This window comes from Barbus barbus (assembly GCF_936440315.1).
Source record: "Barbus barbus genome assembly, chromosome: 13".
In the NCBI taxonomy this organism is placed as follows: Eukaryota; Metazoa; Chordata; class Actinopteri; order Cypriniformes; family Cyprinidae; genus Barbus; species Barbus barbus.
Window position 1 is genome coordinate 15,654,977 of NC_136741.1, and position 144,179 is coordinate 15,799,155.

General features: G+C 39.4%; 3 protein-coding genes across 9 annotated transcripts; 2 read left to right on the forward strand and 1 right to left on the reverse strand.

Annotated features, from left to right (window-relative positions):
* Nucleotides 1-17,486: 17,486 nt before the first annotated feature.
* On the forward strand, nt 17,487-72,874 carry LOC306879118 (ras-related protein Rab-6B-like). The gene is made up of 7 exons (XM_079431838.1): nt 17,487-17,539; nt 47,921-47,974; nt 48,340-48,445; nt 49,652-49,763; nt 61,559-61,652; nt 64,558-64,624; nt 70,790-72,874. Exons 1-7 carry the CDS (start codon nt 17,510-17,512, stop codon nt 70,852-70,854), a joined length of 528 nt encoding a protein of 175 aa, XP_079287964.1. The 5' UTR covers nt 17,487-17,509; the 3' UTR covers nt 70,855-72,874.
* A 39,712-nt stretch (nt 72,875-112,586) lies between these two features.
* LOC306879105 (uncharacterized protein) lies at nt 112,587-118,228 on the reverse strand. 2 transcript variants are annotated; one of them, XM_079431815.1, is made up of 4 exons: nt 118,108-118,228; nt 114,880-115,295; nt 114,105-114,212; nt 112,587-113,782 (listed from the first exon to the last, which is right to left on the reverse strand). In XM_079431815.1, the coding sequence occupies exons 2-4, from the start codon at nt 115,221-115,223 to the stop codon at nt 113,737-113,739; spliced, it is 498 nt and encodes a 165-aa protein (XP_079287941.1). In that variant the 5' UTR covers nt 115,224-115,295; nt 118,108-118,228; the 3' UTR covers nt 112,587-113,736. The 2 variants fall into 2 exon arrangements, with proteins under 2 accessions (XP_079287941.1, XP_079287940.1); XM_079431814.1 differs by having other exon boundaries at nt 116,209-118,226.
* Nucleotides 118,229-118,608: 380 nt separating this feature from the next.
* cep63 (centrosomal protein 63) lies at nt 118,609-128,159 on the forward strand. 6 transcript variants are annotated; one of them, XM_079431321.1, is made up of 15 exons: nt 118,609-118,749; nt 119,288-119,384; nt 119,532-119,709; nt 121,524-121,619; nt 121,790-121,912; nt 122,028-122,141; nt 122,417-122,608; nt 123,672-123,817; nt 123,974-124,120; nt 124,225-124,327; nt 124,518-124,715; nt 124,861-124,947; nt 125,647-125,837; nt 126,573-126,873; nt 127,504-128,159. In XM_079431321.1, the coding sequence occupies exons 2-15, from the start codon at nt 119,344-119,346 to the stop codon at nt 127,678-127,680; spliced, it is 2,094 nt and encodes a 697-aa protein (XP_079287447.1). In that variant the 5' UTR covers nt 118,609-118,749; nt 119,288-119,343; the 3' UTR covers nt 127,681-128,159. The 6 variants fall into 6 exon arrangements, with proteins under 6 accessions (XP_079287447.1, XP_079287449.1, XP_079287445.1 ...); XM_079431323.1 differs by having other exon boundaries at nt 118,616-118,749; nt 122,417-122,572; XM_079431319.1 differs by having other exon boundaries at nt 118,616-118,749; nt 126,573-126,894; nt 127,504-128,143.
* Nucleotides 128,160-144,179: the final 16,020 nt, after the last annotated feature.

Sequence of the window (144,179 nt, forward strand, 5' to 3'; positions counted from 1 at the left end):
CCACAATTGTGCTATTTCTATTGTAAATCTGTGATTTCTATCTTGCATTCAGTGTTATTCAGTCATATTTGTAGTGTTAAAACTGTTTTTGTTGTCAAAAATAGACAAACATTGTGTCTAAAATGAAAGATACACAATATTAAATTGTTGTTTATAGAACTTTTGCCCAGATTTATTTCTATTTTTTTCATATGCAAAAACTGTATTCATCAAAATACACTGCTATTTTTGAGAAGCCGTCAATGGAGAGTGCCCACCAAATTATGTAGTTACCACATTTACCTTCCACACATTCTATGAGTTAACTACTAAAACTATTTTGCCAGAATAGCACAACATGGGACATTGTGATTTGAGGGGCTAGTTTCTGTGTATTCTTGCAGAATTGTGGTATGTATTGTCCTTATTTTAGTTGTTGAGTTTTACCATCAGAACATTGGTTACATTATTTACATTTGTAAAGTAACTGGACTGACTTGTGCTGGTTGTTGTTCTTTATGTAAGCTTTGCATGTTGTGGCAACTTTGCTTTATCAGAGCGCCGCTGGTTTCAGCAGGAAAGTTTCATGCTCACCTGATCTCATTGGACACGCTTCAAGGGTTAGACTTTACCGAGTCTTTCAGTTTTCAGTCAGGAAGTCACCGTGGTTGAAGTGAATCTAATTTAAACATTGAAACATTAAGCAAGCCTCTCCTGGATGACTGGTCTCAAATGGCAGACATATGACTCCCATCTTCACTCTCAAGGCAATCACAACCCCCTCTGGGGTCAAATATTTCAAATCCGTTGTCACTGGTGTGGTGCGTGTTTGTTGGGGTGCGCGTTGCCCTTATACCATGGAGGTAAAACGCTTCATTAGGCCGTGCTTGTGGAGAGTGAATGGTTCAGCTGAGAGTCGTTTGCAGTAGAGTAAAGGGTCCTCATCTTTATTTTTAGTGGTAAATATGGAGTGTTTGCCCTTTACAAAGATCAGTGTCTGGTGTCTGTTGCATTTACAATATTGACCTGTAACTTGAATGGCAGTATACTGTTGGAGATGCACAAATAAGCAGTGGAGAAGTAAAGATTAAGAAAAATATACTTGGGCAACAGTCACAAATTTTGAAAGTCATGTCCTATGCTATAGTTGGGCAAAAGTTTTAAAATAACGAATAAATTCCTTTTAATTAATATGTTAAAATTTGAATTGATTTGGCCACTTCTCAAAGAAAGCTGAATTGAAAGGGCAGGAAATTTACTGAATTGAAATTCCAATAAATTTAACAGCATATGGCTTTTTGGGAAGTTTCTTCCACCCTGAAAGTCACAAATTTATTTGTAATAAATATAAATCCTTCAAACCTTCAAACAAAGAATTTATAAACAAGGTTATCAAGCCTTGTTTGCCCTGACTTTCCTTTTATCTTATTAAAAATTACATTTATTAGGGTTATATGAATATATTTTCATTATAATTCTGCTTCCATACATTCTGTAAATTTGCTAAAACCAGCTAGTCGTCTTAGGCTTTCTTTCTTCTGCAGAACAGAAAATAATATATTTTGATGATCATTGGAAACCAAAAAACATTGGAGCACACTGACTTCTACTGTATTTAAAAGAAATTCTCAAAATATTTTGAGACATTTCTCAAAATAGCTTCTTTTATGTTCCTCAGAAGAAAGAAAGTGACATGAGAGTGAGTAACCAGCAGCACTTCCTTGGTCAACCAGCACCACCAGAAAAACCATGGTGGTCGACCAGCTTAGCAAGTTACATTTTACTGGTGAGCAACATGGCTTTGCTGATCCACCAGCATCAAACCAGCCTGGAGTCTTATTGTAAGATACCAAAAAAACTCACAATGTCTTGCTCTGGCTTTTGGATTTTAGCTCTACATAATATACTATACAAGATATTGAGCTAAGGCTTTGAGAATCCTACAATAATTACAGTCCCAATACTGTCAAAGTACTAGATCAGATCGCTATTGGTGACTGTTGACAATTGTTATATAGTGACCCCCCCCCCCCCATATAAAATAAGCATTTTAGGAATTTTAGAAGAGGTGAATCTTCTAAAGAGGAGTGTCTTCAGGCTTCATTTGATTTCCGAGAGAACCATTAAGGGGCATAGATGGGGAAATTTCTTACTCATTCCATTCATTCCTTTTGCAGAAAGAGGATTACATACAGTAGTCCTCCAAATCCTGCTCAACGATACCCTCACAGTACATCAAAAGAGCCTGAAAATCTGAGATTATTTCTGGGACAAAGGGAATGAGGTGATGGGACTAAAGTCCAGAAAGCAGGGTTGGACTTCTATTATAAGTTGGGAAGGAAACATAGCAGTGATACATAATCTACTTATGTAAAAGTGAAGTGTTGGATTTCTGTGCCACAAGCATCACCAAATGTAATTCAATTTCTCAAATACTGACCCATCCAATAAATAGACAAAAATCAGACCTTTATTCAATAGACAATGCTGACCTGTTTTGGAATCCACCTGTGGATGTCGTCACTGTTTTTCTCATATTGTTTGAAGCATGTTACAAAAATAGCACTCTTTACTTTTAATTTCTTTAAAAGAAGCTGAAACTTGATGCTGATAGACAAAATTATTATAGAAAACTGCATATATTTTTCTCTCTGAAAAGAATAGGGAACAGCTCATTGTCTGTTGCTCATTGATCATGCCTGACTGGATGGTAAAGATCATTTCAGAAGAACATACTGTGAGCTTCCTGATTGCTGAGTTAATTATGCAAACATGACTTGCTAGAGCTTTTAAGAGCAAACCCGCTGCACTGCCGGATCCTAATCTAATGTCTTTTCTCTTCTTCGTCTCTCCCTAATGAATGTGTGCTGTCTTTACGGACAGTACATTTTTCTTTGGAGGATATTGAGTCATCTCACTGGAAAGCCAGTGAAGGTGAATGGGTGCACAATAGTTTTGGGGTGGCTTAAAATAAACCCTCTGAAACTAGACTTTTGAAACAAAATACTGGTAGAAATCTACTATCATGGATTCTGTTCGAGCTAAACTACTGAAATCTTTACTCATTTTCATTGACATTCAAGGTTTACATTCATTCTACCAATTTGTTAAAGAACGCTGATTCATTCGGGAACAAAACAAGTGTGATTATTAATGAGCGAGTCACTGAATTAGTCATTCAACCTATTGGTTCAAAAATAATGATTCTTTCAGTATACATTTATATATACATTTATTGCAGCATATACAATGCCGTGCGAAAGTATTTTTTCACATTTTGTTATGTTGCAGCCTTATGTTAAACTGCTTTAAATTCCTTTTTTTTTCCACATCAATCTACACTTCATACACCATAATGACAAAGCAAATAACAGGTTTTTAACATCTTTGCAAATTTATTAAAGATAAAAAAAGCTTAAATGATTCCATTGCATAAGTATTCATACCCTTATCTGGGACAGTTGAAATTTAGCTCAGGAGCATTCTTTTTGCTTGTAAACGTTACCACATTTTGAGTGAAGTATCTATCTATCTATCTATCTATCTATCTATCTATCTATCTATCTATCTATCTATCTATCTATCTATCTATCTATCTATCTATCTATCATCTACCTGTCTTTTTAAGTTAAGTAGATCTGTTTGGTGGTCTCTGCGCATTCACAGCTCTCAAGTCAACACCAGACACAACAAACATCCATATCCACCATCTCGACTGACATCCCACTTTCACTCCCTCTGCCCCATCACTCTTCTCCTCCTCTCCTCTCCTGTTCTCTCTAATGAATTTTTGATGCTGTATGTTTCTTTCCGGTGTGTTGGGCTCATGTCCCAGTGTCGTGTGGAGGAGGCTGGGCCAAGACGGCCGCCCGGCTGTCGTTTATTTTTATCCATCTCTTGGCAAGCGGGAAGCAGTCCCAGGGCGTGGCGCCGGGCTCTGATTGGCTCTCTGTCTCAGTGGGATTGCATGATGGCAATGCACCAGAGGGTAAAGCAGGAGCCATTTCTCTTTGGCACGCTGTAGTGAGGGATCACTGCTGAGAGATATAATTGTTTTGGAGATGGTAAGCGCCACCTTCAGAGAGAACGTGCATCTGTTCATGCTGGACTATAGATCGGCTATAGATGCTTTTTCATCAGAGACTAGCTTGCAGACTGATTATGGCTCTGTTCTTTTATGAGTCAATGATGTAATTAAAAATGTAATGATATTCATGAATTTCAAATTCATGATATTTGAAAAAAATACTTTTTACCCTGTAAAAATATATTTAAAAACTTATTGGAAAATAATACTTACAATACACAGATTTATTCAAGGTATAAGGAGTTATATGTAATTAATATATTAATAAAATGTTATTGCATTTTACTAGATGTTACACCATATTGTATGTTTAGAAGCATTTTTAAAAATAGTATATAAGTTTTTAAAAACCATATGAATCCATCGTGAATACAGAAAAGACGTTTTGAAGGGTATTTTTTATTTTTTATTTTTTCATAGACACTCTTATTTGTCAGTGACCCTTACCAAGTCCATGTTTCCATTGGGCCCGTTGACCTAGAATTAATTATCTTATGTTATTGGCCATTGCTTTGTGTATTGCTGTCTTTTAAGTTTTGAAATTTGGGTAACACTTTATTTTAAGGCGTCCTTGTTACACGTTACATGTACTTACTATTATAACAACAATAAATTGTGCATAATTACATGCAAGTAACCATAAGCCAAACCCCAATCCTAACCATAACCCTATAGTAAGTACATGTAATTAATTAACATTACTCTAAATCTTTTATTTACTCTATTATTATACTTATGTGTAATTACACTGTAACAAGGTGTAACCGAAATTTGCATTAAAAATTTGAACGCATCTTGAGACACCTGCATTATGTTCCATTCCTCCATTTCTAGCTGATTTTGCATGCAAGAACATTTCCTGTGTGAACGACCTCTTAAATGCTCAGCAACAGCCTTGCTGTACTAAAAGCTTATCTTTCGACTAAATTGCTAGCATGTAAAGCTGGAGCTTTGACCTCTTCATAGGTCAGCATGCTTCAAAATAGAAGTTGATAAGAACAATGGTCCAGTTCAGTTTGATGAAATTTACTATTATAGCATTGAAGTTACATATGAAAAAAGGTAATATTTAGTTAATTTTAAGATCACTTGAAGTTAATGAAGTAGAGGAAGATGTTTTGACAGAAGTGTTCACGGATAAAAGAAATTAAAGCCATCCTTTCAGGTGCCATATGTGCAGAATATTTTAATTAGCTTCTCCAATGACCTTCTCCATTAATCTGTCTGCTGGTAAAGGAAAAGATGCAGAACCTTATCTAATAGCCTAAAAGAAAACTTATTGGGTTTTTCTCCAGCAGGCCACAGTAGAAATGTGTGGGCTGCTGCTGTTCAGCTTGTCATCTTCACCGCACAGCCTGAAACTCTGAAGAAATAACCCAGACAGACTTTTTATTAGTCAACATCCATGTTTTAATTAGGCACAAATTCTTAGTCCTGTTTTCTTTCTAGATAATATTAGAATTTGAATCATAAAAGCAAAGGGGTCAAATACATGACACTCTTTTTTGTTTACTTTATTAAAAAATTAAAATACAATTGATTGTTCATTCTAAGGCCTCATAACTAGAAAAAGTGTGACCATGTGTGTGACCAGCATGCAGGGAATAAACAACAGCAAACTGTATTATATGACGACACCTACAGTTCATGATTATGTCAAGTTTCTTAAAATATCAGATTTATTATAATATGCCAAGATTAGTTAAGATTGTAAAATGTCACGTGGTGTGACTCCAAAAGCGTAATTATATTTACATTTACATTTAATCATTTAGCAGACGCTTTTATCCAAAGAGAACAATAGAAGCAATCAGACCATCGAGAGAGCAACAGTATGACAAGACTATTATTGTGCCATGATAAGTCATTTAGTCTAGCACAGTACACGTAGCTAGTTTTTTTTTTTTTATATATATATATATATAGATACTTATATAAAAATTTAATTATAAAAAAAAATAAAAATCTGAAGTAATTTATAAAATAAAAAAGTTGTACTTTTTTAAAATAATAATTACAGTACAGTACAGTCACATATGAATCTTGTAGGGAAACATGTTAATACTTTTTACTTGGTTGAGGCTTAAAAATTAAACTGTTCCTGAAAATGATATAATGGTTTTTCAAAGCCATATGAAATATAATGAATATAAGAAAGTGGCACATATTTAGCTTTTTTAATTATTATGTATTTAGTTTTCTTGTGTACACTCTTATTTTTAATTGACGCAAAAACATCATTATGGTAATTAAAAATCCCATAAAGGGGTTTTTCTTTTTTCTCTGAAGCGTATCAGTGTTCTCTCTGTGTGGCTGCTTGTCCAGGGGGTATAAATTTGACCTTTATCATGAGGTTTCTGTTCCTTTCCATCTCCTCATTTGAGCCGCACTGTGCAAGACTTTAATCTGGCAGTCTAGAGGTGTGTGGGCCCTGCAGGTTAAGATGCCTAGTAACAGCTTTTTAGGGGCAGCAGTTGTTCATATACTGGTTTTAATTGGGCCTCATGATGGCAACCCCCACCGTAGTGCCTTTGAACAGACAGATAGGGGGCACTCCTGATTAAAGAAGAAACCTGTTAATTGCTCGATTGTGTGACTTCAAGCACTGCACTTGTGCATATTAAGCTGTCTTTGACAACACTGTATAATTGATAGCTAGTGACCTCCCAGGGGTGTTTGGATCAGATGCAGTGCATCCAGCAAAATCTTCTCGTAGTGCACATTAAAGTGTGTTTTTGTTTTTGTAGCATACAAAGGACATTCAGCTAACCCGAATTTTAATGTGTACACCTTGAGATAAGAACCCCTTGCATTAATAGAGAAGCTTTTGCATCCAAACTCTCAAAAAAGAGTTACCTCTAGAGAGGCTTTAGATCAAGGTAATTGCTGCACCCCGTATTGTTACTAAAGCTGGCTTGTAACATAAGCAAATTAGAAGTCGATCCAGCGGTCTTTATGGTCGACGTTTAACAGCGGGATATTAGAATCGTGCACCATTATGCTGTACTGTGAAAACCAGCAAATCACAATAAACAATGCCTAGCCTCATCATGGCAACACCCAAGCCTAATTAATGGAGTTCCACAGGAGATACATTTGCATAAGTAAATTTCATGACCATGTTAGCAAGCATTAGATGCGAGCGGCTTTGATGCTGATATATCGACGGCTCTTTACAACTAAGGTTTTGTACATAGCAGGGTTAGATCAGCCAGCGACTGGGGCTTCTTCTGAGTCTCATGTAGGGGCTGGTATCCAGGGAGAAGTGTTCAAAGGGCCGCTCTTTATTCTCAGTGTCTGAGGGAGACCAGTGTACCTCTCCACATTAATTAGAGTTTAATGGCAATCGATAGGTCTCAGGCCCTGAAGGAAAAAAATATTGATTTTTCCAAATGTCAAGATGAAACAGTTTTGCGCTAAAGGTGGGTGGAAGCTGGGCTGAATAGGGATCATGGCGAGCGAAGGTTAGATGATTTTTTGGGGACGTTGATCTCCACAATCGGGAGGCCTTCATTTGCTATGTATAAAAACACATGTGACACTGTGCTAGCAGAGAACTGGAAACTGGCACCAACACACTCATACAACACAAATGAAAGAGTACAGGGATTGTAGTATCACATGGTGAGCGAAAACACAGCATCTAGAACATACCATTTAGAAATTAGCTGAAGGGATAAAATCACAATCATACTTCATAAATCATAAATCACAATCATGGCCACCCTTCTGAGTTGAGTGTAAGTCTGTGTGTACAAATATCATAGACATATGATATATGAATATTTGAATATTTCGAAAAATACATTATTTTTATAATTTGCATTTAGGAACGTTAAATGACAACTTATGCCACCTAAGTCATCAGATTTGTTTAATATATATGATGTATAACATTAATTCGATAAGTGATAGTTCACCCAATATGAAAAGTCATAGACTGGATGTGAGGATGGGGCTAATATAAAAATAATTTAAATAATATAAAAAATGTGTAAATTAGATTAACAAAACATATCAAATGTAAACTAATTTTCTTTATCTGTGCTATATTGCTAGTAATTTGTTACTTTGTTCTTTTTCTTCTTATTTTTTTTTACTATTTACTTGTCTTTAAGCTTGAGAACATTTTATTTACTTTAGTCAGGCTAGTATTAGTTTTTGCTGTGATACTGAAATTGGTTTTGTGAACTGTTAAAATTCAGTGGTATATAAATGCTGGTATCGTATTTTCAGCAAAAGTATCTATGCTGTGATATATATCATCATATATTATAACTTTTATATACTGTATATCATGAAAATTACTCATATTGTATTATAAGATTTTGCTTATACCCACCCTGAGTGATTTGTAGCAGAAAATTGTATCAACATGTGACAAATCATGAATAAAATCACTGAGCTGGAGAAGTTACTGCAAGAAGTGTTACAACCATCCCTGGTCTCCCCTATATATAACCTATGAATTATGTATCTTCCTATCTGAACATGAACATACATAGTATATTTTTTTCATTTGATTCATGAGCCTGCAGCACAAAACTGCTGAAATCCCTGTTTCTCCAGACATTCATTAAAGCAAACATGCAGAATTTGAGAAATTAAATGAGAGCTGTGCCACAGATTCCATTCCGGCAAGACTCACAGCACTGACGGTACTCTCACTTTTTAGGACTGTTACGAGCAACCAAGGGACCAGAGTTTGACAGGTTAACATGACCCTTTTGGCCCCTACTGTTAGCAATATACTGTAGCTCCATTATATTGTATCCTCATGGACAAAAACTCTGTTCTATTTGTTTTCCTCATTGAATATCCTGTTTTACTTTAACATGTTACATTACAGAAGTAAAATGGATTGGGAAGAGGGATTTAGACAGATTTAGGGGAAAGTTCACCCAAAAATTAAAATTCTGCCATTTTACTTAACCGCAGAAGAAAGTTATACAGGTTTGGAACAACAAGGGTGAGTAAATGATGACAAAATTTGAACACACTATTTTTTAGAATGGCTCAGAGCAGGCATAAATGTTAGCAGGCCACCAATGTCTGACATGCCAATTGGAAAATTCAAGTTTGTGGACCAGCAGTAGAGAGATGAACACACAGAAAGAGACATGTTGACATTGTCAGTAGATCATTTTGTATCCTCCAAAGTCTCGTACCCTGTGCTGTTAACTACAGACTGAACAGCCTCTCTGGCTAATGGTTCTCTAATTGTCCTCCATGTGTTTTTATGCCCCTTCAGCCTGATGATTCAGAGAATTTGCAGCAAAATATGAGCTTTCCTGGGATGAAAGAACAGCATGCACCTGGCAGACAGAGATGCAATAGGAGAGATGAGCAGGTGTCATTATAGATACATCAGCAACTTTTTTGCTGTTTGTTTGCTTTCTGCTGCACTTCTGCACAATGTCCTTTGTCACTATGTAGTTTGATTTCAGTACATTACTGTAGTGTGATGGTGTAAACAGATAGAACATGGACGGAATCATGGAATGCAGTCATAAAAATAGAATTCACTGTGTAATGCAGAATGTCACGGAATTTTGCAATTATATCAAAAGTAGGGCTATACAATTAATCAAATTCATATCCCAATACAGTGTAGTGACTGTGATTATTTAACTGCGAAAGAAATATGAGTGGAACAGTTTTGTCTGCTACACGCACTTGTATATGCATAATATTCATGGGTTGGGCTCATGAAATTTTACCATTAAATCTGATAAACTATTGTTAAATACATACAGAGAAGTTCAAACATCTTCACTACCACACATGAATTACCACATAACATGAATATATTACCATTGTATAGTAAAATGTGTGCTTATATTATGTGTTGTAAAGGGATTGTTACATTACATTGTTGTTTGATTTAGAATTTAGGGGAAATTTAGATTATTTATTTGTATTTTATTAATTCAATTGATTAAATGTGATTTTAAGATTAAAATAGAATCTTGAAAAATAAATAAAAAAGAATTTGGAAAAAATAAGAGATTTCATAGGGACACTATATTTTCAGGCATGCTAAGATGCTGCTAAATGATGCATGCTAATTATCTGAAGCACTAATTACAGTTAAATCATTCCTGCATGATAAGATACAAAAAAGTGCCTAAAATAAAGTTCATTAGCCAAACTGATAAGCATAAGCTTTCATAATTGATATTGCTGATAGATTGTCTGTGGCATTTTACATTTTCTCTCCAGAAACGCGGTTTCACAACATTAGTACTGAGGATTTTTATCAGCATACTTGAGTGGATTTGTCATGAATATATAATAGTGATGAAATAAAGCTGTTTTAAATTCAATTCTTGGAGTTCTTGGTGTGTCTGCTAACATTTATCAGGCAGTGCCTCGGGTGTGCTTTAAAGAGAAATCAAAGACCAGAATCTCTTACGGTCATGTTTTATCAGTATACTTCTTTAATAAGATTTAGATTTAGAAGAAGCAGAGATGATGAATATTTCTCAGGATGGGCTTATTTTTGAAAGACAATTTTGATAAAAGCATATTCAATGTTGTGTTAGCTAAAAAAATAAAATAAAAAAATAAGCTGTTGAAGTGTTATTTCTGCAAATAAGATACAGTTCTGCAAACCTTTGTGGCACATTGTCAGTGTATTTAGAGTAGGTTGTCCTGCCATTAAATAGTCCATTATAGTCTTCTCAACAAAATTTAAAATTTCATTCAGAAATAAATACAAATTATTTTATGAAGTTCTACTATTTTGTCCATGTTTTGCAACCCCGCACGTTGTTCTAGAGGTAAAAATAGGAATTATAGATATAGATAAAAGTTGTTAGAAGTTTTCTATTGTAGGTATTTTTATTTGATGCATCTTATTGTCACTTAAGTTACACACATCACATACATCAAGAGGGTCTTTTTGTATTGTGTAAAATGTTGTATTGTGATGAAAACTTACCAATGCCCGTTTTTACTTATATTTTTGGACACTGCATGTGCATGCAACATAAAATACAGATTCAATTCATTTATTCATTCATTTATCATTGTAATCATGGTACCGTATTCTTCATTTCTTATTAAAAACACATGAAATTCTTATTTCCGAGATTCTACACATTTGTTATTTTGCATTATTAACTGTATTTGATCCAAAATACAGTAAAATAGTAATATTGTGAAATATTATTACAATTATATTTTAAAATGTAATTATTCCTCGGATGCAGAGCTGAAGCTGTTTGAATCATTTCTATGTAAATGCATGTATGATTTCTCTGTGCAGCATTGAACACTTTGTGTAATGTACCGTTAGCAGTATATATGTGGTTTAAAGATACAAGGCAATTCTATTTCTAATCTATTCTATCTGCAGCTTCTCCCATTAAAATGTCAGCTTACCCTTACATTTTTCAACATACTTTAGTTACTTTAGTCTCTTCCTTCCCATTTCCTTATCCTGTATCCATTATCTGATTGTGACTCTAATGGGCGCTCTTAGTGGAGTCAAAGCACCAAATCCAATCTATCACAGTAAAGTCTAAACGCTAAGCCCTATGTCCAGCTATAGCTCTGCTGTCTGGAATAGGTGATTAACTGAAAAATGGTGGATGCCCTCTGCTTCACTAAATGACATGATAATAAATATTTAACAGGACTAAAATTAGACACCCACTGCTCTGTCTATTAGGAACAGATTTTGAGCATTCCGTTTGGTGGATTCTGAGGAGACTACACTACACTGTAAAACTTTTCGTTGTAAATTTACAGTAAAATACTGGCAGCTGGGTTGCCAGCCACATACTGTATTTTTACAGTACTACTACTGTACACAACATTTACAGTTCTGTACTGTATTTACGAAATACAGTATTATACTGTTATATAACTTTTTTTTACAGTATTACACTGTGCTCTTTACAGGGAATACTGTAAATCCTGTTTTTATTTCAGTACTCTTGGATTTACAAAATTAAAAATATACTTTTTCATAACAGTATTCACAAAAAAAAATAGAGAAAATAATATTCTCTGAGTTTTAAAACATTTTATTTATTTTGAAGAAAAGACCAGACAATTGCCTTATATGAATTTACTGGCTGAAATGCCAGCTGTAGTTTTTTTTTTTTCCTTTTTCTTTTAAATATAAAACATGTAAAATGAAATTAACAATTAGCAAGTAATTCAAAATACAGTAATCTTATTTACTTTTAAAGAATGGAAAGGTTTTTCAGAAATATATTTTTAAAAGTCTTTCAGAAGAGAGGAAACCTGTGGGTTTACAGTACTGTTCTTTTTTTACACAACATGTCCAGTTTTCTTGTAAGTCACTTTTCCTTTCTTGGTTTTTGATGCACATTCAGGGTTGATGTTGAGAAAGCATCTAAAAGACAAAAGAAAAAAAGTGAACATTATGTATATGTCTAATACATATATATATATATATATATATACACACACACAGCATCTCACAGAAGTGAGTACACCCCTCGCATTTTTGTAAATGTTTTATTATATACTTTCATGTAACAACACTGAAGAAATGACACTTTGCTACAATGTAAAGTAGTGAGTGTACAGCTTGTATAACAGTGTAAATGCTGTGTGTTGAGTTATTTTGAGGGGACAGCAAATTTACACTGTTATACAAGTTGTACACTCACTACTTTACATTGCAGCAAAGTGTCAATTCTTCAGTGTTGTCACATGAAAAGATATAATAAAATATTTACAAAAATGTGAGGGGTGTACTCAGTTCTGTGAGACTGCACAGAGAATTGCAACACTTACGATGTGATTACATGACTACATGATAATGTTAAATATGCAATATGTCATTCAGCTCTATAATCAACTGTATAAAATATTTGTTAAAATATACATAAGTACTTTACAAATACTGTCAAAACAAGTTAGTGACAATTCACTCTATCATATATATCAATGGCAAATATGCTAACCTCAGTCGCAAGGGTGCATGCCACCTCTTCCTGATACTGGAGGTTGAAATCATACAATAATACAAACAGCACTGCAAGGCCAGAGACAAAGTTGGGCTGCTCAACATTTACCGCTGGTTGCTTAGAGATTGACGTGTAAATAAAAAAAGAAAGAAAATACTTCAAATAAACTATTGTGGGTTCCATTGCGGTTCTGTTTAGTTGTCTATACTGTGGCGGGAGGAGCCAACGACAGACACAGTGGGCGTGGCGTCAAGCCTCGGAGAGGTTTTTATTAAACAAAATATTTAAAATAAAGTGTCCAAAGGGGGAAAAGTGTCCAAAATAAACAGGGGTCTGGTGTCCTCGTTGTGCTGCGGGGCTCGTGAAGGAGGGCAGTGTTCAGGAGGGAAGGGTCCAGGTAAGGGGCGGAGTCCGGCGGCCGCACGCGCTCCCGTCTGGAGGTCCCGGGGCGCGGGTGACGGCGGCTTCTGTGGCGGCTTCGTGCAACTCCTTAATCCCCGGGTGCTCGACGGGATTCCACGGGTCGGCGTCCTACCGGGCTGCGGGTCCGGCCGCTCGCGTCTCTGGCGGCGGCGGGTAGTTTCTCTACGCTCCCTTTCCTGGACCCACGAGGACACCAGCGTGCATGCACGGAGAAGAGACCGGTCTCCCGAGGAGAGGCGCACTCGGCGTTTAAACGGCGGCGGTGATGAGGCTCTATTCACGTCAGGTGCGCCTCATCACACGCCGCCAGCCCTGGCTGTTTCAGCGCCCCTCCTCTCTCACACACCCACTCCCGTCGGGAGCCTGGTGAAGGGCGGCGAATACGGGACGGGGTGGTGATGATAGACAGGGGGGAGGCAGCCGACTCGTCACAATACATAGTTCAACTCAACATAACTATTAAACTAAATCTGAAATATGTGCAGGGAAATCCCATTTATGGCAAATGTAGAGACTGCTGGACATCAGATTGAGTGGTGAATACCTGAAACAATTTAAGAAGACAGCACAACCATCACTAACAGAACCAAGACATAACAAATCACATTTATTTGCAACATGCTTTAAGTAATCTCTACTTACATCTGCTTGAAGGGTAAGACCATCTAATTTCTGCAAGTGGGGGAGCAGCTGTAGGACCATGGAAGACATGGAAGCAATCAGGAATACTACTTTTGAAATAAGCATTAGGAACATGACTATGGATTTACACGTGCTGGCAAAATTATAACACATTAAAAAGCACGATCATAGAACTGAATTTTTTTAACATGGACTACAAATGGGAAGCACTTACATTAGCACCGGATCTTCATCAGATTGTTCAGCCTGAAAAATAATAATAAAAAAAATAATAATCAGAAGCAGGTCATGTGAATGTGTGTCTTATTTGCTATTTAAGTTGTTTTTGATTGTTGGATTAAAGGAAGGTGTGAATAAACATCTTAAAAGGGATAGTTCACTTTGAAATTAAAATTTGGTATCTATCAGCTTACCCCAAGGGCATCCAAGATGTAGGTGTCTTTTTTTCTTCAGTAGATCCAATTCTGATATTTTTAGGTCAAACCGTTCTAGTTTGTCAGTCATATAATGGTATAGGTCACTGTCTCTATAAGAGGGAAAAAGAACATGCACAGAGAAATCCAAATTAAACAATTCCCCATCGTAACTACACATTGATGGCCTAAGACACGAAACGAGCGGTTTGAGTGAGAAAATGAACAGTATTTATACAGTTTTTTACCTCTTGTACACAACCATGTCCAAGTGGTCTGAGTGCGCGCACGCATCCGGTGTGTGACGTGTGTGTGCGCGCTCTGGCTTAGTCCGCAAAAAATAACTTTATTGCACAAATAATTAGAAAGTTATTGAACGCGGAAATATGTGAATGTTGTGAATGTGCGAATATAAAACCAATTTTACCCAAGTGAATTGCTAACTCGGGATTTAAGTTAAGTTTAACGTTCCCAAAATCAAACCATGCGTGGAAACAATGTAGAAATGTGAATGAAAAAAAAGACAAGCTTACCGTATCGATACTTAGTCGAACATTAATCCATCTTCTCATGCTCCAGTCGATTAGCATCATCTCAGGCACAGGTTAGATGATTCAGATGACAAATTATCTCCGCGTCTGCTCAGGCAGCGTCGTCCATTGTTTGCTGCGTCACAGGCACTAACGCTTGAAACGCGAAAAGAAGCTCACAAAGCTTAAAATCTACGCACAGATTCACAAACCACTGGCTTATCTTAATAACGCGAATAATTATTTTGTTCAATTAATTCCCGCTGACGAATCTAGTTTGCCTGTAATACACTGTTCACATTTCTTCTTCTTTGGTGATCACATCACATTTGAATTGAGCGCGAAATAAATATATCCCACAATGCAATGGGTTTACAGTATGGTACTGTATTACACATTTAGCGGGCTGAAAACAGAAAACTTCTGTATATTTACAGACAATCTGTAAAATATACAGAATGCTACTGTTTTATAAAAATACAGTATAATACTGTTAGAAAATGCCTGTAAATTTACAGTAAAGTTTTACAGTGTACTGTTAAAAAGTTTAGGGTCAGTTTTTTCTGTTAGTAAATTAATACTTCTTCAGCAAGTATTCAATTGATCAAAAGACTTCAAATAAATGCTGTTCTTTTGATCTGTTTATTCATCAAAGAATCCTGAAAAAAGTGTATCTCGGTTTCCACAAAAAAATATTAAGCCGAGCAACTGTTTTCAGCATAGATGATGATAACATTTCATGAGCAACAAATCAGTATATTAGAATGATTTCTGAAGGATCGTCTGACACTGAAGACTGGAATAATGGCTGATGAAAATTCAGCTTTGCATCACACAAATAATTTTAATTTTATAATACATTAACCAGAAAACAGTTATTTTAAATTGTAATAGCATTTCACAATATTACTGATTTTACTTTGTTCGATCAAATAAATGTAGCCTTGATGAGCATAAAAGGCTTCTTAAAGAAACATGAAAAATCTTACCAATCCCAAACTGTTTTACAGTATTTCCTAGAGAAAATAAGATTTAGAAATAAATCCAATGACCAGTTTTTCAACCTAAATTTGCTGCTCTAGCAAAGCAAATGTAAGGGGATGTTCTATTCCCATTGGTCTTGATGCAGTAGGAGCTGATATATGTTAGCGTCTGCCTCTTAGCGTCAGCTATAGCAGGGAAGACTGGCTATCTCTCCTCAAGCACTCCCAATTTGTACAAACATCTTCTATCCAGAGGCTTCATCTACTCTCAATAATCACGGTTCGTTTGATGGGGAGGGAAGGGGGAATAACCCAAACCATAATTCAGTATTTACTCAAAAGCATTAGATAAAGCCTTATGAGCCCCATTAATTTAGATCCGCCTCGCTTTTAAACGGAGACAGATCAGTGTCTTAGGGAAAATTAGCATTTAAATGACTTGTGACCTGCAGCCTCCAGTCAACTCGCTGCAAAGACTTCTCAGCCATGAGAAATCCTGCTCTCCTTTATTTGATCTGTAGCTCAGAGTTATTTTCTGTCTGTGGATGTGTGGGTGTGGGTAAATTCTTCCATTTATCTACACAGGCATATTTTCTTGGGGGGGGGGGGGGGGGGGGGTTCTCAGGGGAATCTCAGGTCAGCAGGGCAGATGAAGTTGTGCTGATGTTTTTACTGCAGTCTCATATCTGAGTTTAGGTTCTGTGATGCTATTACTGGGATATTCTAAACTGTTTTCTCCCCTAGTTTTAATAAACCGTCCTCAAAAGAAGTAAAATCTAAATAATCTACCTTTTAATACATTTTTTATTGCTTGTACGAAGGAGCTTCACCATATTACCATTCATGAAATATAGATGTGAAAATAAAACACCGTTATGTGCTGCTCTGGAAGATGTAGCAATTTCTGTGTCTCCAATGACAGCTGATGACAAATTGAGTCTATTCTTACCACAAAAGAAATTCTTTTTGATCTTTAAATCTGAGGTAGTTTAGGTTCTCTATTGGCACCTGTGGTTCTAAAAAAAAACTTTACCAGCCATGGAACCTTTTTTATCACACAATAGGTTCTTTATAGTGAAAAAAGGTTCTTAAATTTTTTTAATGTTCTTCACTCTATGAAAAAAAAAAAAAAAAAAAAAAATCAAGAACTGTTCACTGAAAGGTTTATTTAGCAACCAAAAATGGTTCTTTCTGCGGCATCACAGCAAGAACCCCCTTTTGAACACTTTCTTTTAAAAACTGTAGTCCTAATTCAATAATTTTCAATGGTTCCATAACGTTACTGACGACCTTCTGGGTTAGTCTCCAATTGAATGATTAGATCTCTTGGCAGAGGTTTCAATTAGCGCAGTTGGCAGCCCACAGCTTGCAAATCAATCCAGTAAGCCCAGGCAGGCATCACTGGCTTCCTCAGTCGCCGTCTGTTTTCAAATGGCTTCTATTTTAATGTTTCTCTTCTCTTTGTTCTCTTACAGTGGGGAAGACTTCCCTGATTACACGCTTCATGTACGACAGCTTTGACAACACGTATCAGGTAGGCAGCTGGTGGGCCGCTTTACATCCTTGTCATTCTGTCACTCAGAGAACTCAAAGTGTCCCTCCCCTTATTGTGCAGCATCAAAGAGTCATTTCGCACAGTCTTCAGAAAACATAATAGGCCGAGTTCAGTCTTTCATTTGTGAAGACAATTCTTCCAAATTGATTATAAACGTTCAACATGATTGTGTGGTTATTAAATCACAGAAACACATTTGCCAAATTTGATTATTCATCCTATATTCACCTCCAATCTCATCTGAATTAGCAACAGCAGAGATGAATATACTGTACATGTATGGTCAGTTTCATATGATAACGTATGAACTGATTATACACTGCAAATTAGGAGTGGGCGATATGATCAATATCATATATAGATATATATATATATATATATATATATAGTACAAGTAAACAGTCAGTAAATTAAATATGAATAAGAAACAAGCAATATGACAAAAACTACAGTAGAACAAATAAATAAGAAATGCTACATATATTGTATAAAGTAATTGAATGTAAAAAAAAAACCCTGCTGCATATTCTTCGCTGTGTAAAGTAAATATATATTTCTTCTGATTAAAGTTACAAAAGTGTCAAGAGCAGTGAGAGATTTTCTCTCTTTTGTTATTTGATTAACACAAATGACAGACAGCAGGAATATTAGACTGCTGTCATTTTAAGAGCTGCCCGGAACCAATGGCCACGTATACACTGCAGCTAAATTCAAAGTTGTCAGTTCACCTTTTACTCCTTAATCCATTCTGTACACACACAATTCACTAAAATATGGGAATGACAACCGCATGAACTCCCAAAAAATACAGGTAGTGACAACCGCATTTACAGAAATTCTACGCAGTGTGTACGGAAATGAACTGAACAACTAGTTGTTAATGACGTATTTGAACGTGCATCAGAAATGTGTCTTCGTCTGTATGTGAGATGCAAGAAATAACCGTGAAAGAAGTCTTATCTTAGCACATTTTGACACGGGGCTAACTGGGCTCATGAGTCCTGCGGTGTGTCAGTGTTGCCAGATATTCATAGAAAAAACAAACAATATTCACAAAAACACTAAAACACCCAAATGCTTTGTTTTATAACACCAAAAAATCAAATTAGCTCAAAAGGGAATTGTATATAAATAATTACAATTAATTATGATTAATTACAATTATTTATATTGGCTGATAGTAATAATATCAACTCTCAGAAAGGATATTTTCGTGGCCACAGAAAATACTTTCCTAAGTATTAATGCATTAGAGCATGTGGTAAGGATCAAAATCCTAAAGGGACATTTAATATGCAAGGTAGAATCAGAAACAATAAAGTTTTATTAACTAAACACTAACATAAACTAGTCTAACAAACATCCAATCACTCATACATTGGGAAAGGCCAAATGAGAGTTGATGGATGAAACCATCAGGAAACCAGAGAATGAAGCTATGAAAAGAGTCAGTTAACCACCTGAATAAAACTATCAGCGCCGTTTATAACGGGGTCTATAACTTATACTAAACCTAAAAAATGTATGATATTTGCATTGCCTGTCCATTGAGTGTCCAGATGCAGTCTCGGATGAAAGTTCTGATGGTTTGAAGGTTTGGTGTTGTTGGAGTTCTTCCGGGTTTGAAGGGTGATGAACTCCAAAAGATGTTATTCTGGCTCGGTGGTAATTGGGAGTTTCATCCCAGGTAGAAAGGGAAAAAGAGCTAAGAAAGAGATCTGCTGAGATCCGAGGATCCTTGGTTTAATGGAAATTCAAGGCCGTAAGGCCTAGCGCAAAGCTTAAGGGTCAATGAGGAGCTCACATCCTTCTCATCCTCTTAGGATCTAACAGAACCGCAGACTGGAGGCGGGTCACTGATGTGAGAGCTTTATCTGCTGTAGAGGTCACACCTCAAAGAGCCAATGGTGTCTCAAACTTTTGGAGGGAAAGTTTTACGACTCTTTGTCTCTGAACATGGTAATTTGCATATGTAATTCACCTGGGGTTAATGCACAAGCTACTAAAGATTCTTAGGACACTAAAATGTTGCATAGGTATCAACATGTAGGGATGGGTACCGAGAATCTGTATTTTTTTGGACCAGTACATAATTGGGTCAATACCGGACTACTGGTAAGCTTCAGAACGATACTGTTATCGATACTTGCGTTGTTTTATCACTGTATACTTCATTGTTAATGACGAATTAGAAGCTGCTGCTTGTCATTTTCCTTCACTGAATGATGTGGCCGACGTTTGATCGATGTGCGTGTGATATCCGTGCGCATGTGCGGTGTGTGTTTGAGCGCAGTCAGTCATTGTGGCTTGAGTGAAACATTCGAAAGTGTGGGCTCACGATACAAAACTAAGCCACACCAGTGTCAGATGCAATATAAGCAGTAGTGTAATAGTGAACAAAGGAGGCAATACCAGTAATATAATGAAACATTTACTAACAAAACACATCATCTACCTCAAACAATAGGGCTGTGACGGTGGCAAATTTTTAGCACCGTGGTGGTAATGGACCAACTACCGCCGGTGGCGCGGTGTTGTGTATATTTATATATATAATTCTGAAACGCAAAAATAAATAAATGAGTCTCAATCATCTATTAACAAACGTGCGTGTTTATTTGAGCACTTCCGTCAGTAAACACTCAGCCTGCAAAACACTAAAATAAATATCAAATAAATTAAACAGTTAAATAGGAAAGTAGCCTTAAATAAGAAAGTTAAATACGCACGAGAACCCATTATAATCAGTGATGCTGTCTACACTAGATGCGGCGCTATATGACATGACAAATCGCTCACAGTAAACTGCCTCGTCCTATTTATGACGAACTGACACAAAGTTCAAATGTCCTGTGTAGACAGACTCAACCTGTTGTGTTGCGGCGCGGCGTCCAGTTTCGACACGGTTCACTGTTCCGCCACCAAGCAAGCGGGCGCGTTAACTCCTTGTCTGCACGTGTTCTCTGTGGAAAAGGAATCGCGGCAAATGTTGCCACATTTCTTGTTGGCATCTTTCATTTACCGCTGTTTCGTTTCGTTCGTATTTGGCCAGTTTGGAGAAAGCCTCACCAATACAAACCTGACGAGCCGGGTGTTTGCGATCGCGTGAACTTGAAGACACTTGTACAAACGCTGATGGGTGACATGAATGGAAATTATTCCAGATCGGCGATGTAGTATTTGGTTTCCCAATAAGGTCCATCGCTCATCACAAAATAAATTTGCTGAATGCAGAATAAACTGTATTTTCCTGCGCTCAAACCTGCCAATCTAAAGGAAACGTGTGTATGGCGTTTGAGGTAATTTGTGAATTAGCATAGATTAGTCTAAATAAAACAATTTGCAACTGTTTCTATTATTACACTTGTACACAAAACTTTGTATTATGCTTGTTATAGAGTGTGTGACGTCACGTGCACTACCGCCGGTGGCGAAAGACATGTCGACCGTCACAGCCCTATCAAGCAATGCGCTGTAGCCTATTTACTATGTCTCCCGACTCCAGCTCCAACTGCAACTCGCGAGACACATTCACATCAAATGTTGACTCAGCAGTAGAGCACTGCCCTTATTCGCAATCACAAAAGTACATTATTTGCGTGTGCTTTAGTTTAATGCCTTGCTGGTTAAACATTTCATTCGTGTGCTGCTCTGATATCCGCTTATTCAGAGCACGTACACTGAAGCGTGCGTAAGTTACACTAAGGCCGGTCAAAGAGCATATGATTACTTGGTTATCTTAGTTATCGTCTGATTGCGCTAATACTGTCAAAAACACACAAGGTTTACATATAAACACAGTTAGTTATGCCTAAAGTGAAAGTAAACAGAGAGAAACAGATGTGTGCAACTCTTAAAGGGACATAATGCTGCCAATTTTCATTAAAGGGATAGTTCACCCAAAAAATTTAATTCTGTCATTATTTACTCACTGTCATGTTTTACCAAACCTGTATTATTTTTTATTCTTGTCCTGAACACAAAAGAAGATATTTTGAAGAATGTTGGTAACCAAACAGTTGCTGGTCCCCACTGACTGTGATAGAAAAAAAAGGAAGTCAGTGGGGACCAGCAACTGTTTGGTTACCAACATTCTTCAAAATATCTTCTTTTGTGTTCAGCACAAGAATAAAAATTAATACATTCTTCAAAATAATTTTTATGTTTAACAGAAGAAACTTATTCAGGTTTAAAACAACTTGAGAGTGAGTAAATGGTGACAATTTTCATTTATGGGTGAACTATTCCTTTAAATGTTAATAAAATAAAACACAAAGAGAAAAATAACTCCCTGCTCCTGACTGAAGAACTTTAATACAGTTGCTAAAGTTCAGCAGTAATAAAATAGCTAAATGTTCAACAACTTTTCACATCATATCTTTTTGCACCAAATAGTATTGATAACAGTATCGATAAGCAGTATCGATATTGGTATCGATAAAATGTTAACGATGTTAAATTTTTAAATGTTACCCATCCATATCGACATGTAATATTCACTCTCAATTAGTTCATCCGAAGACGAATTGATAGAGACCAAACATGGTATAAGTGAGGTGATATTAACTAGTGATCTATCCTAAGCATGCATAAAACAGTTCCCTGTCGATACTTCACTCGTACTGCGTCGTTAGACGCTATGGGGAAAACTTCTTTTTCTCCGAGGACTGAAGACTTTTTCAATCATGCAGTGTGATTGCACAGCCATTGGTTTGTGCAGTAAATAAAAATGAACCAATGGCTCGTCAGCGGCGCTGCATGAGCCTATGGCGGCAAAGCCTGCCAGAGTCCGCCAGAAAGGGCGGGGCATCTGGCTATATAAGCGGGTGCTTCGCCATAGGAAATCAGATCAATTCTCCTTCAGTGACAACGATCATTCCCTCGCTGACACTCGGGACTGAAGAAGCTCGAAATAGAAGTAGAAACGCCTCGCTGCGGATAGAAGCTGCCTTTTCCTCTGCGCCCTCTCGCTGTTCTGCCTGCTCTTCGAGCTGCTCCAGTCTGCTACCAGTCTAAAATCAAATTTCTCTGAAAGAGCAAATTTTAAGCGACGCTGTTGCAAATGTCGCACTGCGAGTGTGGTTCGCGCAGGGAATTCTGCACGATGCAGAAGGGCGGTGAGCGCTTCGCCTGTGTGGGCAACGTGATGAGACTGCGCGATCACTGAGACAGAATGTTCACTCGAGTATGAGTCTCGCTCTTCTCCACTCGCTGGCCTTCTAAGATAAGAAGGCAGAGACGTTTTTGTTGGAAGCCGCCCCTGATTCGCTCGCTATAAGGCGCCCACCGCCTTCACCGCTTTCATGTTCCTCTTCTCCCAGGCACCTCGGAGGAAGGAACACTTAACTCGCGGAGCGGAGCGATCAGGCTTTGGTTGGCCCCACCTTCCCCGCTTCACTCTCTGGAGACTGAGAGATCGCGGGGCTGAGCGGTCAGGCTCGAGTGATTTTTGCGCGCCGGCATAGCCCCGCGTGTTTCACTCTGCACACAGCGCTTTGATCTGCCGGTGTGTTTACACTAAGGATTAGCGCCTCTTGCAGCTCTTTGATCTGCTAGTGCTACTTTAGCGAAGTTGGCCCCGCCTCCCCTGCTCTCGTGATTCTCCTCTCCCAGTTACCTTGGAGAAGAAATATCAAATCGCGGGTTTGAGTGTTCAAGCTTGAGTGAATTTACGCTGGCCAAAGCCCCGTGTTTCACTCTCCATACAGCTTTGATATGACAGCGGGACAGTCTGCGTCTTGCCCTGCCTCCCCTCGTCCGCTACGAACGGATCTGATGGGATGCGCGCATCAGTTTTTGATCTGCCAAGGTGTTTATACACAAAGATCATCAGCACCCCTCTTCTTATGAGTGGTTTGATCTTTTTAGGCAAATCGATAGAAAAGGCTGTCTTCATGATTATCTGTCAGCTTCAGACTCTAGACCACGCCCACGGGGGGTTGACTGCTCTCCTGATGGAAGCATTGAGTCTAGCGCCTCGAAACGGCCTCTGTCACGCCTCCGAACACCCCGTTTAGCTCGGGGTGTCAATGGCAATGTATTTGTGCACATACTGTTGTGAACTGGGCCCGTTCAAATAGCGCCCACACAGCCGATCACGACTATAGTGAGGAAAAGTAAAACACAACATTTTCAAAGGAGTAATATTTCTCTTCCACTTAACAGGTGTGTCGAGTCCCCGCATGGCGATTCACCACCCGAATTAATCCAACACCCTTGCCACACGGGCCGGGGCCTGGCAGGCCATCCCCAGAGTGTCTCATTGGGTTCTGGGGATTATAGAATGCTAAGCAGCAACGCTCACATCCTGCAAGCCGAGGTGAAGAATTTGCTGGCAAAAGGAGCTATAGCGATAGTTCCTCCAGCTCAGAGCGAGTCAGGCTTCTACAGCCGTTATTTCCTTGTCCCCAGAAAGGATGGCGGCCTCTGGCCCATCCTCGATCTCAAACGTCTGAACCATGCCCTCATGAGATGGCCGTTCAGAATGACTACACTGAAGCAGATCCTCTCACAAATTTGCCCAGAGGACTGGTTCTTTTCGCTGGATCTGAAAGACACTTACTTTCACATCCAGATAGCCCCCCGTCACAGACGATTCTTGAGGTTCGCTTTCGAGGGAGTGGCTTATCAATACACGGTCCTGCCCTTTGGGCTGGCTCTAGCTCCCCGCACTTTTACGAAGTGCATAGACGCGGCTCTCTCCCCTCTGAGACAGATGGGAATCCGTGTCCTGAATTACCTCGCCGACTGGCTCATTCTAGCACAGTCGAAGGCAGAGCTGATAGCCCACAGGTCCCTCCTCCTCAGTTATTGGAGGGCCTGGGACTCAGGATCAATTTGGCCAATAGCTCCCTGTCCCCCAGCCAACGAACTTCGTTCCTGGGGACAGTTTTCGACTCAGCCCACATGAAGGCAAAAGTCGTGCCAGATCGCATTCTGGCCATACGGCAGCTCGCGGCTTCCTTCAGAATTGGAGCCTTCTACCCACTCAAATTGTTTCAGAGGATGCTGGGCCTCATGGCCTCCGCATCGCCAGTTCTTCGGTTGGGCCTTCTCAGGATGAGACCCCTTCAGTACTGGCTGAAACCTCTAATTCCGCCTTATGCGTGGTGTCATGGACGCATCCGCATCAGGGTGGACCGGGCCTGCGTGTCAGCCCTGGCCCCCTGGAAGGACCTACGGTGGTTCAAACAAGGTGTGACAATGGGTTTGGTTTACAGAAGGAAGGTTGTTACGACAGACGCCTCCAACACAGGTTGGGGGCTCTGTGCGATGGCGAACCGACCTTCGGCTCCTGGACGAACGCAGAAGGACAGCTTCACATCATCTGCCTCGAAATGATGGTAGTATGTCGAGCTCTTCAGTTCTTCCTGCCAGTCCTGAAGGGACACCACGTGCTAGTCCGTTCGGACAATATGACAGTGGTGTCATACATAAATCGCCAGGGCGGGCTCACCTCGAAACGCCTTTTCGAGATGGCGAAACACCTCTTTGTATGGGCACATCTCAACCTGGGTTCACTGAGAGCAGCTCATGTGCCCGGCGTGCTGAACCAAGGAGTGGATATGCTCTATCGGAACAACGTCCCCGCCGAGGAGTGGATGCTCCACCCACAGACGGTTCAAGAAATTTGGCGAATCTTTGGCAGGACAGAGGTCGACCTCTTCGCCTCCAAAGACAACTCTCACTGCCAAATTTACTTTTCAAAGAGCACGGACGCGTTGGCCCACGAATGGCCCAACGTCCTCCTATATACTTTTCCCCCGATTGCTCTGATTCCTCAAGTAATCAGGCGAATTAGGGAACACAAGCACAAAGTGCTTCTAGTGGCCCCACTCTGGAAGAACCATCATTGGATCTCAGAGACATCTCAGCTGCTAATAGCGGCTTCATGGCCCATTCCCCTGAGACGAGACCTCCTCTCTCAGGCGAACAGAACAATCTGGCACCCCCAGCCCGAGCTGTGGGACCTGCATTTATGGGCACTCGATGGGACTCATTAGATCTCCCCAAGAATGTCCTTTTAACCATTGAGCAGGCTAGAGCCCCGTCCACGAGACACCTCTACGCCCTTAAGTAGTCGGTTTTCTCCGCCTGGTGTCAAGCCCACGGCGAGGACCCGACAACATGTGACAAATCAGTGATATTGTCCTATTTACAAGAGCTGTTGGATAAGGGCCACGCCTCTTCCACGCTCAGAGCAGCTATAGCAGCTTCTCACGCTCCTATAGCCGGACATTCGGTGGGCCGGAACAACCTGGTTGTCCGTTTCCTGAGGGGTTCTAGGAGGCTCCATCCGCCCCGACCCATCACAGTCCTTGCATGGGACTTGCCCACAGTCTTGAGACCCCTTAAGGGCGCTCCCTTTGAGCCACTACAATCTGAAAACTTAAAAACACTGTCTCTCAAGACCGCTCTGCTGCTGGCGCTAGCATCGGTGAAGCGAGTAGGTGACTTGCAGGCTCTCTCTGTGAACCCTGCCTGTCTTGAGTTTGGGCCTAACGACTCTAAGGTCGTCCTAAAGCCAAGACATGGCTATGTTCCGAAGGCGCTCTACACTCCGTTTAGAGCCCAGGTTATTACACTCTCTGCGCTCCCTCCTTTTGAGGAGGACCGAGAGTTCAACCTTCTCTGCCCGGTCAGGGCATTGAGAATTTACATTGAGCGTTCCGCGAAACAACTCTTTATCTGCTTTGGCGGCCGCACCAAGGGGTCTCCGGTCACAAAGCACAGGATATCTCGATGGTTAGTTGACGCTATCGCACTAGCATACTCCTCCCTAGACCTCCAGAGCCCCATTGGAGTGAGAGCCCATTCCACAAGAGGCGTGGCCTCTTCCTGGGCGTGGTCTAGTGGTGTGTCCATGGCGGACATTAGTGTGCCGGCTGGCTGGGCCTCGCTATCCACATTTGCCAGGTTCTATAACTTGGATGTCCCGGCCTTACAGGCTTGGGTTCTCGCTGCTTAAAGGACACACGCCTATCTTAGGCGGTCCCCTCAGGCATTGCCTGATTCTACAAGAACGCTCTTAGCCCCATTCCTGGTGCTGTACTTATGACCGTTGAAACGATATCTAGGCTGGACTGACCTCTAGGAGCTCGGTCCTCATGCCTCCTGCAGGATTCTTCCTGCTCATAACTGGTCCCTCTGAACCTTATTGCTCAAGGCCAGTTTATATTAGTCGTTTCTCTTCATGGCATGGCGGGATTGTATTTGTTCCCCATAGCATCTAACGACGCAGTACGAGTGACGTATCGACAGGGAACGTACTCGGTTACTAACGTAACCTCGGTTCCCTTAGATACGGGAAAGAGTACTGCGTACCGTGCCATGCCATTTAGCTGCACGACTCAGGTCATCGCTTCAGTCGAATTGGCCTGATTTCCTATGGCTGAAATTTGCAGTGTGTGCATGGCCAATATATTGTTACACGTGTTTTCTTTAGCTGTTTGTTTTCACTTAAGACCTAAATTACTGTGTTTACAGGGATACTTGCAAATACTGACATTTTGACACATAAAAGTGTGTGTATTTAACAGTTCAAGGCCTACAAAGCAGCAAAAATTACTTCGTTTAATACTCTCTTCATGTGCGCGCACCTCTCTGGCAGTGCTCTTAAACAGTCTCTCAGACATATAGCGATATGAGTTCTCTTTCACACAATAAGTTTTTGTGACCGCGTAGCACAGCAACGTCACATCAGTGTGTAACCAGCGATAGAGACAATAATCGAAAATGTCTAACAAATTTGACAAATTTCTACTGGTTAATGGTGTCTACCGCTATATCACCCACCCCTACTGCATATGAAACTATTTAGTGAAACTCTTGGTAAATGGTAAGCCAGATTTTCAGCGGAAGCACACTGCAGGTTGTTATAGGTTGTTTTGTATTGTTGTATTTTTGAATAATGTGGGGGTGGAAAGCATGCTGTTTGAAACATCTCAAGGGGAGTGGTGTCTCTTTTTTTAATTAAACCTGTGAGAGAGCTGGTGTAGGGGAAAAGAATCTACCTCATGTGAGATGAGTTTTATCCCCTAAGCTGATTTTGAAGTCGTCAGGAAAATTCACAATATGTTCATGTATGTAATGTTTTAACAGTGTTATAACTCAGTCTTCCAGTGAAAACAACCAACGTATGCTGTAAACCCCACCATTATACAAAACTGTCCACACCTCATTTTCATTTTGAGTGTAACACCGACATCTTAAAATCCAACCAACAACCAATGGATAGAACCAAGCTCCTTCACAATTTTTTATTTTTTTATTTAATTTTATTTTTTTTACTGTTTCAGTAATCTGTTAGCTACATTTGGATGTGAGTGACGATACGGGGAAAAAAAAACATTGGAAATGTGTGAGTCTGCCTGCATTTCTGAAAAACTACATACATACTAGTACTGTCAAATGATTAATCACATCTAAAATAAAAGTTTTTGTTTACATAATATATGTATGTGTACTGTGTTTTTTATGTATATAAATACACAATATTTACATGTATATACATTTATATTTTTATATTATTATATTTTATATTATATATAAATATATTTAATATATAAACATAACGTATTTTTCTTAAATATATACATGCATGTGGTTGTATTTATATATACATAATAAATATATATCCTGGGTTGGATATGTTGCTTCTTATGTTTCATCACGAAAAGTCAAGTCAAGTAACCTTCATTTATATAGCACTTTATACAAAACAGATTGTGTCAAAGCAGCTTTACAATGTTAAACAGGAAAATGTGTCAATAATGCAAACAATATTCAATTCTGCTGTAGAGCAGCTCTAAAAAGAAGACAGTAGTAAACAATCAGTTCATGATTGATTCAGTGATATACGGTATATCATTGTCCAGCTCAGTTCAGTTCTCTTCAAATAGTGTCTGTGGAATCAAGTCTACAATATTGTCAAATTCCATCTGTGACATAAATGGAGAAAAAACCTTGGGAAAAACCAGGCTCAGTCTGGAGGGCTAGTTCTCCGCTGGCCAAACACTTAAAAACAATATGTGCGCAGTAAAATGATGCGAGAAGAAAGTAAAAATAATAATTGTAGTTTTAAAGGGTAGTTTGTGTTTTATTATTTTATGTGTATCTTTAGTTGCTTTTTGTAATATTCAAGAATATTAACAGGTTTATTTTGCCAGAATTACTCTAATCCTGCACTATAATACACTTATAAAAAGTATTAAAAGTAAGAAAATGTTTCTTTGAACTTTTAAAATCATATTTTCAGTTGAGATGAAGAGTCTTCCATCACTTCACATCATTTTACTAAAATGTTTAAATTGAGGGCTTGCTGTTTTGTTTCCTGTTTTAGAATCAGAATCAGAGTCAGAATGAGCTTTATTGGCCAAGTATGTTTACACATTTGTTGTAGTGACAGAAGCTCCACAGTGCAACAGAGAGACAGCAACAGGACAGGACATAGATAATAAAGAATAATACAAATATCCAAATAGGCAATGTACAAAACAGCAAAAACACAATATATAATATAGACAATTATGTGTGTACAGGTCTGATATGTGCAAATTTGAAATAAAAAAAAATAGATAAAAAAGTAAGCAAGTGTGGTGAATAAATAATACAGTTGTGTGTTCCGCGTTTTATTGTCAAGTGTTTATGAGATCGATTGCCTGAGGGAAGAAACTGTTCCTGTGTCTGGTCGTTCTGGTTCTCAGAGCTCTGTAGCGTCGACCAGACGGTAACAGTTCAAAGAGGGAGTGTGCTGGATGTGAGGGGTCCAGAGAGATTTTACCAGCCCTTTTGCTCACTCTGGATAAGTACAGTTCTTGGAGAGTGTGGAGGGTTGTACGAATGATACGCTCAGCAGTCCGGACTACCCTCTGTAGTCTTCTGAGGTCAGATTTGGTAGCTGAGCTGAACCAGACAGTTATTGAAGTGCAGAGGACGGATTCAATGATGGCAGAGTAGAACTGTTTCAGCAAGTCCTGTGGCAGGTTGAACTTCCTCAGCTGGCGAAGAAAGTACAACCTCTGCTGGGCCTTTTTCACAATAGAGTCAATGTTAATGTCCCACTTCAGGTCCTGAGAGATGGTGGTGCCCAGGAATCTGAATGACTCCACTGTTGTTACATTGCTGTTCATGATGGTGAGTCCCCCACTGAGTGCAGGGTTCATTTCTCCTGAAGTCCACGATCATCTCCACAGTTTTGAGCGTGTTCAGCTCCAGGTTGTTAAGACTGCACCATACAGCCAGCTCCTTAACCTCCTGTCTGTAAGCAGACTCATCACTATCCTGAATGAGGCTGATCAGTGTGGTGTCGTCTGCAAACTTCAGGAGCTTGACAGAGGGGTCTTTAGATGTGCAGTCGTTGGTGTAGAGGGAGAAGAGCAGTGGGGAGAGAACGCAGCCCTGAGGAGCTCTAGTGCTGATGGTACGAGTGCTGGATGTTGATTTACCAAGCTTTACTAACTGCTGTCTGTCTGTCAGGAAGCTGGTGATCCACTGACAGACGGAGGTGGGAACGGAGAGCTGAGATAGTTTATTCTGAAGGGTGTCCGTGATGATGGTGTTAAAAGCGAAGCTGAAGTCCACAAACAGGATCCTAACATAATTCCCTGCTGCAGGATGAAGTGCAGTCCCATATTGACAGCATCATACACAGACCTGTTTGTTCTGTAGGCAAACTGCATGGGGTCTAGTAAGGGTCCAGGGATGTCCTTCAGATATGCCAAAACGAGTCTTTCAAATGATTTCATGGCCACAGACGTTAGAGCCACAGGTCTGTAGTCATTAAGTCCAGTAATTTTGGATTTATTTGGGATGGGGATGATGGTGGAGCATTTGAAGCATGAGGGGACTTCGCACAGCTCCAGTGATCTGTTGAAGATCTGTGTGAAGATGGGGGCCAGTTGATCAGCACAGGTTTTTAGGCAGGCTGGTGACACACCGTCTGGGCCTGGTGCTTTCCTTCTTTTGTTCTTTCTGAAGACCTGGCACACATCATCTTCGCTGATTTGAATTGTAGGTGTGGGGGAGAGGGGGGTTGCTGGAGGTGTTATTGGTTGTGTGGAGAGGTGTTCAGGGCGGGCGTGGGTTATTTTTTCAAACCTACAGTAAAAGTCATTCAAATCGTCTGCCAGTTGTTGATTATCCACAGTGCTGGGGGATAGTGTCTTGTAACTGGTGATATCCTTCATACCTTTCCACACTGAAGCAGTATCACTGGAAGACAATTTGTTCCTTAGCTTGTCAGAATAATTCCTCTTTGCCACTCTGATCTCCTTTTCCAGTGTGTATTTGGCCTGTTTATACAATAATTTATTAGACTTTTGTATTAGACTTGAATGTTTCCATTCCACTTATCTGCATGGTTTATAACCTATAAAACCTGAAGGACAGTGAAATGATGCGAATGGATAATGTTTTTCAGGCTGAAATGCTCTGTAGGCATGTGTCTATTTAGATGTCCTTGCGTTTGAGCTGAGTCACAGCTTTAGTGCACTACAGGTTTTAACTGTCACAATAATCCAACCGTCTGAGACATATGCATGATGACGGCTCTCTGATGTCTCTCTGGCCTTGATCTTGCCTTTCTTTCTTTATATCCTCCCATTCTGATGCACTAACACTGTGTCCACAAATGACTTAAAACTTAAAAACAGTAATTTTTCTTAAAATGGCATTTAAACTTTAGTAGGACATGGAGTACATCCAAATGGAAACCTCATCACATGAATAATGTTATGTATTCACTCTATTGTTAATATCTTGTTATATAAATGTACAGTGTAAATGATTAAAAAATGGATGCTTACAGTTTTCCTCCAAACTGCAAAGTAGCTTAATATTTAACAAAATGCCAGAATATAGAGTTAAGATCTAACCAGCCCCCTGATCTGTACTTTCACAATGTGTGTAACGATAAGACTATGTTTGTGTCATAAACCAAACTAGGCATGCTGTAGCGCTACAGTATCAAGCTGTAATAACGTGTGCTTTGTGAACACACTGTGTTGTGCTTTCTGATGAGATTATAGATTATGGAATCTCAAATCCAGAGCGCTGTTTTGCACCATGTGTTCATTCTTAGTAAAATTATTTGTGTTCTGTTATCTATTAATATAAAACAAAAACAAATAATAATGTAATAAAAACTAGTGTAATATCATAATCATTTAATGACTTGAATACATGATGAGGATGACAAATTGTCTTATGGCATTTCAAGGTTTGTTTATATCTTGTGGTGCAACTCCCTAAAAAACTTAATTATATATGAATTAAGGAGACATAATATCTTAAAAGTATATATTTTAACTTTTTTTTTTTTTTGAAAATAGTGATTATGGTGTGTACACTTACATGTACTCAAGATTTAAATAAATATTATTTTAACTTGATGGTTACACCACATGACAGTTTAACTAAAAAAAAAAACAAGTAAACTATATAAAAACAACATTAATACAAAGAGGACTAGTGGTATTTTTAATAATTTGGCATGTTTCTAAATTAGATCCCAGAGTCATATACAGTTGTGTGTGTGTGGTTGTGTGTGTGTGTGTGTGTGTGTGTAGATGTAGCCTACTTATGGTCATGTAGTGCATCCTTAAAAAGCCTCTTCGGAACAAAAACCTTTACTTTTGTGTCATCACTAGGATAGTGAGAAATTCCACATATCAAATTTAACCTTTTTTTTTTTTTTGGCAAATTCCTTCCTCGAATCCTTATTTTTAAGGGGATCACAGGCTCTTAATGAAGCTGAGATTCCAGATTCTCGTTTCACACAGCCATTAATGACAGTGGCCATGCAGTCATCTTTATTGCTCGAGGAGGTTCATTGATAACAATTGAATCTGATTGAAACCAAACAGTTTATTGTGTCATCTGCATATGAATAAAATATACTGCCTCATCAATGTCACCTTTGAGAAGTTAAAGGCATCTTAATGAGCTGATGCTCTCTACAGTTACACTGGAGAGAGGAAGGGACACCAGCGCTTTTCTAATTTACATATTCTTGAATAAGCTCAAATCAAGCTGCTTCTCAACATTGAGATTGACCTAAAGATGTCTGGCAGTGGGCTTTCATGATAGCATATGCCAGAAGAGCAGAGAGCATCACCCTGACTCCTATCATCTGTCAGTCTTCTGCTCTATGCAAAATAAGAGAGGCACATCTGCATATTTATGACTTTCCATCTCATGTAGATTCATCGCTGTCTGAGTCTGTATTACATCAATGTTTAGAGAGAAATTTGAGTAGAAAATGTCCATTTAGAACAAAAGCTCTTGTATTCCCTATATAGACCTCAGCTACCAGACACATACTCCTCTGTTTAGGAATTTAATCTCATTATTTTAAAATTGTTGCTTGCCGTTTATGTTGGTGACATCAAAGAATCATAAAAAAAAATAGCCCAGAGGAAATTGTATTGTTCGGATGTTGCTTTGTCATAAATCAGGATTCATTCTCATTTATATTCAAGTATCAACTTGTTTCTTTTAAAATTCCTTAGAAACAAAACAAACAATTGTTGCGTTATGCATTTCGCAACTCCTATTTATTTCAATGGGAGTTGCTTGGCTGGCACATACAGCGGTAACACTTTATAATAACTGCACGTTATGAATCATTAGGTAAGCATTAGTAAATAGTCAGTTCATCCTTAATAAAGCATTGTCCCAACATTAATAGCAGTTTATAAATACAGTTATAAATGCCTTGTTCTTTATAAGCATATCTATTACAAAGGAAATTTAAAGGCACAGTTATCTTCCTAACAGAAAAAATAAACAAACAACACAAAAAGATGCAAAAAAAAGAAACTGTACAACTGTACACATTAATATTTATTTAATTGTATTTTCTATGACATTGCAGACGTTTCTTTTTCATTTTTTATCAAGTGTACTGTTGTACAGTTTCATTTTTGTGCATCTTGAAAAAATATTTCTGTGTTCTGTATCCCTCTGTATTTCCGTTTGTTTAACTTTTCTGTTTCGAAGATAAATGAGCCTTTAAATCTCCTTTGCAAATGCTTTACAAGGTATAAATAGTCCTCACTTAGATGAGCTCACAAAAGATAGATGGCTGGCAACTACTAAATGTTTTATAACTACCTGACTTAATCATGAATTACAGCTGGAATATGTGTTAATAAAGCATTTATTAACACACTGAGCAACTATTATCATGTGTCTAAATAATAAGATTTATAAATGTACATTTAAATACTTTATTAATTATTTATTTACACTTTTTAAATTATGTTATCAACCACTGGCAACTCCTAAATGACTGGTTTGTAAATAAAGTAATAATTTAGAAATGATAAATGTATTGTTAATAAAGTATGAAAATACAATTATTAAACATTATAGATATGCTCAAGAACAAAACATTTATAGCTGTATTTATAAACTGCTTACTAATGCCTATTAATGTTGGAACAATGCTTTATAAAGGATGAATTGACTATTTACTAATGCTTAACTAATGATTCATAGTGTGCACTTATAATGTGTTACCCATACAGCTTCTGAAGTAAAGCAACCTGGATCTTCGATTCATGGGAACTGATGGTACATCTATAAATACATTGAGCCACATTCATCCACACAGAGGAGCAGAGCTGAAGCACAAGCAAATCTATGTTCGTGTTCAAAACACATGATTTTTTTAACCGCTCAAAAGTTACATTAAATACATGATTATTGCAAATGACTGTGAATTGAGAAACAGATAGTTACAGGATCTAAGCAGCCGAACCTTGAACCTCTGGTAGTTTGCAGTGGATGTATGAGTTTATGTATGTTTTTACAGTATTAATTAGAAATCCCTAATTCTATGAGCCCTACATTGTTTGATAGAGTGAGGCGCAGCGCAGCAGGAGGTTTCAGGTCTTCTCTCTTTAGTGGGGCTCTTGAGACCTTCGCTCTTCATTAGAAGGGGCTGAACAGTCAGCTGTATTAAACACACGCTGCATGTTTCACTGGGGCTTTAAGTCATCCAGAAAATGCCGCAATGACACTTTCTGCCCTGATTCTAGCATAGTTTTTCAATTTTAAGTGGGCCGAGGGAATAAGGAACATCATCAAACTTGGCAACTTTATCGTATAATTGATTTGAATACAGATAAAGTGGGGGTAAGAAACAGAGCAATGAATTTAGAAGAGTATTAAGCAAATGAAAAGCGAATGAAGCAGAGACTGACTGCCTGTCAGATATTCAGCTTGATTTGCTGAGTTTGTGGTTGTTTTGCTGTGATGGCCGTTTGGCTGCAGATAGAGTGAGATTTGGACATGTTACTCAAGGTCCAGCGGGAGAGCTGTGCTGCACCGCCTGACTGAGCTGCCACTCAACATGAGGCACTGGAGTGTGACTGTTTTCTGCTCAGCACAACCAAGGAGCAGAGAAGACACTGAGGCTCTGGTTCAAAAACTAGTGAGCTGCCTCTGTAGACAGCATCATAGGCACACTCCTGACATGAAGGCTTCTCTAAGAAGTAAGCAACTTTGTTTTGTCCAAATTCTAGGGCAGCATTTCATGTGTCTTTTGTAGAGAATGCAGTCTCATAATGCATTTCGACAAGCTTGTGTGGAAATGTTTTTTTTTTTGATCATAATAATTTTGCACTGGAACATATTAATAAAACTTATTTCACCTTATTCAGGGAAGCGGTATATTTAATTATTGCCAGGAATGAAAACGAGGCTGTGAGGGATAGAAGTGCATGCAGTGTGTTCAATGGATTGCTCTGTTGCTTAACAACATACTGATTTTTCAGCTTACGAAAAGTCTTTCTGAGAGAAAAAAACAACCACCTTTCAGTAGACAAAAATTCCATGAAACCATTTTGAAAACCAGTTTACATGATCTAGGACCTGTATTCAGTGCATGCCATTGTTTTGTTTTCACAGCCTTGTTTTCAGCTGTGCTAAATTCAATATGGAGTCAAACTGAATTAAGGTCTATGTGTCACATTTCAAATCTGTAATTGAGATTCCATTTTAGTTAGAATGCATAGTAGGCAGCTGCCTAGACAACAAGGGAGCACATTAGGATTTGGAAAAGGACCAGAGTGAGAAAATTAAATGACAAAATGCTCCTGTGGGATTCTTTTTTTTTTTTTTTTTGGAAGCAGCAGCATGAAACAATACTTCCCCTCTCATTACCATATTTTGTCCCAAATATATTTTCAATAATACTATAAACTATAATCACAACAACAACAACCTGTGTGAAGGTTCATCTTTAATACACATTGTCATATAAAGTCAGTAATATTAGTCTCACAAACATATACAATCTTTAATTCCTTTAAAGGGATAGTTCACCCAAAAATAAAAAAATCTGTCATTAATTACTCATCCTCATGTCGTTCCAAACCCGTTAGACCTTCGTTCATCTTCAGAACACAAATTAAGATATTTTTGATGAAATCCGAGAGCTTTCATCATAGACAGCAACACAACTACCACGTTCAAGGCCCAGAAACGTAGTAAGGACATTGTTAAATAGTCCATGTGACATCAGTGGTTCAACCATAATTTTATGAAGCTATACGAGAATAATTTTTGTGCATCGTGGTACGCACGCACATAGAAGACTGAAATGGGAGAGATGAAATTGTTGAATAAAATCAATATTTTTGTTTTCTTTGAGCACAAACAGTATTCTCATAGCTTCAAAAATTACGGTTGAACCACTGATGCCACGTGGATTATTTTAACAAGACCCTTACTTACCTTTATGGGCCTTAAACATGGTGGTATTTCATAATCTTGGATTTCATCAAAAATATCTTAATCTTACGGGTTTGGAACAACAGGAGGGTGAGTAATTAATGACATAATTTTCATTATTGGTTGATCTCTCCCTTTAAAAAGGACAAATAATACAGTAAATTCTGAGTTCATTTTAAGTTTTGACTGAAGGTAATTATTTCGAAGCGAGTCAAGTTTAATTTCAAATATCCCTCTAATGGATAAGCCTGTCAAACTGATCACTTGTGATTTATTTTGTCCGTTTCATTATAAAAGAAACAATTAATAAGAGTCAGCCTTTAGTAAATCAGACTATACAGATCACAATGTATGTTGTGTGCTATCATTAAGAACAACTTAATAGAAATAGAATTCTAGCCTTTGAATAGCTATGCAGGAATTCCTGCAACAAACTAATCATTTGGCAAATGCTCTTAAATTGACACACCTTTCCTAGTAAGTATAGTACTAGTAAGATAAAAAAAGACCTAAATATACTGAGATTTACAAGATGGTTGACTCCACTTGCTCACAGTTTTACTGTTGCAGGCAAGATTTATACAGTAGCATCTGTTCTTGCTTTATTGAAGTTGCCCAGATGCTTCTTCGTACCTGACATTCCATGACTTGGATCACTAAAAAACCATCATGCACATCTTGTCTTTGTCTTGCCAGGAGGATGATTAATGGTTAGTGCACCGTTTTATTTCTGCCCCTCCCCTACATAGCCTTGAGAATCCTGTCACATATTGAAGGCAATGAATGTAGTTGTATAATGTAAACACGTTAAAGCCTTCCTGATATTGACCAGATGCCCCAACATTAGCCCACGCGATTGCTTAACGTGTCTCAGATTGTTCATCAGGCCGACTGAATGACGTCATCCCTCCAGGTCCTGCATTGAGCTGTTACATTCTGATCAATATGCCTTAATTAAATGCTGTAGACCACTGCATGTCATTTGTCTTCAGGGTACAGGGGTATCGATGCCAAATGGGCAACTCGCCAAGGTCTAAAACTACAGATAAATACCAACTCAGTCATAGGCCCAGATTTGATTCTGTAGAAATTGACAAATGTTCATCTACAGGTCAGCTTTCCATTCTTTGTAATGTTATTTGGAGGCTCTGATTGTACAATCTCAGTCAGACGGGCACTTTGTATGCAGCCAAGCTCCCAGCATGCTTTGAGTCTGCTCACCTGGGGCATGTTGCATTCTTAAAATTTATGCTTTGATTAAATGCAAATAGAAAGATAAACAGATAAACAGGATTTGGCCTAACATTCATTCAAGGTGGTGCTTTGTGAAGCAGATTAGTGTGGCTAATTTCTCTTCTGGTGGAGTTTTAATTGGCGTTCGATTCCAATCAAACTCCTGCCACCCTCCCTAGGGGCCCTGGCAACTGGTGTACTTTGTCTAAAGGGCATGTGCCGTCTGCTGTGCAATATCGGCTAATGGATGCTTTTTCATAATGTTTTAGATTTGTATGTTCATTATAGTCTATATTCATGCTAATATTCTCAATAGGCATAATTCAGGTCACCGACTGTATGACAGTATTGTTTGAGCAGTGTATTGGAGGTCTATGTAAAGACTTATAATTAGCTGCTTCCTCAATTGATACCTCAAGCAACAACTTTTGTTTGTGTGCTTGTCACAGTTTTATTTACCAGTTACACTTTATTTATAGGAATTTTAGTAGCTACAGGAATTCAATTTCCCTTTTCTTATCTGAACACCTTTTTCCTCTGAGGCTTTTGAGGAGTTGTACTGGAAACCACACTCTGTGTTTTAAAGCTGATTTGTGTGAAGCTTAATAATTAAAATGTTTATGAATAATTCATTCTGGATCTCTTTGTGCGAGCACTCCTCTAGCTGTGCAAGTTTCTATATTTAACGTCGGCGTCACTTTTTCTCTCTCTCTTTCTCGCCTTCTTTCCTTGAAAAGCTCAACACCTTTGGGTTTTCATCTTGACACTGTTTAACACGGGAGGTTTCTTTTTTATTTTTGTCACAGAAATCCCTTTTCATATGTATGTTTTGAAGCCTGCACTAAGCATAACCCAGAATTTTGTTTTTCCATAATTTTAACACAGAAGAAGAAATTATGAAAAACGTTGGAGTCCGAATAATATGGGACCCCATTGACTTGCATGAAAAAAGACATTTTTCAAAAGATCTTACACAGAAGAAAGAACATCATACAATTTTGGAACAACATGAGGTTCTTCATAATATGGTTCATAGAGGTTTTTCAGTTCATTTAGAGTCGGACATGAGTGAGTGAAGATGACTTACAGTTCAGTAAGTAATTCAAATCAGTAATCGCTCTGACATGTTCAGTAAATGATTCATTTCATAGAATGATTTTGATTCAGACCATTTACTTGTACATTTGTAAGTCTTTTTTGACCGATTTCTTAAAAGAACCAGTTCATTTGAGTCACTGGTTAATGAATCAGACTCTAATGAAAAGCAACAGCAAGCAGAGTTGGCTTCATTTTATTTTGCAGTACCCAGAGCTCTTTTCGTCTCTCCTTACATTCGATTTTGACTGAAAGCAATTTGAGTAAAATATCATTTCTTTTCACTGTAGATTCAAGTGGAGGCGGTAAATAGCAGTGCAGGAATCACTGGAATAAGCTAAGAAAAACACATTATATGCCTCATGCGTAATATAAAAAATATTGTCTGAAACGTTAGCTTAAAATTTGATATATTAAATTGAAGGTTATTTTTAATTCACAATGATTTATTACCTCTTTTATGCTCCAAAAGTAGAGCAAGAGAGAGAGAAATGGAAAAGGGGGTTGGGGAGGGAGGAGCAGGTTTGGAAAAACTAGATCAACCCACAATGAAAACAGAATGGCAGGGTGAAAGAGCTCTCTGCTCCTGTTTTGAAGACAGCACAGTGGGCTGGCATTGCTGCAGAAACGGATTCGTGATCATGATGCTGATGACCAGCTGTGTGCAAGTGCATTGAGGGACAAACTGTTGTTTTTAGTCTCACATATCATAAGATGTACATTCACAAACACATGACTTTGTGTTTTGTATCAAACTGTCAATTAATAGTCCAGATACTACTAACCAAGATTTGTCACAGCACATAATGTTGCTCTTTTGTTGGCTTGATTGCTTCTATTGTCCTCATTTGTAATTTGCTTTGGATAAAAGCATCTGCTAAATGATTAAATGTAGATACTTTGAATAAACCTGAGTCAACCAGCAACTTGTGCTAAACTGATCATGGATAAAAACGTGACAACCATTTTTAATGGTTATTAGACATTTATTACACCTAAATCGCTAGAAAAATAAAACATAAGCAGAGTTTTTTCAAATAAAAACAAATATATGTATTTTAAAATATCAAGCATATCAAGAGTAATGGGTTTCATAATTCTCAATAACACAGCATAACAAATAAATAACTATTTAATGAATTAATAAATAATAATTTACACAACTACTGTAAGTATATCAATCCTACAAACAGTACAGTTAAAATAAGTAGTAGTAGTATGTACCACTACCACATAACAAATCTCAACTGCTTGAGTGTTATATTTTCAAAAAATGAAAACTATATTATCACTCAGTGTAGGGATGTTCATTTCAGTTATTTTTCCTAACCGACAACTGACACTTGTTAACCGATTATTAACTGTTAACCGACAAGATTATTTTAAAAGTGTGACCCGTTAAAAATACTAACATTTGTTTCCCGGGGATTCATTTTACATGCGCAAAAAGCAGCAAACAACAGAACATGAGGATTGACATGGTCATATCATATCATATCACGCACCTGCAGCGCTTCTGCAAGCGGAGAAAAATGAAATAAAGCTAGGCTATATATAGCCTATATAGCGAATAAATAGGCCTATATGAGAAATAAATTTTTACTTAAGTAACAAATGAAGAAAACGAAAGAAATCTGTGCAACAAGTAGCCTAGTATGCAGAGTTTCGGTTCATATGTGTTGCACGAAAGGAAAGCAGATGGCAGAATGCGGCATCCTATTTTTATTTAGGCTTATTTTACAAAAGCACAAAGATTTGTTTTTATTGTAAATGTACACACATAAAAGCAAACCTTTTACAATTCCGATTATCTTTATTACTAGATGCTTCCACTGTTAGAAGAAAAACATGCATTCAAAATTTCAAGCATTGCTACTTTGACAACAATGCAGCCTGTTCATTATCATAATAAAATACAGTCAGTCAAACATATGGAAAAAAAAAACACTGCTCAGTTTAAATATGTAGTAAAATCTGTGCCGTTAAGCATAATCACTGTACCGCCGTGATGTTATGCAAAACATTTAGTTTTACGTGAATATTGGAACGCGAGTGAAGAACATAATACAGTGTTTATTATAATGTTTGTAAACATTTCGCGTCAACATTAGGCCTATTTCTGAATGACTTATGGTTTTTTTTTTTTCTAAAAAAACACATTTTTGAAAATACGTGTAGCGTATTTTAACCATGCAGCAAACCTTTTTAAATATTTTGATAAATAACTGGGAAAAAAAAAACTTTTTAAACTGTTTAACTGATTGTATTAATCAGTCAAAATTCTCACGGTCGGTTAACCGGTTAAAATGAGCATCCCTAACTCAGTAATATATTAAAGTTGGATATACAGTACACACTACTTTACCTGCATACATAAAGTTAGCTCATAAAGCTATATAGCATATCTTGACAACATTACTATTATATTTTTCATAAAATGTAACTATTGTCACTCAGCTCTTTATATAAAGTTGGATATATGTCTAAATTTATATGCATACATATGCATATTATATGCTAATATTGGCACCCTTGGTAAGCAAAGGTGGCTGTGAAAATAAACCTGCATTGTTTATCCTTTTTATCTTTCATTCCTGCCAAAAAATTCACAAAATTCCAACCTATCATTGAAGTAAAACAATTGAAAGTGTGGGGAAAATCTCATTGTGAAATAAATGCTTTCTCTAATGTTGGCCACAATTATTGGCCCTTTTCCCATGGTAACAGCTCTGAGTTTTCTCCTATAATGCCTGAAGAGTTTGGAGAACACCTGATAAGAGATCAGAGACCATTTTCTTCATACAGAATCTCTCCAGATCCTTCAGATTCACAGCTCCATGTTAGTACTTCTCCTCAGTTCACCCCACTCATTTTCTGTAGGGTTCAGGTCAGAGGACAGGGACAGCCGTGGTAAAAGATTCATTTTGTGCTCAGTGACCCATATTTGTGTTTATTTTGTTTGTTTTGGATTGTCCTGGTGGAAGATCTAAACACGGACCATTATAAGATTTCTAACAGAGGCAGTCAGGTTTTGATTTTTATCTGTTGGTATTTGATATAATCCATGATGCCATGCATCTGAACAAGATGTTCAGGACCTCTGGCAGAAAAACAGGCTCACAACATTAAAGATCCAGCAGTATATTTAACCCTGGACATAGGGTACTTTTTTATCCCTGTTTGTACTAAACTCATCTGGTGGGTTTGCTGCCAAAATCTCTTTTTTTCCAGTTTCATCTGACCATAGAAGCATGACAACTGAATTTGCTGGAGTTTGTTTTTGGATGAGTGAGGAGAATTTTCCTTGAAACCCTCCCAAACAACATGTGGTGATGTAGGGGATGTTTGATATATATTTTTGGGGGGGTTTCTGACCCCAAGACTCAACTAATCTCTACAGTTCTCCAGCTGTGATCCTTGGAGAGTCTTTGGCCACTCAAACTTTCCTCCTCACCGTGCATTAGGACGATATAGACACGTCCTCATTAGAGAATTCATTGAAGAAAAACATTTATTTCATCATGAGATTTTCTCCCCAATTTCAATTGTTTTACTTCAGTGATAGGTTAGAATTTTGTTAATTTTTTGAGTGAAAGATCAAAGGGTCTTTGATCAAAAAAATCTTTGAATATTTATTAGAAACAGTGCATTAAATAAGCTTCATTATAGAGGCTTGGCTCTTCAGTGGTGGCTAGTTGTCCTTATCTGCTCTTTTGTGCCATAGAAATGTTACACTTATCACATTCAAACTGAATCACACACAGAAAGGCCAGTCCTCTGTACTGCAGACATCCATGATGTTTTCCTCAGATCCCACTGATCTGTGGACCCCTATCGATCCGGCAGCTGCCCACAGGGAGCTACAACTGAGGAGACCAGGGGCCATCCGGATAAAAGCACACACAAAACACCTCCGTAAACTGCTTCTGGATTAATAAACAACAAACTTGGCATAATAGTGTACATACCATTATGCAAATGTACACCCAAGCATAGTTGGCTTTTTTTTTTGCAACAGCCGGAAATTGAACAGAGGATTTTAAAAACGTGGTGCATGTTGAATTCAACAGATACACTCAAAAGGCAATTTTCAGCAATCACTGGTTTTACAAATGTAATCGCCACAATCGACTGCACTCTTATTGCAATAAAAGCACCAGTGGAGAATGAATTAGCTTTCAACGACAGAAGGCACTTTTAGTCTATCAGTGTTCAAGTAATCTCACCTATGCAGATGTAAGGTGGCCTGAGCCAATGCATCATTTTATCTTACAATAATGTTTTTATATTGTCAATCCATCTCTACATTTAAATGCTATATGGTGATTGGTTGAGAATATAAAGTCTGGGTCTGTTGTAGGATTTATTCTGAATTATTTGCTGACTATTAGGTTTTTCATGTAGGATTTTTATTCCTACAAAATTAAGTTATTAGCAGAATTTTGAGTACCAAAAAGGACAAAATACCTTATTTTTATATACCTTATAATTTGTCCATAGGGCTTGTGCGTGTACACACACACGCATGCACACACACACACACACACACACAAACACACACATATATATGACAAATTAAATTAATTACATTTACATTGTCATTTTGCAGACGCTTTTATCCAAAGCGAATTACAATTGGGGAATACAAAAAGCCATTCATCTTGAAGAGGCAATCAGACAGAGGAAGTGCTCGTAACACCAAGTCTCAGTCATTGTTCAAATAAGTACAAGCTAGTAAGGGAGGGAGAGAAAGATAGAGGGAAAGAGTGAGTTTTTTTTTTTTTTTTTTGAGTTTAGGATGAAGTCAAGTATTGCCGAAAGAGATGAGTTTTCAGTTGTTGCTTGAAGATTGACAGGGATCCGGCATTCCGGATAGGGGTGGGAAGATTATTCCACCAGCCAGGAATGGTGAACGAGAATGTTCTGGAGAGTGATTTTGAGCCTCTCTGTGATGGTACCACAAGGCGTCGCTCACTAGCAGATCTCAGACTTCTGGAGGGGATGTAGGTTCGTAATAGTGAGTGGAAGTAGGAGGGTGCTGAGCCTGTGGTAGTTCTGTATGCAAGCATCAGTGTCTTAAACTTGATGCGAGCTGCCACTGGTCGCCAGTGCAAGGAGATGAAGAGAGGTGTAACATGCGCTCTTTTGGGCTCGTTGAAGATCAGTCGTGCCGCTGCATTCTGAATCATTTGTAGAGGTTTGATTGTGTTTGATGGCAGACCAGCCAGAAGAGCATTGCAGTAGTCCAGTCTAGAAATGACAAGGGCCTGGACAAGAAGTTGTGCAGCATGCTTTGTCAGAAAGGGCCTGATCTTTCTGATGTTGTGTAGTGCAAACCTGCAGGATCGAGCAGTCTTTGCAATGTGCTCTTTGAAGGTCAGCTGGTCATCAAAGATTACACCAAGATTTCTGACCGAAGTTGATGGGGTAATCATTGATGAGCCTAACTGAATCGTGAAGTCATGCTGTAGAGTCGGAGTGGCAGGGAAGACAAGAAGTTCCGTCTTTGCCAGGTTGAGCTGTAGGTGATGTTCTTTCATCCATGCCGAGATGTCCGCCAGGCAGCCTGAGATCCGTGCAGCTACCGTTGGGTCATCTGGTTGAAAAGAGAGATAGAGCTGTGTGTCATCGGCGTAGCAGTGATAGGAGAAGCCATGTGCATGTATGATGGGACCCCAGCGATGTAGTGTATGTGGAGAAGAGGAGGGGTCCAAGAACCGATCCCTGAGGAACTCCAGTGACCAGTTGATGTGGTTTGGATACCTCCCCTCCCCAGGCCACCCTGAAAGATCTACCGGTGAGATAGGATTCAAACCAGCGAAGTGGAATCCCAGTGATGCCCAGTGATGAGAGGGTAGACAGGAGAATCTGTGTCAAAAGCAGCAGAATGAGGACTGATGATTTGGAATCGGCCTTTGCAATTCGCAGGGCTTTAGTGACTGAGAGTAGCGCAGTCTCTGTTGAATGGCCACTCCTGAAACCTGACTGTTTAGCATCCAGTTTGTTGTACTGTGAAAGAAACCGTTAGAGCTGGTTGAAGACAACTCGTTCGAGTGTTTTCCCTACGAATGGAACGAGAGAGACAGGTCTGTAGTTTTCTAAAAGAGAAGTGTTTAATGTATGTTTTTTGATCAGTGGGGTTACCCGAGCCTGCTTGAATGCTGTGGGGAAGATGCCTGTGAGGAGAGATGTGTTTATAATGTGTGTGAGTGCTGGTAAGAGCGTGGGAGAGATTGTTTGGAGAAGGTGTGAGGGGATTGGGTCGAGAGGACATGTTGTAGGATGGCTGGAGAGGAGAAGTTTGGATACTTCTGCCTCGGTGAGGGGACAGAAGGAGAAGATGGGAGTTAGAGCAGTGGATGTGGTTGATTGGAGGTCCTGTGGAGTTGAGAACTGGTTACTGATTGTTCTAGTTTTGTCTGTGAAAAAAGATGCAAAGTCGTCAGCGGTTATCAAAGTGGTGGGAGGTGGAGGAGGGGGACAGAGGAGAGAATTAAATGTTCTGAAGAGATTGCGCATGTCTGGAGCGCTGTTGATCTCGTTGTGGAAATGTGAGGATTTGGCAGTGTGGACTTCAGTAGAGAAAGCAAAGACTGATACCTACTCAGGTCCGACGGATCGTTTGATTTGCGCCATTTTCTCTTTGCCACTCTGAGTTTGGTCCGATTCTCACGAAGAACATCGGATAACCAGGGGTTAGAAGGGGCAGCCCGTGCTGGCCTGGAGGAGAGAGGATAAATGTCGTCTAGACAAGAGGTTAAGGTAGAGCATAAAGTGTCAGTGGCTGCATTCACATCCAGAGAAGAGAAATGGGTAGGCGAGGGAAGAGAGGAGGATACTACAGAGGAAAGAAGGGAGGGGGAAAGAAGCGTAGGTTGCGTCTGAAAGTAACCGGTAAGGGAGATGGTGGCACCTGGGTAGCAAAATGTAAAGTAAATGTAATGAAGAAATGGTCAGAGATATGTAGTGGTTGTACCAGAATGTTATCTGTAGAACAATTGCGTGTGTAAATTAAGTCGAGTTGGTTGCCTGATTTGTGCGTGCTAGTAGTGGTGAGACGTTTGAGATCAAATTAATCTAGGAGTGACTGGAAGTCTGTAGCATAAGGCCTGTCTAGGTGAATGTTGAAATCGCCGAAGACTAAGAGTGGAGTGCCATCCTCCATGAAAGAGGACAGCAGTCCATCCAGCTCATCTAGGAAGGTTGGTAGAATTTGGCCAGGGGACGGTAGATTACCACAATCTGGAGTCTTATAGGAGCTGTTACAGTAACGGCATGAGATTCAAATGAGTTGAGATTGCTTAGGGGAGAGTGGGTGGAGTATTTCCAATTGTTAGAAATGAGAAAACCAGTGCCCCCACCCCGGCCAACTTGCCTAGGGGTGTGAGAGAAAGAGAAATTGTGAGAGAGAGTAGCTGGGGTTGCCGAGTCTTCTGGACGAATCCAGGTCTCAGTCAAGCCCAGGATGCTGTGTGGAATGTAAGGAAAATGCAGAAATGAAGTCTGCTTTGTTGACAGCTGACTGGCAATTCCAAAGACCTACAGAGAAAGAAAGAGGTGCAGTGGAAGATGTAGAGATAGGGCGCAGATTAGCAGGGTTACGTAACCTTCTGCGTGTGTTTTTAGAGCGAGGTTGAGAGACAACCGGAATGGTTTGGAAACACATGATAGACGTGGAAGGATGGAGGATAAGAAAGTGTGAGGGAAGATAAAAACGATACTTAAGTGTGTGCTCGGTGTCGTCGCAAAGTCGCGCAGGAAAAAGTCGTCTGTCTTTACACTCGTTGGTCTTCACACAAGGAGGCTGAACGCTTAAGCGTCAGTGCTCTGACATCAAATAAATACAGTCTAAGAAACTAGAGTGAAAACAGCTGTGGCCGGCTTCTGATCAGCCCAGCCAATAAGGTAGGACTGCTAATAGCTCAAGACGAAACTAACACTTTGCACAATCACACAGGCACGTTCTCAGCTGAGGTGCAAATTATTCTAATTACCAGTGCAATCAAACATAAAAACCCCAACGAAAATGCAGAGTAGAAATAGGTAGGAAACAAACTATTCCTTCCTAGCAGCAAGTAAATAATTTAAACAACAGAACTGCGACCAAGTTATTCAAAACACTTACGCGAGCTGCCGTCCGTCTCTTCTAGTGACTAATCGGCTTTCCCAATTTTTTTTTTTAATTAATTGAAAAAATTAGACAGTAAAATGTTAAATCAGTCATTTTACATGCTACAAGTGATTTAGGCAACACAAATTACAATCTGCAGGTTTAAAGTATGAAAAATATATTAAGATTTCATTATCATTTAATTGTCATTTTGTTTTTTTGTTTTTTTTATTAACCTTAAAGGAGCATTAGATAATGGCAAAAGTAAAAATGAGGGAAATAAACATTGCTGTTAATAAAAATTGCTGTTAATATACAATATTGACCAATTTTGTGTAATATAGACCAGCAGTGAAATACTTCATATTGGCAGATAACAATATGGTAGCCTACAGTGAACAGACATACAGTTTTGAGAAATTACTCGGCCGACAACAGCAAAAAAAACTACAAAAACAACTCTTTTGGTGTTCGGCCGAATAAGCAAAAAGACTAAGTAAATTGTGTCGACCAATGATGTAACACGATCAAATAGAGGCGCACACTTATGCAGCAAATATATCATATAAAACCGTCAGAGAAAGACGCAAAAATTATTACACGCATGAAGCACCGACAGCGAGAGACTGCTTAGTGCTGCATCTCATGTCTCCAATGAGAAGAGAGGAAGGGGTGGTTGATGCTGGTTACTTTGATGACTGAAATCGCGAAATGGCCTCAAACGATTTGTAAATAAACTGCAGAATATTATGCTTTCAAATACACGCACAAATTGCATATATTCAAACAGTGCTGCACAAGCTCGTGGTGCCAGGGTTCAAAGTCCAAAACGCGGTGTGTGTGTGTGTGTGTATACACACACACACACACACACACACACACACACACATTGTTTTCGGAATTTATAGTCAGGAGCCACACTCTGTAGTATGTGTATATAATATATCATAAAGAGAGGCAGGTCCCAGAACAGAGTAATCATGTATAGCAGTTATTACCATCATCAAACTGACAGGTAGAACGTAACGGCTGTCTGTTTTAATCTAGACAGCATCTTCTGATTCTCGGGACGATATCTAGAATGCCTTTAGATTTACCATGCATGAAAACAGCCATATTTCCACTCAATTTCAGCATCTGATTTCATTTTGTTCTTACATAATGTTTTCCTTCTGTCATAACAGGCGACAATTGGAATCGACTTCCTGTCAAAAACCATGTATTTGGAGGACAGAACGGTAAGCAGTCTAGCATGTTCTAATACAGCAGTAAATCAAATGCACTCCTCTGTTTTTATTCCATGTCAAAAGAGAAGAGTTTTAATGAAACCATACTGAATCTCCAAAGCTTTTTTATTACCAGCTGGATTTCTGACAGTTTTAGTATATGGCTGGAAGCTCATGTATCAAGAAAATAGATCGTATCTATAAGATGTCTGGAGTTTATAACCCAGAAATGATTCCATGACCTTCAGCGGAGCAGTTTTCTGTGGTTTTATAAGGTCATATTGATCCAGCTCCTAGCTTGGCTCTGCATTGTGTCTATATGTGTGTTTGAGAGGCTGAATAATTTGACTGTTCAGTTGGGGGTCTCTGACTTGCAGGTTCGGTTGCAGTTGTGGGACACAGCAGGCCAGGAACGTTTCAGGAGCCTCATTCCGAGCTATATAAGAGACTCCACCGTAGCTGTGGTGGTGTATGACATCACAAGTGAGTGTATCTTTAATGATCAAATCTCCTTTAGCTCTGAAATATATTATCAAGAGCCAAAAAATCAAAGCGGTTAACATGATTACAGCTGCCTGATTTGTCAATTTGAGATGTGATCATTGATTATTTTCTGTCAGTAAAGTGTGTTACAGGTCTAGCCTTGTTTAACACTATAACCAGATAGATTCAACCCCAAAGATGTAAGAAACAGTCATTTTTCACAATAAAAAGATGACAGTTTTTAAGCCCCACTGTGACTTTTAGAGACAGAGTTAGCGGTGCACACAGCTTTGTTGGTATGAACAGGAAACACAAAGCTTGATTTTATAGGTAAAGCAGCCAAAGCCCATTTCACCTTGAAGCAGAAGCAGGTTCACTGATGTCAGGCTGCACATAAACAGTTATAAATGCCATAATAAAACCTTATTGAATTTTTCAATAATATGACAATAGCACACAGTGGTGCACAATAGCTGCAATATATTCACTGCATTTTTTAAAGGTAAGAAATTATATAAGCTCAACTCCCATATACATTTAATAATAATAATTAAAAAAATCGTAATAAAAATAAGAAAAAAAATTAAAATTTTCTAATGATAATTTTTTTAAAATTTACCCTCCAACCAAGGTATTAATGGAAATAGTGATGATATTATCAACACAAATTATAAATCTGTTAAGGCTGTTGATTAGTTAAATAAATAAATACCTGATTAATTTCACAGGTTTCGCTAATTAACTGCACTTAACATTTAAATTTGTTGAGATATAAATATTTTCATGTATAATATCCAGATTAATGTGGAAATAACATAAAGATAGTATTTTAAATACTTAATATTTTCAATATTTTTCTTGCATATTTTTACTAAGTACAATGAATGAAAGGGCAGTATTACTGATACTGATGCTTCATTAAAATAGACCCCCCCCCTCCCCATTTCTGGGCATAAAAATAGCAATTATAGCCATTCAACATTACAATGTAATGCAGTATACCAGCCTAAACTGCAGATTATCAGATTGTTTTTAATTGACCTTTTATTAACAATTATGGAACATTAAAAATATTAAGGCCACTCTTTCGCTTTACGGAGTGGCACACAAATTATTTTTAATACATTGTAGAATCCGAAATCTAGATTATTTCAGTGCTTGCCCTACAAAGTAGTTATCACCTTCTGTCTCTGTTTTTTTATATAGATGTGAATTCATTCCAGCAAACTTCCAAATGGATCGATGATGTGAGAACGGAGAGAGGAAGTGATGTCATCATCATGCTGGTGGGCAATAAAACAGATCTGGCAGATAAGAGGTGAGTTGTCTCACTCTCAATCTTTCTCACACGCTTTTATTATTAAGCTGCTTAACAAGGCTGTTTCACTCACCAGCATGTGAACTGAATGAAAAGGAAGCCTTATTCTCACGTCAGATTTGTGGGAATGCAGGATGACGGATAATTTGAGAACAAACCCTATTTGTGTGAAAGATAAGAGGTAAAGGAAGCAATACAAAAAATAACACATTGTTCAGAGAAGGTTTGCCCTAAAATGATCTCTCCCTGAGTGTGTTGGAGGGTAACTAGGTCAATGTAGTGATGCTTTACTACACTAACTAGTATTAACTTACAATTAAGTTTTAAAATAAGCTACTTTTTCCCCCAGCCTGTTACAATATAGTGAGGCAAAATGCTACATTACTGTTATATATATGGCTGAGTGAGTTGAGGTAATATTCAATCTACTGTATATAGTGTTGAGAAGTATAATTATTTTTAGTGAATTGATTCGTTTGAATGGTTCATTTAAATTAACTTAAACAAATATTCATCAATCCAGCTGAGTTTACAGCTGTTCATCACTGCTATTGACTCAATGATATGGTATAATTTGGAGTTCTGGATGTATTTAGTGGAAATAAATTCTCTATCATGCAAAATTGTGGGGTCAGATAGATTTTTTTAAATACTTTTATTCAGCGAAGATTCATTAAATTTATCAAAAGTGACAATAAAGACATTTCTGTTTCAAATCACTGCTGTTCTTCTGAACTTTCTATTCATCTTGAAAGAATCCTGGAAAAAAAGTACCACAGTTTTTACAAAAATAAGTAGCATAACACTTTTAACATTGGTAATGAGAAATGTTTCTTAATCATCAAATCAGCATATAGGAATGATTTCTGAAGGATCTTGTGACAATTCAGCTGTGCCTTCAAAGGAATAAATGACATTTTAAAATATATTCAAATAGAAATAATTTTAAACTGTAATAATATTTCAAAATATTACCATTTTACTGTATTCAGAAACATTCCAAAATCTTGCTGACCTCGAAAGTTTGAATGGTCATGGATGTTCAAGTTAATATTACACTATTTGAAATCTACGCCAGATAAATATTGCGCTGACTGAAAAATAAATCACATAGTCGCTTTTTTCTTTTGTATTTAAAAATATATTTTGAATACTTTCAGTGTAATAAGTTACTTTTTGTTGTTGTTTAGCTAATTACTATTTTTAAATGACTAACTTGACTGTAATATAAATGACTAGCAGCTTGTAATGTTAGGGAAAGTACAGTTTCAAAGGAGCTTCCCCAACACTGTTCTCGGTCTACCCTTGTTGTAAAACTTCCTTGTGTCATGCTTTAATCAGTACAAAGCCTGAATGTATAGTCACCGGCCCTAAAATTATTAAAAGCATGCAGATGGTAACAGATGTGTCTAAAATCAATTTTTTTTCTGTATGAAATTTCGGTAACACTTTAGAATCGGGAACACTTATTCACTATTAACTACGATTTTTCCCTCAATAAATTCCTAATTTGTTGCTTATTAATAGTTAGTAAGGTATTAGGTAGGATTAGGCATGTAGAATAAAGCATTAATATGTGCTTAATAACTACTTATAAATGGCTAATATTCTAGTAATATGCATGCTAATAATCAACTAGTTAAGAGACCCTAAAATAAAGTGTTACCGAAATCTCTATGTAAAATATTTCACTATAGCAAACAGATCAGAAAAACATGTCATCAAACAAATTAAACCTTTGGAATAAATGGGCATTTCATGCTTCTCTTACTCAGTCCTTCAGAGACGTGGGCGCTCAGGGATAAATGCAGCTCAGTCTCTCTCTCGTTTGTCGTTTTCCTCTCTCTCTAACTGTGTCCCACAGGGAGGTCAATGTTTTCCTCTCTTTTTGTTCAATAATAACTTGCCTTTATAGTTTTCATCCTCCATTGCACCTCCTGAGCAAAGAACAGGTTATCCATACTAATTCACAGCTCTCGGTCTTAAGAGACTTTGAAACAACAAAACAGATTGTTTTTTAAAACAGATTGAGATTAATTTTGTACATTGTAAGTGTGGCTTAGGAGGTGTACAAATAGCTCTTGGGGAGACTCTTATGCTCATCAAGGATGCCTTTATTTGAAACAGTAATATTTTGAATATTACAAATTAAAATTACTAAATGTAATTTATTACTGGAATGGCAAAGCTGAATTATCAGAAGCCTTTACTCTAGTCTTCAGGTCACTTTATCGTAAATCCTTCAGAAATCATTCTAATATACAGATTTGGTGTTTAAGTAAACTTACTTTTATCATTGCATTTCAATCTAATCTAATCGCATCTGTTATCATATGAGGAATTTTTCTAATAATGCATGTAGTCAAGAGTGCATTTATTTAAAGCTTAAATGTGTCACTTTGTAATGCATATGTTTCACAATATATTTTTTGTTCATGAGGTCAGAGTAAACATGACACTTAAGCAGGAAATAAGTTTTTGAAAGAAACTCAGATTGTTTGTAATAAGTCACCATGGTGATCAATAGCGCATGCTGAGGTAGAGCTGTATTGTAACGTGTTTTAATATGAGCATTATGCAGGATTTGTTTCCCTGACGACTGTGAAGGAATGTGTCAGGTGGAGGGGGCTGCAGGAACAGTGTAACAAGCTGATTATGGAGGCAGTTACAGTAATTCTGTGCTAAGATGAAAACCCCATCAACTCTCATTATCTCAGCCTGTACATTTAGTTCATATTGTAAATTGAGTTTAGCATGGTTTGTTTGACATGTCATTGCCTAGGGTTAGGGTTAGCACACATCAGTGTGCCGTTTCGTCTTGAGTTCTCTGATGGGCAGCTATTGTCCAGCGTCTCTCACTGCTCTCTAACACAGACTGAGACACAATCTGCACGGCCCATTTCTGAGCTACCAAACAAGACTTTTTCTAGCATTTTAAAGGGAAAGTTCATCCAGAAATAAAATTCTTTATCAGTGATTCACGCCCAGATTAGTTATTTTAGACTATAAGACTTATTCCTTCTATAGACTTTGAAATTTTGGTGACACTTTAGTATAGGGACCAATTCTCACTATTAACTAGTTGCTTATTAGCATGCCTATTATTAACATATTGGCTGTTTATTAGTGCTTATAAAGGACATATTCTGCATGACCATATTCTACATCCCTAAACCTACCCAATGCCTAAACTTAAAAAACGATTAATAAGCAGCAAATTAGGAGTTTACTGAGGCAAAAGTCATAGTTAATGGTTTGTTAATATCGAGAATTGAACCTTAAAATAAAGTGTGACCAAAATTGTTTGATTAGGGTTGGAGCTAAACTCTGCAGGACACCGGCCCTCCAGGACCGAAGTTGCCTATCCCTGGTTTAGACTGTCTCATGATTTTAGACAACACTCCTTCTGTTGTAACAGTTGAACAATGCCAATCGAATGAGACTAGATTTAGGCTGTTTGACAATTCTAGATAAGACTGGCTTTAGAGCAGAAGATGATACTGAAATAGTTGATGTGAAGACAGACACTGTGGGATTTGTATAACGGTGGCACGATGCCCTGGAGAGGATTAAAGTGTTTGTGCCCGGCAGAAAGTGCCATGTAGTTTTTGTGCCAGAGGAAATGAAAGGTTAAGCAGGGCCTGGCACCTTGGACATTAGTTCCGTTAAATATGAATGCTATGACATTAGACATACTGTACTACTACTGGTGACACTTCACGTGCACCTCATCATAAGGTATTAGTAGTGTTCTATAGATGCTCTTTGCCAACTGCTCCTGTTGTGACTCTGGATCTGCAATCGCGATTGGACGACTGAGGTGGCAGTTATACGACTGGAGGTGGATCCTCTGCCACAGAGTAGTCAGTGAGTGTCTCTGTGCACAGGAAAGATATTAAAAACCTTGGGTCAGACTGTTGCCATGGCACCCAGTAATAAGTCAGGAGTGAGCAACCTGTCAGAACATTTGCTGCGGTATGTGTATATAGAATTTATAGAATTTGTCATATCCATGTAATATATGCACACATATCACATACAGTATTTAGATACACACTGTACATCACATATTGTATTTAGTATTTGTATATAATTAATTAATTCTGGAAATTAGTTTTATTTTTGACAATAAATTAAATGTTATGACAAAATATGAGGTAATTTAGATTCTGCACAATTTCTTGACCATGTTAACTACAAAAAGTGAGATTTCCTTACTTCAATTTAAATTCTAAATATAAATTTGTCAATTCTAATATAATTTAATGCAACATACTAAAATGTATATCACATGGATGGAAAATGTTTTTCTATTCAAAAATGCATTTTGAAAACAAAATTGTTGACAGAATTGAGGGTAGGTTATCGCGATTAATCACATCTAAAATAAAAGTTTTTGTTTACATAATATATGTGTGTGTACTGTGTATATTTATTATGTATATAGAAATACACACACATACAGTATATATTTTGAAAATATTTACATCTATTTACATGTATAAATTTATATTCATATTATTTATATTATATAAACATAACATATTTTTCTTAAATATATACATGCATGTGTGTGTTTTTATATATACATAATAAATATACAGAGCACACACACATATATTATGTGTCAGTCCTTGTCTTGTGTTTCCCCTCCTCCCGTGCCCATATTTGGCCTTCTTGTTCCTGTCCTCGTTTGTCTTTAATTAGTCCCTAGCCCTGTGTTTGATTAGTCCACACCTGTTCCTTGTTTTCCTAGTGTTTATAAGCCCCGTGTTTCCTAGCCCCTGTGTCCGGTCTTATCGTCAGTATCGTCATTGATGTTCGTCTCTCCCCAAGCTCCTCGTCTCATTGTGTGTGTCTTCAATAAAAAGGATTATTGGAACTTCGACGTCTCCGCACCTCCTTGTATCCCGAGAGGGAACGTGACAGAAGACCGGACCTCACAAAGTAAGCGGCGCTCCTTTTCTCCCGTTTTATTTTCCGTTTTGAAAAGTTTTTGTTTGCGCCTTTTTTCCCCGCTCCCTCCGCGATGATAGAGCTTGTTCCTGTCGTTTGCGGGGGATCACGCCGCCGTTCGTGGCTCGCCCCTTCCCGTTGTGCGTGGGGTGTTGGGCTGCCTTTCGCGGCTTTTCCTGGCCTGCAGTATTGGGGAGAACGGGTCGCCATTCGCCGCTCGCCCAAACCCACAGCCCATGAGGAATTTGTTCCGCCCGCGGCGAAGAGGCGATCGCCGAAGAAGGCGATGAACGTTCCGCACACGGGGAAGTGGAAGCCGCCGTACACGGCGAAGATGGTTCCGCCGCCGACTTCGGCTCATCCCGAGCCGCCGAGGGAGGAAGCTCAGGTACCGGTGGGAACTCTGGTAATTTATGAAGGAATGTCTTGGACTCCAGTGCCGGCTCCACGCACGTGCCCTCCCGTGCCGGCTCCACGCACGTGCCCTCCTGAGTTCCCGCTGGTTCCGTCCAGCCCTCCTGAGTTCCCGCTGGTTCCGTCCAGCCCTCCTGAGTTCCTGCTGGTTCCGTCCAGCCCTCCTGAGTTCCCGCTGGTTCCGTCCAGCCCTCCTGAGTTCCCGCTGGTTCCGTCCAGCCCTCCTGAGTTCCCGCTGGTTCCGTCCAGCCCTCCTGAGTTCCCGCTGGTTCCGTCCAGCCCTCCTGAGTTCCCGCTGGTTCCGTCCAGCCCTCCTGAGTTCCCACTGGTTCCGTCCAGCCCCGCGCTGCAAGAGCGCCCCCAAGTGTCCGCGCTTCCCGAGCGCCCCCAAGTGCCGGCTCCACGCACGTGCCATCCCGTGCCGGCTCCACGCACGTGCCCTCCCGTGCCGGCTCCACGCACGTGCCCTCCCGTGCCGGCTCCACGCACGTGCCCTCCCGTGCCGGCTCCACGCACGTGCCCTCCTGAGTTCCCGCTGGTTCCGTCCAGCCCTCCCGAGTTCCCGCTGGTTCCGTCCAGCCCTCCCGAGTTCCCGCTGGTTCCGTCCAGCCCTCCCGAGTTCCCGCTGGTTCCGTCCAGCCCTCCTGAGTTCCCGCTGGTTCCGTCCAGCCCCGCGCTGCAAGAGCGCCCCCAAGTGTCCGCGCTTCCTGAGCGCCCCCAAGTGCCGGCTCCACGCACGTGCCATCCCGTGCCGGCTCCACGCACGTGCCATCCCGTGCCGGCTCCACGCACATGCCATCCCGTGCCGGCTCCACGCACGTGCCCTCCCGTGCCGGCTCCACGCACGTGCCCTCCTGAGTTCCCGCTGGTTCCGTCCAGCCCCGCGCTGCAAGAGCGCCCGACAGAGTCCGCGCTGCAAGAGCGCCCGACAGAGTCCGCGCTGCAAGAGCGCCCGACAGAGTCCGCGCTCCAAGAGCGCCCGACAGAGCCCGCTCCTCTGTGGCTCCCAGGGGGGAGCTTCCCCAAGAAAATGTTGGGGGGGGGGGGGTAAGAGGGTCACAGCCTGTGTGGCCGGGCCAAGGGCCAAGGCCACAGAACCCCTCGGGCCCGAAAAAAATAGGCCCTGGCCTCCCGAGTCCCCTGACCCGCCCTGGCCTCCCGAGTCCCCTGACCCGCCCTGGCCTCCCGAGTCCCCTGACCCGCCATGGCCCCTGGAACGGGCACCGCCCTGGAGGCCTCCAGAGTGCCCACCCCCCCCTCCCCATTGGATGGTGTTAGGCGTGAGGACACGCCTTCCGGAGGGGGGGCGTAATGTCAGTCCTTGTCTTGTGTTTCCCCTCCTCCCGTGCCCATATTTGGCCTTCTTGTTCCTGTCCTCGTTTGTCTTCATTAGTTTAATTAGTCCCTAGCCCTGTGTTTGATTAGTCCACACCTGTTCCTTGTTTTCCTAGTGTTTATAAGCCCCGTGTTTCCTAGCCCCTGTGTCCGGTCTTATCGTCAGTATCGTCATTGATGTTCGTCTCTCCCCAAGCTCCTCGTCTCATTGTGTGTGTCTTCAATAAAAAGGATTATTGGAACTTCCACGTCTCCGCACCTCCTTGTATCCCGAGAGGGAACGTGACATTATGTTAACAACAACAAAAAAAAAACTAAATCGTTTGACAGCACAAATATATATATATATATATATATATATATATATATATATATATGCACTGCTGTTAAAAAGTTTTGGATCAGTAAGATTTTTAATGTTTAATTTATTTGATCAAAAACACAGAAAAACTGTAATATTGTGAAATATTATTGCAATTTCTAATATTAGTTTCCTATTTTAATGTATTTTAAAATCTAATTTATTTCTGTGACGCAGCACTGAATTTTCATCAGCCATTACTCTAGTATTCAGTGTCACATGATCCTTCAGAAATCGTTCTAATATGTTGATTTATTATCAGTTGAAACTATTGTGCTGCTTTTTTTTTTCTTTTCTTTTTTTTAGAACCTGTGATACTTTTTTCTTTGGTTCTTTTATGAACATGAAATTTTGAAGTAGAAAGACTGAAAGAGTATCTTCTTTTAAAACATATTCCAATAATCTTTGTTTTACTCACAACTTCAAAATGATTTTTAAAGTGCATGCTAACTAGCTATATTTAAAAACAACAGAAGTCAATAGAATGCCTCCATTAGCTATGTGTGTGTGTGTTTAACAAATGTTAGAGACTATTTTTACAACAAAACATCTTATATACTGTAAGACTGTAGTATTGTTGTTATAACAGATTTAAAGTCAGTGTGGGTGTAATGCATGCATTTCTGTCCAGAGGATGTTTGTTCTCTCAGAGGAACAGATGGTCCTGCGTTCTTCCATACACCCTATTTGATGTCAGCTGAGATTATCTACCCTTGAGCCAATACCAAACGAAAAGAGACACATTCAACCCAAACTATACTGTACAATAATCTAAAGTGTCAAACACAATCAATTTATTATCCACTGGAAAAAGAAAATGTGTTATGTGGAAAAGCATGGGTTTGACAGCCTGCAGCACATTAATCATCTATTTCAAGGTCAGGATGTACCGTATGTACAGACACCAGTGCTGAATGCTTTTCCCCCTTTTATAGAGTTAGTGATAAAAGCGAATGAGTTAGTGAAGAAGTAAGGACTCCTGAATGTAATCACAACAACTTTTTGAATACGGTCAGATATGAACTCAGTGACACATGCATGCTAAACCTGTATATGCTGTTTCTATGAGCCTAAGATAGCACCGGATAAAACATTTATAACCAGAAGATGCAGCAGAGAAGGCAGGAAATTTAGGCTGACAAGTCATTCTGCTCTATCAGCATTTATAACTTGTGCTACACGTCCTCTTCTTAATCCCATCTTTCTTTTTGTGACATGAATATCAAAATATTTAGCTTATGTCTACTGAGGGACTTCAAAAGCACATTCATCAGACAGAGACAGACTTCAGGGACAGGTTTGGAGTCCTTGTTTTGGTTTCCTGAAGTCACTTATTTTATTTAGATGTAAAAAAAAAATGGTGTCTCTTATATTTGATCAGTTTTTCTGCTGTTACCCTTTGCCTTCCATGAGGGTTTTGATTGAAAAGTGAAAAGCAGTTTCACACTCTTTAAAAGACAAGAAAAGGGCTCAAACCACATCAAACCATATCTGATGTTCATATCCATCAAGTTCTTTAATTGTCACAGTAGCTTTGAAAAAAGAAAACTGCCTTCATACTGTAGTTCTGCCATGGATGAATAGAGGACTGCATCTCTGAAGAGACCATGTTATCTCTGAGACAGTCGTAAGTCAAGGTGGTATATCTTTAATGATCAAACTGCTATAAATGTAGCTGGTTATAAGAAATGACTGAGTAATGGATAGTATGAACAGTTAGAAGGCATAATGACACGTTCTGTGCATTAAGGAGGGTTAAAACTTTCTCTTTGTGTCGCATTCAGGAATTTCAGTTATGAAGTAACTCGCAATATTCAGATTAGGGTTCAACAAAATATTGGTTGTTATGTGATTGTTTCTTAAACTTTGACCTAAATACTATATGTAGTCTTGTCCAGGATAGTCTTGTAAAGCAGATATAGTTATTTATTATTCCTAAAGTGGTTCATTTGAAATCTTGTGACAGTTCTTCTAATTTATTTGATTTTTTTTGGGGGGGGGTCTGATTTATTAGAATCAAAAATAAAAATTCTTGATTCTAATAAATCAGATTTAATTTGTTTGTGTATATATCCAGGATCTTTTCTTTATCTCATTTTTCGTTTTCTCATTTAACACAATAATGACTTTGAATGATCTTTTGGGGTTATTTCTCTGCCAAATTTGATATGCAATTATTTAAATTAATTAATCGCTTCATTGTGTAATTAATAATAAATAAATACTGTATGTAAGAATCAACCACTGAAAACCATATTTGTTTAAACTACCATTTTTGAAAGTATCTCATGCTCACCAAGGCTGCATTTTTATCTTAAATACAATAAAAACAATACTCCAATCTTCAGTGTCATATGATTATTTAGAACTCAATCTAATATGCTGATTTTGGTGCATCTAATGTGCTGATTTGGCAACATTTCTTACGTAAAAAAAGTTTTTCAGGATTCTTTGATGAATAGAAAGGACATAATTCATTTAAAATGGAAATCTTTTGTAACATATTTACTGATCAGTTTAATGTATCCCAAATAAAAGTATTAATTTCTTTAAAAATAAGTAAATAAATAAAAATCAATCAATCAATCATTCTTACTACTTGAATGGTAGTGTGTGTGTGTGTGTGTGTGTGTGTGTATACATATGTGCATATATTTTTTATTATTTTTACAGGGGAAGATGTCACAGCATAACTGAGTTTAACAGAAATTGAAAGGAAAATGCATAAAGCATAAATGATTTTTTAATTACCTAAAAACTAAATGTAGGTCAAATTAGATTTTTGGGGTATTATGCAAATGATAAGATAAAAAATATTTACAACAATTTAGGTTTATAATTTACAGTACTTAAATTTAATTCTATTTAGAGTGTGTTTCAATCAAATAATCTAATTCAGTTCGGTATCACATTTATATCAATTATATCAATAGCTAGTTTTGGGGTCACAATTGCCACTATTTACAGAGAATGAGCTGTATACTTTGAGAGGCAGCGAGCCAAGAATGCAATTCATGAGTTCAGTAAACTCAAAAATGCCTCTGAGCTCCTGTCTGTGAAGAGAACAAAAGAATTTGGGTGGTTACATCACGGCTGTCCCAGCAGACAGAGCTCAGTGGTTTAAATACAGCATGTCCTATTCACGTCCCACTGCTCTGAGTTACAGCTAGTCTCCTCTTCAGCCTACTCATTTCTCTCAGCCACCTCGCAAACTCTGTCACATACACACATAAACAAGCTCCATAGTCACATACATGGATTAATGCCACAAGTGTGTCATACAAATGAGGTTTAATTAATGAGCCTTCCCTTTGTGCAGTTAATCAGTTTCAACATCAATTAATTAGAGTTAGCAGAGATGAGGGTAGGGAGGCAATGACTGATGCCGTTGTCTCAGTCTCAGTTTCAGCCTGTGCTGTCTGATAATACTTCAGCCATAATCTATGACCCTCAAACCACTTTATCAAAAACCACATTTCCATTATTGCTGTTTTCATATATCTTGTTGGGCTACTGTCAAGGCTGGGCAGTTTCATGATAGTGGTCGCCATTACTGGCAGAATGATTACTCATGTATAGGCCTGGTAATGTGGCCTCTCTTTGCCATTATTCTTCATGGAATCCCTGCCAAGACCAGTATTCAGTAGCTGCTCACAGCATGTGTTGTGTTTTTGACATTGGTATGCTTGTCTCTCGACCAAGGAGGTATGGAGAAAGTATCTTTAGCCCATAGCCATTCATCTAAAGGTCTGTTGCTCAGCCGGTGCACAAAATCTTATGTAAAATTTTCTAGACGCAATTGTTTTTGAGACAATTATCTGAGCCGTTAATGCCACGTTTAAAATATACCCATTTTGATACTTTTGAAATGATTCTTAAAAATATTCCCCCCAAATATCTGTCTCTTTTAAAACATACCATGTTACACTGGTTCTCAACCAGGGGCCCGGGGGGACTACTAGGGGGACTCGATATATAAAATAAGGTGAATATAATCTACAAAAAAGGCAAAAAAGGAACTGACAACTAAAACAACTAAAGCCCAAACAACTAAAACTCAATATATTTATTTACGCTCTCAAACAACTTTTTTTTTTCTTTAAAGAAAGTTTTTCCACTGTTTAAAATTGTATAATTAATAAAATCATATAATTACATGTGCATTTTTTATAATGAATATACATTCTCTAAGCTCTAAAACTATAATTGAGTGGAAAATGTGCGTATATAATATATCTACTGGATGGGAAAATGTCATTTATACTGTATGTTACATGCAAGCAAGAAAGAAAGACAGACAGACAAATTAGAATGCCTGGCTTTTTATGAATGGCCATCAAAGGAGATTTTTATTTATTTATTTATTTGTTTGTTTATTAACCTTTACATTTACAGTTATGTTTTACAGGTTTATTCAGAGCAATTTACAAAAGCAATTGAAAGAGCCAACAGGAGTTTTGTTTTGTTTTGTGTTTTGTGGGTGGTTGCCAGCAGTGGCTAACTGGACCCTGCTAACCAGTAAAACCTTGATCCCCACTAGGCTTCCTAACTATACCAGCAGTATCATCCAACAATATTTTTTGTTGGTGATCAGCATGGCTGTGTTGGTCCAGTATCCAGACCATCACTAAACCAGAGTGGAAATTCATGTTTTTTCAGCAGGGGTCATCACAGTTCAATAATATTTTATAAATAAACTCATGAATAAAAATCTTCAACCTTATCACAGGCAAATCACGATTGAGGAAGGCGAGCAGCGGGCCAAGGAGCTGAGTGTGATGTTTATCGAGACCAGTGCCAAGACAGGCTACAATGTCAAACAGGTGAGTTTTACCTCAACACCTCGCTCTGACAGTGGAAAAAGCGGCCACAGCGTGTAGGTGTGAGAAATGCTCTGTGTTCGTTCTGATTTCTCTTCTGAGGTGCATGATTCAGGATGACTAAGCACCGAGGTTGGAGAGATCAGATGTGACGCGGAGCACTGCTGTGTTTTCTCTGTCTCTGAGAGCCGGAAGTGCGTACAGCACACAGTGTGTGTTTTGTGGGCTAAAGTGTGTGTGTTTGTGTATGTTAGCGTCAGCTCTGTCTGACTGGATCACAGACTGCTCCAGTTGTTCAGTCGTCCTGTCTCTCTTCAGTTAGAATGACCAAGCTTTGCTTTCTTTTTGTCAAGGGTTGTGTTATTAGTAAAATACAATAGTTTCTTAATAACTGTGCTTCTTTTAGGAGGACTTTATTGATAGAGATGTGATGTTATAAAATAGTCAACAGTGCCCCAAGGTCATCTTGAAAAGGTTTAATTTATATTATTCATAATTCATTGTCTTAATATTGAACTATATTAATACTTTGCATTAAGATAAAATGTGCAGTCAAGTTTATTTTACAACTGCTTTGAACACAATCTTACGATCAGAATTTAGAGTCAGAACTTTTCATTTTAGAATTACAGTTTGAAACATACACAAAACACATGGGGCTTATTCAATATAGTACTGTCATTCTTTAAAAGTAATAAGCTGTATTATTGTGCATTGTGTCATCAGCTGTACTGGACACTAAGCCTTTATTCTTCTCAAAGCCATGTATCACTGTTTCACAGGAGCTCAACACTGACAGTACAAGACAACACTAAAAGACTCTAAATCTCTGACACAACATATTATTGTCACCAGACGTGGAGCTGACTTGTTCCAGTCTCCATTACAAACTGAGATCATTTCCAAGCCTTTACATTGTTGCACATGTGTGTGTCTGTGGTTGACTGGAGCATGTGTTTGCTTGAAGACTTGTGTTGTCTGAAGCATCTGAGATTACGATCAATACTGAAATGTTCTTATTTATTTCTCCAATAACAGCAACATTAGTTAAACCGATTACCTCGCTGAGGTAATTGAAAAATAATGACTCAAGCATTGACTGAAGAATTGCAGGGTGTCAGATCCTTTCCAGGATGAAATTGAACTCTTGTGTAAATAATACAATACTCAAGTTTTGATGATGATGATAATAATAATCATTTGTTGTATAGTAGTGTTTCATTGCTGATAATATTAAGTTTCATTATAGATGCATAGCAAGAACATTGTTTATTTTCAGTTTTGAAAAAGTCCATACTTTAGTGTAGCATAATAAAGTGATTCATTTTCTTCTCAGTCTTAATTTGAAAACAAATGAAGTGTTTTTTTTACATGCAGTGAAGTGTGTTTACGTGTGTGGAGCTACTTAACCGTATTTTGAGGACAAATTTGTACCCATAAGTGAGCTAAAACTAACAAACCTCCCAAAATATTATTTTGGGGACACCATAATTTGTAAAAACAGTACAAAATATTAAGGAAATTAAGTTTTATTTTTTTATTTTTTTTGTAAAAAAGTAGCAGGTTTTCTATTAGGTTTAGGTTATATGTAACTATATATAAAACGGATTGCCCTCCATTTAGTATTAGAATCCCCAAGAAAACACAAGTATTGCTTTGAAGAACAGGCAACTAAACAGAGACAAAAAGATGAATGAGAGAGGACATAAAATTGCAAAAGTGGTTGTACATAAATATGTTAGCTAACACTTACATAATTGTGCGATGCTAACAGCTGATTTGTGAAATGACAAATGTGACACCGTATGGACGCATGGGCCTGTCTGTGTTTTTCTTAATTGGAATGGTTTTCTTTTGGGGTTTTTTCCCAGCTAGATTATGGCGCTCTCTGTCTTTCCTGTCAAAAACAATGACCTGAAGGTAGTTAACAAAACGAGTCTTTTTTTCTGACCCTTTCTGCTTAATGGTCCAGTGTGTCCCATTTCGCTGTGGCTCATCCATTGTGATTGATGGCATGAAATGAGAGGGGTGGTGTTGGCTACATAAGCTAACTGCCCTGTTTGATATGATTGGGAGTGATTGGGGCTATATATCATTGCGGTATAGCCTCATATAGCTTCTGGGAACAGCCTTTATAGAGGATGGCTGTAATGGAGGTGTGTGGTGGGCCATTAATTGCCCTGCTAGGAGCGGTATGCCAGCGATGCATTGCAAGTTTCAGAAGGCAGAGCCAGACTAAGTGCTTTTTGCTGTCCCTTTGTCATCTTCTACACAGAGTCCACTTTAAAGGTCAGCTGGTGTTATAGTTTGTGACATTTATGATTCTGAAAAGAAGTAGTTGCATGGGATCTTCATTTATATTACTATATGTAACAGGGCAGGTCTGCTTCAGTGCACCAGAGAAAGTTCACTTTGCTCCAAATCGCTTTTTTACAGGTTTAAAAATGGTCCAGCTCATGTTTGCTGCCAGAAGGCTGCACAGTATGACACAGGGCCGTTGCAAGACTATTCCAAGTATTTTTGACTCTATGTAAAGTATACCACATAAAGGAAATAACCAAGAAAATATTGAATACTGCTGATATTTACTTTTTTATTGATTTTGAATCGTTAAAGAGAGAATCGTTTTCTCCCAACTCTATTTCAAAGCAAGCAGTGTTCTGTTGGCCAACTTAGCAAATTCATGTGACCAGTTGAACCTGTTAAACAATTTATGTGGAATTGTTTCGCCCTCATGTCAATACCCAATACTTTGCCCAATTGCATAATTTATTCTAAAATAACTTTTAAAATTGTTGCAGAGCATATCTCACTACCCACTGACTTAACAGACAGTGTTTTTGTATGAAGTGTTCTGGTTACTGTCACAGCTGAAGTCACTAACAGCGTTCTCTCTTTTCTGCTGCAGCTGTTTCGACGTGTGGCAGCTGCCCTTCCAGGAATGGAGAGCATGCAGGAGACAAGCAAAGAAGGCAGTATCCTTTCAGTGAGCTCAAAACCAAAACAATTCAACAATTCAGATCCAATGTCTAAATGTAGTGCACTACTGTATGTAATCAGGTTACTCTGCTGCACTCTACTTCACATTTAATCATATATAAATCAGCAAGAATTGACTGAGTTTTAGTTCTCTTACATATGACCTCTAGCACATTGTTTTCCTGCTCTTTTTGTCTTATGTACTCCCACAGCCCCATCAATAAGTACTACTTCACGTACTTGTTTTATCTCATACAGGATTTTATGTCGCATTTTTACCAAAGGTGTCATATCATGATACTAAAAATAACATTATTTTGTGTAGTTGGTGTAATGCAATGTGTTTACGCTGTTTAAGCTTCAAAAAACACATTATTTTCCACGTACCGTACATTATTGTTGCTCCTCTCTGCCCTTTCTGAAACACGTCGATTTTTACAAAGCTCATCGTTCTGAAAAACGTGGTGTGCTCTGATTGCCAGCTATGCAATGCGTTGTGATTGGCCGAATACATCAAGCGTGTGACGAAAATGCTACGCCCCTACCATATTTGGAAACAGATAGCGCCTCCACAACATGGCGGCGGCAACAATACTACTACAGCGAGAATAAAAGTTACACCTTCTTTCGTTGTGTATACATTTGGGTGGTGCTATGCAAATCTTCCAACAGTGATGTAGACAGCCTTTGGCATCAAAAACAAAAAATATGTCTTGCCTTTACTATGAAAGGTTTTTAAAGGCATACAATTTTTTTCTTGTCTAAGTTTGATTTTACAGTTATTTGCATTTTTATGTGCATTTAGTATTGTTTCCCCCTCCTTTCTGTGACCCTATGCCACACGTTTTTGGTTCACAACCCACTAGCTGAGAATCACTGATATAGACACAATGCAGTGCGCAAGGAGTTGAGGTGCATGACGCAGTGCCATGCTTGAATTTCCAGCGAAAACCTACCCTAAATTAGAAAACATTATTATAATCTTACCTTTGTGAATCGGGCTAAAGTAAGGTGATAGTTTTGAACACTGGCTGGTTATGTACTTGCTCAAATATTGATTTCGGATAATTTTTAACCAAAAAAGTAACGGACTGCTTTAACTAAGATAAAATAATCGCTTGTTTTTTTCCTCATAGTTATCAGATGTAGTTAACTAATGGTAACAGATGATATCTTATTGTAAATTGCTACAGATAATTGTGTAAGATAATACTAATTAGAATTACTAATTTATTTTATTTATTTATTGATTTTTTGAAGTACAAGTGTGCATGCAAGGATACGAGGCCTTTAGAAACTCCCTCTTTTATGAAATAACCTGCACCGTCGCTAAAATATTCTAAAATATCTGTTGATAGTGGCTTGTCTTGAGGTAGTTCGCCCCAAAAATAAACATTTTCTGAATATTTACTCACCCTCAGGTCATCCTTTAGCAGAACACAATTGGAGAGATTTAGCATTACATCACTTGCTCACCAATGGATCTATTGCAGTGAATGGGTGCCGTCAGAATGAGAGTCCAAACAACTGATAACATAACAACATAATAATCCACAAGTAATCCACTCCAGTCCATCAATTAACATCTTGTCAAATGAAAATCTGTAATAAACAAATTCATCAAGTTGTTTTTAACTTCAAACTGTTGCTTCCGACTAAAAGTCCTCTATCCATAAAATTGATTTCTACATTCAAAAAGTTGTCTTGTCTGAATCAGGAGAGAAATATGCACAGATCAAGAACCATATACAAGCAAAAACAATCCAAATCATTTCAAATATGTTGGTGGATTTTGATGTGAGAGGATGACAGGGGGTGTACTTTTTCACTGGAGGAATCATTATTATGAATTATGGCCTGGTATTTTGTCCAGAAGTGACGGTTTTAAGTTAAAATATCTTTAATGCCTTTAATGTCTTCATATCTTTCCCAAAACAGTGGTTCATTAACATGGTAAGAAAACTGTTTATAGAACAAGAGTAAACACACAACTAATAATTACATAATTTAAAATAATAAAAAAATATTAAATAATATTTTTTTTAATACTCAGTCTCAGCAACTAATACTTCATCACAAATAACACATGGTGATTGTCAGTAACCATTTTTATCTTTGTTACAAAGTAGGCCATGTTTACTAGGTCTTTTACTTTGCATGTAAAATAAGTGCATGTACAGCAATATAACCTGTCCATGTTGACATCTGCATTGTTTGCCTATCTTCTGACTGATTACACCAAAATCCTGTAGCTGGATGGGATGCACAGCCTTTGACATTAACAGTTGGGTTTTCACCTTCCTTTTAAAGTTGAATTGACATTAGAAAGTTCCAAAGTACTTAAAGTATGCAGTAGTCATTGTACAGCAGTTCAGTATATGTACTATTCTAAGTGATCCTATAGATCTGTAGTGCACAGTTGTGTCGGTTGATAGTTAATATTAATTTATTTCGTGTCATTTGTTTGACAGAGTAAAGCCTCGTTGACAAAGGTGAGGTTTAGGTGGGTATACTTCTCGATTACTCATTCTTGTCATTTCCACCATGAAATTCAAATATTGGCCTTGTTCCACTCTGAGGCTAATTTATTTTCCTCTCATTACGTTTTCTGCCACATTCAGTCACTTGTTATTAGTGGTAGTGGAAAGTCTATTGCTATGGTAACAAGAAACTCTCTTCATTATCTGTGTGAATATTTTAACAGCAGAATAGGATAAATTTCCAATCCAGTAAGTTTGAATGGCACAAGGTGTCCTCTTTCTGTTTGTTTTTTGGGTCTGTTAGAAGTGCAGAGTGTGTATATTGTGTTCTATGCGTGGGGTGTATGTTTGCATGTGTGTACTCATAATAGCAAAGAGCCATTGAGATATTACGGCACTGAGTATCCATACAGTCATGGGGAACAAAATAGAGGCATCAAATTTGGGTCCACTTGTGTGTAGTAGAGGTACTTTAGGTAATTTCATAATTATACAGTTATGTCTATAAATATAATTTGAAGAGAATGTTACAGCTTGTCTGATCATGTGCCCTGATGCTGGTGAGACAACTTTAAAATGCAGTATCCAAACCCTTTATTCCCAGTTGGTTGCCCGCAGGTATAACTTTGTTTTATCGTACCTCCAAACAAAGTTCAAATTGATCCAGTATAATATGATGTATCCCTGCACTATATTGAAAATATAGTGTTGTGGAACATGTTTTTTTAATAGATCTGAACTTATTAGGTTGTGCAAGCCGATCAGCCACCATAAATTAAAAACAAAACAAAAAAAAACAAGAAAGGACGTGTTGCTAAGTATGGTGACCCATACTCGAAATTTGTGCTCTGCATTTAACCCATCCAAGTGCACACACACAGCAGTGAGTAGTGAACAAACACACACACACACACACACACACACAAACACAAACACAACCAGAGCATTGGGCAGCCATGTATGCAGCGCCTTGCTCAAGGGTCTCACCTCAGTCGTGGTATTGAGGGTGGAGAGAGCGCCAGACATTCACTACCTACAATCCCTGCCGGACCTGAGACTCAAACCCATGACCTTTGGGTTACAAGTCCGGCTCTCTATCCATTAGGCCACGACTTGTGCACCCACACAAACACTTTTAAAGGGCACCTATCATGCAAAATTCACTTTTACATGTTGTTTGAACATAAATGGGTGTTGGCAGTGTGTTTACACATCCACCATAATGATAAAAACCCATCCGCTCCTTTTTTTTCAGAATCCCCATAAATCATAAGCAGTGTCTCAGAACAAGCCGTTCGCAGAATCCGTAAAGTTTGACAGCACTTTTTACAAGCCCTGCCCACGACTGTTGACGGACACTGCCATATTAGCAGAGACCCCACCCAGAGTGAGCCACACAATCCGCCATGTTTATCTTCACGCTAGAGCATTTAGAAGCAGCATTCTAGTAAGAAATGTCTTCTTATTACAGCTATAGAAGTCCAGAGCAGTGAATAATTTTCGGGTATTAATGTTATTCTTTGGGTCATATGAACAGCGTAGACAGCAGTATAGGTACTGTATATTACTCTGTGTATTTGACAATTTAAACAAGTTTAGTTCTCACATGTCATGTGACAGCCGCTTTCTGTGCACGTGTTTCGAATGCGTGTGCTCAGAAAACCATATATCAGAATTTTATAAACTAATATGGGTTTAAAATGCATTATTTCAGTGTGCTAGACATGATAATCAAAACCAAACAGATGTTTTTTGTTTTTTTTGTCAGAGTAGGTACCAGCTGTAAAGGCACAGCCTTATTCTGGAAAAGGGGCGGGAGCAGCAGCTCATTTGCATTTAAAGATACATGCACGAAAATAGCATGTTTCTGCTTCCACTCAAAATAGGCCTTTTCAAAATAATTATAATAAATGATCTGTGGGATATTTTGAGATAAAACTTCACAGACACATTTTGGGGACACCGGAGACTTATATTACATCCTGTAAAACGGGTCATTATAGTTAATTAACACATTTTTCTGTGTTCAGTTTAGTCCATTGGTCTCAAACTCAAATCCTTGGAGGGCCACAGCTCTGCACAGTTTATCTCCAACCCTAATCAAACACACCTGATCCAGCTAATCAAGGTCTTCTGGGGGCTGTTTCATAAAAGACGCTAAGAAAAGCGGGGATTAAAAAACCTGACTTGAAATAACCTATCAAATCAATCAGGACTAAAGCGGTTTCATAAACGACAATTTAAGTTCACTCAATTTCACTAATTCGATCCAGGTTCAATGAGTCAGAATAACAAACTTCACAATTGAAGTTCAAGATTTTTAAAGCAAACTAAAAGGGTTAGTTCAGTGTACTAATTTGTGTTTCAAAGATGAATTAATTATTATGGGATTGGAATGACATGAGGGTGAGCAATTGATGGATTTAATTGATTTTCATTTTGGGGGGATCTGTAATGTGTTACACAATACAAGTATGAAGTCTTTTACCATTAATATTAATAAAGTGATGTGATGTTTTCATCTTACTGGCTGAAACATTTTGGGGGGTGTGCTAATTAATTCAATAATAAGGAAACCTACTATGGGGAAAGTCATGACTAATGAATATGTATTATGTTACTTGCTCTCGGGAGGTTACAGAGCAACGTCTGTGTGACCCAATTAATATTCATTCAGTATACCTTAATTGCACTTTGGGGAAATGAAACACAGTAGAACCCAGCGAGCCTTTAACGCATTTTGAACACACTGACTGTCGTGTCGGAAAGACACTGTGTTTTCTAAAAGAAACAGAAGACAGGGATCTCTTGTGGAAAAGACAGAACGCTTAGCTCAGGATCGCTGTGTTTAAGCTTTGATTTGGTGTTATATCACAAAAGTATATGAATGAGGCTTAATATTCAGTTAAATTAATTAAACAAATAATTTTACGCGGACTCAATTAACCAAACTACACACGCACGCACGCACACATCAGATCCCTCACCACTTCGACATCTGTTCATGAATGCAAACATGAGCACATTACATTTCTGAGAGTCAGCGTAACAGGAGCAGATGGTATGACTGAACACGCATACTAGCCCCACTAAACCCACATACCTCTCAGGAACTCCATTTAACATTCATTTGAAAATCGTTTATGTTGGCAAGGAAAAACACTTCACAAGAATCGCTACAAGCGGTATTTTACATTTCGGATGATGACCACTAGATGGCACGCGTCCCCTTTGCTGGCAGACGTCAACACATACAACGGGGTGGGGTGGGTGGGTGATAAATGCATGTTAGTGCTGTGAAAATATTCAGCTCTTATTTGCTAGGCAAAACAATGTTTTCTGTGTTATGTTATGATGTGTATAAAGCTCTCTGTAGATATAAAGGTGACAAAAATATTCAATTACAGCAGCATTTATGGCTGCAATTACTCCTAATGTCGGGAGAGGTCAGTAGTCCTACTTAGGTTCCTTCTCATTACATCTTTATATTAGTAATAAATTATCATCAAGTTTAATATTAAATATAAATCTTAATTTAAAGCAAGGCATTACAGATTACAAGTCACACACAAAAAAGGCCATCATTCCCTCTTTTGCCTATAGTTGAATTCTTTTCACCTTTTGTGTTCACATTCAATGTTTGATGTATTGAAGTTTTTATTCCTTAACAGCAATCTCCAGTGATTGACATTAAATTGGACAAACCACAGGAGCCTCCAACTACTGAGGGCGGATGTTCCTGTTAATAGCTCACATCTGATTTACAGCATCATCTACACCACATGCTTGTTGTGTTGCTTCCTTTTGGTTAGCTTCCAGTTGTGTTTTCAGATTGGATATTTGGCCTTCCCATCTGACTTTAGTAACTGGTTGGAATCAGTGCTACATCAATTTCAATTGTAAAATAGTATACTTTAGTAACAAAATTGCCAAAAATCCTAAAAATTCGAAAAGTAAAGGGCAAAAACCAACAAAAATGTAGACTATGTCCAACATATATACTTTTTGAAAATGTAGAGAGGTAGATTTTTTCTTTGTTTTGTATTTTTGTATACAAGGATGAGCACTAAAACAGATGCAGACAACAAATTCTATCATTTTGCCATAAAAAGCAGGATTTCAAAAGCAAGAGGGCAATTCAAACAACTAATAACCCACAAAATACGGAAAACATGCATGTTAGCCATTTTTAAAAGTATCATCTCAATCCTGCTGCTACTGTGCACAAGATTATGTGAATGCGTATGTTTTTTCTGACTCGATGCAGTTCATGAAATCAACTTATTTTAGCCTTTTTTCTTGCTGTGACAGAACTTGAAATTTTAAGTTTCAGGCCAAGTGAGTTTGTGTAAATGAGTCATTTCAGATCCTTTAAAACCTTTCCACATTATGTGTGATTTTATTTTTAAAATCTGTTTATGTACAGTTTGTCTTAATTACACAGTTTATTGAATGTTTACAGCATATTTTTCTTCAGAATTTCCTGTTCACAGTGAAAGCAAACAGCTTGTGAAAACAGCCTGATACAAGAAAGGATTCTCTTTCTTTGGTGGAGTGTTTTTTATTCTTTAACTAAATTAGGGCATTTAGTGTATTGCAGATAGTTGCAAGACTATGAACATGACAGAGGAGCAAATCCTGCATCTAAACTTGTTCATTCATATTTAATTGACTGGTATAATTTGTTTGCACGCTGGCAGTTTCCACACTGATACATCAAACAGTCTAATTCTATTGTAAATATATCAGCTGTCATTTTCAAACAGGCTTTAATATCAGAAATGCAAAGATGGGACATTCCTCCAAAAAAAACTGTAGTTCACTTTTAAGAATTAGCATTATGCAGCATTATAGTGTTTGCCTTGTGTAGAAACCCACTCATGTCTACAGCTGCTCTTTGGGCCAGTAAATTGTAGTGCACTGACCAGGGAGACACACATTGCGTAGTATATCAGTTTATTTGAGATGTATTTCATGTGAATCCTAAATGCACTTTTTCAAGAAAGGAAGATGTAAATGTTTCAAAATTGCTGTCAAATTCTGTCCTTGAAACCACTTTAGAGTTCAAACTGTAGCGTGCATCTCTGTGAAAATCCCTCGAGGGTCACTGTACAGATAAACTATTTGTAAATTTGCTTCACATAACGCCAGATACGAGTCAAGACTAGCTATTTGTGACATCAAGGAAATTGTGAGTAGGAGCACATGACATTAGTTCCCCAAATCCAAGCAAATTTTTTTCCTACTAAATCCAGCAGCATTTAATTGGAATGTAAGGTGAACTCCACTGAACTGATTGACAAACCCTTTGCTTTCTGTTTTGGGTAGTTTGGAATCTTAAAGGGAAGATCAGATTTGTCTGTGCCAATGCTTTCTCACATCACAGAGAGGTTCAGAAAGATGTCACTTAATGTAAGCTGGATGGGAATATTTATTGGTCTTGTTTACATTTTGTTTTCTGTCTTCTGAAAAGAGGTTCTCGTTTGAATTTAATGGGGTGCAGATACGCGCCTTGTATGAAATCATATCATCAGTGTACCTGTACTACCGGTAGTCATTGTGATTGAAACAACGCTACATCAGCCTTGGGTGAATGTCTGTGCGTGAGTTGAGTTATGCTTTTAAGGGTGCAACCATTCCCTGTGTATATGTTTTAGCTCAGTGGAGCCAGCCTGATTGATTCAGAGCTAGCTTTACCATTCACACTGTATAGAAATCTAGCATGTTGGTCCAAATCAGTAAAATCAATAAAAGTGTCTTATTACCAAAAAAATGTATATCGACTATTCATATTTTTCTAATTCTTTTCTCCTTAATATACTGTATGGTCAACTTTTGGAATAAGAATGGGCATTTTTTTATATTTTAAAAGTCTCTTATGATCAACATGCAGTAAAAACAGTAATATTGTAAGATTGTTATTTTAATAATATTTCACAATATTACTGTTTTTAACGTGTTTGATCAAACAAATGCACAACCTTAGTGATATATATATATATATATATACACACACACACACACACAAAAACATATACACACACACACAAAAACATATATATATATATATATATATACACACACACAGACACACACAAAAACATATATATAAATATATATATATACACACACAGACACACACAAAAACATATATATATATATACACACACACACAGACACACACAAAAACATATATATATATATATATATACACACACACAGACACACACAAAAACATATATATATATACACACACACACACACACACACACACAGACACACACAAAAACATATATATATATATATACACACAGACACACACAAAAACATATATATATATATATATACACACACACAGACACACACAAAAACATATATATATCACTGATTCTTGAAATAAGGGACAAAACATGTCCCCCATCAAAATGTTACAATTTGCCTTAAAAAACAATAAATTGTTTCATTTAAAAAGGCTTTAAAATTTGTATATGAAAGACTTGTGTATGTTTAGACCCTTAGTTTTGTATATATTTATATTATTTCATAGTAATTTTATAAAATACCGGCACTGTACTATGAAAGCCCATGCAAACAAACTCGTCCTCTGTAGAGGTCACAGTCCAAACTGCAAAAAAAAAAAAAGGGTTTTAAAATGCCCAAAATGCACAAATATGAAAATGAGGTTAATTGGATGGCTTAATAAAATATTACAAAATGCTTTAAGTGAACATTGCATTATTTTACACATTAACAACAGCCTTTCAAAATCTGTCATAAATTCATGTCAACGCCGTCAGATATTTTTCAAATTTGAAATAAATCAGGCATATTTTGGTCAGCTTTAACCCTGAGGACCACCTTTGACTTCTTTCTGTTGATGGATGCAGCAGTCCAACACATGGTCTCGTAAGTTTAATTTTTTTTAAAATATTCAGCAAACAAGTTGAAATCCCTGTGGTCACAGCTTTTATGTGTCAACACTGTCTTCAAAGTAGGGATGATTTTAATCAAGAATTTTGAAATAAAAGTTGGTATTTTGGTTTAATTTAGTGGCAGCTGGCAACTGAGGAAAATCAAAATGGCTACCATCTAGACATGATTAAGTTGAAAAAACATGTTGTTTTGTCAACTCCGTCAGATATTTTGTCTGACGTGTTGACATGTAAGCTGACGGAGTGGAAAAGTGCTCCAAAATACTCATTAAGTAATGTATAAGAAATACATAACATGATAATATGATCTAAGTATACATGTTGATTGACTTAAAATATATTTAAAATATCTTAATATATTTTATCTGTACTGTAGGCAGACATGGCTAGACCAAAACTGTCAGTGGAGGAGCAAAGAAAAAGAAACAGAGAGTACCAGATAAAAATGAGAGAAAGAATTAACAGTGACCCAGAAAGCAGAAGAGACCAGTTAGAAAAGGAGAGACAGAGATGGAAGGACAGGGTCCAAAACAAAACAGTAAAACAAATAGGAGAATTAGGACCAAGAACAAAGAGGCACCGCAGAAAGTATTGGAGGAAAGCAAAGAAAAGGTCCAGAGCTATGCAGAATAGACGGCTAAATGAAATAGACACCCCACCAGAAATTCCTCTGGACCAGAATGTTAAGGAGCCTACTTCAAGCAGGCGTGCTCTTGCAGCTGAGAGGGAGAGGAGAAAAACCAGGAAAAGACACGCAAGGGAGATAAAAGCATTGAAAGAAAGGGTTAAGACATTAACAAAAGAGCGACACAAACTAAGAAAGCAGGAATGGCGGAAGAAGAAGGCTCAAATAGAAAAGTCAAATGTCAAACTAAAAGATAAAACAATTGTAGATTCTCCACGAACAGAAACAGAGAGGCTGATAACGGGAAGCCAACTTCGGAACCCCAACATCAGAAGATCTCTTCTTTTCCACAATGTTCTCTACCAAGAGCTGAGAAGGAATAATACAACTCCTGTGGCACAGAGACGAGCCGTTGAAAAATCAGGTCACAGACAACTGGCATTATCAGATAAGGTTCTAAAGAAGTATCGGCTTCTTCATAGGCTTTGCCAGTTTGGTGTTAGCTACAAGTTAATGAGTGACAAAAAACAGACAACACATAAGAAGGCAACATATCTCCAACGTATCAGCCAGACTGTTAAGGAGTTCATTGTAAACTCATCTCGTATGACAACAGATAAAACAGACACCATCACCAGGAAAAAGATGAAACATCAAAGGAGGATTTTAACAGACTCAATGCTGAACCTCCATAGTGACTTTCTCAAGAACAACCCGAGTATGAAGCTGAGTTACTCATCCTTCTGTACTCTGAGGCCCTTCTATGTGTGCCTGGTTCACAATACATGTGTGCCTGGTTCACAATCAGGCAAAAGCATACAGAGAATTGATTAAACATGCAGTGAGAACACAGTAATTGTACATGTTGATTTTTCAGAGTCATGGAAGTGTAAATATGCTTCTGAAATTCAGGCTTGCCATTTTGGCCAGAACTTACCTCAGTTAACTCTTCATACTGGAATGTATTACACCAAGGGTGAAAAGGGGGCATTTTGCTCAGTGTCAGAGTCTAAGAGACAAGATGCAGCAGCAATCTGGACTCACATGGATCCTGTCCTTAGAGATATACGGACTAAATATCCATCAGTTACTACTGTGCACAGTTGATATAACTATTAACAGTATTGAGACAGGGGATTGGCTGGCTGTGGTGTATGATGATCACTGGTGGTTAGGAAAGTCCATTGATTTAGATATAGAACCCCAAGACGTGAAAGTTGAGTTTATGCATCCTCATGGCCCTACTGCCAATTTTCACCCAAAACATGGGAGGAGGGATGTCTGTTTCTGTCCATTGAAAAATGTCCTTTTGAAACTGACAGGGACAGCTTGTCCCCTCCAAGCAAGCCGGACCAGGGAGCTCTATGCCATAGCCCCTGATGTTATGAACTTTATAGAGCGTAGGCATGTTCAACACCTCTTGTCCAATGCCCAAGTCCCGCAGGTTAGACAAACTATTTGTTGAGAGAAATTGAAGTAAATCATATAACTTACCTGTCTGAACCCCTGTGTTAAAGTATAGATGGAATTACAACAGACATTTCAACCAATTTAGATTTACAGAAACACTGACATTATGAGTCTGATTGTTCACTTTTCATTTTTTCAGTGAGCCTTTGGAAGTAGTCAGGAAATGCATGGGGAGAATTCTGGATCCTGTTACACTTCAACATTTGTACACTATTAACACTATTACATACTTTTCTTAGTTAGTTCTCAGCCTATTGTGTCCTCTTTCAAATCAGTTGTTAGATTTACAGTTTAGTTCAAATATAGATGAGCAATAGAGGAGCTCCAGATACATTTGCTTTTTTCTTTTGATACCAGGAACATTTTGACATTTTCATGTGTGCCTTAAAGATCCTGTCACCAGGTACTCTTTGTTTGATACCCTTTCCCTTGATACTCTCTCCCTTTTCCATGTTAAAACTAGGTAAATATCTTTATTCAATTTAATTCTCGATTAGTTTGTCAACACCGTCAATTGGGTGTCAACACCATTAGTTATGTGTCAACACCGTAAGATGGAGGTTTTTAATTTTTATAAAAAAATGTATTTCTTTTGTTCAATTGAGTGTGTTCATACATTAAAACACCAACTTATCTACATTTATCAGTGTCTTGTGTGCACAAAACCATTGATTGTATATATTAAAAATGAAACGATTAGTAAACTAAATTAAGGTAATTTAAAATGGCTAATTACAGTGTTGTTGAATTGATCAAACACACACAAAAAAACATTTTCATGTGCCAGACGGAGTTGACAAATGTCAAGTTACTAAGTGAGTAAATGTAAATTTTTAAAAAAGTGGTTAAATAAAAAACCTGTTCCTTTTCATGGTATGATAGATGAGACCCGTGTTTATAAAGATATCCAGTTCAATTTAATGTAGTATCGATTTTTTGTTTGTCACTTTTCAAAATTACTTTTGTCCCTTATCTCAAGAAACTGTATATATACACACAAAAACATACACACACACACACACACACACACACACTCACACACACACACACACACACACACACACACATATATAAATATATATATACGCGTTACCTTGATTAATTAGTTATGAAAAAATAACGCAATTAAAATATTTTAATGCACATTACGCACTGGCCCCGCCCCCAGACCTGTACATCATCTTACATTTCATACAGTTGACTGTTGACAAATATGATGCAGGGCAACAACTACATAAATGCAGTTATGCCCTAAAATTCAAGATATTGGGGTGAAAAAGAGTATGCCTCAGGTCTCTCATATCTCTTTGTCTCATATTTATACCATAAGTGATATCATGCGAGCAGCGAGAGCAATATCACATGAGTGGCGCTTGTCCTGATTTGCACGAGTGCAAATGTGATTTTATATAACAGTTCAGTAATAAGAAGTTGATATTGTGTTATATTTTAAACAGTATATTATGTGTTTTTGCTGAATTTTGCAGAGAACATAACTACCTAAAGATACTATTGTGGGTCTCTGAGCAATAAAGAGCCCTTTACTGACTCATAAAGACATTTACCGCCACCTGCTGGCAGATTTAGTTTCTTATTTTTAGTACAATTTAATTAAAATGTAATCATTTAATTAAATAATAATAAAACATTAAAGGGATAGTTCACCACCCCAAAGAATTAAATTCTGTCATAATTCTGTCAAACCTTAATGACTTACTTTCTTCTGTGGAACATAAAAGAAGGTATTTTGATTGGTAAGAAACTGTTTTGGTTACCAGTGACTTTCATCTTATGAACAAAAAAATACTGAGATGTTTTTCAAATGATCTTCTTTTATTTTCCATAGTCTAGGCCGTTGTAGCCTAAATGTGTAATAAATTTTATGCTGAATCAAATAAAATATTTCTAAAGCTACAATTTGTAATGTCTACTTGATACTTTCTCATTTAACACAAAAATAGCTGTTTAAATAATCTTTTGTATGTATTTTCACAGTACAAAGGACAAAATTATTATTCTTTGCCACAATAACATACCGGGTCTGAGAAATTTGATACCCTTACTGCAGATTTTCTCAATATTCTTTATTCTAGTTATTATTTTCCTCTTATTCAATCATAAACCTACCAGAGTTAAAGAAAATTCCTTAATGGATAAAATTTTAACAAATTCTCTAAGTGAAGAAATTAAATCCGGTGTTATATGTTCAGATTTGTCTGATCGTTTTCCAATATAGCATTATTCTGCAATTAGGGTTAACAGGGATGAACTCTCAAAAGAAATGCAGCAAAATAATTGATTTTTATTGATCGATCAAATATGCCCGACATCTTACTGGTCTGTCTACGATGTGTGTGTTCACAAGACAAACCGAGCATGAAAAGCGGGTGTTTGTGTATTTCTGTTACCTATACAACTATTACACTTCAGACTTTTCTAACTATTACACTTAAAGCTATGCATTTCACAGTGCATGCATACATAGATACGCATTTCTTTTGCGTATCCAATAGTTAGTCCCTATTCCAATAGTTCGTCAGCAAATGCAAATGTAACAGAGATGTGTAAGATGTTTACAGTTGAAGTTGAAGTTGAGCTTTATTGTCATTCCGCTACATGCGGGGACATACAGTGGAACAAAAAGTCGTGCCTCGCAGGACCACGGTGCTACATAAATACAGACATACAACAATGAAGTAAAAAAAACACTATAAACCTATACACAACTAACCTTGCTTACTGAAGGCCCTGACTAAAACCCCACGCTATGCCACAATAATTGCAAAAATATGCAATTTTTATTGACTAAAATTTTCATAGACTAAATGTCATCAGTTTTCGTCGACTAAAACTAGACGAAATAGTCATGGATAATTCTGACTAAAATAAGACTAAAATGCTCAGACTTTTAGTTGACAGAAACTTGACCAGACTAAAAAGAGTATGAACATGACTAAAACTAATAAAAACTAAAATGCCAGCTTCACACAAAGACTAGACTAAAACTAAAATTAAAACAGGCCGCCAAAAACAACACTAATTGTGTCCTACCCTGTAGACAGAGCTTGCCAAACAACAAATACAGTTCAGATTCAATCCTCCCAGTATTCCCCATTTTGGACGAATATGGGAACGTGATATTAGATCTATCAGGTCTGCCCTGTATGCCACTTTACAAGAGCAAAGCATGACCGAGGAAGTCTTGAACACCGTTCTCATTGAAATAGAAGGAATACTGAATTCGAAACCTCTGGATTATGTGTCTACAGACATTGCCGACCCCAACCCGGTGACTCCAAACCTTCTTCTTATGAGGCGGCTAGACCCATCACTCCCACAGACAGTTTATCATGAAACGGAGCTCTTAAGCCATCGGAAGTGGAGGCACTCTCAAGTGCTTGCCTATCAGTTCTGGACACACTTCACAAAGTACTACCTGCCCAACCTACAAACCCGTGGTAAATGGTAGAGGGGAAAAGACCAAGTGCAGCCAGACATAATTGTCATGATTGTGGACCCACAGTTACCTAGAGCTCTCTGGCCAGGAGGCAGGATTACTAATGTTTTCCCTGGTGCCGACGGACGAATCAGAACTGCTGAGGTCAGAATTAAGGGCAGAACATATGTCAGACCAGTAGCATGCCTCATTAAGCTACCAGCACTCCCAGACATGGACACAGTTTCAGGCCCTTCTGAATAAGCAAATTTGACTGTGTAAATTTGGGGGCGGCTGTTGCAAAGGGCTCTGTATTCAGACACTCTTGGGTAATAGAGTTATATTAGTACGTTTTTTCTTGCTGAGTGTTGGACTATTCAGTGACTGTGGACTGTTACTGCTCCCTTGAGGAAATACGGAGTATGCTAGAATGTGCTGGAAAGTGCGTCATAAGAATAATCATTTGTTGGTATGAATCCGTAGAGTGTGGAGTGCACGAGAGTTTCCTCATTTCTAGTAATTTTGTTTAATCGTGTGCGTGCATCTAAATAACCACACAAACACCCACATGTTTGTATATGCTAGTGGAAATAAATCTTCTGTGAAGCAAGAAGCAACTTCGTTGCGTTTTGATCAGACGTACCACAGTGATTTATTCACCCAAACCACATTAGTAACTACAGGGCTGCGTACTGAGCCCTCTCCTGTACTCCCTCTTCACCCATGACTGTGTTCCTGTTTATGGCTCCAACACCATAATCAAATTTGCAGATGACACCACGGTGGTAGGTCTGATCAAGGATGACGATGAATCAGCCTACAGGGATGAGGTGCAGCACCTGGCTGTATGGTGTGCCACCAATAATCTACAGCTAAACACCCAGAAGACAAAGGAGATCATTGTGGACTTCAGGCGGACTAGGAGTCATGCACACACACCCATCTACATCAACGGAGCTGAAGTGGAGCGTGTGTCGAGTTTCAAGTTCCTTGGCATCCACATCTCTGATGACCTCACCTGGTCCCATAACACCTCTACTCTGGTCAAAAAGGCACAGCAGCGCCTTTACTTCTTAAGGAGCCTTAAGAAAGTTCACCTGAATCCCAGGATCCTTGTGGAATTCTACCGCTGTACCATTGAGAGCATACTCACGAACTGCATCTCAGTATGGTACAGCAATTGCTCCGCATCTGACCGCAAAGCACTCCAGCGGGTGGTGAAAACCGCTCAACGGATCACCGGCACCCAGTTAACTTCCATTGAGAACATTTATTATAAGCGCTGTCTGGGCAGGGCAAGAAACATCATCAAGGATGCCTCTCACCCTAACCATGGACTTTTCACCCTCCTTCCATCCGGCAGGCGTTACAGGTGCCTACGCTCTCGCACCAGTAGGCTCAGGAAGAGCTTCTTCCCCGAAGCTGTGACACTTCTGAACGCCACACCACCAATCTAACCTGCACCTGCTTATTACTGCACTGGTCACAGTACTTTAAACACATGCATTTGCACTACTCATATTTTGCACAGACTGCACATTGTTCAAGTCATTACACTATAAACTGTTTAAAGTTGTTACTGTACAAGCACAGTAAACTATTTCTATAAAATATTGCACTACTGCTATTTTGCATAGAATACATTGTTCTATCAATACTTTGCACACTCATCCAGCTGTATTTATTTATTACCACTGTTCTCACGTTTCTGCTGTTCATAATGTGTATATATAATCTGTAATCTATATAATCTACATTGCTCTGTTCATAATGTACATACAATCCCTACATTGCATTCCTATTCTATATTCTGTATATACTCTGCTCAATACTGTATATAGCAATTCCACTGTATATTCTGTAAATCATATCTTCACTTACTCTGCACTTATATGTATATAAAACACTATATTCTTGCACTTCTGGTTAGATGCTAACTGCATTTCATTAGCTCTGTACTTGTACTCTGCATAAATGACAATAAAGTTGAATCTAATCTAATCTAATCTAATCTACAGTACAGCAGCTATAAGGCTGTCTGTGTGTGTCCTCAATGTCTGAGTGACATAAAAGTTTGGTTTATGTAGATCAGAGATAAGTTAACAAAAACTTTTGGATCTGCTGGCTAACCAGTTGATGGAGGAATACAGTGACAAGTAGTTATAATGAAATGAAATATAGTCAATTTAAATTAATGTTATGAACATCAAAATTGTAATAGGAGCTATGGAACTGTTTATGAACACCTTTCAGGTCCAATCAAATTAAGATAATTATTGTGAACACTGACAGGGCTGTAACATTTGGACCAATCAGACACACAACTATTTGTTATATTTAACAAATAATCTCTTATGCCCCCTCACCTAACCCAAAAGGCCAACTATGAGGGTCTGTGGACCCTTTCCCCGAAATGCATCTAACATCTAAGAAAGGCAGAACAGGCCTCTGGTTCCATGGCAACCCATCTGATAACACTTGTTTTATTGCTCAAATGAATGCGGGCAGAGCAACTCACTTCATTTCCCCTTAGGAAAGAGACATTAAGCCATAAAAATGGACTCTTCTCTAGTTAATTCATAGAAAACCCTTTCTTTGAATGAGCACACATATCTTTAGGCCATTGTGTATATTATTACTGTTCTTGTATATGTTTTTGTGTATTGTATCCTGTTTTATGCATGCTTACGATAGAACACTAGTTAATATTACCTCATGTATATCATGTTTGGTCTCTATCAATTCGTCTTCGGATGATCTAATTGAGAGTGTAAATTATATGTCGATAACTATGCAATATATAAGTGTTCTAAGAATCTTTAATAGTTTGTATATCAACTTCCAATCCAGTTCATATGCAAATTACCATGCATTGGGACAAAGACTCGTAAACTTTCCCTCCAAAAGTTCAAGTCACCATAGGCTCTTTGACTCCCTAGAGGTGTGACCTCTATAGCAGATAAAGCTCTCACATCAGTCTGCGGTTCTGTTAGATCCTAAGAGGATGAGGTGGACATGAGCTAGAACTCTCCTGGACCCTTAAGTTTTTGTGCCAGGCTTTGCGGCATTGACTCTCCATTCAACAAAGGATCCTCGGATCTCAGCAGATCTCTTTCTTAGCTATTTTTCCCTTTTCTACCTGGGAAGAAACTCCCAATTACCACCGAGCCAGAATTTCATCCGAGACGGCATCCGGACACTCGTTCAATGACCAAAGGCATTGCAAGTATCGTACATTTAACTAAACGAAACAGAGGTTTAGTATAAGCTATAGACCCCTGCTGATGGTTTTATTCAGGTGGTTAACTGACTCTTTTCATTCTCTGGTTTCCTGATGGTTTCATCCATCAACTCTCATTTGCCCTTTCCCAATGTATGAGTGATTGTATTTTTTATTTGTTTGTTATAGTTTGCGTTCGTGTTTAGTTAATAAAAGTTGTGTGCACAAATTACATGAGTTTCTGATTCTGCCTTGCAAATTAAATGTCTCTTTACGATTTTGACCCTTGCTACATGCTGTAATGCATTAATAGGAAAGTATTTTCTGTGGCCAAGGAAATATCCTTTCTTAGAGTTGATATGAACTTGCACTGAATTTTCGCTAGACGGACAGATCAGTTGATGGCAATTTAATTCTGCTACAGTTATTACTGTCAGCCGATATAAATAATTGTAATTAATCATAATTGATTGTAATTATTTATATACAATTCCCTTTTGAGCTTATAAATTGCTACTGGGCTTTTTGATCATGTACTGTTTTACAGGAACTGAGGATGCCTTTTAATGAATAATTGGCAGTTTAGATCTGAGCAATAGTATTGTTTGACAGAATCTGTCTGTTTTTGCTCAGTTTATAAAAAATTGGATTCAATGAGCATCACTGCCAAATGACAAATATGAATGAAGGGTTTTTAAGACTTTGATCAGGTAGCTGACCTGTAAGCATTTCTAATTGACAAGACAGTGAGGACCAAATTGACTTTTACACAAGGTCCTGAGAATTTGCTTCTGATTATGCTGTTAATTTAGTCAGAGTACGGTAATATGGTATGAGAAGTGAGAATAATTGCATTAAAATAATAATTAGGCATGGAGTATGATTAACAGTAATGTCATGATATAAAAATACATACATGCATGACGAAGTAAACAAGTAAGTTCTACTTTTGAAGTTATACACTTTGATACTTACAATATCATTTCGACCAAATGTTGACAAGTTTAGGTTTATGTTCAGTTATTTTAAACAGTACTGTATGTGGGCTATGCTGATTGCAAATGGATCTGTGGTGAAAGTAAAACTTAATAAAAGGGCTATTAAGCAAGAATTAAGAACTATTCTTGGTTTTAGGAAATATTGATTGTTTTCCATTATTTCCATTTTTAAAGATGGCTTGGGTCTTATTTATGGGTTATTTTAAGTTAGACTTCCAGTTTGTTTTGAATCCCAACATGGTTTCTAATGGGGGAATGCATGTGTGGATTTACAATCCCTCCTCTTGCTCTATGCAATGGATTGGCAATAATAGTTTTTGTAAAACCAGTCCTAGTATTTAGGTTATAGACAATGTCTGTATTTGGTATCTGTGAGGTGACTTAGGGTTTGACCCATGTCAGGAATGCAATAACGGTGTTTATTGATTTAGCCTGGCTTCCAGAAAATATGTAGTTTTCTTGTTATCAGTTGATTTTCTGATATAACCAGATTACTCAATAGCCATCATAGCTGTATGTAAAAACAAACAAGGCAAATTTCTATCTAAAGGGTCATAAAAATGCATTACTTATTGTGCATGCGGTTTTTCTGTCATAATATATTAATGATTTGTTAAATCTGGTTAATGAATATGCAATTTCAGTTTTGAGGCTGTTGTCTAAATGTTTTGTTTAAAAAGTAAGTGTGAATTAGCTGTAGTAGGAAGAGAGATATTTACAAAGGTGTGTTGATGAAAGCATATATGAATGGAGGACACTTTTCCAGTTAGAGGGTCACACAGAATGATTCACTGGAAAGGACATAATGTTTATGTGAAGAAAGACTAGTGCAAGTAGAAATATTGGGATTTTTACTCTCTAAGAAGCTGATCTCATTGTGTGTGTGTAGTTAACCATATTTGATCAAATTCAGGGCAGAGCCCAGAACCTTGAAGTACAGATAAGTGTTCTCTGCGTATGCAAATGTCTATCTTTGCAGCTAGATGCAGAGAGAGAGCTCTAGGAGGAAATCGTCATTTGCCGTCACCCTGATGTTCCGGGTAACAGATTGTGTCTGATCTCTGATCAATTGTCACCAAAATAATCACTAGAAGATATGCTTCGAGATTTACGTCCATGTGTGGAGATTTTTTACATTTATCGACCAACCAGAATCTTTCTTATCTATGTATTGAGGTAATTAGTGACCTCTGTTAAGAGTATAACTGGTGTCTATAACATGCACGCAGAGCGGCCTACGAACTCCATCGTGAGTGTTGAAGCTGACTTCTGCTGATGAAACTGCAAACTATGTTCTTCAGTAAATTTTTCTTTAATTTATCACATCTCTGACTGTCTTTGTTCATCATACCTGGTACTTGGGTTTCAACTGTATTTCCCCAACACTATATCAGTGTTAATTTCGTTGACGAAGACGACGACGAAAAATATTCGTCGACAAACCTTTTTTCTGTGACTAAGACGAGACGTTGACGAGCTAAAACTAATATCTGATGATAAAAACTATGACGAAATTTATGCGCGTCTTCGTTAACAAGGCGAGATGGGACTAAAATGTTATTTGAGGACTACAGGACATTCAAAATACATCCTATAGGCTAAGTTAACTGTCTTGTCTTTCAAAATGTGCGTCTCTGTCATTGGATAAGGTGCGTTTGCATATCTAGTCTCAGTATGGCAGCCGCAGTGGACGGATAACCTACCAAAACGCGAACTAGCGATCTGAAACAATGGCCTCAGCACCCGAAGGGTTAGGGAGTGGGTGACCAGACGTCCCGTTTTTCCCGGGAGTCACAATTCATTGTCGATTAACTTAAAGTTAGTGAAGGTGCGATAGGTGGAAACGTGCTGATAGAAGTGCTCTCTCTCGCGCACGCTCCACTTCTTCAGTTCTCATACAGCGCGCGATCAGTTCTCAGCGCTCAAATACACACACAGCAGTCCAAATGTCTATCATGTAGAGTATCTCACGGAAATACAGTCCGTTATGGTTTAAGTGAGCTTAAACAGGTGGGTGAAAACTGAATGTATGTCAGTAGGCTATTACATACATACCTTCCGTCTTAAATGGACAGCATTCCTAATTATCTGTCATAAATGTTAACCAACAAAAGATGTTAAATAAATGTATACTTGTTAAGTAAACCTACTGTATCTGAAAAATTAGTTTAATTTATATTTCTACCAAAAAATGAAAATTTATTCCAGTTTTTCCAAATTCAATCCTTGATTCAAATTTCTCATAACTAAGCTTAATTGATTTGGTATAAAGAGAAAAGAATTGATGGCTATTTTTGTTTGAATACTACATATAAAATAGCTACCAAAATAAATGTTGGTGACTGCAGTTTGACTAAAAGCAATGACTAAAAGTTGACAAAAATGCAATGACTTTTTGTCAACTAAAACTAGACTAAAACTATGAAAGACTCAAATTACTTAAATGGTTAACCTGGAACTCCAAGACTCCAGCACACTCTTCAAATCCTGGTTGGCACGCTCAGCCTGACCATTAGTCTGCGGGTGATATCCGGAGGATAGGCTTGCAGTTGCCCCCAGCTGTCGACAGAACTCAGTCCAAAATTTAGACACAAACTGGGGACCCCTGTCAGAAACCACGTCCACCGGGAGGCCATGAATACGGAACACGTGATCCAAGACAATAGTCGCTGTCTCCCTCGCTGAGGGTAATTTGGGGAGGGGAATAAAGTGGGTCGCCTTTGAGAACCTGTCCACCACAGTGAGGATTACCGTCTTGCCATTAGAAGGGGGCAAGCCAGTAACAAAGTCCATCGCTATGTGTGACCAGGGTCGTGAAGGGACCGAGAGCGGCTGCAGTAGCCCTACTGGGGGTTGATTGGAGCCTTTACCCGCAGCGCAAATTGGACAGGCCGTCACAAACCGTTGAGCATCCCGCGCCGCGGACGGCCACCAAAAACGCTGCTTGATTAACATATATGTACAAGTCGCTCCAGGGTGGCACGCTAGGCTAGAGGAGTGGCCCCACTGTAGGACGGCAGTTTGGACTGACTCGGGCACGGACAGCAGACTCTCTGGGCATCCCGCGGGAACAATAGCGTCGCGTAACGCAGTGCGGACCTTGGACTCCACCCCCCAGGTGACCGCCGCCACAACCCGTTCGGGATGCAGAATAGCCACGGGGGGGAGGGACTAGCCTACCATTCTTGGAGCCCGGGCGATACGAAATGGTAAACCTGAAACGTCCAAAAAATAATGCCCAGCGAGTCTGCCTGGAATTTATTCTTTTAGCGGTGCGGATATACTCCAGATTTTTATGGTCGGTCCAAACAATAAATGGAAACTCCGCACCCTCTAACCAGTGACGCCACTCCTCCAGCGCCAGCTTGACAGCTAGTAACTCCCTATTCCGATGTCGTAGTTCCGTTCCGTGGGGGTTAAACGATGAGAAAAAAGCGCAGGGATGTATTTTCTCGTCTGAAGATGATCTCTGAGACAAAATTGCCCCAACCCCTACCTCGGACGCATCCACCTCCACCATAAACTGCCGAGACGGTTCGGGGGTTGTTAAAATGGGAGCCAAAATAAACCGACTCTTCAAGCTCTCAAATGCAGTTTGGGCTTGAGATGACCAACAGAATCGTTTCTTAGTGGAGGTGAGATCCGTCAAAGGAAGGGCGACCTGACTAAAGTTCCGAATGAACCGCCTGTAAAAATTGGCAAACCCCAGAAAACGCTGGACCGCTCTACGACTATCTGAGGTGGGCCAATCAGCAACAGCTTTTACCTTAGCAAGATCCATTCGGATACCTTAAGGCGAGACACTACAGGTGAATAGGGTAAAATTTTTAACTAGCAGATATCACCATGAAACTTTCCCAGTTGATTACCTACATTAAGATGAGAAAAAAATGTATTACAAAGTTTCTGTAATTTTATGTTTAAATATGCAAATTATGCATTATCTAATTAAATATGCGCTAATTTGCATATATTTTAAAAAACGAAATCTCAGAATTGGATAAAGCCAGGTTCAAAATTCTTTTTTCATTGTGTTCACATATTAGATGGGAAAAAAATTACAGAGGGATTTATGGATATCTACTTTTGTTATCCTGTAAATCAGAATATACTGTCAATAGCCTTAAAAAATGTATTTTCGCCATGTTTTTTGGAATAAAATGTTATATAAATCAGGCTAGGAATAATATATTTACAAATCCCTCTGTAATTGTCTTCATAATATAACTAGGTACAAGACTGGAAAGTTTGGTGTATATAGGTGCTACTGAAGTGGAGATTTCGGACTTGGAGTATGAGAGAAAAGTCATTTTGAGAAAACGGGCTTTAAAGATTTATATTGTAAAAATCCACACATTTTTATATGAAAACATTGCTAACAAGCAAAACAACTGGCCAAGTAATTGTTTATAACAATGTAGACCATGAACAATGACAACTGAATAAAACAACATTGCCAAATAAGACCTTCAACTAACCACAGAGAAGCACAAATACAGACACAAACTTATCATCAGAACTGCAACTCTAGTCATCTATGTCCATCGGAACACAAAGTTCACCCATGAGGGTTGAAAGCCTAGCTCTCCATGCCTGCACCATATGTAGCCCCCTCACCCCTCTCTTGCTGATGCCTTTTCAGCTTTTTAGCTGTGCTCAGAGTCTTTCTGCAACGTTTTACACTCTCAGACCGGATGGATTCGGCTTTTGTGATCCTCAGCATGTCGGTTTCCCTGATGGTGGTGACGGTAACGACAGTGCTTTCCAGCCAAAGCTTATCCATAATGGCAAGCATGGCAGAGGCCCCCTCATTAAAAGTGTGATGATCCCAATCCCATAGTGTGATGTGAACCCTCTTTTCTGCCAAGTGCCATCAAAAGACACACTGATATTTATCACCGCATCTGCATCCTCTCTCAGCAACTCTGCCACATCTGCATCAATATCTGCATAGGCCTGCCTGACCTGCTCCCTGGTCCTGTGAAGTGACTCAAGACCTCTCTCAATTTATGCCACTAAAATTAAATGTGTATTGTATCAATAACTGTTCATTTGTTTTGTTTTTATAGATACAGCACACAGAAATCTGTACTGTAAAAGTAAAACTGACCACCGCAACACAACATAATGAATGAGATGGCACTTTATTCTAGTCTTATAAATCTTATAAATAAATAAATATTTCATCCATACAAAACAAATATTGTTACAGTAATGTTATAATATGTTACAAGGTGGTAACAGCCACACGTATTGGGCTATTTCTGACATTAGAAATTCTAAACCTCCCATCGACAGCTTACATTCAGATGCGCTTCCCGAGGCGGGCATTTCACTGGGTAATCCATCACTAATTTTCCTTTTCCCCTTTGCAAGTGACAACTGCTGTACTCTTTTCGATGATTGACGCGAAGTCATTTTCATTAATTCACTCAAAAGATCCCGCGGAAAGCTTAACCAAACAAGGAAGCGTCAAAGCATACCATGTCATGTGACGATTCTGAACGAATCACGTTGTCAGAAATTGTCTTCAGCCAATGAGATTGCGCATTTAGAGTTAAATCCCCTCTTTTACTTTCACGATTGGTTGCTGATAGAAAGGAAATGACCATATTTGGATCCGACAGCATTGTAGAGAAGAGAGAGAGCTTTCCAGCAGTATACGTGATGACTGGGTACAGGCAGAGATCGCGGAGCAGCATGTTGATTTAGAACGCCAACTTTTGTTGAATTTATGAGAAATCTACAGACGCAAACAGACAAAGTGCAGTAAAATAAAGACCTAAATGTGTATTTCGGACTTTTTTTCACCACAAGTCTAAAAGAAGACATGTTATTGAAGACAAATATCAAAAAATCTCAAAATTGACCAATAAAAAAAAAACGATGTTTTTGCCTGCCGTGTCTCGCCTTAAGGCGAGAGAATAAACCCCAGGAACGGAACCGACCGTGCGTGAAACTCACACTTCTCCACCTTGGCGAATAAACGATTCTCCAGCAGCCGCTGGAGCACTCGTCTGACGTGCTGGACATGATCGCGCTCATTCTGGGAGAAGATCAGGATATCGTCGATGTAAACAAAAACAAACCGATCGACCATGTCTCTGAGCACGTCGTTGACGAGTGCCTGGAAGACCGCCGGGGAGTTTGAAAGGCCAAACGGCATGACGAGGTATTCAAAATGCCCAGAATGGGTGTTAAAGGCGGTCTTCCATTCGTCCCCCTCCCTAATCCGAACTAAGTGATAAGCACTGTGGAGGTCCAACTTCGTAAAGATGGTTGCCCCCTGCAAAAGTTCGAAGGCCGATGACATAAACGGCAAAGGATAACGATTCTTTACCGTGATGTCATTCAACCCCCGATAGTCTATACAGGGGGGCAGCGAACAAGTCATGGTAAGCCTCTGGTACATTCGCCAGGCTCACCGGCTCCTCCTGCAATACAGAACAAGACATGACCGGGGAAAATGCAGCACCCAAACATTGAGCTAAACAGAAAGGGGTCCTAGCCAAAACAGAACTGCGAGCCCAATCGATATGGGGGTTGTGTCTGACCAACCAGGTGTGACCCAACACCACTGGAGCGGTGGGTGAGTGAATAAGGAGGAAACGGATCTCCTCAATTCAAGATTCAAGATTCAAGAGTTTTATTTGTCACATACACAATTATACAGAGTATAACCAGCAGTGAAATGTAGGTCAGGTCCGCTCCAAGGACAGTGCAATTATATAGAATACAAATATTAAGAAGGAGAAGTACAAAACATAAAATAAAATAAAAGAATAAAATAAAATAGGATAAAAAATATAATATAAATGTGCAGGTCAGTATGTTGTTGACTTAAATAGTAATAAGAGGAATGTGCAAAAATAATGTGCAAAAAGTTGTACAGGGTATTTGAATAGCAGCAATATGAGGTAGAGAAAAATTATGAATAGCTTATTGATATGGTGATATTTACATGGAGTCAAGTGATGTTATGACACAGAGTTAGAGTTTAGGAGCCTGATGGCCTGGGGGAAGAAGCTCCTCCTAAGTCTCTCAGTTTTTGCCATCAGGCTACGGAAGCGTTTACCAGATGGAAGCAAAGTGAATAGTCGGTTACCAGGGTGATTAGAGTCCTTGATGATTTTTACAGCTCTACTTTTGCAGCGTTTGAGGTAGATGTCCTGCAGAGAGGGGAGAGCAGACCCTGAGATGCGCTCAGCTAAGCGCACAACTCTCTGTAGTGCTTTGAAGTCCTGATTGGAGCTGTTTCCATACCACACTGAGATGCACTGAGTCAATACACTTTCTATGGTCCCTGAATAGAAAGTTTTCAGGATTGCTGGTGAGACCCTGAATTTCCTCAGCTGTCGCAGATGGTACAGTCTTTGCCTGGCTTTCTTAACCTGTGATTGGATGTGTGTAGTCCAAGTCAGGTTATCTGAGATGTTTACGCTGATGTACTTGAAGCTACTCACCCTCTCCACAGAGGTCCCACTGATCCTGAGAGGAGAGTAGGGCTGCTGCTGTCTCTTCCTAAAGTCCATGATCAGCTCTTTAGTTTTGCTCACATTCAGAGAGAGACAGTTGTCCTGGCACCATGATGGGAGTCTCTCTACCTCATCCAAGTATGCGGTCTCATCGTTGTTGGAGATGAGGCCCAGAACCACAGTGTCATCAGCGAATTTGACAATAGATGTGGAGCTGTGAGAGGACACGCAGTCGTGCGTGTAGAGAGAGTAGAGCAGGGGACTCAGGACACAGCCCTGTGGGGCTCCTATGTTCAGAGTGATGGAGTTTGAGGTGAACTGGCCAACTTTCACCACTTGAGGTCTGCCGGTGAGGAAGTCTTGAATCCAGTCACAGAGTGAGGAGTTTAGGCCGAGGTCAGTGAGTTTAGATGCCAGCTTGATGGGGACTATAGTGTTGAAAGCTGAGCTATAGTCAATGAATAGCAGCCTTACATAATTCCCATTGTTGCTGTCCAAGTGTGTGAGGGAAGAGTGGAGAACGTGAGAAATGGCATCGTCCGTGGATCTATTTGGGCGATAGGCAAACTGAAGAGGGTCCAAAGTATCAGGGATGGAGGAGCAGATGTGGCTCTTTACAAGTCTCTCAAAAACCTTCATGACTATAGATGTGAGGGCAACTGGGCGATAGTCATTCAGGCAAGAGGGTTTATTGTTCTTTGGCACAGGGATAATAATGGATTTTTTTAATGAAGTGGGAACCACGGAGGTAGCAAGGGACTCATTAAAAATGGAAGTGAACAAACCAGCGAGCTGAACGGCGCAGGACCTCAGAACACGGCCGGTTATCCCATCAGGACCGGCTGCTTTCCTGACGTTCACTTTCTTTAGCGCCCTACGAACCTCATCCTCCGACACGGTGATTGCAGGATCGTCGCTGCTCTGCCTGTTGCCTCCTGACGCGCTGGTCGGCAGAAACGCGCCGCCGCCGTTGCCATCGAAGCGGCCATAGAAGATGTTTAACTCGTCGGCCAGCAACGGATCTGCTCTCACCTCCGCGGAGGATTTGTTTCCGAAGTCACAGATGGTCCTCAGTCCCTGCCACATCCGTCGAGAGTCGTTGAGCTGGAAATGAGACTCAATTCTCTCTCTGTATCTGTGTTTGGCGGCTCTTACTGCGCGTCGGAGAGCATAGCACGATGCTTTGTACTCGCTCGTATTCCCAGACAGAAGAGCCTCATTATAAGCGGCAGTGCGTGTGTTAACTGTGGCACGGATTGTTCTGTCCACCCACGGTTTCTGATTGGAGAATGTCCTTATCGTTATTGTTTCTGTAGCTTGCTCGGTTAGCGTGTTTACAAAACTTAATGCTACATCCGTGAACTCGCTGACGTCAGAAGAACTCGCCCGGAACATGTCCCAGTCGACGTCATCAAGCACCGCCTGCAGCATAGTCTCTGAGTGGGAGGACCAGCGCGTCACTACTCTCTGCACCGGAGGTTCCTGAACGAGCCTTTGTTTGTATTCCGGTGTTAGAAAAATGGTGGCATGGTCCGATTTGCCAAAAGCCGGTAGTGAGCGGGCTTTGTAGGCATCCTTGAACTGAGTGTAGCAATGATCCAGTGTGTTCGGTCCTCTAGTTGGACAGGATACATGTTGATGGAAGTTCGGCATGACCTGTCTGAGGTTGGCTTTGTTAAAGTCCCCCGCGATGATAAAGGCAGCGTCAGGATGTTTGTTAATGTAGCCGCTGAGCACATCGTGAAGCTTAGACAAAGCCAAGCCGGTGTCCGCCTGTGGTGGAATGTACACAGCAGTAACAATGATCGATGAGAACTCCCGGGGCAGATAAAATGGGCGGCAAATAATGGAAAGATGTTCCAGATGAGGTGAGCAGGAACGCGACAGAATGGAGATATTCCTGGGGTCACACCATTTCTTGTTAAGCATGATTACCAGACAGTGTTAACGTGACAAACTTAGTAACATGTGTAATATCAGTCAGTAGGGTGCCACAAAGAGTTCTAGCAGAAATGGGTTCGGCCAGGGCAACAGACGAAATCCCCAGGCGTGTGGCCAATCCGGAATCCATAAAATCACCCTCCGCTCCAGAGTCGATTAATGCAGAAATCTGGGAAACAGCTCCCCCGAACCGTAACGAAGCCTGAAACTCTAAACGACCACCAGATGGCAGTCGAGTGGCAGTCACACTCACCATATGCTCTCCCCTGCGTGATGACCATTGCCCCGCTACAGGGTACGTAGCTGCCACATGACCCGCCTCCCCGCAGTAGAGACACAGCTGATTGGCCAAGCGACGGCGTCGCTCCCCCACAGTCAACCGTGCTCTTCCGACCTGCATAGGCTCCTCCTCTGGGAGACAGCGTGTCACAAGCTGTTGTCGACTCGGCGCCCGTGATACGCTCGCGGGGAAATCCCCCTCTTCGGTGCCGGGAACGGAGAGCGATCCAGTCGTCGACTCGAATGGCGAGGTTGATCAACCCATCCAAGCCCGCAGGCAGCTCAAGGGAATAGATCTCGTCCTTCACGTGCTCTGCCAAGCCGTGGAGGAAATGATCCCAGAGTGCCTTCTCATTCCAGCCACAGGAGGCGGCGAGCGTACAGAACTCAATGGAGTAACCGGACACAGACTGCTCGCCTAGCTGAAGCAGTGACAAGGCGCGTGCCGCCTCAAATCCGCGAGCCGAGCGATCGAACACCTTGCGCAGCTCCTCCGAGAACGCCTCCAACGACTGACAGCAGGCATGCTCGCCATCCCACATGGCCATGCCCCACTCCCTCGCTTGACCCACCAAGAGCGTAATGACATACGCTACCCTGGAAAGCTCCGTGGGAAAACAGGATGGCTGGAGAGCGAAGATGAGTGAGCATTGGGACAAAAATGACCGGCATGAATTGGGCTCACCCGTATCAATTGGACTCACCCGGGCGGATTAAGCCGCAGTTCCGTGTGGCGAGGAACTGCTCCCGCGGGGCCAGGAGCGGGTGCAGCAGCCCGAGCAGCCAAAGAGCTGACCTGTAGCTGGTCCGGCCGTTCCACCAGCTGGCTAAGTTGGAGCGAAACCTCCGCATAGGCGTGACGAGAAGCCTCCAGCTCTTCCTGCTGCCGACCCAGTAGAATGCCCTGCTGCGAGAGGGCTCGGTGCAACTCCGTTTCCTCTGCTGAATCCATAACGTGGTGAGTAGATGAAGAAGAACTCAGATGCAGAGTTGAGCAGGAGAAAACTTTTATTTTCGCCACCAAAACACAAAATAACATAAACTATATATAACGGCGGCTTAAGGAAGCGGAGATTCCAGAGCTGGCCGGCAGCGTCTGCGGACCACACAAGCTGCTAGATCTCCGTGCTATGAGTCCTGTTGCACAAGGGAACAGAGAGTCAGAAATAGAAAAGTGAGATTCTCATACACACAACACGAGTACGGACAAAACAATATACTCACAACGAGGAACGGAAAAACAGGGACATATATGGGAGTGGGGGAATGAGCGACAGGTGGGGGAGAGTCAGCTCATGATCCGTGCCCTTCCGCTGCACAATCAGCAGTGATTGCCCAGACCACGAGCTGCCGAACATGACAGGACAACACGGACAGCACGGGGAGCCGAGAAGGCACCCTGAACCGTGACAGTCTTCATACTACATTGACTTTGTAAATGTAAACATAATATACATACAGGAAGCTAGCTTTTATTAGGTTGTCTTCTCAAGAATAGTAAACCTCAGCAAAGTCTCAAGTCTCAATTTATTTATAAAGCATAATTAAAAAAACAACAGTTGACCAATGTGCTGTACAATGTTGTAAAAGACTTATAAAAACATGTATATCACTAGAACTATAACACCTAGGACTATAACACTAAGGCACACACAGAGCCTTAGTGTGTGTGTGTGTGTGTGTGTATATATATATATATATATTCTCTTCAAGTATATATTGAAAACAAGTAGGATAATTAAAAATGTTTGTGTGTGTACATATATATATATATATATATATATACAGTGGTGTGAAAAAGTGTTGGCACCCTTCCTGATTTTACATTTTTTTGCATGTTTGTCACACTTTAATGTTTCAGATCATCAAACAAATTTAAATATCAATCAAAGATAACACAAGTAAACACAACATGCAGTTTTTAAATGAAGGGTTTTTTTCATGAAGGGAAAACAAAATCCAAACCCACATGGCCCTGTGTGAAAAAGTGTTTGCCACACCCAGGCCTGATTACTGCCACACCTGTTCGCAATCAAGAAATCACTTAAATAGGACCTGCCTGACAAAGTGAAGTAGAACACATCATGTTGAGATCAAAAGCAATTCAGGAACAAATGAGAAAGAAAGTAATTTAGAACTATCAGTCTGGAAAAGGTTATAAAGCCATTTCTAAAGCTTTGGGACTCCAGCGAACCACAGTGAGAGCCATTATTCACAAATGGAGAAAACATGGAACAGTGGTGAACCTTCTCAGGAGTGGCCTGCCGACCAAAATTACCCCTAGAGCGCAGCGACGACTCATCCAAGAGGTCACAAAAGACCCCACAACAACATCTAAAGAACTGCAGGCCTCACTTGCCTCAGTTAAGGTCAGTGTTCATGACTCCACCATAAGAAAGAGACTGGGCAAAAATGGCCTGCATGGCAGAGTTCCAAGACGAAAACCGCTGCTGAGCAAAAAGAACATAAAGGCTCGTCTCAGTTTTTCCAGAAAACATCTTGATGATCCCCAAGACTTTTGGGAAAATACTCTGTGGACTGACCAGACAAAAGTTGAACTTTTTGGAAGGTGTGTGTCTCATTAATCTGGCGTAAAAGTAACACAGCATTTCAGAAAAAGAACATCATAAAAGCAGTAAAATATGGTGGTGGTAGTGTGATGGTCTGGGGCTGTTTTACTGCTTCAGGACCTGGAAGACTTGCTGTGATAAATGGAACCATGAATTCAGCTGTCTACCAAAAAATCCTGAATGACAATGTCCGGCCATCTGTTCATGACCTCAAGCTGAAGCGAACTTGGGTTCTGCAGCAGGACAATGATCCAAAACACACCAGCAAATCCACCTCTGAATGGCTGAAGAAAAACAAAATGAAGACTTTGGAGTGGCCTCAAAGTCCTGACCTGAATCCTATTGAGATGCTGTGGCATGCTCGAAAACCCTCCAGTGTGGCTGAATTACAACAATTCTGCCAAGATGAGTGGGCCATAATTCCTCCACAGCGCTGTAACAGACTCATTGCAAGTTATCGCAAATGCTTGATTGCAGTTGTTGCTGCTAAGAGTGGCCCAACCAGTTATTAGGTTTAGGGGGCAAGCACTTTTTCACACAGGGCCATGTGGGCTTGGATTTTGTTTTCCCTTCATAATAAAAAAACTTCATTCAAAAACTGCATATTGTGTTTACTTGTGTTATCTTTGATTAAAAATTAAATTAGTTTGATGATCTGAAACATTAAAGTGAGACAAACATGCAAACAAATTTAAAATCAACACTTTTTCACACCACTGTATATATATATATATGTACACACACAAACATTTTTAATTATCCTACTTGTTTTCAATATATACTTAAAGAGAATATATATATATATATATATATATATATACACCCGTATATATGTTTGTGTGTGTGTGTGTACACAAACATTTTTAATTATCCTATATTTCATACAGGTTTTCATAAAGTAATCTCTCTTGACTTTGTAAATGTAAACATAATATCCATGCATGAAGCTAGCTTTTATTAGATTGTGTTCTCAAGAATAGTCAACCTCAGGAAAGAGCCTTAAGTTATGACTAACAAATTAGGCTGTATAATTTTACACGTGCAACCTTTGCAGGACTTGTCAAAACACACACACACACACACACACACACACACACACACACACACATGTTGGTTTTTGTGGACTCTCCATAGGCATAAAGGTTTTTATACTGAACAAACTGTGTGTGCTATTGCCCTACACCAACCCTACACCTAAACGTAGCCCTCACAGGAGACTTTGTGCATTTTTAGATTTTCAAAAAAACACCATTTAGTATGTTTTTTAAGCCTTTTGAATTACGGGGACATAGGCAGTGTCCTCATAAACCACCTTCATATTGTAATACCTCTGTCATACCCATGTCATTATACAAATTTGTGTCCTCATAAACCACATAAACATGCACACACACGCACACACACACACACACACACAGATATATCACTAGAACTATAACACTAAGGCGCACACACAGCCTTAGTGTGTGTGTGTGTTTATATATATATATATATATTCTCTCTTCAAGTATATATGTGACCCTGGACCACAAAACCAGTCATAAGGGTCCATTTTTCAAATTTGAGATTTATACATTATCTGAAAGCTGAATAAATAAGCTTTCCATTTATGTATGGTTTGTTATGATAGGACAATATTTGGCCGAGGTACAAATATTTGAAAATCAGAAATCTGAGGGTGCAGCAAAAAAAAAAAAATCTAAATATTGAGAAAATTGCCTTTAAAGTTGTCCAAATTAAGTTCTTAGCAATCCAAAATTAATAAAAAATTAAGTTTTGATATATTTAAAGTAGGAAATTTACAAAATATCTTCAGGGAACATGATCTTTACTTAATATCCTAATGATTTTTGGTATAAAAGAAAAATCAATGTGTGTGTGTGTGTGTGTACACACAAACATTTTTAATTATCCTACCCTATATTTCATACAGGTTTTCATAAAGTAATCTCTCTTGACTTTGTAAATGTAAACATAATATCCATGCATGAAGCTAGCTTTTATTAGATTGTCTTCTCAAGAATAGTCAACCTCAGGAAAGAGCCTTAAGTTATGACTAACAAATTAGGCTGTATAATTTTACACGTGCAACCTTTGCAGGACTTGTTAAGACACACACAAATATATCACTACAACTATAACACTAAGGCACACACACAGCCTTAGTGTGTGTGTGTGTGTGTGTGTGTGTGTGTGTGTCTATATATATATATATATATACACACACACACACACACACATTCACACACGTATATATACAGTATATATATATTATCTCTTCAAGTATATATGTGACCCATTGACCACAAAACCAGTCATAAGGGTACATTTTTCAAAATTGAGATTTATACATCATCTAAAAGCTGAATAAATAAGCTTTCCATTGATGTATGGTTTGTTATGATAGGACCAGGGCTTAATTTGTGCCGTAACAAGCCGGATCCAGATCCGGTACCTCCGAAATCCAATCCGGCACCTCATTTTGGCGGATCCCCGTCCTCACGCGCCAATGAAAGACGTTCATGCTGACCAATAGCGTGTATATATTGTGGCGGGAGGAGCCAACGACAGACACAGTGGGCGTGGCGTCAAGCCTCGGAGAGGTTTTTATTAAACAATATTTCAAAATAAAGTGTCCAAAGGGGGAAAAGTGTCCAAAATAAACAGGGATCTGGTGTCCTCGTTGTGCTACGGGGCTCGTGAAGGAGGGCAGTGTTCTGGAGGGAAGGGTCCAGGTAAGGGGCGGAGTCCGGCGGCCGCACGCGCTCCCGTCTGGAGGTCCCGGGGCGCGGGTGACGGCGGCTTCTGTGGCGGCTTCGTCCAACTCCTTCATCCCCGGGTGCTCGACGGGATTCCACGGCCCGGCGTCCTTGCCCGACGGCCGTATCGCGGGTGCAGTGTCGGCCGGACTGCGGGTCCGGCCGCTCGCGTCTCTGGCGGCGGCAGGTAGTTCCCTCTACGCTCCCTTTCCTGGACCCACGAGGACACCAGCGTGCATGCACGGGGAAGAGACCGGTCTCCCGAGGAGAGGCGCGCTCGGAGTTTAAACGGCGGCGGTGATGAGGCTCCATTCACGTCAGGTGCGCCTCATCACACGCCGCCAGCCCTGGCTGTTTCAGCGCCCCTCCTCTCTCTCACACACCCACTCCCGTCGGGAGCCTGGTGAAGGGCGGCGAATAAGGGACGGGGTGGTGATGATGGACAGGGGGGAGGCAGTCGACTCGTCACATTCCCCCCCCCAAGCGACATCCCCGTCCGAGGGTCGCCGCCCACGCAGGAGTGCTACCTTCCTCAACCAGGCTCCAGCGGTCGGAGTGGGCGGGGCAGGGATTCCTCTCCGGGCAACGCTCCCTCTCGCACCGCGCCGGAGCCGGGACAGAGAAATCGGGTTTTAGTTGACAGCCTCAACCAACCACGGGGTAATGATGACAAATAGACAGAATGTCACTTACCCCATTGGTGGCTGGGAGGCTGTCCCCGTCCTTCCTCCGTCCCCGTACGGGCTCTACGGCTTCTTGCGAGCGAGAGGGGATGACGTCATCAGATGTTGCCCAACTGTGCTGTCTAGGCTCCGCCTGCCCGCATTCTCCACCACTGTGGCGGGAGGAGCCAACGACAGACACAGTGGGCGTGGCGTCAAGCCTCGGAGAGGTTTTTATTAAACAATATTTCAAAATAAAGTGTCCAAAGGGGGAAAAGTGTCCAAAATAAACAGGGATCTGGTGTCCTCGTTGTGCTACGGGGCTCGTGAAGGAGGGCAGTGTTCTGGAGGGAAGGGTCCAGGTAAGGGGCGGAGTCCGGCGGCCGCACGCGCTCCCGTCTGGAGGTCCCGGGGCGCGGGTGACGGCGGCTTCTGTGGCGGCTTCGTCCAACTCCTTCATCCCCGGGTGCTCGACGGGATTCCACGGCCCGGCGTCCTTGCCCGACGGCCGTATCGCGGGTGCAGTGTCGGCCGGACTGCGGGTCCGGCCGCTCGCGTCTCTGGCGGCGGCAGGTAGTTCCCTCTACGCTCCCTTTCCTGGACCCACGAGGACACCAGCGTGCATGCACGGGGAAGAGACCGGTCTCCCGAGGAGAGGCGCGCTCGGAGTTTAAACGGCGGCGGTGATGAGGCTCCATTCACGTCAGGTGCGCCTCATCACACGCCGCCAGCCCTGGCTGTTTCAGCGCCCCTCCTCTCTCTCACACACCCACTCCCGTCGGGAGCCTGGTGAAGGGCGGCGAATAAGGGACGGGGTGGTGATGATGGACAGGGGGGAGGCAGTCGACTCGTCACAATATTTCATGAAAAATCTTCTATTATGAGCACGCTTGCCGCACATCTACATTTGAAATAACAAACTTCAGTGCGCAAAAGATTTGATGTGAATGGCTGCTCTCACAAGACCGAATGCATAGATCGTTTTCTTTCTCAGCTGTTTACATTTAGGAACCTACTGTGCTAAAGATGATAGCACGGCCATTTAGACGTCATTTTGTGTGTATTTGGTCGCTTAAGCTCAACAACTAACAAAAAATAACTCTTATGTAATACTCGCGAGCAGTGTTGGGGAAAGTTACTTTTAAAAGTAATGCATTACAATATTGCGTTACTCCCTAAAAAAGTAACGTCTCGGTTACGTACGTAACCCTCGTTCCCTGATGGAGGGAACGGAGACGTTATGTCGTGACGACATTAGGGGATTTACTTGAGAGCCCCGACTGCCTCTGATAAGAGAAAACGCCAATGAAATTTGGCTAGTGGATTTTGCATACCTGAGCCACTCCCCGTGCATACGGGTATAAAAGGGCGACAGGTGCATCCACTCATCAGGTTTTCCGCTGAGGAGCCGAGAACGTGTCCCTGGCAACCAGCGATGGTTCAAGATTGTGGCATGGGGACATAACGTCTCCGTTCCCTCCATCAGGGAACGAGGGTTACGTACGTAACCGAGACGTTCCCTATCTGTCGGTCACTACGAGTTATGTCGTGACGACATTAGGGGTCTATGGAAAGCGCCACAACCTGAACCCCGTCACGACCTTGTGGCATGCAGATGTTGACAAGCTAGCGCGTGACAGACAAATGCGATGCGAAGGTCGCAACCTTCCCGTCGCCCCAGCGCAAATTCGCTAACCTTGGTGCCCGCAGGGACCACTGAGTACATTGCTGCTGGAGATAGCCAAGCCGCTGTTCCTTTCCCCAGAAATCGGAAGGGATTTCGACCTTCTATGAAAGATTGCTTCAAGTCTTTCCTGTTTGTTGTTACAGCCCGGCAGTAACGATGGGGAAGCGAGCCTTCCGGAGAAGGGCGCTACGGAGGCCACACCCTGCCCGAAGGGAGGTAACGTGTGGAGACACTGGTATGGACTGGCCCAAGCCTGGGGCAGTGCTACATACGCCTGGACCCTGGGGCAGATCCTACCTAGGAGAAGGGAGGAAGGCTGCCAGCAGGGCCTGACAGAGCTCTGTCAAAGGGAAGACACGGGTTTACCATGAGGGAAACCGTACCGTGGATGAATACACGTGTGGGATCACCCGAAGGGAATCAGGCCGCACGGGCACCTAGCCGAGTACAGGGGCTGACCGGAGACCCGGGCAAGCTAACACCGGTACTGGGCCTGGCGTCAGACTGCTCCGCCCAGCCTGACTGCCGGGGGTGCTGGAGGAACTCCGCCAGGGTTCGCCGTTCGGGGAACTAACTGGAGGAGAGAATAGGCGCTCGTATCCCCGGGTAAGGGGGAATGGCGCAGCAAGCGTGACACCGGCCAACTCTTCCCGCCACTTACCTGTTACCCAACACACGGGAAGAGACTGGCTCAACGCGGAGACTGTAAAATCTCGCGAAGGTGTTCGGTGTCGCCCAGCCCGCAGCTCTACAGATGTCTGCCAAAGGGGCGCCGTGCGCCAGCGCATAGGAGGAGGCAACACTCCGTGTGGAGTGAGCCCTCACCCCGAGGGGGCACGGCTCGCCTTGGGATTGGTACGCCAAGGCGATGGCATCCACTATCCAGTGGGCCAACCTCTGCTTGGAGACAGCCTTCCCTTTCTGCTGACCTCAGTGGCAGACAAAGAGCTGCTCAGAGCTTCTGAAGCTCCGGGTGCGGTCCACGTATATGCGCAGCGCTCTTACGGGACACAGCAACGCCAAGGCTGGGTCTGCCTCCTCCGAGGGCAGTGCTTGCAGGTTCACCACCTGATCGCGGAAAGGCGTGGTGGGAACCTTAGGCACGTATCCAGGCCGGGGTCTCAGGACAACGTGAGAGTAGGCCGGCCCAAACACAAGGCACTCTTCGCTTACCGAAAATGCTTGAAGGTCCCCGACCCTCTTGATGGAAGTGAGCGCGGTCAGGAGCGCTGTCTTGGCCGACAGGAATTTCAGCTCGACTGAGTCCAGCGGCTCAAAGGGACCTCTCTGAAGTCCAGCCAGGACAATAGAGAGATCCCGGGAGGGCATCAGGGGTGGCCTAGGAGGATTTAACCTTCTGGCACCCCTCAGGAACCTCACGATGAGATCGTGCTTCCCCAGGGACCGGCCGTCCACTGCATCGTGATGGGCCGCAATAGCAGCCACGTACACTTTCAAGGTGGAGGGCGACAGCCCGCGCTCCAACCTCTCTTGCAGGAAAGAAAGCACCACTCCAATCGTGCATCTTCGGGGGTCCTCCCGCCGAGAAGAACACCAGTCCGCGAACAGACTCCACTTCAGCCTGTGGCAGGCCACTCAAGTCTGCCGCGTCCCATCCAGGAGCCGCACATGGCGGTTCCACAGAGCCGGACGCGGGTGCCGTATGGTGCCGAGCCCCTGAGAAAGAAGGTCCTTCCTCAGAGGGATGCGCCAGGGAGGGGCTGTCGCGAGGAGGGTGAGTTCCGGAAATCAGGTCCGGGTGGGCCAATATGGCGCAACCAACAAGACCTGCTCCTCGTCCTCCCTGACCTTGCACAGTGTCTGTGCGATCAGGCTCACTGGGGGAAACGCGTACTTGCGCAGAGCCCGAGGCCAGCTGTGTGCCAGTGCGTCCGTGCCGGGGGGGGGCCTCGGCCAGGGGGAATACAGCTGGCAGTGGGAGGACTTGCGGGAAGCAAACAGGTCTACCTGAGCTTCCCCGAATCGACTCCAATCAGCCGGATCGTCTCGGGATGGAGTCGCCATTCTCCGGGGAAGTGAGCTGTCGTGAGAGCGCGTCGGCTGCACGATTGAGCTCCCCCGGAATGTGGACGGCGCGCAGCGATTTGAGCTGTGACTGACTCCAGAGGAGGAGATGGCGGGCGAGCTGTGACATGCGGCGTGATCGTAGACCTCCCTGCCGGTTGATGTACGAAACAGCCGCAGTGTTGTCCGTGCGGACCAACACGTGCTGGCCTAGGAGCAGTGGCCGGAACTGCTTTAAGGCCAGATGCACTGCCAACAGCTCTAGGCAGTTGAAGTGCCAAAGCAGTCGAGGCCCCATCCAGAGCCCCGAGGCTGCCTGCCCGTTGCATATAGCGCCCCAGCCCATGCTGGAGGCATCTGTTGTGACAACAACATGCCGGGACACTTGTCCTAAGGGCACCCCGGCCCGTAGGAAGGCAAGGTCCGACCAGGGGCTGAAAGAGCGGCGACACGATAGCGTGATGGTGACACGACATGTCCCGCGGCGCCATGCCCATCTCGGGACCCGTGAGTGTAACCAGTGCTGAAGTGGTCTCATATGAAGCAACCCGAGCGGCGTGACTGCGGCTACGGATGCCATATGCCCCAGGAGCTGCTGAAACTGTTTCAGCGGAACCACTGTCCTGCCTCTGAAGGAACTCAGGCAGTTCAGCACTGATTGGGCACGCTCGTCCGAGAGACGTGCCATCATACTCACAGAGTCTAACTCCACACCGAGAAAAGAGATTCTCTGCACGGGGGAGAGCTTGCTCTTTTCCCAGTTGACCCGAAGCCCCAACTGGCTGAGGTGCCGGAGCACCAGGTCCCTGTGACCACCCAACTGTTCTCGCGATCGGGCCAGGATGAGCCAATCATCGAGATAGTTGAGGATCCTGACGCCCACTTCCCGTAACGGGGCAAGGGCGCCCTCCGCCACCTTCGTGAAGGCACGGGGAGACAGGGAGAGCCCGAAGGGGAGGACCCTGTACTGCCATGCCCGCCCCTCGAACGCAAACCGTAGGAACGGCCTGTGTCGAGGGCGAATCGAGACATGAGAGTAAGCGTCCTTCAGGTCGATCGCTGCAAACCAATCCACGGAGTGAACTCATCTGCGTCAACATCTTGAACGGAAGCTTGTGTAGGGCCCGATTCAAGACTCGCAGGTCCAGGATTGGCCGAAGGCCACCGCCTTTCTTGGGCACGATGAAGTAGGGGCTGTAAAACCCCTGCCTCATCTCGGCTGGAGGGACCGGCTCGATTGCACCCTTTGCCAGAAGGACAGCAATCTCCTCGCGCAGGACAGGTGCATCTCGGACTGCCACCGAAGTCTCGAGGATGCCGCTGAACCTGGGCGGCCGCCTGGCGAACTGAATCGCATAGCCGAGTCGAACTGTGCGAATGAGCCAGCGAGACGGGCTGGGTAGCGCAAGCCACGCCCCCAGATACCGTGCAAGCGGCACCAAAGGCCCAATCGACGTGCCCGCAGTGGTGCAGCGAGGGGGAGTAAGGTTGGATGGAACAGAAGGCAGTGCGTTCTGACTCATCCCCACAAAACTCCCTAAGTCCCCGGGGGGACTGGCTAGAGGTGCGCGGGGAGGCATCGCGTCCCCAGACCGCACTCTCTTGGCCACTGGCAATATGGGTCTCGGGTGAGAGTGAGGAGGCATTGCGTCGCACACTGTCAGCCCGCAGACCTGGGAACCCGGAGGGAAGGGAAATTGCTCTTTCTTAGACAATGTGGGTACCACTGGCCCTTGAGCCAGTGGCGGAACAGAAAGAAAAGAAAACACAGGATTCTCCACCCGGCCCTCCTCCGGGGGAAGGAGCGACGCTAGCCTCGTCGTCTCCTGGGAAAGAGCAAATTCCTCCATCTCCGGGTTGTGCGCGTCAGGGCCGCTTTGTCGTCTTCCTGGAGGACTTGGCGGCCGGCTGAGGCGCAGGGGGCGCCGCACTCCTGCGAGAGGCTCGACGCACCGGCCTAGGTGACGACTCAGCACGGGGCGGAGCAGCTCTGGAGGACGCAGGAGGGCGCCCACGGCGACCAGCAGACTGGGGCCTGGCCCTTGGGCCAGCGGTGGCAGCTGGAGCATCCCGCCGTTTAGGGAGGATGTGCTGAATTGCCTCCGTCTGCTTTTGTACTGCCGAGAATTGCTGGGCAAAACCCTCGACAGTGTCGCCAAATAGCCCCGTCTGGGAGATGGAGGCGTCGAGAAAGCGTACTTTGTCGACGTCCTTCATCTCGGCCAGATTGAGCCAGAGATGGCGCTCTTGGACCACTAACGTGGACATCGCCTTCCCGAGGGACCGCGCCGTGACTTTCGTCGCCCGGAGAGCGAAGTCAGTCGCCGTGCGCAGCTCCTGCATCAACCCCGGGTCGGGACTACCCTCGTGCATTTGTTTTAGTGCCTTGGCCTGGTGAACTTGCAGGATGGCCATGGCATGCAGGGCAGAGGCGGCCTGGCCCGCAGCGCTGTAGGCCTTGGCGGCGAGTGCGGCCGTCAGCTTACAGGCTTTGGACGGGAGACGCGGACGATTCCTCCAGGTGGCGGCGTTTTGCGGGCACAGGTGCACCGCAACCGCTCTCTCCACCTGGGGAATATCCACGTACCCCCTGGCCGCCCCGCCATCGAGGGTAGTGAGGACGGAGGAGGGAGACGAGCGGCTTCTGGCCGAGAAAGGGGCCGTCCACGACTTCGTCAGCTCCTCATGCACCTCCGGGAAGAAAGGCACCGGGGCAAAGTGCGGCCGCTGGTCGCGTTTTGCGCCGATGAACCAATCATCCAGCCGCGAGGGCTCGGGACTGGGCGGTCTGTTGACCTCCAGCCCGATACTCACGGCTGCCCGGGCAAGCATGGCCGTCAGCTCTGGGTCCGGATCGGCAGTGGCGACAACACCCGAGGGGGGCAGCCCCGCCGATCGTTCATCCTCAGAGGACGAAAGCCCATCCCCCGATGCCGCGATCGACATCTGATCCTCGGGCGGCGCACCGAATGAAATGCTGGCGGCCCCGTGAGGCGAACCAGCGAAATCACTCGGGAACCGGACGGAACAAGCGCTGCGGGAGGAGTAAGAGGTCCGCGGGGACGTGCCCGGCGGAGAAGCTCTTACCGTCACCCTCAGATCTCCCAGAGCGCCAGCCGGCGGTCCTCTGCTCGAGCCAGAGAGACCGGGACGGGTGGCGGCAGAGGGTGCCAATCCTTTCAGAAAGGAAAGGCGAGAACGCAGCGTTGCCATGTTCATACGCCCACAACAGGCGCATGACTCATCCACAAACGCATCTTCAGCGTGCTGGATGCCCAGACACTGAAGACAACGCTCGTGACCGTCATCCGAGGACAGGAAGCGACCGCAACCAAGAGAACACGGACGGAACGGCATCTTTAAAAAGACGCGAACCGCCCAGTGTTTTAGAAATTTGCTCTTTCAGGTGAAGTGCCCAGGGGAATCGCTGCTGCAGGGACACCGCTGTCTGCACCGTAACGCCACCCAGGAACAAACTTCGAGGCAGACGGCTTTGTGGAGATCTGATCTGTTTTGAAGATTTCTCATCCACTCGGCTCCGAAGCAAAAATCTGATGAGTGGATGCACCTGTCGCCCTTTTATACCCGTATGCACGGGGAGTGGCTCAGGTATGCAAAATCCACTAGCCAAATTTCATTGGCGTTTTCTCTTATCAGAGGCAGTCGGGGCTCTCAAGTAAATCCCCTAATGTCGTCACGACATAACTCGTAGTGACCGACAGATAGGGAACTAATTACGTTACTTTTTATGGAATTAATGTTACGTTGCTTTTTTGTTACTTTTTAAATATGACCAGGGCTTGATTGTTTTTAATACAAGAAGTTCTAATCATAGCAAATGTAAACGCCCTTTCACACCAAAAAGTTTAATAAATAAACCTCAGGCTGAAGGAAAAGTAAATTCACGTCTGTAAAGTAGAACGCAGGAGAAGAGGGTTCAACACTCTTCAGAAATAAAAAAACAATGAAGCACAATTGTTAGTTTATCTAAAGTAATTTTTGCTTATTAGTATGGTTGAACTGGATCATCAAAGGTCAGCAGCAAAGACATTGGTTAATAAAATGGGATTAGATATGTTTTAATTAATTTTGATGAATACTAAATCTGTTTTTCAAGATTTTCAAGATTTTCAAGAAATCACTTAAATAGGACCTGCCTGACAAAGTGAAGTAGAACACATCATGTTGAGATCAAAAGCAATTCAGGAACAAATGAGAAAGAAAGTAATTTAGAACTATCAGTCTGGAAAAGGTTATAAAGCCATTTCTAAAGCTTTGGGACTCCAGCGAACCACAGTGAGAGCCATTATTCACAAATGGAGAAAACATGGAACAGTGGTGAACCTTCTCAGGAGTGGCCTGCCGACCAAAATTACCCCTAGAGCGCAGCGACGACTCATCCAAGAGGTCACAAAAGACCCCACAACAACATCTAAAGAACTGCAGGCCTCACTTGCCTCAGTTAAGGTCAGTGTTCATGACTCCACCATAAGAAAGAGACTGGGCAAAAATGGCCTGCATGGCAGAGTTCCAAGACGAAAACCGCTGCTGAGCAAAAAGAACATAAAGGCTCGTCTCAGTTTTTCCATTTATGTATGGTTTGTTATGATAGGACAATATTTGGCCGAGGTACAAATATTTGAAAATCAGAAATCTGAGGGTGCAGCAAAAAAAAAAAAATCTAAATATTGAGAAAATTGCCTTTAAAGTTGTCCAAATTAAGTTCTTAGCAATCCAAAATTAATAAAAAATTAAGTTTTGATATATTTAAAGTAGGAAATTTACAAAATATCTTCAGGGAACATGATCTTTACTTAATATCCTAATGATTTTTGGTATAAAAGAAAAATCAATGTGTGTGTGTGTGTGTGTACACACAAACATTTTTAATTATCCTACCCTATATTTCATACAGGTTTTCATAAAGTAATCTCTCTTGACTTTGTAAATGTAAACATAATATCCATGCATGAAGCTAGCTTTTATTAGATTGTGTTCTCAAGAATAGTCAACCTCAGGAAAGAGCCTTAAGTTATGACTAACAAATTAGGCTGTATAATTTTACACGTGCAACCTTTGCAGGACTTGTCAAAACACACACACACACACACACACACACACACACACACACACACACATGTTGGTTTTTGTGGACTCTCCATAGGCATAAAGGTTTTTATACTGAACAAACTGTGTGTGCTATTGCCCTACACCAACCCTACACCTAAACGTAGCCCTCACAGGAGACTTTGTGCATTTTTAGATTTTCAAAAAAACACCATTTAGTATGTTTTTTAAGCCTTTTGAATTACGGGGACATAGGCAGTGTCCTCATAAACCACCTTCATATTGTAATACCTCTGTCATACCCATGTCATTATACAAATTTGTGTCCTCATAAACCACATAAACATGCACACACACGCACACACACACACACACACACACACACACAGATATATCACTAGAACTATAACACTAAGGCGCACACACAGCCTTAGTGTGTGTGTGTGTTTATATATATATATATATATTCTCTCTTCAAGTATATATGTGACCCTGGACCACAAAACCAGTCATAAGGGTCCATTTTTCAAATTTGAGATTTATACATTATCTGAAAGCTGAATAAATAAGCTTTCCATTTATGTATGGTTTGTTATGATAGGACAATATTTGGCCGAGGTACAAATATTTGAAAATCAGAAATCTGAGGGTGCAGCAAAAAAAAAAAAATCTAAATATTGAGAAAATTGCCTTTAAAGTTGTCCAAATTAAGTTCTTAGCAATCCAAAATTAATAAAAAATTAAGTTTTGATATATTTAAAGTAGGAAATTTACAAAATATCTTCAGGGAACATGATCTTTACTTAATATCCTAATGATTTTTGGTATAAAAGAAAAATCAATGTGTGTGTGTGTGTGTGTACACACAAACATTTTTAATTATCCTACCCTATATTTCATACAGGTTTTCATAAAGTAATCTCTCTTGACTTTGTAAATGTAAACATAATATCCATGCATGAAGCTAGCTTTTATTAGATTGTCTTCTCAAGAATAGTCAACCTCAGGAAAGAGCCTTAAGTTATGACTAACAAATTAGGCTGTATAATTTTACACGTGCAACCTTTGCAGGACTTGTTAAGACACACACAAATATATCACTACAACTATAACACTAAGGCACACACACAGCCTTAGTGTGTGTGTGTGTGTGTGTGTGTGTGTGTGTGTCTATATATATATATATATATATACACACACACACACACACACATTCACACACGTATATATACAGTATATATATATTATCTCTTCAAGTATATATGTGACCCATTGACCACAAAACCAGTCATAAGGGTACATTTTTCAAAATTGAGATTTATACATCATCTAAAAGCTGAATAAATAAGCTTTCCATTGATGTATGGTTTGTTATGATAGGACCAGGGCTTAATTTGTGCCGTAACAAGCCGGATCCAGATCCGGTACCTCCGAAATCCAATCCGGCACCTCATTTTGGCGGATCCCCGTCCTCACGCGCCAATGAAAGACGTTCATGCTGACCAATAGCGTGTATATATTTCATGAAAAATCTTCTATTATGAGCACGCTTGCCGCACATCTACATTTGAAATAACAAACTTCAGTGCGCAAAAGATTTGATGTGAATGGCTGCTCTCACAAGACCGAATGCATAGATCGTTTTCTTTCTCAGCTGTTTACATTTAGGAACCTACTGTGCTAAAGATGATAGCACGGCCATTTAGACGTCATTTTGTGTGTATTTGGTCGCTTAAGCTCAACAACTAACAAAAAATAACTCTTATGTAATACTCGCGAGCAGTGTTGGGGAAAGTTACTTTTAAAAGTAATGCATTACAATATTGCGTTACTCCCTAAAAAAGTAACTAATTACGTTACTTTTTATGGAATTAATGTTACGTTGCTTTTTTGTTACTTTTTAAATATGACCAGGGCTTGATTGTTTTTAATACAAGAAGTTCTAATCATAGCAAATGTAAACGCCCTTTCACACCAAAAAGTTTAATAAATAAACCTCAGGCTGAAGGAAAAGTAAATTCACGTCTGTAAAGTAGAACGCAGGAGAAGAGGGTTCAACACTCTTCAGAAATAAAAAAACAATGAAGCACAATTGTTAGTTTATCTAAAGTAATTTTTGCTTATTAGTATGGTTGAACTGGATCATCAAAGGTCAGCAGCAAAGACATTGGTTAATAAAATGGGATTAGATATGTTTTAATTAATTTTGATGAATACTAAATCTGTTTTTTTGCCAGTGGGATGAATTAATGCACATTCACATTTAGTCTAGAACTACAGTAACAGCATGTTCACACAGCGCACTGCCAGTCAATAAATGGGGAAAAAGTAACTGGCGTTACTTGTTTAAAAAAGTAACTCAGATATTTTCTTGTAAATTAAAAAGTAATGCGTTACTTTACTAGTTACTTGAAAAAAGTAATCTTATTACGTAACTCGCGTTACTTGTAATGTGTTACCCCCCAACACTGCTCACGAGGCGGCTTTATACGCGCGCACTTTGGATGTGACTGTGTGAGCGCACAGAATACAGTCTCTGGGCTTAAAAATACTTTAAAAAGATGTGCAAATTATAAATTTCTGTGATAATGACCCGATTAGTCAAGTGACTTCTGTCAGCTGTCCCGAAATGCGAGTCTTTTATCGCAGCGTGCAGCAGCTCGTTGAAGTGCAGACAAGATGCGCTGATGTGAAGCGCGCTCTGAGCGAGTTATCATGGTTTCAAATAACTGATTTAATCTTATAGTTTGTGTGGATTTATTTGCTCATCTAACCTACATGCTGTATTGAATAATTGCAGGATTTTTCCTCATTATAAACTTGAAAGCTGCGGGAATGAGTAAAACTATGCGATATAGCTACACACAATCCCCCACCGAAATTGAGGACCTGATTAAATATAACTCTATTATACATTATACAGAGTTATACAATTCCACAACGTTTTCAAAAGTTTTTCAGGCCTGAAAATAACTGTTTTACAATTTCATGGCTTTTCCAGGTTATGGACCCTAAAAGCAACTGATGCAGGCTGTTAATCACTTAAACTGGTCCACCAATGGGATTGCGGAATGCTCCGTTACCTCTCCCTCCTGTAATCACATGCCGGATCCGTTACCCTGCTTTGTTCCGGGACCTCGCAATTTACAAATTAAGCACTGGATAGGACAATATTTGGCCAAGGTACAACTATTTGAAAATCTGGAATCTGAGGGTGAAGAAAATAAAAATAAAATCTAAATATTGAGAAAATTGCCTTTAAAGTTGTCCAAATTAAGTTCTTAGCAATGCATATTACTAATCAAAAATTACGTTTTGATATATTTACAGTAGGAAATTGACTAAATATCTTCAGGGAACAGGATTTACTAGGATTTATTTAATATCCTACTGATTTTTGGCATAAAAGAAAAATCTATAATTTTGATCCATACAATGTATTTTTGGCTATTGCTACAAATATACCCGTGCTACTTATGACTGGTTTTGTGGTCCAGGGTCACATATTGAAAACAAGTAGGATAATTGAAAATGTGTGTGTGTGTATACACACAAACATTTTTAATTATCCTACCCTATATTTCATGCAGGTTTTCATAAAGTAATCTCTCTTGACTTTATAAATGAAAACATAATATACATACAGGAAGCTAGCTTTTATTAGGTTGTCTTCTCAAGAATAGTCAACCTCAGGAAAGAGCCGTACGTTATAACTGTCCAATTAGGCTGTATAATTTTACACGTGAAACCATTCCAGGACTTGTCAAAACAGGTCAAAGCTTAATCCAATATTTATCTCCAAACAGGTTTAGGTGTAGGTGAAACTAGTTCACAGTCTTTATTGAAACTGTGAGAAAATGGTATGTTAGACTTCTGATCAACTGTCAGTGATTCATAAATCAGCAGTTATCTGTTTGACTTGCATTATAAACATGAAGAGCCTGTAAAACAGCAGCACAGACAGAGACTGGTGAATTGACTCATGGATAGACATTTTATAGCACATGGAGATTTCTGTAGTAAAAGAATCTGATGTCAGATATGATAAGATAATTTTACATCTTTGTTTTGGCTGAGCTATCTGCTCGTGAAGCCTTCTGAGGAAAAACACGTCAAGAATTCTTTTGAAATGTTTAGATTTTTTTTCCCAGTTTGTTTCTGTATCATTCTGTATTGCAGTTCTATATTGCTTGAGTTTAGGAAATGAATATTTCTGTGCAACATTATAGATTTTCTCAGAAAATGACACATGCATGTCTGTTTATAAAGACACTGTATTTGCTAATTGTAATATGAGAAACTTTGGTAAACCAAAATAGTCAAAACTCTTTCAGAAATAACAGACAGATTTTTAATGAAAAGCATATATAATCCATTGACACGGCTGAGTGATTCCATTCTTTGTGTTTTTGGTCTGTTGCAGACTCATTACAGTGAATATCATCACCATATGCCAACAGTATGGAATGAACCTATGTATTGTGTATGCAATCAACCCGTTTATCTAGTTGAAGATGGAAGATGTTTTATTTAAAACGCATACTCTATGACCTCAATCATCATCGAGTCACATTATGAACATTAAATGACCTTTAAAAAAAACAAAACTGCTTTGTAAAATGAGATAAACAAATGAAATTAAAGGATTTTTAATTTGGCATAGATTTGTATTGCAATTATTTTTTTACATTTTTAATTAATTTAATATCATCATTTTTCATTTGCCTTTTCAAAGACTAGTAGTCATGGTATTGCACTTATTTGATTCTTTTGGAAGTACAATGAAAATATAAAATCTTTTTATTCTTTGAAAACATATTTTTTTTATAATGACATTTATCTCACAAATGACTCTTTATATTAACAAAACGAGACAGAGTTCCCTCAGAAGAGGAATGTCATATTTGGGGTCCTCTGTATCAAAAAAATTGAAGCACCCTGCTCTCTAGATAGCCATGTAAAAGAGGATGTCAGCATGTGCTGTTTAAAAAGAAACCAACAACATTTAGCAATCACAAATTTAAATTTACAATCATTTATAAATTATATAAATAACAAAGCTTATAATAACTTAAGAGTCCATTTGAGACATGAGGGTGATGTTTCATGGGGAAGATGCCATCTGCTTAGAAAGTCTTGTTTCGCATCTGGGACCCTCTCTCTCTCGGGACAGCTGAAACAAATCTGGCCTCAGCAGCTGGGACGGATTAAGGGTGGAATATTTAATGAGAAGTTCCCCTCAGATGGAGGAGCGGGATTCAGACTTGTGGCCATTCAAATGGAAAATGCAGTCGCAGAAGCACATGGAGGGGATTGGGTTTGTTTAAACAACCTTGTCCAGGACCTACTGTTGCTCTTGCTTTTTCAGTATGCCAGGCGTAATAAGTACATGGCATACACTTTTAATGACAGCAGCAAAACAGACGGTGAAAGTCTATTGTTTCTATTGCTAATCCTTTGCTTATGGTGTCTGTTCCACTTTTCAAAAAATCTCTTCTGATGAAAGCCTTCGCCATGACATCATTTGTCTGTGTCGAGAGACAAAGGTAAAAGTTAGTGAAACTGAAAAATGTTCAATTGTTCTCTTTATTTCTTCCTTTTGATAAATATAGCTATCACAGTAATGTTAAAATATTTGTGAACATGATTTCTGACTGATTATTTTAATGTCATTAAAGTGATAGTTCACCCAAAAATGAAAATTCAGTCATCATTTACTTACCTATATGTTACATTTTGTTTCAGCTGAGCAACTTGAGGGTGAGTAAATGACAGAATTTCTATTTTGGGGGAACTATCTTTTCAATCTTTTGAACTGCTGTTGATCATTACAGTAGGATGAAGGCTCACACATTGCAGGTGGGAACAATCCTCTCGTGGTGCCTGGAAAAACTCATTTTCTTCAGGAAAGTTGGGAGTCGGAATTTGGGTCTGTAGTGTTTTGGCACTGGACTAAAACTAGAGACAAGAGGAAGTTAAGTATGACTGGGAACACAAATGCATTCATTCTTGTCCTCAGGACTTATTTTCTAGCTACTGCTACAGACACTCTGGAGGTTCTCTTTAAGTATAAAAAGTGACCAAGGATTCGAAACCGAATGCTCTACTAACAAAATCACACATAACAATGGGTGTACGTTTTCTGCTAGTATTCTGGCTACTTATAAACAGAATCAGGTGATATGTAGGTTGCTGATTCAAAAGGCTCACTTGACTCTGTAAATTAATTTAAGCATCTGGTTGCATGTTACACATTAGTCAGCAGTCACTGAAGTACTCGGGTCAATGAAAAATAAGAATATGAGGACAATGAAAAACATTTTATAAATCTAGTTTAAAACAACTGTACGAAGTGTGTAGTGGTGTAGTGGTGTAACCAAGTTAAAAAGGAGGAACGTATTTTCCTTGAATATGTGTGTGTAACCATCATTTTAGACCCTGAACTAACCTTGCCATGTCATAAAATGGTCAAATTATTATTACTTTTTTCACAGTCATGCGAAATTTTTTTAAAAAATATAACATTTGTATTAATAAATTAAAATACTTGTCAAAGAAGAAGTCATTATATGTTTAAATTATATTTTAAATGCATTTTTGAATAAAATTAAAGTGACCCACTCACCATTCAGCCTGTGACGAGGGTAGCACCTGCATATTAGTGTTTTTCCCCTCTTCCTCCTTTTCATGCTCTCTCTCGTCTTCTTCCTCCTCTTGCTCATCACAAATGTTGTCCCACAGTTGGCTATTGACAAAAAGAGCCTCCTGCAAGCTGAGCCCTCGGTCCACACAAGTCACCTGGCGACAGAGGGGACAGCGAATGGTGCACAGGCCGCTGTAATGCTGCCCCATTGTCTCCAGACAGGGGGTGCAGAATGTGTGGTTGCAGTGGAGAGTTCTGGGAATGCGGTCTATGCGGGAGTAATGCAGGTAACAGACCCCACATTCTTGATCCTCAAACAGCACCATGGCTGAAAACTGGAACTGGTGTTTTATCTGATGTTGTTGTAGTTCTGTATTCTGGAAATTGTTTAGTGTAATCTGCAAAAACAAGAAAAAAAGATAACAGAACTTTCAGATTTGTGTGAACTATCCCTTTAAGCACAGAAAGGTGACAGTTAAAATCTTGAAGCAGATGGCAAAGCCATTGCCAGATCGACCCCCACCGACCATTCATCCTTATAGTATTCTACTCTAATGCTGCAGGCCACCTGTTAGTCCAGAATATAATATTAATTTAGTTTGACCTCTGAGTGTTGACCTCTGATCCCTTTCTGAGCACTAATGCAGACAAGACAATACTGCATGAAAGAATGGCAAGATCTCTGCTTTCTGCAACCATGAGAACATCTACAAATTCACTTCACTAATATAATATACAATCTATAGAATATTCCAGAACAACGCTATACTCTTACATAATGGTATACGTTTAGTTGGTTTTGATGTCGTTAGTGATGGTCAGGTAAACGATTATATGAGAACATCCTTAGTCAAACTGTAACTTGTGTCAAACCATTTGAACAGTGTGTTCTATTTTTATTATAATAAACAGCATACTGCAAAAATCACTCAATTAGTTTTTTCCCCAGTGAAAATATCTAAACACAATTAAACAAATTAGAAGTACATAAAATAATACACCCTAAATTAAGCTCATTTTTAAGCTTAAAGCTCACTAAACTTTTGATAAGAAATTAACTCAAGGTTTATTAGAATAGTTTTGGACATGTTTCAAATTATGTCAATATCTTATGCAGTATTATTTCTGAAGTAAATGTATCTTGTTTTAATTATGTTTGGATACCTTACTGGGCAACGCCAAAGTATTTATTAAGAAATTAAAATAGTTTGCTGTGTAACTAAGTATTAAAAACAGTTTAATGAAACACAAGCAAAAATTAATGTAAATCAACCTCAGTTTTGAATGAAAGCAATCAAGAAATATACTTACAGAAGAATGACTCGTAATCCAGTTCTCTGTATGGACTGCTACAGATCTTTGTCAGGAGATGAACTGATCTGCCTGAGAGTTATGGATGTGTGAATGAGAGCAAACCGGCTCTGCTGTCAGTGTGAATAACCGCCTGGTGTTTTAAAGTGGCTGTGGAGTCGTGGGGGAGGTGATACATTTCTCCTCCCCCATTGCCACACAAAGCAAAGCTCACTAGTTATTCAGAAATCAGTGTACTTCCTGTCATTACTGAAAATGATCAGATTTCCTGAGAGTTCAGAAATGCCATGTTTCATGACGCCAAGGAAAAACTTGCTAAGACAGAAGGGAAACCCCTGAGAAAGAACTGTCTTCTGTAGCACATAATGAAATTCAGTCAATACAATTAGGTCATATAATAATTATAATATTTGTGAATTGATCAAATATGACCCTGGACCGTCATAAACCAGTCATAATTAGCACGGGTATATTTGTAGCAATAGCCAAAGGGTCAAAATGATCGATTTTTCTTTTATGCTAAAAGTCATTAGGATATTAAGTAAAGATCATGTTGCATGAAGATATTTTGTAAATTTAATATGCATTGCTAAGGACTTCATTTGGAAAACTTTAAAGGCGATTTTCTCAATATTTAGATTTTGTACCCCCTCAGATTCCAGATTTTCAAATAGTTGTATCTCAGCCAAATACTGTCCTATCCTAACAAACCATACATCAATGGAAAGCCTGGGGTTTTGTGGTCCAGGTGCACATATATGCTAATTTCTAAATTTGTGATATTACAATTACATTCAATAAGAATCCACCAAATAGTCTTTTGGATTTTTCTAATATGCTAGTAGCCTATATATAATTAACAGTATTATAATCAATAACTATTAACTACGGTGGCCGAGAAAGTTCAACGCGCGGCAACTTCAGAAAACATGCAAATAGAAAAACACCTGCAAACATAATGCACCTTCACAAATCTGAAAGTTCAAGAAAACATCTTCATCAGTTGGACAGCAGGTGGTGCAAATGCTCACAACTCAAACAAATAAAGAATTGTATTTGCAGCGCTTTTCTTTATTTGGTTGTGTTGTGAGCAGCGTGTATGTTGTAAAAGTGACGAAGTTGTTTTCTTAATTTGCAGCGCCTTGAGCTCTCTCAGCCACCGTAATTAACATATTTTTCACAAAAACATAAAATGGAAAAGAATGGGCTCGTCCGGGATTTGAACCCGGGACCTCTCGCACCCAAAGCGAGAATCATACCCCTAGACCAACGAGCCGCTTAGAGAGCAAGCGATGTTCACAGCATGTGAAGTTTACTGAAATGCAAATATTGTTAACGTTACATACGTACTCTCTATTTCGCCCAAACACTTTAGGGTTGATATTCTATTTTAGTACTCTAAGTAAACAGATCGTAAACAGTAACTAAGAAAACAATGGGCTCGTCCGGGATTTGAACCCGGGACCTCTCGCACCCGAAGCGAGAATCATACCCCTAGACCAACGAGCCACGTGCAGTACATGCGACTACCTGAGACAATACAAACCTAAAGAGCCACCCTCGCTTACAGTTCAACACTAACTTTGTTATTTACACTATATCTTCGCATATAAAACAATCTACTGAACCGCATCAAAACAACAGTTAACGCCTCTTATGAGCCTCATCCAATATTGCAAGACTGCAATTGTTGAGCACTTTCCAAACTGAATTGAGATGTACACGACAAACTTAAAAATTAATTTTTAATAAACGTTACAGTTATACAATGGCAATTGTGTACATATATAAATTACAGTAAAAACCGCATACGTTGTATCCATAAGTTCTTACCAAAAACACGTGTATTTGTAAACACTCATGTGTTTTTAAAGCTTAAGTGTATTATCTATTTGTCACCTTGGTATCCGTATGCAATGTTCGGAGGGTGAACTAATGTTTTGAAGCTCTCGCATTCTGCAGCTGACTCTGTTGATCCACCATAAGATGTCAACACCTCGTGGTCGAATAAATTACCCACAGTCCTTCGCGGGCTGTAGAGTGTTTATACAGCGTCACTTCTTGTGCCCATCACTGTAAGCAGAAAGATCCGTTATGTTATGTACACCTTTGTGTAAAATAATATTTAAAACCAAATGTATACATACCACATTATACTTCTGTGCTTTAATCTGTTCAATAAATCGGGTTCGTTGCAAGCAAATGGCTCATGAACGTGTGTAAAAAAAAATACATATACAACTAATAAAAATCGTTATTGTGTTTGCTTTTGTGACAACTAAATACAGTCTATTAAAGTAATATAGCATTTAAATGCACTACACCATCCCAAATTACAAGCACACCAATCCGGGTATGTTGAGTGCTGTACAAAACGTGTCCAATGAGAAGCCGTACTGTGAGCCACGTGACACTGCGGACGCGCAGGCAGAGTGGCTGTTTTCTTGTGTTGTTCTTGGTTGTGCTGCGCCTTCAACTGTTGAGTTTCTGTCACCCTTACAACCCCAGCTAACAAACATGATGCCAAGTGTCCCAGAAATTGTAAGTGAGATTTGTATTTTCAGAAAATAGTTCAAAGATAGTAGTGTGCATTCTCGAGTTCAAAGATAGTAGTGTGCATTCACTTTCTGTGATGCGCGTACTATTTCTCCACGCTAACAGGCTAATGTTAGCTAAGTAAGTTAGTGATTTATTAGTAACAAACCAATAAAGCTATAAGGCCTGGTGTGTAAAAATGCCAAAAAGTCACTTATCAACGTAATTATAATACATTAAATTCAGTTTCTAATAATAGCTCAGCACGTAATACCTCGTTATTATTGGAACAGCACACCGGCTACTTAATTCTATTTCTATGTTAACATATTTTTACCAATGAAATACTGTTATACCTGATTCTCGAAAGCCTGAAGTCTGTTAGAGATCTAATTGATATATCAACTCAATTCTATCAGATCACACCAATGGTATTTGTAGCAGTTGTAGTTGCCCTTGGAAACTAACCCCTATGCAGACACAACGCAAGATCAGAATGCATACACCCATCATCTCTGCTCATTAATTATTATTATTTTCTCAGGCATGCCGTCCAGATCTTTTGTAATAAGGATGTACAAGGAACATCACTGAGAAATAATGGAGGAATTTCTGAGCACGCTTCGTGATCATGATGTCAGGTACATGGTATAATTCAAATTCTGTGCAATCCACATATTAAAAAAGTGCCTTGTGTTATACATTTAGTAATAATGTAGTAGGCATACAGCATCCACTATTTGCAGTACTTGGGTTTACACTTTCCCTCCTGCCGTTCATCCCCTCAGCTCTGTCCTGTCATCCTGCGAGCCGGAATTACAGGAGCTGATGCGGCAGATTGACATCATGGTGGGGCACAAGCGGCGTGAATGGGAGGCAGAGGTTCAAGCCATGGAGCTGCGTCTGCAGAATACGCTGGATGAACTCCAGTCAGCCAGAGCTCTGCTCGACAAGAGGAGCTCAGAGGTATTGTGTTGTCTCTTGTTCACCTTCACATGTTCACACTTTCATTTGGAGTGTCAAACTGCTGTAAGAAGCAAATTTGTTACATTTAAAGAGAGTTATAAGTCAACTGTCTGTTGGCTGATCCGTGATTAATACTGTAGTGAGATATGAGATAAAGCATTTTCCAGACTGCATTCTTGAGAACAAGTTCAATACAATTAACTGTAATATGAGGCCACAGGATCTTCTTAAGGACTAAACTTATTGTGATGGTTTTGTTTTGCACTTTTCATGGTAAGATCTCTTTGTAAATGTAATGGCTCAGCAAAATCACATGATCTGCCTTCACCCCTGGCAGACGCTTAGGGTGAGGGAGGTGATGATGTCCCTGCTGGAGCTCCAGGATGGTGGTTTCCAAATGTTGAAGTTGGTAGTGGAAAAAGGGTTACAGCAGGTGAAATGCATGAAGGCGTGGGTCTTCCTGCATGACTAGACTAGACTAGGCTGAATGCTTCTGTTTGCGCATTGCTATGAACATTAACTATGTGAAATATAAGATAGGTGAGGAGGACATTTGTTGGTAAAGCTACACCGATGGTTTTGATTGCCTCTAAACTGCTATGTCAATATTTCTTGCATAGGTTTCTATGATCACATATCCTCATCTTGACACATTTTGGTTTTAGGTTTTAGGACAACTTTGATAAAGTTTTGATCCACTTCAAATGTTGACTACTGTATATTGTTTAGGTATTGTTTTCTTTGTTTTAATTGTTTTTTTTTATTAGATCAACTATACATGACATATCAGAATAACTGACTGAATATTAGATTAAAATGCAGACAATTACATGCTTTTAATATTGTCTTAAACGAACCTAATATCATATTAAATTGCCAAATTATATATCACATTAAATTATTAAAATAATATTAATGTTATTAATAGTTAATTACTTAATGGGTCTAAAATGTAAATGTAATTATTCCAGAAGTCTGATATCATGTTGAAAATATGTGCTTCAATATCTAATTACAAATGAACATCTGAAATGAACATTATGACATAAAATAAATAAAAGAATAAGACCATTAAGAAAGATTATGATTATATATATCATGTTGATCATGACACCATGACTGTGATATATGGAAAAGCAGTATTCAGATTTTTTATTTTTAAAGGTATTAATTTCTTTATTTTCATTGTTAGATTTAGTAGATGTGGCATATCAGTATAACTGACTAATAAATGCATTAGATTAAAATGTAGATACATGCATGTTGCCTTAAATTTTATGATGTTATATAAATTCATTCAGTAATATTATATCTCATATTATTAAAATGTAATTTCTGCATGGGTTTCAAAAGTCTGATATGTTGAAATGTTTTGTGTTAATATCAAATAAACAAAGATTTGGAAAATCTGACATAAACATTATGACATAAAATAAATATATAATAAGACTATATTTTTAGCTCATTGATCAAATTAAATTTGTGATAGTGACTATGTGAGTTGAGTTTGCTGTCATCAAAAAATGGGCTATACCAAATACCACATGATGTTAATATTAATTTTTAAATTTGTCTTTTGGACTAAAATTATTAAGATGATAATGTGATTATGAAAAATCTTTTAATTCAGGAAAAAAAATCAAAATATTTTGACATGTGATCTCAGACGTTTGGATCGCCATGCTTCTTGACTGCATCATGCAAATATAATAGTCATTGTCTGTCTATGTTGTAAAGAGATTACGTTCCACGAGGTGTCATGTTTGAGCTGCATTTCAGACTGGCTCTGATAAGCATGATCTTATGTTCTCCAGATCCGAGTGCTGGGGAAACGGCTAGATGAGATGCAAGCTGGAAAACAAGAGCTGGTCGTAAAGTATGAAGAACAGCTGCAGCATGTAAAAGATGAAGTATGATTAGCTTTTTTTATTATTTTTTTAGCAGCAGTGCTGTATATATTATTGTTATACTCGTAGTATTTATCTCAAACACACTGTAGGATGTGATTTTATTCCTTGTCATGCGCTTGTCACTACAACTTTTTTTTTCAGTATAGTTAACAACTAACTCCTCTCAACAGTTGTCTAAATTGAAACACAGCTATGAAAAGCTACAGCGTAAGAATCTGAAGGAGGCACGAGAAGGAGCTCTGAGCAGAGAGGAGGACAGGACTGAGCTGTCCTGCCTCAAAAGCAAGTTGGAGGTACAGAGACTGGCTAGAAATAAAGTGGACTTCATTTTTGTTGATAAAATATTGTTTAATCATTTTAGTTCAGATATTTTTTTAGTTCGTTGAACATTTATTTCTGTAAATGCAGGAGTTTCGTCAGCATTCAGCCGATTGGGAACAGCAAAGACTGCAGTATCAGAGACAAGTGACTTCACTGGAGGAGCAAAGGAAGAACCTGGCTGAACAGTTTGCACTCATCAAGGTGACCCTCTCCTTTATTTTTTAATGGAACAGTGTAATGGCCCTTTAGAATTTTTTTTTTTTATATTTATAAGCTTTAAATATTTGTATATCAGATATGATACTGTAGACTTTATGTGGTTAATATTGTTTTATTCCAGGATTGATAACTGAATTAAGCATGCCATTTTAATAAAGCTGTGGTTAAAGTAGCTCATACATAGCTTTGAGCTCACCACTATTTTTTCAAGGAGTTGTATTTTAATATTAATATGTGAGAAATTGTGCGTGTCTCAGTCTCAGGGTGTAGGTCGGACACAGGAGCAGGGGGAACTGCAACGGCTGCGCTCTCAGCTGCAGAGGGCTCAGGACGGCCTACATACACAAGAACTGGAACTGGAGAGACTTCGGCTGCTTCAGGATGAGCTGGGAGACTCCATCAAGGAACAGCAGGTCAGCTGCCCCGCTGCAGCTCTCATACAGGGACAGGTAGATCCAGATCCACAAGAATAGTAGAGGTAGAGATGGACTTTGGAACATAGTGCAGAGTGTGGTGTTTAGAACATTTAGAACACTGTGTGGTGTGGCATAAGAAACAAAAGGAAGAGGAGGGATATGCTGCCTTCATATCCTCCTGGGGAGTTCCTATCTGAGATCTTTAAGGGGTAGTTCACCCAAAAATTATTTTCATTGTTTTATTCATTTTCATGATGTCACAAAACCAATCTTTTGTTCATTTTCAGAACACAAATGAAAATACTTTTAAATATTCACTCACCATTTTTGTCCATCCATTGAGAGTCCATGAAAACAAAAATGTAAAGCTTCAAAAAGTACATAAAGGCACTGTAAAAGCGATTCATATGAATCAAAGAGTTTAGTCTTCTGAAGAGATATGTTCACTCTATGTGATAAACATATTTAATTTAGGCTTCTATTCACATATAAACATTGATCTACGCACATATATAGAGCACAACAAATATGGTCAATAGAAGTTCAAAAACTTGCTTCCTTAAAGCACAAGAACTAATGTTTACCATATTTCAATGCTTATATGCTGTTCAATGTTTAAATAAAAGCCTAAATTAAAAGCCTCATCATCCAATAAAGCAATCATGTTTCTTTAGAGGACTTGGATTAAACTGCTCAATACATATGGATTACTTATCCTTGTCTTTATCCACTTTTTGAAGCCTAAACAATTGAATAATTAATCAGGTTGATACTGTCCACAGTTTTCCAGTTAACAGTTGAAGGGAAAGGTTATTCCTGGGTAATCTTCAATTTTTGTTTTTTTCTCACACAAAATATAAATTCAGACTTCAGTTAAATAAGTAATATAGTGCACAATTTGTATGAATCGCTTCTTTTTTGCTTTTCATTTTATATTTTGAAAGCTCATCTTAATAATATAATTATTCCAACATGACTGTAAGGCAGCATTAGGTGCTGGTTTAATAGCTGAAGCATTAATAGCTGAGCAAAGCACTAAATTCTATTTTTTAACAAAATGTAAATAATTGAATAATGGTAACGCTATTCTCTGCAGGTTTTGAGTGAAGAGCGAGAGGAGCTGAAGGCCACACTGGACGCTCAGGATCAGTTTGTACGTAGTACAGGAATCCAGCAGCAGCAGTTACGGCGGGAAGTAACCCGACTTAACCAAACTCTGCAAGCAAAAGAGCAAGTCATTAGGTATATTATCATCTGACTTTCAATATTGTCTTCTTACATACACAGAAATATTATTGTAGGATTTATCATTTAACAACAGTCCAAAAGTAACTTGCTAGCTAGGTATCAATGTCAGTATGCAACCATGCTTTACAAATCACTTATCTCTTTGTATAGGTCTCTAGAGGAATGTTTAGCATCACACGGTTTGTCTCCAAACTTGGCCTCCCTTAGACGAGATCTGGAGAAAGTCACAGCCATGTTGAACAGTTCCCAGACTTGTGAGAATCACCTGAAAGCTGAGGTCAACAGACTTCAAGACAAGTGAGATGTTTTTGAAATATCTCTTCATGAAAATATACAGCAGCAACTAAGAATAGAAAGCTTATTCTGGAATATAAACCTTGAACTCTATTTTGTTTTGTCAGGTTGGAGCGCATGAGAAAGCATAAAGCCGATATGAGCAGACGAGAAAATGAGTGGAAACAGATGGAGGAGGAACATGCTCGCTGTACGGCTGAAATCAAACGTGTATGCACAATAAGCAATATGTTTTTACAGTTTAAGGTTTAATGTATTATCAGTGTGCAGTTGACCAGCTTTATTTATTTGAACACACTGAACTGTCTCATTGACAATGAGAGTTATTAGATTTATCACAAATCTATGTACAAATTACTGATGACCATGTTGGGTCAAATTGAACTCTTTTTGTCCATAGTTACGTGCAGAGCTGGAAAGGGCCGAACAGACTCGTTGTGGGGAGTTGGAGGGAATGAGGAAGGAGGTGTCTCATTTAACCAGCGAACTTCATCAGCGTGACATCACCATTGCCACGCTCACTGGCTCTGCCTCTAGTATTGAGCGACAGTTACGGGCAGAAGTGGAGCGAGCAGAGCGGCGGGCATCAGAATTCAAGGTTCACCAAAACACACTCATAATCTGTCCAGATTGGTAACACCAAAAACCTACTATTTCTCACCCAATACGAAGAAGCCTGTTGAGAAGTATTGGTTTATTAAATCATGAATAAACTGAATGGGCTGTTATGTTGGTTTTTGTAGGTGACACAGGTCCAGCTTGAAACTCTAAAGCTTGAGAATCAGCATCTAAATGATCTTCTTGAGAGAGTCGAGTCAAGATCACCTAAGGTTTCTTCATTCTTTTGCTCAGTAAACCTTCATTTTACTTTAAATGTGCACATTTAAATAATGTTCAGGGCTAAATAAACAGCATTTGCATTAACATCATTTGAACAGTTATTGGTCCCTCAGTTTGTAACAACAGTTGTTCTCAACCTTTTTGACTCAAAGGCCTCCTACTGTCCAGTATTCAAAGGCCCTGGGATTTCTGCTATTATAATGAATATACTGCTTGTTTTCAAACAGCTTGTTTCATTAACAGATCTGACGGTGTCAGCACATTAAATTAATTAACCATAATTAATTAAAACTCCATGATTTTTGAAGTTTCAAGAACTGTATGTTAATTAATAAAAATAAAATTTTTATTTAAAGACTTTTTAGACATGGGGCCCTTGAAGGTTTGCTAAATTCCCTTGGCTGTTTTAGGCAGCTGAGTTTATGATTGTTGAACTTGGACAGTGTACTTTGTACATAATTGTGTCGGACTGTGTCTTGGTGCTATTAATTTGAATCAGTTGCATGATTGTGTATTTTAACCTTTAACAATTCCTTGCTTCATAGACTTATTATAATAATTGTTTTGTTACTTTTTACAAACTGAGGGATGAATTTATGATGCAAGGCAGATTATTTGTTTTTATTTGTATTTCTTCAGTTTTGCATTCTTTCATTGCTCATCACATTTTCTCTTTGTTTGTCTGTTAGAGGGGTGACGGAGAGCTTGCGAGTCTTAGAAACAGCTACGTGTCATCTCTGAACAGTTTGGAGGAGGAGAACAGGCAGCTGAGGCTGGAAATCACTGAGCTGCGAGCTCGCATGGAGGCCAACAACCAGACCTGGCAGGACAAGTACGAGAGAGTGTTACTACAAAATCAGAACAAGAATGCTCAGAACAGGTACATGTTACTAAAACATAACAAAGGTCTTCTTAACACATACTGTGACAATTTGAGATTCTGTAAACAGAAAGTTTTAGGATTTGGAAAAAACTATGATTTTTCACAATTTCATGACACTCCTTAATTATGGCATTGGACACACTCCTTAAGTGTGGCATTGACCATGTGAACACTTTGTACAAAAATTCAGGTTTCCTTGCTTCATTTGATAGCGACAAGTTACTAGAATGCATGTTCAATAAGATGTTTTTGCATTCATTTGATCAAAAATACAGTAAAACAGTAACACTGTGAAATATTATTACAGTTTAAAATGGCTGTTTTCTTTTTAACATATTATAAAATGTAATTTATTATTTGTAAATGCAAAGCTATATTTTCAGCAGCCATTTTCATTCTTCAGTGTCGCATGATTCTTCAAAAAGCAATGTAAAATGCTGATCAAGAAACTTTTTTTTTATTATCACTGCTGAAAACAGTTGTGCTGCTTTTTTTTCCAGAATTCTATGATCAATAGACAGTTGAACAGCATTTATATAAAAAAAAAAAAACACAAAACATTTGTAAAACATTTGTTACAAAACATTTAAAATGTTATATAAATGTCTTTGCTTTTGATCAGTTTAATGCAAAATGTAATATGCATAATGCAAAAACAAAATTACTGTACCCAAACTTTTGAGTGGTAGTGTATGTAAGTGCATTATGTTATTGTGTTATGTGCTGTCATAGATCTGATGAGGATGTACAGCGCAGACACCAGGAGGAGCTGCAGGCCATGGAGACTCGGATGCAGGAAAGAGCTTCACACTATGAGGATCAAATACAGACGCTCCTCAAACAGCTTGAGAATCTGTCACGAACTTCCCCTCGTCGCCCTGATGGCCAATCACTAGAGAACAGGATGGCTGTGTCCCCGGCCCACTCTTCTGCATCGTCAGCCTCATCTTCATCTTCAAGCCGTAAAGCCCACAGAATGGCAGCTCTTCTTAGTGCGGCGGTTAATGGAGAGGAAGCTCAAGCTTCCAGCTCGGTAGACAACTTTCTGCATTTGGTCAGTAATAGAGATATGGGTCAGTGTCTCCATCTGTTCATTTAAAAAAATATCAGGGTGATACAACTGTCTTAGTATCACAATGAAGAAAAAAACACAAAAGTTATTTGTCAAACTTTTTATTTTATTTGTTAGGGGAAAAAAATTGTTTAACAAACTTACTCGTATTAAAAAGACATTCCAAACTAGTGTCATGTGTTGCAATCAACATGCAATAAAAAAAAATACAGCAGGCCTTCATGACTCTGTTTAGATCAAAACGTCAATTAAAATGAGATAATTTAATGGTTTAATAAAAAGGTAAAGTTAATTCAGCTTGTAAAACACCATGTGGTTAATTCATGAAAATTCATGATCTTTATTTAAAATAAAATAAAACTTTAGTTAATTTAGAAGACCTTGGGACATGTTTTAAACATTTTGTGGACACTGTTATTTGCCATTGACCCATATACACAATATACACCAAATGGGCACCAAGAATGGATATACTATAAATAATACTTGAGTAGAATTCTGTTGCTTTTGATGCACTGCTTTTATAAGAATGCATGTCAATCGTAGCATTGCACAACAGCCTTAATGGTCATTTCCTCCCTCTTCCTCCAGGACTCCGCTGGATCTCCAAATGGCTCAGTGACTACACGGTTTCTGGAGGAGGAAACGCTAATGTCTCAAAAGCTGCTTCAGAGACTGGATGCCCACATTCAGAGCATGAAGCAGGAAAACGCCAGCACAGTCTCCAAATACCTTACCAAGGACGGCAGCCCCCAAAACGGCCACTGAGTGCCTTGATCTGAACTTGCAGAGATATGTACAGGTGATGACCTATCTGTATGGCCATTTCTATTTGAGAAGAGGAATGTGTTTTGGCAACTAGTCAGAATTCATATAATCTGCAACATGATTGGACAAGATCAGTGCAGCAAAAATGACACCAAAGCAGTGCCAAACAACTTTTGTCCCAAAAGTGCTGAATACCTCCATGATTATTGCACTAGTGAAGGAATGACCACATATACACTCCCTATTCCCTTGACCTTCGACCTTCCACCGCCATCATATTTTTGAGTTCATATACATCCGTACTGTTTTGCTGTGCTTTTTTTTCTAATTTTCCTTATGTAGTCAATATTTATGTACAGTGTAACCTAACATATATAAAAAAACATCTTTTTTGTAAACCTACTGACATGGTTGTGAAGAGTGTGTGTTTTAAGGGTTGAATTAAAAGAGCTTGTTTTCATAGCTGTGTTTGTTATGGGAGTGGATGAGTTTGTGTGAATGGTTTAATTTCCTCATCACTTTGTGCTTCAGGGAAAAGGCTGTTTGGACATGTGATGGGATCAGATACATTCTCTGGGGTCATATCCTTTAACAGTGTTGCACAGCAGAGATGTAAAGTTGACGTCAACCATACAAGCTTTCTCTCAAGTCTCCACCTATGTTTAGTGGCCTGTCACAGCTTGCTTTAATGATTTAGTACAGTTTCACCCCAAGAATGCACAGATTGTGCCAGGCCTGACGGTTTACAGCACACACACACACATTCACACTCACAAGCACAAACTACAGCAACGCACACGTTCAACATGAGAAAGCTCATGGAATGTTAGTGTCATCCATGTGGGATTCTGCACATGGAATTAGCCAAAGGCTGTTATTGAGCACACTCATATATTACCAACGGAGTGATACTGAGTGGGAGACATGTGCTCCCTCGCTTTGAGAAATGGGGGGAATAGGAATATCCTAAATCTAATTTGTTTTGGAATGTGTCTCTTTTTTTCTCTCTCGATCCTTCTTCCCTTCCTCAGATTAGCAAGTGCTGGAAATATGTTTTGCCGGGCTCCGATCCAGCGTTTTGTGATCGGAATTCCGTAACCCTGGATACCAGGCCTGCAAAGCTCAACAAACAGCACTGAGGAATTTGGCAATGTGGACGTTTACTCTTTTGCTTGCAGAGGAAAAGCATTTTTGATTGCAAGGATCTTATGACAGATTAATCAATGCTTGACTTGCTTAATGGTTGAACTGTAGCCAAGAATGCACCTGATAATTTTGTTTTGAACAGTTAAAACTTGCTTTAAAAGGTCAAAACTTTTGTGCAGAATGGGCTTTTTGTAAGATGAAAATCAGTCATAAAGCTCCTTGAAAGTCTAGCTTCAAACCTAAAGGCATAGTTCAACCCAAAATGTAAATTGTTATCCTTTACTCATTTACACTTAATTCTCCTCATGTTCTCTAATTCTGTAAATATTTCCTCTTTTCTGTGGAACATATTTAAAAAAAAATAAAAAATAAATCTTTTTTTTTTTTTTTTGTCCATGCAGTGAAAGTCAATGGAGTTCAATGTTGTTTGGACCCTTGACGTTCTGCAGGTTTTGAACGATGTGACGGTGAGTAAATTATATTTTTACCTTTACAACTCAGAGGAGGGCGCAATCATGATTCCCAATTTATTTACTCACTCGGATTTTCATCATCTTGTTCTGTACATTTGTAATGAATATTTGTGAAAAATGAAAGAAATTGATAAAACAGTAACCCTTTATTTTACAGTGTTTTGTTATACATGTTACTTGTATACATATATAGGCTAATAACGGTAAATTATACGTAATTAAAAACAATTAATATTAATTAGTACATTTTTATTACATAAAAAATACCGTAAAAAAAAGTATAACCGATAAAATAATTATTTACAAAAACATAGTTTTACAATGGACCTCAATCAAAAATGTCACCTGTCAAACAAAATAGTAGGAGACAGAGTTTTATTTTATTTTATTTATTTTTATCAGGAGGCACATTAGTGAAGTTGTTTTGTTTTTTTTTTGTCTTAAAATAATACTTTAAAACTGACGTTTGTAGCCCAGCAGGCTTGTTATAGTTTTAATCTCTTTTGTTCTTTACCACGAGACCATAATAGTGGCTTTGATCCAATGTGAAGAGGATGTTTCAGTTATAATTCATGGCACCAGGTGACTTGTGCTTCTATACAGTTTTTTAAATAACATGAACACTAACATTTTCCATTGACCACTTCCAAAATCACACAGTCTCACAGCAAACACACACACAGAAACTGGCTTGAGGTAAACAAGCATCCACAGTGCACTTTATTAGTGCACAAAACACACATTAACGTCTCAAATGGCATTTTAAAGTGTGAAATAGTTTTGTTTTTAACATTAACATTTCATTTGAGTAATTGTGGCTTTGTTAGAACATGAGGTTATCTTGTGTTAAAGGCATAGTTCACTCAAAAATGAAAGTTCTGTCTTTATTTACTCACGCTCATTTCATTCCAAACCTGTGTAACTGTTTCTTCTACATAACACAAAAGAAGATATTTTATAAGTTCTAGCCCATGCAATGAAAATGGAATTTAAAAAAACAAAAAATGAAGGAGAAATACCCTGGTGAAAAAACAACAATAGAACCATTACAAACATTACAAACCATCAACTTTTAACCATTAAAACTATTTAAAAATGTTTTTGTAGTGTTTTGAGACATATTCCATTAGGATTTATTGGTTTTAACAAGCCACCAATAGAAGGTGCAATGCAATTCATTATAACCAGTAAAACCCTTACCAATTTTGTGATGGTGTCTATTGTTTGTTTGTTTTTCAGCAGGGTACATACAACTTTGGAACGACATGAAGGTGAATAGATTTTTGGCCGAACGATCCCTTTACTGCAGCATATTTCACCAACCATTATTAATCATGTTTGTGAAGAGCAGTGTGTATGAAACGATGCTCTGTTGTGCAATGCGATAGAGATGCCATGCATATTCCAACCAATTGCATGTCCCACTAAGCTATGAGATCAGTTGAAGTCATGTGGCCTTAGAGGCAGAAGTATCACAAACATGACCTGACCCTCAGCAAGAAAATGTTCCACTACGTAGCTCCCAATAGAAAAACGTGCGCAAATGTGAGGTGTAACCATACGCTTGTGAAACTGCAGAGGTAAAGTCGTGGCTGGCCTTTAAAATGCACACAGCATCATGCCAGAGAAGCTTTTGTTATGGTGGTAGAACTGCAGCTTGCAGCATCTCCACTTGAAGTGCTTAGAACTGTGACGTCTTTATCTCATGCCTGAATGTAGCTTGCTTGCATATCTGAGCTTCTAATGTGACTCTAACAGGTGTATGTATTGTATCTTTACACATACATCACATTCCATGCATTTAGAGTAATAAATAGCTTCCTAAAAAGAGTGAAATGACATTTCTGGCTGTGCAGGAATTGGAGTTACATTTTAACTGCAGACATAAGGATCACAGCAGTATAACCATGTATTGTAAGCTGTTTTGTACAGCAAATGAAATGGGGTGACCAATGACCATACATCCTCTTTTTCCTGAACATGTCCTGGCTAGGATTTTTAATTTGCCTAAACTGTCCGTGCTTTGGCTTTGTTTTCCTATTGTTTTCCACTTGCTAATGGTAATGACTACTGAAAAGTAGTTTGGCCAATAGCATGCAGGCATCGCATATAATCAACCAATGATGGCGCGCGAGAAGATGGGATTAACAGAGGATGGTCAAAGCAATGCAAACATGGGTACATATAGCATTTGAGGACTGTAGAGAGCATGCGCTGTAAACAAGTAATTATTATTAACTAACTTCCACAGATTACATTCACTCAATTTCTCTCTTCAAAGTGTTACTTGAATTGTTATTTTTTTTAGTTGGATTAGACCATTAGCATTTGGTCATCAAAAATGTGGTGCAGCGCTTGAAAGTAGTCCCCAGCTCAGTAGCCTATGATATAGCTGGGGACCTCTTTCAGGCGCTACGTCATATCATTGCGCCTGCTGCACCTATGGTACGGCAGCAAAGTTCCTTGATTATTACGCCGGAATGAGAGTATAGTTCCTAGCCATATCTGCCTAGAAAATCTAAATTTTTAATTTTCCGTCGGTCTTAGTACACAATGTAACTACAGAAGTGTCAAGTTTTAAATAGGAAAATTATCGAAACTCTTTGGTCATTTTTGATGACCAAATGCTAATGGTCTAATCCGATTCAATGATCTATGCTAAAATAAGATAAAAGTGCTACCGCCAGACACGGAGATCGGCTGAATGGATTCAAAAACTGTAAAACTCAACTGTTTAACTCTTGGGGAGTTGTAAAATGAGCCTATTTCCAAAAAAAGTGGAGTGTTCCTTTAAAGGGGTAGTTCACCCAAAAATTAAAACTTGCTGTTAATTTACTTAATCTCAGGCCATCCAATATGTAGGTGAATTTTTTCTTCGGTAGAACAGTGAAGGTTTTTTTTTTTTTTGGGTGAAACCGTTGTCTTTGGCAATTCATAAACTGCCCCACTATGGCTGAGTCAAAAAACATATACAGACAAGACCAGAATAATACCAGTGTTTTATATTGAGGTCTTATGAAGTGGAACGATCAGTCTGTGCAAGAAACAGAAGATTATTTACAACATTATTATCTTGAATCCACAGCCTGGGTAAACAATTCTCAGCATTCTCAGGAAGATAAAGCCAAAACCCTGACATTTTGGGTCATTTAATAATCCCGGTGAGCACATGTCTGGGAAAAAGAGGACTTATGGTCACCCTAAATGAATAACATTGTTACAGTCCATTATGGTGTGTGCTTGAGCTTGTATAATTTTCTATGGGGTATGTTATACAGTCATTTTTAACCATTTGAGTGTGCTGTTACAGCCATATTGACTGATAACCTTTGACCTTTACCCATAATAAAGAGTGCCCCTATTACCCATAATAGGGCCCATCATTATGCCCCTATTACCCATAATAGGTGTATGTTCACTACTGTGTGCACACTTGGATGGGTTAAATGCAGAGCACAAATTCCGAGTATGGGTCACCATACCTGGCCACACACCACTTCCCCTTTAATTCTCATTTCCTTATGTTGTCTACTGTCTTTCATTCATAGAGATCCATACAGAAATTAAATAAATGATTAATAATAATTATAATAATTGCATTAAAAAGTACATTAATGCATAAAGAATATGGATAAAACTAGGCCTAAATTAATAAATACGATAAGAAAATATAATAGAAATTAATTGTATAAATATAAAAGAATGTATGCATTATTATAAGAGTTGTGTAAATTTGAATGCTTTTTTTGTTAATTATCGAAGAGCTTAATATACAAACAATAAAGATGTACATTTGCAAGCTAATGTATGCACATGTATACTTTTTATCACTCCTACAAACACCTCAGATACTGATAAAATCTGTAGTACTTTCTACTCCGGTAGAGATAACATTTTATTACAGTATATTCACTGATAAGTTCAACAACTGTTATACTCAAAGTTGCTTTTTACAAAATAATAATTTAAAAAATACATATAAATAACGTGAATGATTATATGGTGTTTTGAAGTTGTAAGAAAACATTAACATGGCACAAAATTAACATGTTTTATATTTTATCATATTTGTTATTTTAATACTTCCTTTGCCATTTAATATTTTACACACTGAAGGGTTTATCCATTCCAAAGAAATAATAAAATGACTAGTCTTTCATAAGTGAAATTGTTTCATTTGTCTCTTTGGTAGTGCACTTCCTCCTAAAATACATGTGCATGAATAGAATAAAGCAGTTTCACTATTCCTTGTTTGCTTTGGTTCTTGGAAATAACCTTCCAAGTTCAACAATTGCTAGCAAAAGTGCAATTCTTTCTTCCTTTTTCTCTTCAGGAAACATCTGTTGCTTTTGAAACCCTTTGCATATAGCCGCTCTCAGATAGCTTGCATTCCTTGACGAGATAAGAGGAGTAAGAGACACTTTCCCACGATTGCTATTGCTGTCTGTACAGCGCTTACGCCTTTATCTCACATTCCAGAGCCTGGCGAAAACCTCTGGGGGGCAGCGTGCCTCACTTCCAGCCCACAGTCTGTGTGTTTGTGTACATGATTGTGCATGGAGGAGCTCATTGTTCATCTCTGTCATGAACAGGGAATAAAGGCCTGGCTGCCAAGAGCTCACATCAGACCTCTCCAGACACCCTCAGGATTCTCTGAATGTCTCACAGACAGATGTGGGGTGGGTTTTATCAGCATAATTCAGTGTGTGAGGAACAATGCCAGAGATCCTCCGCACAAGTAGCTTGCTTATGAGCACCCCCATTCAAGCATTAATTTGCCATGGTCAATTAATCCTAGACTAGTCTCCTTTGCCCTGAATATTGCAATATATTCCTTATCAGTTTGTCTATGGGGAAGTTATTCAGCACTGACTGCTCACCCTTATCTGGGTTCAACGTGTAACAGAGATAGTAAATCTATTCTATTACACATTTCACGAAGCAGTCAATGGACAAAGCCATCAACTGTTTTAGCCACATTTAAATCATGCCTATTTAGCATTCATTTAGCCTGTTCCTATTTTGGTCCCATCCATGGTGATATGGAGCCACCTTCTGACCCTGGTTTGAAGCTTGCCGCCACTTTCTTATACAGCAGCCAGATGGAAACATTTATGCAACTGGTCAGCTATCTGATCAAAGTTCAGTGGAAACAGGCCATGGCTTGTGTATCTGTGTTGCAGTGTTTGAGGTAGGAAGAAACTAGGTTATTTTGGCGCCTTCGCATAATGAATATGGCAGTGAGATAGGTATGTGTGGGACCAGGGGTATCATGCAACTTTGCTTTATTTATTTGAAAGTTGTTCATTTAAGCTATAAGGGGCCATGTATTCAATTACTGATTAAATATATTTGTATAACTTAAACTTGTAATCAAATTATAATTGAACTTGACAGACAGTGATCATTATGCTTTCTGTACTTTTCATTATATGGAAAAGAGAAGCCTATATTTGCCATTTCGAAAAAAAAAGTAATCCTACCCAACACCACATAAAATACCAAAATATTTTTTCTGTAGTTTGTTTTGAGGTCATGTGCAGTTGTGCATGGATTTAGCGTTCCACATACAGTATTCTGTAACTTGAAAGCAATTTTTGTAAATAGCAGTTTTTATAGGAGAAAAATGTTGCGTCTATAAACGCAGAGTATATGCACTGCTAAATAATTTATAATCTATAATGTAATAATCTATCCTTTGTATTATTATTATTATTATTATTATTATGCATGACATTTCTGTGTGGGACCTTGGGCAAACTTAAACTTAAAAACCACCACAAATCAGTAGCAGAACAATCCAGATGAATCCAGAAAATGCTATTTCTATTAACTCCGAGATAATTATAAGGCAGGATATTTTCTGTCCTACGTTCTGTTTTTAGGTGGAACTGTCTGATGGAGGCTCACCATAAGCCTGTCATTGTGGCTGGCCATAACCTCTGTTATGTAAAGCTGTATTGTGTCACAGCCTCTTGTGAGGGCAGCATTCAATCCCTGCTCTGCCCATCTCTCAGCTATGCAGCTCTGAGAGCTTATGTAATAGAGTGGACACACACCCCAGGGTGTGCGAGAATGCATTTTGGGTGTAATTCAAGCCATAGACTTGATTTTGTGTGTGTGAGAGACCTTTGCCTTGCTTTTAGGAATGACAAAAGCAGAAAATGAGGATGAGAACACCTTCATTTGTGAATCAATGGCAGCTTTAGGGCCTGAGGTGAAGACAGTCATTCATATTCAAACCTTCTCATAACTGCTGCCTTTCCAGGAAGAAGTCTAACTGGAAATCTGGGGCCTGTTATTTTAGTTTATTGAGTTTTAGTCATATTTTGGTAAATGGCTTTACTGTGAAGTCCAAGAATGTGAATTAGGTGTTTTCAATGCTGAAGATTGTTTACTTTGTTCCAAAGCGGGACTTAAATTGTTACAGTGGTTACATGTCACATGTGAGTAAAACTGTTCACATTTCCAATTGGGCCAAGGTCAACTTGTTCAGGCAATGTCGGACTGATTATTTTGGTGTGGATCTGAGCATGATTCCTATGTATAATAGTGAACCAAACTAAGTTACAAACAAATGCTCCAAATGAGCCAGGTTTGAAAACACCTTTAGTGTATACTCTTTAGTTTAAAACTCTTTAAAATAAAGGAGCTTCACAGTGATGCCATAGAAGAACCATTTTTGGTTCCACAAAGAACCATTCAGTGAAAGCTTCTTTAAATAACCATCTATTTCTTACCTTTTTATAATCCGAAGAACCTTCTTTCGCCACAAAGAACCTTTTGTGAAACAGAAAGGTTCTTCAGATGTTAAAGGTTCTTTATGGAACCATTTAGACAAAAAAGGTTATTCTATGGCATAGTGAAGCACCTTTATTTTTTAAAGTGAAGGAAGTAGAAGTTCAAGGTAATTTTATTTGTATAGCACATCAACAACAGCCACTCGGCTGACTAAAGTGCTTTACAGGAGAGAAAATTATAAAACAAACACAGAAAACAAACCAGATAAAAAGAACCCATTTTAAAATTACAGTATAACAGTAATCAATACACTAAGGCAGTGCTTCCCAAACCTGTCCTGGAGGACCTCCTGCCCTGCACATTTTGTATGTCTCCCTAATCAGGCACACCCAGTTTAGTTCTTGCAGTCTCTACTAACGAGTTGATGAGTGGAATCAGGTGTGTTCGATAAGAGAGACATACAAAAGGTGCAGGGCAGGGGGGGCTCCAGGACAGGTTTGGGAAGCACTGCACTAAGGAAAACAAATACAAACAGACAGGGAAGGGGCCATTCTAATCTCTAAATGCAGGGTAATTAGGAACGAAGGAATAATTTACAGAATGGCTGTTCGTACTTGATAGTCACTTCTAGCCATAGCATTCTAACACCACAAAAGCTCCAGAGCAGAATTTCATAACCCCGAGTAAAAAGCGTGGCTAAACTTTCTACTAAAGTGTGAAATGTTCCTTTATCCAGAGTTAAAAGCAGGTTTTAGAATGATGATAATCAGGGGGTTAAGTGCTGTGCTAAAAGCACTAGAAAAAAAATTCTGGCATCATTTACCAACCCTGACGTCTTGGGACACAAGCAGTTAGCTGGTTCAGGTAAGTTTATTGCAACAATCGAAGGGGAGAGAAAAGGGCTGTGGTGATGAAGCCCAAACCCGGAGCTGGCAATGGGGAATAGACTGAGGTTCACTCGATCTCCACTTGCAGGGTTCGTCGGAGGATCCAGGGATGATTAGCGACCACACACCCACACTGCAGACTTTGGAACAGGGACTCGAAGCACCTGGAGCAGACTCGGAACAGGATCCTAGGAATAGGTAAGTACACACAGGGAATGATTAGCAGAAGTAGCAATAGCGCTAGGTTTAGAGCTCACGTTGAAAGTCCTCTTGTCACAAACGAGACCGGACATCTAGTGCTGGGTGGTGTGTGGCTTTATGCTAGGTGATGATGAGGAACGTGATGCGGGACATGTGAGCGTGATTAGAACTCAGGTGAATGTGATCGTTGTGATTGGGAGGTGGCAGAGCCTGGCATGTCTGTAACATATTGCTTTAATCCTTGTGTGCTGGTGTGTTGCATGAATGTGAAATATTCATCATTCCCAAATTCTTGCACCGCAATAGCTAATGGCCTCTAAGCGATATCAATCTTCTTCATATCAATGTATTTCACAGCCTTTTACTGTAGAGACTTCAACTTCAGGTTTTTGTCAAAATAGACCGTTTTACCTCTTAATAGTTTACATTATTATGCAGTAGTGGCTAAGTGATTCTTATCTGGACCTGCCAACATAAGCTGACATTCATTTTGGCTGTTGAATGCGCTGGATTCTCGTTTGCTTTTTTTCTAGAACTGCAGAGGTGGAGGGGAAGTGTGATTGTGTTTGAGGAATGTGAAATGTGCAGGGAGAGGTGTGTGCCAACTATGGAGGGTCATAACCGAGCCACGTTGTACACACAGGAGTCTGATTTCTCCATACGGTCTTGGTGTACTGCAGATAGGGTCTTACAGGAGGGATTGCCTGTTTACATTCTTTTTTGGAGGATTGATGCAAACTCAAAGATGTTTTGGTTTTGAAGTCCCCTTAAAAATGTGCTGGGGGTAAAAATGTGGATTTGCTTCAGTGTGTGAGAAAAGGACTGATCTAGAATTGTTCTTATTTGGGCCTGTGGTGTAGATTTGGCTCCACAAGGCAGTCAGAGGGTGTTGTGTAAACAACTGGCGATTTTCTCCTCGTGCCAACTTGTTTTCTCTGTATATTGAAGACCTGTTGTCACAGGGTCTGTAGCCCTGTACAGCCCTCAATATATTGAGTTTGAGAATTGAGAAATGTAAATAATTGAACAATAACATCATAGTCTCAATAAATCTTGTGCCGGGACAGGTTGTAATTTAGTAAGTCGTGATTTAGATGTTAATTAATATTTGTAAGTTTACCATTTTTTATTTTTCATTAATTTTTTTTGCGTTTGTTTTATTATTTATATTTTGAGAAAAAATAAAACTAAGGCTTCAGTCAGACTGCAGACAAATGTGGCTTAACTGTCAACATGAAGAGTACTAAACCATATGGAATCTGATTGTTTTGTTTCTGATTTGGCACAAACATTTGGTCTGATTTTCGTATGCGATTTTTCTGTTCACCAATGCTTTAAAATCATTAGATGATGAAGAAAGCAAGTTAAACAGTATTTACGTTTTCTAACAGCCGGTCAGTTTTTTTTTTTTTTTTTTTTTTTTTTGGATTTGAGATGTTTATAAACAATACCAAATACAAGAGTACAGAGACTGCTGTTCACTGTCATTTAGCAAAATCTGCCACCAAGTTGTAGTTTTATGCTACAGCATTGATTATTGGCATGTGACCAGATGCAGGAATATTACTGGTTGGCCAGTTTTCCTCACAATGCGACGGAAAAGAGATTATAACATTTCACTGAAATAAATTCTGTTGCATTTGCAACATGCAAATCTTTGTGTCTGCCTGAACAGATGCATTTAGATGAATGTTTATTAACTGTCTGCACCAAATACTCATCTTAGTGTGAACAGGACTTCAGTCTGAATAGTCATATCAGAATTTGTGCTACTTTTACGTCACTCTTGATTTTCATTCGTCACAATTACGCACTGGCGGAGTCTGACCAAAGATTTTACATACCTGTAGTTCTTTGGTTAATATGGAAGACAGCTGCGAACGTAGTCAGTGGTGGGACAGTGAGATTTAATTCATAAGTGAAGCCATTGAAGCCAAGTTCCATTACATCAGCAATTTGCCCAGCCAACATTGGTTCTCATTTAAGTGTTCAGTTAAAGGCATCATGTTGAGAGTAAAAAAACTCTCAAGCAAATCTCAAAATTGCAGACAAGAGTAATCTTTGTTCAAATAGAATCATCCTTTTGATACACAGTTCAACTAATCTCATTTAAATCCCCTTAAATGCTGTTGCTACAGTAACACAAGAAGTTTGTACATACGTATTATGAAGATGCTTATTTAAGTTGGATACTGCCATGTTACCTATTGAGTAGTATAAGGTTACTATCATCAGAAAAGCAGACTGAGCCATGATCGGCCCTGTTGACCAGAGTTTTATTGCTGACATACCTGGTAGGTGGTCAATCACTGTTGCAGCTGTTATTTTCAAGTTCTTACATTAGGGAGGATACTGTTGCTTATGCTGAATTATAGTTGATGGTCCCCTGAGAGAACAAGGAATGCAAAAAAAAAAAAAAAAAAAAAAACTGGAATAAAAAATACTTCCCTGTTCTGTTTTTGGCCTGTTAATTTCTCCTTCTATACTTATGGTCAGGCCTTCACAGTATCTGCTCTGCAAATTTCTATATTCCTCCATACCACATATATAGAAAACTATTTTGGATAGTTTGAAAATAGTTTTAGCTAGCAATAAGCTCCATTTAACTCATTTAACCTTATTTAATTACAGTTCACAGAACTACACAGATATTCCCCTGCAATCTGGGCTGAAAATGTGCAGTAAAAAGGAAAAAAATGTGTTCAGGATTCATGTTGGTCTACTGATGGGTAAACAAACCAAGAATGTTGCCGATTACTGTGAATCACAAAGCACATCTGCCCTCAGATCTGAGTCGATGCTCATTATTTGCATCGTTATGATGGAAAAGAGGTCAGGGGTGATAGGAGGAGAGCGAGTCCGTTCAGGAGGTCACACACACTCTTATCTCATCCATCTAAAAGCAGGAAATGATAGCACACTCTGTGGATCCACAGGGAGAAATGGAGGCATTTGTGGAATCCAGCACGACAGCAGGAGGCCATACAATAGGAGTGAAAATGTTAATGTGTGCTTACAAGCATGGAGCAAAGCCTGTTAACTCCTACTGAGTTAATGGCCAATCAGATTATCTTTTATTCAGCCCTATTTGATCTTTTATAATGCAGCAACAGATGGGGTCATTTGAATTTATGCAGTGTTTTTCATGCCTTCTTGGTACTTGTGTCCAAATACCATTCACAGTTTTGAAATTCAGAGGGCTCATTGTAAAATAGCAGTGGGGTGAAGCACATTCCTTTGAGGAGACAGAGATGTGTTTTTCATCATATTTGAGGCCCTTCTCCAAAGTTGCCTCATTCCTGACATGTTTTGTTCTCTCTTTCCCTCTGTCTTTGTATCTTTTTTTTCTTCTTCAATTTTAGTGTGCTTTATTTAAATGAAGAAAGCTGTACATTTTTATTGTCATAGCATTTGGAGCATATCTGAGTAAAATGATAAACTGTGCAATGTAAAGTACCAATAACATTACTACACATAAACAAGTGATATTAACAAATATATACAATTTATTAATGTTTTTGATGTTCACCAAGACTGCATCTATCTATTTTATAACAAAACTATTATTTTTATTTAGGTGTACTATATTTTTTTTTTATTACATGTCAATACAGGAAAGCTGTAATATTGTAAAATATTACAATTGAACAACTATTATAGTTTTTATATATATATATATATATATATATATATATATATATATATATATATATATATATTTATTTATTTTCTGCATTCCTTTCTGTCACATGATCTTTCAGAAATCATTCTAACATGCTGATTTGGTGCTCAAGTACTTCATATTTAATACTTAATATTTTCACAGTAGAAAACAGCTGTGCTGCTCAATATTTTGTGAAAACCATGATACATTTTTTAGATGTTTGATTTATAGAAAGTTCAAAAAAAACAAAATTGCAATAGATTTGACTGTCACTTTTGATCAATTTAATGCATGGTTTCTGAATAAAAGTGTAATTTCTTTAAAAAAATAAATGAATTAAATATAATTTTAAAAATGACTTCTAAACTCTTCTAAACTTTTGAACAGTAAAATAACATTTAAGTAACAGTACAGATTAAACTAAGAGAGTAGCAATTAAAAAATTTCAAAAATGTTTTAAATCCCTTTATTGTTATAAGTTAGTACACTAAGCTAAAGACGAAGAATAAGAGTGAATTTGTCAAAAACAGTGATGGAGATTCAGTCTTTATCGTGTCTGATGAGCAGGTGTGAGGATAGTCTTATCTCGTCTGCTCTCATCCGTGTCCTGAGAAAGCTCCAGGCCTGTGCATGACATCAACCGCTCCACTGCACGCCTGACGAGGGCTATCTGCAGGTCAAATGTCCCTCCCGCCTTTACTGATCAACACACACACTTTCATGCGCACAAACAATGGAAGGATGTAACAGGTCCTGCCCTACCATGAGTCTTCTTACCTTACTGGCATTTTGGTTCCCAGTGTACGTGTGTGCGTGTGCACTTTTTAGAAAGTTAAAAATGTACAAAGTTTCCTGTAAGGGTTTGGTGTAGGGCGATAGAAAATACGGCTTGTACAGTATAAAAACCATTACGCCTGAAATGTCCCCACAATTCACAAAAACAAACGTGTGTGTGTGTGTGCATTTGTTGAGGATTTCCTAATTTCGATCACTGACCGCCCATCTGTCTTTCTGGTATGTCATCCTTAGCTCTACTGGCAGTGTGGTGAGGTGGGTCAGTCAGTGCATTCCCGTGGTCAGTAGTAAGATGTTTGTTCAGTTGGCTCATATGTTTTCTCAGGCTGTAACCTATGGCTATGCCGGTTAAAGACTCTTCGGAAAAAGAGGTGGCTTATAAGAGACTAGCAAACCAAAGTACCAAAACTGCAATAATCAAACTTAAAAATGGATCTACCATATAGAAATAGCTTTTTATTTTTGTATGACCTAGATTGCCCATTCTTGCCATGTTCTGTGCTATTGACAGTGTTGGGGAGTAACTAGTTACATGTAACGGAATTACGTAATTTAATTACAAAATAAAAGTAACTGTAATCAGTTACAGTTACTGAGAAAGAATGTTAAGGATTACAATGGGGGTTACATCAGATTTTTTCACACACACTCCCACATACAGATTTAATTGATTTCTTTCATAAATTGCAGTGACTGCTCTAAAATATGAAACACCAATGTTTCAGAAGTTTATAACATGCTTATCCAATAACTCTTATATTTTCTATATGGGTTTATGTATATGCTTTATTTTTTTTAAGATTAACTCTTTTTTTTTCTAAGGCATTGTTAGATCCAGTGTTTCCTGTCATAGCTATGCCAAGATTTGATTTCAAAAACAGTATCATAGCTATTAAATTATTCCTTATGATTTTAAATCTGTACTTAACCTCAGCATGATTTTAAAGTAAGTCTGATTTTGTGGTGGCTGTGCTTCAAAGGGGACATCGGATGCCCATTTTCCACAAGGTGGTATGATTCCCCTTACGAAAAAGAGGTTTATTCAAGTGTGCTATTAGTATACTTCTTTTAAACTAAAAAGAGGAAAGTATACTTTTAGTTTACTTTTTATGTACTTCTCAGAAATATACTTAAAATTACATTTAAGTATACTTAACTTATACTTAGAAAAAGTCTAAATATATTTGAGCTATACATGTGCTCCTAGAATCCGTGTTTTCATTGTTATATGGTAGGGGTCGCTAGTACACATCTTCTGTACAGAATTTCCAAAAAAAAACACAAGTGAAGAAAACAACAGATGCTTCCACATGTAATCTAACACCATCATCAGTCATAAAACAGCATCAAAACTGTGTAACATTATGGAATTAAATGTCGACCAATGAAGAGGTAATAATGACTGTCAAGCTTTGGGGTGTTGATCGGCTCCATCTACATTTTGATTATCATTCTGAATCCAATTCATAGTCTTTTTTCAGCTTTTTGTTCAAAATGTTGTTTATTTCTTTATTTTTTTATTTATGAAACTTACCCACAATCAAGTTTTTTAAAAAAGAATGCATAAAGCTAGAATAAAATGTGTTTGTTTACAAGAAGATACCCTGTTCTTTCTTTTGATGTTTTGTATGTTCAGATATTCAAAATATAATAACAAAATATATACAAATGAATAAATGGGGACATAGCAGTATACTTAAAGTATGATGTAAAGTTCACTTAAAGAAAACTTACGAGTATACTTACAGTATAAAACTACTAAACTAGTAGTTTGAGACTATACTTCAAAGTGTACTAAACATTTTACTACAAGTATTTAATTAGTAAACTATCAGTATACCTATAAGTTCACTTTTAGTATAGTTACAGTACAAGCTAAAAACTTTGATGTAAACTAGTTGTGTAGCTACTCAAAGTTTACTACTGGTATACTTAAAGAATACTTTAAAGTATATTTTATATACTAAAAAGTGGGCCAATTTAGTCCCAAGGAGTATTGAAATAGTACACTTACGAGCATACTACTAGTACACTGATATTTGTATACTTACACGCAGGGCTCTGGACTGGTTCAAGGAACAAAAACGAAAACCGGAAACGAACGAAATTTTGACTGGAACAGAACCGGAAACAGAAACTAAATCAAATTTTATAGTTCCGAACAGAATCGAAATTTTGAAATGGCCATTAACCGGTTAATAACGTTATTTTATCGTTCCATTTAATATTTTAAATTTGCAACCAATCACGAATTCAAGTAGTACAGACTATACAAATGTGATGCTGACGCATCCAGCGAGTGAAATGCCCGCCCGTGCTCAGCTGTGAACCCTAGTCGCAATGGCAATGAATTCTGCTACCATCTGTTTTAATGGAAAATCTGACAGGGTAGCACAAATCGTCAGAACACCGGCGTTAGCGTTTATCCGACGTCAGTGTAAGATGGATTCAACAGATCTTACACACCAGCGGTGCTTCGATGAAAGTAAAAGCCAATAAATAATATTTTAGTAGGCTACATCGAGAATATGGAAACATTTGGATTAGTGCCGAGTGAGAGAGGTAGGCATCAGTTTCACCTTTAATTTGTTT

What these genes read in the sequence shown, in the direction of transcription:
- LOC306879118 (XM_079431838.1), top strand. Translation starts at nt 17,510, where the DNA reads ATGTACGACAGCTTTGACAACACGTATCAG. An exon ending in GGTGGTGTATGACATCACAA is followed by an intron (nt 48,446 to 49,651) that starts GTGAGTGTATCT and finishes TTTTTTATATAG; the next exon opens with ATGTGAATTCATTCCAGCAA. An exon ending in ACAGATCTGGCAGATAAGAG is followed by an intron (nt 49,764 to 61,558) that starts GTGAGTTGTCTC and finishes ACCTTATCACAG; the next exon opens with GCAAATCACGATTGAGGAAG.
- LOC306879105 (XM_079431815.1), bottom strand. Translation starts at nt 115,223, where the DNA reads ATGGTGCTGTTTGAGGATCAAGAATGTGGGGTCTGTTACCTGCATTAC. An exon ending in CCCTCGTCACAGGCTGAATG is followed by an intron (nt 114,213 to 114,879) that starts GTGAGTGGGTCA and finishes TCTTGTCTCTAG; the next exon opens with TTTTAGTCCAGTGCCAAAAC. An exon ending in ATTGTTCCCACCTGCAATGT is followed by an intron (nt 113,783 to 114,104) that starts GTGAGCCTTCAT and finishes CTCTCGACACAG; the next exon opens with ACAAATGATGTCATGGCGAA.
- cep63 (XM_079431318.1), top strand. Translation starts at nt 119,344, where the DNA reads ATGGAGGAATTTCTGAGCACGCTTCGTGATCATGATGTCAG. An exon ending in GTACGGCTGAAATCAAACGT is followed by an intron (nt 124,328 to 124,517) that starts GTATGCACAATA and finishes TTTTGTCCATAG; the next exon opens with TTACGTGCAGAGCTGGAAAG. An exon ending in GGCGGGCATCAGAATTCAAG is followed by an intron (nt 124,716 to 124,860) that starts GTTCACCAAAAC and finishes TGGTTTTTGTAG; the next exon opens with GTGACACAGGTCCAGCTTGA.